Source organism: Triturus cristatus, chromosome 5_2, assembly GCF_964204655.1.
Source record: "Triturus cristatus chromosome 5_2, aTriCri1.1, whole genome shotgun sequence".
Taxonomy (NCBI): domain Eukaryota; kingdom Metazoa; phylum Chordata; class Amphibia; order Caudata; family Salamandridae; genus Triturus; species Triturus cristatus.
Genome location: NC_140588.1, coordinates 738,174,400 through 738,318,578, shown reverse-complemented (window position 1 = coordinate 738,318,578; position 144,179 = coordinate 738,174,400).

The following is a 144,179-nucleotide window of genomic DNA, read 5'->3' as shown; positions in this document are numbered from 1 at the left end:
GACTTCGCAAAGTTAAATTTGTAACCAAAGTCTGCAAACATAACAATGATGCTATCAATGCGACACAGATGCAGCCACAACTCGTCATCCGTGAGATAGATATCATCAACATACGAGTACGCATCAGAGTCAATGCTCTCTAACAGAGAGACAAAACGTGCGGCAAAGACACCGGGGCTGTTTTTATAGCCCATGGCTAATCTCATAAACTGTTTTTGTTTGCCACCAGAAGTAAACGCTGTCCACTGACTACTAATAGAGGACAGGTTATGGCTATAAAAGCCATTGGATATGTCAAGTGTGGTCTTAAACCTTTTTCTCACGAGACTATCAACAAAGGCAGAACTGTGGGTATTCTGTACAGCACATGTCCGACAATGAGAGTTCAAATGCCGGTAATCCAAAACTAGGCGGTACGACCCATCAGGCTTCGTTACAGTGAATAAAGGATTATTCATTGGTGACACACATGTTTGAATAACACCCTGATATTCCAATTGCTCAAGAATTTCCGCGACGTGAGATCTAGCTTCGTAGCGCATTGGATATTGGGGCTGCGGCTGGGGCATAGACCGTAAAGGAATCTCATGGCTTGGAGACAATTTATGCCACCCAACCTGAGTACGGTATAATGCCGGAGCAAGCATCTGAGCCCACTCTTCGGCAAACCTTTCAGCGTGCTCCTTTGGCACTGTGTGCGCAAAGGACGGGAGGATTACCTCCTCCCCTCTATGAGCATCCAAAATGAAAGCCGGGGGCCAGTCCGCCTCCGCTAAGAGAATATCATAGGAAGAGGTCAGAGTATCCCAAAAAATCCCTTGTGTTGTACGTTGTATGTCACCTTCAATTAAAAGGACTATGTCATATAGTCTATCAGGGGGAGCCACTCTAGTGTCAGCAGTTTCTACAGTAATGAATGTGTCAGTTGCTGTCGCCTCCAGATATGGACGCAGTGCTTACCGCACTACTGTAACCTCCGCTGCACTGTCGAGCAGCGTTAGTGCCCATGTCCGGTTCCGAAGCTGCGTTCTCACTATCTGTGGCATACCTCGCTGTTAGCGCAGCAACCTTCTTCTTCTGAAACGGGGGACGTTGACGTGCAAATTCGTCCTGCTTGCCTTTACCGTCAGGCTGACGGGGTTGCTCACGTCCTTGTTGGGCACCCCGACCTTTGCCACGTTCTCTGCCACCGGACTGTGAGACCGATGTTTCCTGTGAAGAACGCGGAGAACGTTGTTCAGTAACCTGAAATCTATCAGGTGACCTAATACTAGTGCGATCACGCAAATCGTATGTGCGTTCACCAGTCGCCTGTACTGAAGACGCAGGACGAGACCCCTGTTTCTGTTGCTGCTTTCCCTGTTTCTTTGTTCACCAATTTTGTTTAGGAAAAGTTGGAGGATCATCTTTGACAGACGAAATCACCTTAGTTTGCTGTATTAAGTCTGGAATGACAATAGTTGGTTTAATTCCTAAACTACTGCGGCCAATAGTTCTATATGCCTCCGCAATCATTTTAGGCAACTCTCGGGGCTTATCGAGTTCATCGATGCGGGCTAAGCCATTAGCCACTTGAAATTGTACCGCATCCCCCTTGAGATTACCAAGAACGAGAGTAGCAACTACGTCGAACACTCCGACAAGCCGCATTCCCAACTCGCCTGCCGCCTCCGGACCGTGTTGATCTTGAACACGTTTGATGATGGAGGGAAGCACGGCCATAGATGGGGTGCCAAAGCACTTCGAGTAGACCGCTGCAAAAACCTTACCCCAGTTGTCACAATCTAACACCTCCAGGACCAAGTCTTTCTGCAAACTAATGGTGCGGATCCTGTGTTTCTCCACAGGAGTAGAGTGCGGAAATACTGGTTCCAGCTGGTAAAATTTCTCAGCAAGCCAATAAGGCAAATCGTCCTTATTCTGGGGGCGCTTGCCCATTACCGAATTAACCATGACGGTACTAATAACAACCCCTGTCTGGCTAGCTGGCTGTCCTGCAAGAGCAGGTTCCCCCACCTGCACGTTGCAAGAGACGTATTGCACTAAAGCCCTATACACAGTAATCAGGGCTGTATGGAGGACACGCAACTCATCCACCGCAACATTCAAATATCGAGGATGAGGCGTAAATCCGTCCAGCACCGCCCAGTGGCCCCTGGAATTAACAAAGGGCCCATTCTAACCGGTGTAACCGCATGGGGAAGGGCGCTGTTAAACCAAATGCGATGCTGCCAAGCCGAAATAGGAATTTCCTGCGTCCTATATGGCATATAGTTTGCTGGGAGCCGCGTCGGAGTATAGGAGTGAAACGTATCATCATCCGCATTCACTGCTGGCATCGCGACCCAAGAGTAAAACAACTCGTAGGGGTAGGACGCATCGGCACTCACCACAAAAATCACGGCCATCCCATCGTCCGGCACCCCAAACTGCATAAAATGACGCCGCAGAGGTGTACGGCTATGCGCTGCAATATCGACCGCCATAAGGACATAGAGTAGAACAACAATGGATATTACAGTAGCACAAGGGTTCAGAAATATAAAAACCTTTTTTATTAACAAGCTTGAGGGAACCTATCATGCAAACAGGTAGGTTAAAACCGTAACTCCCGCTATACGGAAACAAGAGTGAGGGTGTCGTCGACTAATATAAGCACTACTAAGGCGTTTCAAATCAGTAGACCAAACGTTAGGTGCACCATGTTGCAGAGATTCTGCTCATGCACAGAACTATGCGCAGGAAACCAGGACCTCGGTGAATTGCGGTGTACCAAAAACTCACCTCAGTACCCAGAACCCCAATTCGACTAGCATCAGTGTCCCATTCGTTATCCGTATCCTCTCGGAGCTCCCAATATATAGACAACCCAGAACAAGCAACTTAGAGTACTCTCAGGAATGGTGGGAATCAGAAATATCTGCTTGTTATTATTCTCATATCAGTCCACAACAAGAGTAATCAGAGACACTGTAAAATTTAAAATGTTTATTTTATAAACTACGTGTCCTAAGATGCAGTACTTTGGCTAACATAGCAGACAAATGATTAAAATTAAAACCATCAGCATTGTCACAATACCATAGAAAATGAAGGGAGAAATCATATTACAAATGACCGTGGAATACAACCACCCTCCCTTCGCTAGTGACCTAGTATTATTATACTAATGGAAGGTCTCTAGGTTTGAATGGGGAACCCCATACCGTAAAGATCAGCTTAGGTGAATCACATCACAGGATCAGCTTTGCTCTGCACCTGGAAACGTTCTTCTCCAGAATGTGTGTCTAATGCATGCAAACTGCAATATTAAAGGCTCTCGACTTTCAGATATTTGCAGCTGTGTGCGTGTTATGACTAGAGCGTGGGCCGATCAAACTGAACTCAAAAACATACATTGTTTGGTGGCTCAGACTGTTTCTGCACACAATGTTCAGACCAAGGTCGCAGTGCACGTCTAGGGATGTGAACAACAGACAGTTCTCATGTGAAGAAAAGGTAAGCAAGCAGTTTTCAAATAATAACATATACCTGCAGTGTCATGTGCAAAAGCGTTCGAACGTCTAAGGCGTTTATGCTAACATAGTAATGTATGTATCTGATACGCTGCCTTCACTACACAAGTAGTAGAGAGTGTGTAGTAGAGAGTGAGTAGTAGAGAGTAGTAGAGAGTTAGTAGTAGAGAGAGTAGTAGAGCATGAGTAGTAGAGAGAGTAGTAGAGAGTAGTAGAGTAGTAGAGAGAGAGTAGTAGAGTGAGTAGTATAGAGTAGTAGAGAGCGAGTAGTAGAGAGTGAGTAGTGGAGAGTGAGTAGTAGAAAGTAGTAGAGAGTGAGTAGTAGAGAGTGAGTAGCAGAGAGTGAGTAGTAGAGAGTGAGTAGTAGAGAGAGAGTAGTAGAGTTGTAGAGTGAGTAGTAGAGAGTGAGTAGTAGAGTAGTCGAGAGTGAGTGGTAGAGAGTAGTAGAGAGTTGTAGAGTAGTAGAGAGAAGTAGAGAATGGGTAGTAGAGAGAGTAGTAGAGAGTAGTAGAGTAGTAGAGAGTGAGTAGTAGAGAGTGAGTAGTAGAGAGTGAGTAGTAGAGAGAGTAGTAGAGAGTAGTAGAGTAGTAGAGAGTGAGTAGTAGAGAGAGTAGTAGAGAGTAGTAGAGTAGTAGAGAGTGAGTAGTAGAGAGTAGTAGAGAGCGAGTAGTAGAGAGTGAGTATTGGAGAGTGAGTAGTAGGGAGTAGTAGAGAGCGAGTAGTAGAGAGCGAGTAGTAGAGAGTGAGTAGTAGAGAGTAGTAGAGAGTAGTAGAGTGAGTAGTAGAGAGTAGTATAGAGTGAGTAGTAGAGAGTAGTAGTGGAGAATAGTAGAAAGTAGTAGAGAGTGAGTAGTAGAGAGTGAGTAGTAGAGAGTAGTAGCGACTGAGTAGTAAAGAGTGAGTAGTTTAATTTAAAAAAGGAACACAATGAAGGGGTTCATTTTGCCATAGAAATTATGATTAGTGCTGAAAAAAGAAAAATTAGGGCACATTTTGAGTGACTTCTCAAATCCTCTTCTATTTCATTAAAAAATTCTGACATGCAGACTGAAACATGCACTTTCAATACCAGCAGCAGACTTCCATGATGAGCAGTAGCTTTACTACAGTGATCTAATAAGCAACTAGAGTGCTAACATTCTGAATTTATGGCAAATGTGTGACATATCTGAATGCCTTCTTGATGGAATCAAAGTAAAAAAACTGAAAGTATTTCCTACTGAGGAGACTGTAGTAAATGAGGACATTAGGAAACTTCATACCAAATAAGTCTCCCAAGATGGCCACCAGAGACAAAAGAGCCCAAATGTAGCACAAATATCACCCAGATGTAGCCCAAGTATAGCCCAATGACAGAATGTCCCAGAGTGTTCTAAAGAACAACTAGAGCGCTAACAGTCTTACTTATGACAAAAGTATGGCATACCTGAACCCATCTTGATTGGAATAAAGTGGTAACACTTAAAACATTTAATTTGCAAAGGAACAAAATGAGGGGGTTCATTTTCCATAGAAATTATGATTAGTGCTGCAGAAAGAAAAATTAGGGCACATTTTGACTTCTCAAATCCTCTTCTATTTCATGAAAAAATTGTGACATGCAGACTGAAACATGCACTTTGAATACCAGCAGCAGACTTCCCTGGTGTGCAGTAGCTTTACTACAGTGATCTAATGAGCAACTAAAGTGCTACCATTCAGAATTTATGGCAAATGTGTGACACATCTGAATGCCTTCTTGATGGAACCAAAGTAAACAAGCATTGAAGATGCAATAGGTCTCGCCCTCGTTTAAGTTAAAGCAATTCTGTTTGTAATTAGGTGGCTTTTCAGCTTTGCTTGTATTAGTGTTTTTCAAACTTTCATGTACATAACATGCATATGTATGCATACACGTATATATATGTATGCATGCATTTATATTTGTATTTATATAGATATGCAGATTATATATATGTATGTATGTATATATATATATATATATATATTCACTGAAAAAAACATAGGTTTCAGGGGTGTTATAGTTAGCTGGACTTTTCACTTGTACAAAACCATTGAAATTGCCCCGTTATAGTTAGTTCAGCTAACTATAACTCGCGCGCCCGCAATGCACTGCTGATGACGTCACATATTACATCACTCATGACATGGTCAGTGACATCACTCATGACATCACTGATGACATCTCAAATGACATAACTGATGACATCACTGATGACATCATCCAGTGAATGTGTGTTATTCTGAAAATTAAATATGTTTTATATATGTATATCTCAAGGTCGATGGAAGAATAAATGGGTGTATAAGTGTCTAAATGGATGATTTGTTTTTGAAAAATTGATTGTGTAACTGACTGATTAAGTGTATCATAGTGAATACATGGCTTAGTGAGTAATGTTTAAATATGTAAATATCTGTATCAGTCTCTCACTTTGTGTATAAGTGGCTGCATGGGTTGGTGAGTAGCTACATGGGTGTCTATATAGGTTATTAGTTGGTTTTTTGAGTATCAGTCTGAGTGTCTGCATGGTTCGGTGGGGGGTATTACGTAGTGCATAGGTGCATGAATGAGTGACTCACTGTTTGTATGTGTTGAACACAGTATGTGTGCAGGACTGTATGGGTGGATGAGTGTGTGTATGGGTGTGTTAGTGAGTGAATGACTGTCTCAATAGTGTCTTTATGAGTAACTACATATGTTTTAAACTAGTATATGTGACTATTGGTGTATATATGTGAGTATATGTGAGAGTGAGAGATTGAAAGAGTTCCTGTATGAATAAGTATGTGTTTCTATAAGTGATTGTTTAAAAGACTAAGTATGTGTAAGTTTCTGTAGAAGTAAGTGTGGTGGTGTGTGTATAACTGTATATGCAAGTAAATGTATGTTTGATTCTTTATTAGCATGAGTGACTATGTGTGTGAGTAACTCTATGGATGAGTGGCATTGTGTAACAGGATGTATAGGTGTATGAGTACATATGATGAGTGAGTACATGTATGAGTGACTGTATTGGACTGTTGGTGAATGAGTGGATGTGTATGTGGATCTTAGAATTACTGAAGAGGTTGTTGTAACTGGTATTGGTATGTCCATTGTTTTGAAAATTTTAGTCTCTATTTTTGAATGTGTGTATCAAAGGTTATATTAGGGTGAGAGGAGGTCTGCCACTCTATCACAAGGATGATATCATCAGTGATGTCATCAGTGATGTCATTTGAGATGTCATCAGTGATGTCATGAGTGATGTCACTGACCATGTCATGAGTGATGTAATATGTGACGTCATCAGCAGTGCATTGCGGGCGCGCGAGTTATAGTTAGCTGAACTAACTATAACGGGGCAATTTCAATGGTTTTGTACAAGTGAAAAGTCCAGCTAACTATAACACCCCTGAAACCTATGGTTTTTTTCAGTGAATTTCTGAGGTTTTTTAAATGCTAATTCCTAACTATAACGTGCCTGAAACCTATGGTTTTTTCTGTTAATTTCAAAGGTTTTTTAAATGCTAATTTCTAACTATGCCTACAGAGATAGGACATGTGAAGAAAGAAGAAAAAATGCACAGAAAGAAACAAAAGAAGTGCAGAAAGAAGCAACAGAAGTCCTCAAATACGAAGATAAGTGCAGGAAGAAGGATAACGTGCAGAAAGAACAAAAAGAAGAGCAGAAAGAAGCCTTGTTGCAAAATCATCCTGTACCCTCAACTTTTTCAGACGGATACTGGTGGTAACTGAGTCTGACTAACCAGTCCTAGAGCCAGTGCTATGTTAAAAGACACTTAGAATACAGTGAAAACACCTACATACACTAGGGAACATTATGCGTTGGGGTCCCCCTGTGATTAGCCTTACCTCCTCTATAAGCCCCTAGTATATAATAGGGCATGGGGATTAAAACTACCTCTTAAAACAGGCCACAGGGCGTTTTTGCACACGTTAACTCAGGCCCCGTCCCCTCCTTTCACCATTGTGTAAACACGCCCTGTGTCCGTTTTTAGTTGGGAGATTAAGTTCATTTGAGTCCTGAGGGTCCCTAGGGTCCAACTAGCCCACTAGGTACCTCCAGTAAGTGCCACAGAGCTGCATTGCAGAGAGGTGTAAAAAGTGGCACGGCCTGGACCACCTCTCTGCAATGCAGCTCAGTGGCGCTTACTGGAAGCACTTGGTGGGCTAGTTAGCCCCCAGGGGCCCTCAGTATTGAAGGGAAATTATATCCCCAATTTAAAACGTGCCATGGTGCGTGTTTGCACACGTCACCTCAGGCCCCGTCCCCTCCCTTCACCACTGTGTAAACGCGCCCTGTGGCTGTTCTAAGTTGAGAGATTAAGTCCCCTTGAATCCTAAGGGTCCCTAGGGTCACACTAGACCACTAGGTACCTCCAGTAAGCGCCACAGAGCTGCGTTGCAGAGAGGTGTAAAAAGGGGCTTGGCCTCAGAACACCTGTCTGCAGCGCAGCTCCCTGGCGCATACTGGAGATGCCTGTTGGGGGCGCGTTTGCAGAGTGCTGCATGGAGGGGGCATGGCCTCCGGCAAGATGCCAGTCTTTTATTTATTTTATTTTTTTAAGAAGGGGGGCTGTGTGGTTCCCCTTCTTATTCTAATTTATTGGCCCTGATGACCCCATCCCCCAGGGCCTGTCTCCTAATTATATTTTTTTGACCCCAATCCCCAGGGCCGGCCACTGTTTTTTATTATTTTTTAAAAATATATATTTATAGACACACCTAGGACATGCTGGACAAACCGTACGTACCTATCACCATGACGATTTGCGTGATATTCATTAAAAGGCGACTATGCATGCAATTAATCCACGTGGAATGTATTTACACCACTAGTGAAGCTCTGACATGTCTGATGCTCTACCGTGCCTAATCCCGGTAGATACCCTTGTCGTTTATTTATACAAACATGGGTAGCTATTGATGGGCACATTTAATACACATGCACACCAAGCCATTCAAAGGGGATTCGACAAAAATTCGACCAAAACTATGCAAGAAACCCCCCTCACAGTTAATAAAACACACATCCACTGCCGGATGTGTAATACTTTTTATTTTACTCTCTGGAAAGGGGACGAACATCACTTGCGAGTCACAGCGCGCTCCTGACAGAGCCCAATGCTGTGTTACACCCACCATTGCCTGCCGAGTGCCACACACCTCTGTATTGTATTCCACTAGCTAGTGCATATGCTATGACACTCTCTAGCCCATGTGCACTGTAACACCACCCCGTGAAAATGTCATGCCACACTTGTCTTCGCACGGGTTATATTGCCCCATCTAACGTGCCTTCCTCGATGCCTATGTTATAACGCACAGTGCTATGCCATACATATTACAATTTGGGATCCATATCTTTGTCACAGTGCATATGCAACGTTACACTCCCCAGCACATATTTTACAACTTTAGAGACTAGTTAGGTTACACAACACTGCCCTGTGCATATTACACTCCAAGGCGCATATCGCATAGCACGCGCTAGTGCCTGTGCTATCTCGCGCTCTCCAATGAATCTGTCATTGCGCACAATGTATTGCATATTATATTTCACGCCTGGTTCATCTTATATCACACTTTTTGGTGCATAGTTTATACCATACACTATATCTAGTTTTCATTTTCAATCGTGCTCTCAGGACTATGTTCTATATAACACTGTGTTCACCTACCCTTTTCACGGGCATTACATTTTGCGTTAGGGGTGGAGGGTCAGGGGGTGTTTTTGCCAAGTGAGCCCGGAGTCACAGTCACTAACGTCTTCTTCTTCCTGAATAAAAGTGAGATTATGCTGCATACTTGTTCATATTTTAAGTAGTTTGCACAGACAAAATGTTTTAAAAACAATAACGTTTCTAATACCCGCCTTCTCTGAACAGTTAGCTTGCTGCCCCATCCCCCTCCTCCCTATCCTCTGTTGTGTGAATCCATGGACTAGCCTCCTCCCTCCTGCCATGCATGGTCTGATGTGCTGCCACTGCCCTCAATTTAGTATGATGTACCAGTCCACTCCTCCATTGCCCAATTCTATGCCCCATCATTGACCTCCTGCTTAAACTCTGTGCTTAGCTTGCTGCCCCTATTCTCCTTCCCCCTGCCCTCCGATGTCTTTGTGCATGCCCCTGCTCCATCCTTTTTGCCCACCATGTCCCATGGACCTGCCACTCCTATCTACTCTGAGTGTTCTGTTGAGCTGCCACTCCCCTCCCACCTGCCTAGCATTGTCAGATGACTGTAACCTGTCCCTGCCACCTCCACCCTGCCTGTCCACATGCCATGCCTCTATCCTCTTGCTCCTGTCCTACATGGTCCATTGTACTGCCACACCCTTCTGCCCTCCCTGGTCTGTTGTGCTGCAACTGCTCCTCCTGCCTGCCCCGTGTGGTCTGTTGTGAGGCCCCTTCCCCTGAACTTTCTTGTCTGTGCACAGGTCCTGACCCTCCCTTCTATCCTCCATCGTCCTTTGTGCATGCCCCTGCACCCTCCTTCTTGCCCATCATAGCCATTGTGCTGCCACTAACCCTCCCACTTGCCATGCATGGTCTTCTGTGCTGCCATAGCCCCTCCCACCTTCCCAGTGTGGTCAGTTAGCTGCCCCTGACCCCCTCCCACCTTCCCTCCATGGTCTGTGTGTATGCCATCACAGTCTCACTGTTGCTCTTCATGTTGTGTCTTGCTTCTAGTGCCCATCCTGCCTGACCTCCATGGCTATCTTGCTGCTCCTGCCCTGCCCCCTTGCCCCCAGCCCTCTGTTTACATGTGCAGACCCCTACTCCCTCCCTCCTGGCTTGTCTGTTCCATTGTAATGCCCCTGATCCGTCCCTCCTGCCCTTTATGGTCTGTTATGCTGCAGCCTTCTCTCCTGTCTGTCCATTATGGTCAGCTAGCTACCATTGCCTCTTGCCCCTCTGTTCTCTGTTGTCCATGTGCATGGTCCTGTCCCCTCCCTCTTGCTTTCTATGGATTGTTGTGCTGCACTCCCGTCCTGCATGCCCTGTGTGGTGTATTGTGCTGCTGCAAACCCTGATGCCTGCCCTGCAGGGTCAGTTTGGTGCACCTCTCCATGTCTCTCCTGTCCTCTGTTATCCAAGTCCATGTCCCTATCCCATTTCCTTCCATGATCCAATGTACCATACTTGCGAACATTTTGAACTTGGTAAGAGGGAGATTTTGAAAAAAAACTGGGGTATTGATTTTCCCCTTTGAGTTACATTGAAAAAGAGGATATTGTAGACAGGAGACAGATCAAATAAAGCCCATTTGAGCTTAAAAACATTGGACGTTTCCTGGCTGAATCGGGTCTGTTGGCATGTATGGTTGTACTACCATTGCCTCTTCCTTCTGCCCACAATGGTCTATTACATTGCCACAGCCTTGAAGGAGGGTAGATTTTGTATCACAGGGGGCCCCTGGCCCGTTCTGTCCACACCTGAAGTATGAGACCCTTGTCCTTGCCCTGCCAGCCGCATTTGTAGGCCGTATTAAATTGACCAGCGGGTCCTGTGTTGCTATATAATTATCCTGAGACATCCTTACCACTCAGCCAGCATAAAACCCCTGTGTAGGCCCTTCTGTTCAATATGTAGGCCTCTTTGTTAAATTGACCATAGCTCTGCAATTTTAGTGTATAGCAGTCTGAAGGCAGGTCTGCGAGGCCTTCTGCTCCAAACTAGTAGCCCCCACCCTACCCGAGTGCTCCGTGCTCGGTATCAAAGTTCAACATCCCCCTGAAGCTGTCGACATACAGTAGGCTGCATCCTGGACTGGTACTTGCTTCCTGGGCAGGTTTCCCGCTTTTAAGGAAGTGGCAACCGCAGAGCGTCAAGTTAGGAGAACTGAGGAGATTTTATACATGAATATATTGAATTCCTGTACAATACCCATTATTTTCTGCTTGCTCTATGGAACTTACGATAAGCGATTGGCCTGAGAGACTGACCTTTTCACCCAGTCCATTGTCAGCATTAAGTGGGTAAATGACGAAATGTCTGGTAAAATCTGCAGACGAAGCTTTTGGGTAGCATACGTAGGTAGATGTAGCGTGCAAAGGAGCCCACAAAATGATATAAAAAGGGAGCACCCACAGATATCGACGGACAACCTCGCCGTCTGTATGTAGGTTAACAGGCTGTGCAGGTTTTCCCCAAGAACTGGGAGCTCTTGTCTTCCTTTGCTTAAAATGTCTTGCTCTGCTTTGCTTGAAGTATCTTATTCTATTTTACCTATATGAAATGTCATGTTATGTTTAACCATTGTTCTCTTTACTTTTGCATTTAAAAGATGTTGTATTGTAATTGCAGGAATGCTTGCTCTAAGAGTAAATGTGAGTGTCCCTAGGTAACATTTTCCTTGGTGTAACTTGTTTCTCATGATGCATTTATAGATGTGTTTTCTCTCTCTCTCTGTCAGTCCATTAATTGAGATACAGAGAATATCATGACAGCTGTATGATTATCTGGATTCTGTATTTTGTACTTTATGTCTCTATTCTGCGGTTTCTTTGAAGTTGCATCTTCTCATTAAACTGCCATTGTATTCTGCCTCCAATTCCATGTCTCATATGTCTGTTTTCTTCATTTTTGGAGCAAGCGTTCCTAGGCACCCCGGCTCAAATTAAGGTGCCCCTTTTGTCCCTGACTCACTCTCCTGCTCAGTTCTGTGGTGGCTCCCGGGGCTCTGGGGACCGCCCCTAGCTTCCTTGACCCGTAATAGATCTTCCCTCCAACAGCCTCTCTTGCAAGTCCTGTATTGTTGGTTTGTTGCCCCTGCCCCCCTTTCCACTGCCCTCCATAGTCTGTTGTGCTTCCACGGCCCTTCCTGCCTGCTCAGTGTGGTTAAATTGTTGCCTTTGCACCCTCCTACCTGCCTTCAATTTTCAGAGTCCGTGCCCCTGGCCTCTGCCTCTCAACAGTATCCTAATGAACAACTAGATTGCTAACATTCTATATTTATTACAAAAGTGTGGAACGCCTGACATCATCTTGATGTAATCAAAACTGTAAAACCTAGAGCATTCCTTTAGAAATTACATATATGAGAGGGTCTTATTGGCATCAAAATTATGGTTAGTGCTCTAAAAGACTAAAATAAGGACATCTTTTCTGAGTTTTCAAATAGCGACAAAGCACTTTTAAATTATTTGTTATCTTTATGTTTTTTTATCTAGTTGACAACTTGATTAAATGTTGCACTTAGGGGAGAGGATGTGGTGTTACTTCCAGAACTGCAGACTTTGCAACTGGGGAACCAGGTTGAAGTTTCTGCTTCAGCTCGACATTCTGTGATTCTGGTCAAATCACTTAGTCTCCCCATGTCTACAACCAAAATGAATTTGTTCTTGTGTGATGTAACCAATGCTCATGTAAAGCACTCCAATACCTGACAAGTCTGCACTATATAACACTGCAAAAACACAAAATAATAAGTGTTTTGCACACTTCTGTCATTGGGCTATATTTGGGCTATATCTGGGTGATTTTGGGCTACATTTGGGCTCTTTTGTCTCCGGTGGCCATCTTGGGAGATTTATTTGTTATGAAGTTTCCTAATTTCCTCATGTACTGCAGTCTCCTCAGTCGGAAATGCTTTCAGTTTTTTACTTTGATTCCATCATGAAGGTATTCAGATATGTCACACATTTGCCATAAATTCTGAATGTTAGCACTCTAGTTGCTCATTAGATCACTGTAGTAAAACTACTGTTCACCATGGAAGTCTGCTCCTGGTATTAAAAGTGCATGTTTCAGTCTGCATGTCAGAATTTTTTAATGAAATAGAAGAGGATTTGAGAAGTCACTCAAAATGTGCCCTCATTTGCTTTCTTCAGCATTAATCATAATTTCTATGGCAAAATGAACCCCCTCATTGTGTTCCTTTTTAAATTAAATGTTTTAAGTGTTACCAGTTTATTCCAATCAAGATGGCTTCAGGTGTTCCATACTTTTGTCATAATGAAGACAGTAAGTGCTCTAGTTGTTTTTAAGAACATTCTTGGACATTCTGTCATTGGGCTATACTTGGGCTATATCTGGGTGATATTTGGGCTACATTTGGGCTCTTTTGTCTCTGTTGGCCATCTTGGGAGACTTATTTGTTATGAAGTTTCCTAATTTCCTCATTTACTGCAGTCTCCTCAGTAGAAAATACTTTCAGTTTTTTACTTTGATTCCATCAAGAAGGCATTCAAATGTGTCACACATTTGCCATAAAATCAGAATGTTAGCACTCTTTTTGCTCATTAGATCACTGTAGTAAAGCTACTGCTCACCAGAGAAAACTGCTGCTGGTATTGAAAGTGCATGTTTCAGTCTGCATGTCAGAATTTTTTAATGAAATAGAAGAGGATTTGAGAAGTCACTCAAAATGTGCCCTAATTTTTCTTTCTGCAGCACTAATCATACTTTTTATGGAAAAATGAACCCCCTCATTTTGTTCCTTTTTAAATTAAATGTTTTAAGAGTTACCACTTTAATCCAAGCAAGATGGCTTCAGGTGTGCCATACATTTATCATAAGTAGGACGGTTAGCGCTCTAGTAGTTCTTTGGAACACTCTGGAAAGCTGCAGTAGAACACAAAGGAATCAACTGACAGTCTCTGCCCTTGTTGGATGTACATGTTTTACTGAGAATGTCAGACTTCATTCTCACATGACTGAGAAAGATAATGTGAATTTACAGAAAATAAGCTCTCAGTTTAGCTTATAGATCACCTTCCAAACCTCTGTGGTAAAAGCATGAGAAAATATTTTTCTCTCAATCATGATATCCCAGCAGAAGGCTTTTTCACATGGTGAAATCACCTTAGAACATACCACAATTCCTAAAATGAGTATGGTACCATCAACAAATGATTTATAATGTAACTAAAGTCTTAAAACCTTCTATTAACTGCAATGCTTTTTAATGAGGTGCTATCATGTATATTGGTCCCAAGATGGCTGCCAACACTTCTTGGATGAAGTGCTGACAGCCAATCAGATCTCAGGATGAGATGTGTGGTTAGGCTCCGCCCACATATATATATTGATTTAAATGCTATTTTCTCAGGAACTACTGAACAGATTTACACCAGACCTACAAAAGGCACTTCCTTGACCTGAGGACTACCTCTCTGCCAAATTTCAAGTAACTCTGTTCAGCCGTTCGGGCTGTATCTGTGTCTAAAGGTCCTATGGAAAAATGCATGGGAAAAACGCGTTTTGGGACCCCTCTTTTTTCTCAGCCCCCGCTTGACGAATCCCCCCGAGACTTTCAGGGTAGGAGCGGAGCGTAGCGCCCCACCTATTTTGAAAATTTCGCGAGGATTCATCGACCGGCGCCAAAGTTATTCCAAATAGAATGTTGCGGATTTCCTATGGAAACAGGGTCCTAACTATAACTATCTACTGGCGACCGCCAGTAGATAATATATATATATATATATATATATATATATATATATATTCACTGAAACAAAACATAGGTTTCAGAGACGTTATAGTTAGAAATTAGCATTTAAATAACCTTAGAAATTCACAGAAAAAAACATAGGTTTCAGGGGTGTTATAGTTAGCTGGCCATTTCACTCGTACAAAACCATAGAAATTCCTCTGTTATAGTTAGTTCTGCTAACTATAACTCGCGCGCCCGCAATGCACTGTTGATGATGTCACATATTGCATCATTCATGACATGGTTAGGTACTTGTGTCAAGCAGGGAACCTTTCCTCTAGTCAGGGTAAGGGGTTACACTCTAACAATAACCCCTGCTCACCCTCTAGGTAGCTTGGCGCAAGCAGACAAAGCGTTATCTCAGGGCGTTTAGTTAAGCATTTGTGAACTCATACAGTAATTCAATGTTCCCCCACAAATGGACTCCACACAAGGATTTATCAAAAGTAAATATATATTTATATAAGGCTTAGCACAAGACCAAATAACGTTTAAACGGCCCACAATATGATTTATAAAAAGAGTTCATAGGCCGTACCATGAGATCGTAAATCTTAAATCGAAGCGCTGGATACAAGCGAACAGTACGCTCCGCACAGGGGAGACATACGTGACTCCTGTACGCACCGCAGCCTTTCCAAAGCAGGAGAAAGGAGCGTACGCTGCGCAGAACGGTTCGTGGGGAATAAAAGCAAGTACGTTTCGCAGTCCTTCTGTTACGGTGCGAGCTACGGCTCGTAGGGGCCTGTTAGTCGCATTGCTCAGGCCGGACGATACCTTCCTTTGCGGTGAGAGCTACGGCTCGTAGAGGGGCCTTAGTCACTTTGTTCGGGCCGGACAGCTTAGTGCAGGCTTCAGGGGGGTACGCTTCGATCGTCGAGGCGTACACAGCAGTTCGCTTCAAGATTACGGGGAAAACGGTCCATTTTCCGGTGCGTTTTCACGGCGGTGAAGTCCACTGGTCCTGGGACTTCGTTCAGGGGGCAAGCTCGTTCACAAGCCCTTGGAGATCTTCAGCACAAGTCAAATAAAAGTTTCTTGGGTCTTTTCTTCCTCTTCTTCAGCAGCAAGGAAACCACTGCAGGCCAATCCCCCATGTCAGGGACAGTACTCCTCCATGCAGCTTTCCCGGTTCCTCCTCGTCGGACAGAGGTTTCTTCTTGGCAGGAGAGGATCCAGTTTCTTAGGAGCAGGGCTCCTACATTTATACCACAAATCTTTCGTTCTCTCAGGTCAGGGGGGCCCTTGCCTAGTTCAGTCTAGTTCTGGAGCACTTTGTTGATGCGATGCAGGCTTCTTCTTTCAGTGAGCAGGGCAGAGTTATCAGAGGCTCCACAGGGGGTGGAGCCAGCATTGTGGTGGCAGAGCACAGCCCTATCCAGAGACCAGGTGTACTCCTCCCACCCATCTATATGTCAATCTCTCTATTCACCGCCAGGCTACCTAGCCCTGCCCCTCTGGGTTTCCCCAGCCCTGTCACTCACACAAGCCAGACAGCAGATACACATCAGCGCAGAGGCGGGCTGAAATGGTTAGGCAAGCAAAGGCCATCTTTCTAAAAGTGGCGTTTGCAAACACAGAACATTAAAATAAACTTTGCTAAAAGATATATTTTATTATTCTGAGTGCAGGCTTACTAAACTTGATTTTCTACCATGTTCCCTGGGTCTGTTAGGATCATAGGATGTAACAATTCCAACAGCCCATTCTGGCCTATGAGAACAGGGTAGCCTTACAATAGTAAAAAACGAAAATGGCTGTAATTCCCAATTAGGACATGCCACACACATCAGGGCTTGTCCTACCTTATGCTTACAATGCACCCTGCCCTTGGGCCTACCATAGGGGTGACTAATATGAAGTTAAGGGAAGGTTTAGGGACTGGCAAGTGGGTGCACTTGCCAGTCAGCATGACAGTACCAGACTGCACGCAGGTTCCGCAGTGGCAGACCTTAGACATATTTTACCAGGTCACGTCTGTGGGTAGCACAACCAGTGCTGCAAGCCCACCAGCGGCATTTGTATTTACAAGCCCTGGGCACCCCTGGTGCACTTTACGGAGGTCTGACAGTAAACCAAATAAGCCAATCATGGAATCCAACCAACATATAGATTTTATACAGGGAGAGCATATGCACATATGTCCAGTGCGGGGTTCCTCAAGGTTCATCTCTCTCCCCTCTTCTGTTTAATCTATATATCGCCCCTCTTATCTTTTCTCTCCAACAGATGGAGGTCGCCGTATTTAACTATGCGGATGACCTCCAGCTGGTCTTTGATCTTTCCTCTCCTTCTGCTGTCCTCAACTTTCAAACTGTCATGTTTCACATCAGGGACTGGATGAGCCACAATCACCTCAAACTTAACCCGGATAAAACCGAGTTGGCATTGACGGGCGGTTCATCCAGCCCCTGGTCCCCCCTTTGCTGGCCTTCCTCTCTTGGTTCTCCTCCTGCCCCCTCCTCCTCTGTTAAAACACTAGGCATTAAGCTCAATTCCCAACTCACCCTCCACTCCCAGGTTAGCTCTGTGGTATCTTCTTCTTTCCTCTCACTGCGTACTATTCGCAAGGTGTCCCGCTTCTTTACTTTTTCCGCTCTCAAACTTATTATTCTGGCCATGGTGGTGTCCCGCCTGGACTACGGGAACGCTCTGTATGCCGGTATTCCTGCATACAGTTTGCGCCGCCTTCAACAGATCCAAAACCAGGCGGCCCGCCTAGCCTTCAACCTTCCCAAATTCCACCACTCCACCCCACTTCTGAAATCTCTCCACTGGCTCCCAGTGCGGGCTAGAATTCAATTCAAACTCGCATCCATCACTTTCCTGGCCCGATTGGACCTGGCACCTGCCTTCATCTCCTCTGAGATTATTCCCTATGTCCCCTCTAGGGACCTACGTTCTTCTTCTCAGTCCCTCCTCACCATCCCTCGCTTCCGGAGAAAGAAGTGGGGCGGCTCCAAATTTGCCATTCTAGCACCAACCCTTTGGAATTCCCTTCCCCTCCATCTTCGTGCCATCACCCTCTATCCCCAATTCCGCAAAAATCTTAAAACCTACCTATTCACAAATACCTTTGAATAAATGCCCATTCCTCTCTCCCTGCTCTTAACCCTCAGTCCCCACTAGCTACAGCGCCAAGAAACCGCCGGTATACGTGCGCTTTAAAAGTGCTTTTAAACTCAAACTCAAACTCATGCACTTTAGCACTGATCAGCAGTGGTAAAGTGCCCAGAGTCATAGAACAGCAAACAACAGGTCAGAAAAAATACAGGAGGAAGGGGAAAATTTCAGGGATGACCCTGCAAAAAGGGCCAAGTCCAACACCCGCAATGCACTGCTGATGACATCACATACTACATCACTCATGACATGGTCAGCGACATCACTGATGACATCACTGATGACATCTCAAACGACATCACTAATCACTATAGGCACTTAGCATTTTTGTGCCTATAGCCTTGCCTGGGTCACATGACTGGATGTAAATGACAATTAGACTTTGTGAATTCCTCTCAGACAGTCACACAATAGAGGGATTTCGTTTGCCTGAGTGGGTCATGTGCTGCTAGGATGAGGGGCAGAGCTGATCACATCCCCACTTTCACTTGACTAGCCTGTGCTCTGCCTTCACATAAAGGGCATCATTACCCAGCATTGTCACTTCAGTCAGCTTGAAGCCATGGCAGAGAAAGCAGGAAATTCCATGCACTCCAAAGCCACTGCATTGAAGCTTCTCCCACCTTCCAGTACCAAGGCACCAGGGTATCAAAGAAGGACCTCAGATACCAACACTCAGTATACTACTGGATTTGTGAATACTCTGCTAGGAAGAAGGACGTATGTGCTGCTCCAAGGACTGCCACTCTGCTGGACTGCTGCTCTAAAGGAACTGCTGCCCTGCTAAGCTGACTTGCTAACCTCTTGACTTGGGAAGGAGAACTGGACCAGCAACTTCATCTTGAGCCCATGAATCCAGAGTGACTCAAAGGGCTAGTCTGCTAGCTTCCTGATCTGAGCATCAGGATCATAAAAGGCTCCCCAGGCAGCCCTTGGACACAGCTGTTGTGAGTTCCTGACCCCCAATTAGCGCCTCTCAAGACCTAGAGCCTGGGTGTGGCTCATGGCCTCTTGAAATCAAGCTTTTGGACATGTCCTGACCATGAACGGGCCCAATCTCACTGGAAACGCACTGTTTGCACCAAAAATTTTGTGCAAGCCGCCACCATCCCGACTTTTTGCAGAGCAAGCATTAATTGCACATGGTGGACCACCACCGTAAAGCTCCAGCAGCCCTTCCGCCATGCCCGACCTGCTCTTCGAGCCTTGCCGACCACCTACTGTGATGCTATCCTTGCTCCATGCAACCTTCTCCAACACGAAGGGGACTCTTTTTTTTTTGTCCTCATTGTGCAATGTTAACAGAAAAGGTAAAGACGTGAGCCCCTGTCCTATCCTGTCCAGTCTGGTTTGTGTTACGATACTCCATTGTGTCTTTGGGCCTGGGATTGAAAATAGGAGCTTTCGACCTTTCCCTTGGAGGGGGACACGAACAGGACTCTTGGTACAAAACTTGAGAATGTAAAAGTTCAGCAGGACTAATCTGGGAATGTATCCGATCCACATTCCATCACAGTCGGCCTGATCATTTGACTTTGACCTAGTCCAGTGAGACCAGACAGCCGCGGTTGGTGCTTTCTGCTTTTAATATTGTAATATTAGTTTGTTCTTAAAAAATTCATATCTCTGGAACTACTGACTGGACTTTTTTCATTTTGGTCTTTATTATATTTTGCTCTATTTTTTTAACCTGGTGTTTGAAGTGTTGCACAAATACTTTACACATTACCTCAAAGTTAAGCCTGACTGCTCTGTGCTAAGTTAACAGGGGGTGAGCACAGGTTAATTTGGGGTTTGTTTGTGCCATACCATTACTAGGATTATGGTTGCTGATTGACCAGGACACACACCCCAGCCAACTAGAAACCCAATTTCTTCACATATACATTACGAGTGCTGCTGGTGTTATAGGTTACTCTATACAAGAGCTGCTCTCCACCTAAACTTAGGAACTACCCAGATTTCTTTGCTTCTTTTTTGCAGAATTTATGTGGCACTCTATGCCTGAAAGGGTATTGGTTTGACTCATACTGGGTGCTTCCTATTCATTTTTCTTTTTTAAACGCACCTGTTTTCCTTTAAGAGTGCTTTATTTAAAAGCAAGCATGGACATGGTGGTCTGCTGACCCCAGCAGGCCACCCACCATCACTGTAATTTTAGCAATTCCCAATGGGTCATACATTGTGGCCTACCTCATCAATATTCATGAGGTAGGTCAGTTTGCAACTGTTAGAAATGGGGGTCTCTAGTTGGCAAGGACTTGCACCTTTGTACAAGTAGGGACCCTTCTTCCTAGTCAGGGTAAGGGAGTTACACTCCTAAAATAACCCCTGCTCACCCCCTTGGTAGCTTGGCATGAGCAGTCAGGCTTATTTTAGAGGCAGTGTGTAAAGCATTTGCACATAAGCAACAGTAATACAGTGTAAGCACTACAAACGGACACCACACCATTTTAGATAAATATCCAATATTTTTATATACTTAAGACAAGTCCAAAAACTATAAAGATCTACAATACAGTACAAAAAAATCTTCAGGTATGAAAATAACCTTGCAAAACAGTTCCTTGATGTTGATAGCTCCGTCCAGGGCTATCACGGCGTCGTAAGCAAACAAATCCAAACAGTTCTGGCTGACCGCAGCGTCGCGGGCCAGCTACAGTGTTGGGAAGACCCACAAACAGTACCTTTCAGGGCGTCGATGACCTCTCGATGAGCTTCCGAAAACACGGCGTCTGCAGGCGTCGGTTCCGGAGGTCGGTGCAGGAGTCGTCGGAGCCCTCGTAGCCACACGCATTGCAGGTCGATCTCCTCTTTGTTGAAGTCAAGAGCACTGGCGTCAGCCAGCATCGGGTGCTGTGGTGTGAAGTGCAGCGGTGTGGTCTACGGTGCCCTCAGGTCATGGTGCGAGCAGTGGCTCGGTGGCAGCATCAGATGGCGTCATCGGTGAGACCAGGGTTGCGGTGTGAGATAAAGGCAGTGCTCGTCGTGGTGCTGGCAGGTCATGGTGCAAGCTGCGGTGCCGTCGTTGCTGAAGCGCTGTCGTCGGCTGATGAACTGGAGTCGATGGCACCGGTGTCAGTAACCAAGGCTGCGGTGCGGGATGAGGGCGGTGCATCGTGTAACATTACGAGCGGTGCCCCCGAACCACAGTGCAAGCAGCGGCGTCGATTCCGGCATGGAGCAGCGTCATTGGGGATACCCAGGCGTCGTCGTGAAGCGAGGCGGTTCGGAGTGCGGTGCCCACAGGTCGCAGTGCGAGCAGCGGCTCGGTGGCAGCGTCAGCAGGTGTCGTCGCTGAGACCAGGTTTGTGATGCGGTGTTGCAGCGTTGCCCTTTGCGGTGCCTTCAGGACACGGAGTCGGCAGCGGCATCAGAGACGGCATCTAGCTTGAAGTCGTTGCTTTTCCTGAGACTTCTTGAACAGGGGGCAAACTCTACCTTAAGCCCTTGGAAAAACTCACAGAAGCAGATTGCAGAAAGTTCAGTCCTTTCACTGCCCAAGATAGAAGCAGGCACTGCAGGCCAACACAGCAAAGCACACAACAAAGTGGTAGTTCCTCCTCACAGCTTCTCCAGCTCTTCTTCTTGGCAGTCTTCTTGATCCAAAAGAGTTCTGAAATCTTGGGGTCTGGGCCCCAATATTTATACTAGCAAATCCCTTTGTCCTCAGCAAGCAGATGGTCCTGTACCTAGTTCAAACCAGTCCTGGGTGCATTCTGCCAGTGTGCACCTTCTTTCTTTGTCAGTGTGGACCAGGGTCCTCAGACGCACCACAGGAGGTGGAGCCAGCATTGTGGAAGGCAGGTATAGCCCTAGTCAGACCCATCTACATGCAGATAAGTCTATTCAGCCCTGTGCGGACTCACCCTGTCTCTTGGAGTCTCCCCCAGCCCCTGTTACTCACAAACCACATTAATTCAAAAAGAAGCTATAGAGGGAAAACGTGCCAGAACACCCTCCACTCAGTCATATTTTAACAAAAAAGAACTGGCAACCAATAGCACACAACACTTTACTTTATTCAGGAATGGGAAGAGGAAAGACAACTTTATCAACAACCTCCATCACCTATATAATGATTTGGTGTAACCCCATCCAATGTGCCATGTATTCAAAAAATTCAAAGAGATTAAGAATAAAGAATAAAGAAAGAAAGAAAGAAAGAACAGTCAGTACTCCAACCAATTTTTGACTAATTTCACTTTACACACACCCCCTCCTTTTTCTTTGTGAAAAAAATGTGTAAAGATAGAGAAAGTATCTCACGTGCGCACCACCAGAGGAGCTACTGGTAGGTTCTCACCAGCTTGCCCACGTTCATTTCATCATCGATAACTTTCTCAAAGAAATTATGTGTCCAGTGAAGAAAATAAGGAAATTAAACAAAGATGTGTGTCCCCCGTGAAAGACAGAGACAAAAGAAGTCTCAAAAGTCAGAAAATAAAAGAGGAGTAGACTCACAGTTACTATCTTTCTTTATTCTGATTAAGGAGTCTATCCCACAATTAAAAACACAGCATGTTGTATACCATATTGATGACGGCCAACATGTTTCATTGCCAATTTATTTGTGGCAAATTCATCAGGGCTAACGAGGTCTACAATCACCTCCCTGGACAAACAACAATAAAAAGAGACTGATGGACACAGAAAAAACAAACAAATTTAGTTAGAACAGAGGATGTCCACACGCAAACTCTCTTCAGTACAGTAAAAATAATCATAGTTAATCCTATGATTTTATCATGTAGTATTTACCTAGTGGGAGCTATGGGCCCACATACCAGCTCCCAACAGGTCAAAAGGATGTGTACAATATACAATTTCTCGTCCCTTATAAAGAGCACTGTCGTTGCTAGTGCTTGCGTCTGTGGAAAAAACCATTAAACATGGTCAGCAGCCAGCTACATCACTCCCTGGCTTCTAAAAACGAATCGTTCTTACTCGACACAATGAGCTCACACTTCACCCTATCTTCATTGTCCCGGATGTTAACCTCCCCCTGTATTATCTCGAGAGACCTCCACAGTAACTAGATGCATCCAGGAAAGAGGAACAATGTAAAGCGAATCTATTCGCTAAAAACGGCCCCTCCATGAACATTCAATCACATTATGCTCATGCGTGCACCCTACCATCAAGCTGATCATTAACAACCCTCGTGTGTTACACGTACAGTTCCTGTACCGGCATGTATACATCCTTTACTGAGCGCCACCCCAAATATTCACTTGACGCTCAACTGTACACAGACATACTCACTTCATGCACAGATTGTCTAGAAATCCATCTTGTAATCCCGACAGCCTCACACACTGTACGCTTGCCGCACTCCTTCGTTTATGGGCGGTAACTCAACCCAGCATCAGCTTACCGCATCGCCGCATCCCTCTTTCAAACACCGGCAATCTCGTCTCGCGAGATTACGTAATCGCCGGGTGCCATATAGACCATTGTAGTAAAAGCGGCGGCCATCTTAGCAAGGTGTAGAAATGCGCCACCACCTACAGGCACCCCAGCTATTTTTAACTACAGAGCAATGCTGCCACAACCAGTCATTATACAAATCATATTATCATAACAATCCTGATTATCTCAACACGCCTCTGCTGCCCGAAGCAATTTTCAGCATTGCATTTCAATCAATGAGTTTTAATTAATTAATTGAGCTTTAATGAATACACGCATAATTGAAAGCGATTTCCATTTGCATCATACAAAGGGGCCTGAAATCTTCAAACGGTGCACGTTTATTGATCATATCCTGTACCTCGTATACATTATCTCATAAACGCGGTCCAAACGCCCCATCTCACAAACCACAGACAATACACAACATAGCAGAGGCAGGCTGGATGGTTAGGTAAGAAAATACCTACTTTCTAAAAGAGGTATTTTCAAACAGAATGTTAAAACCAACTTCACTAAAACATGCATTTTATCCTTCTGAGATCAGGCGTACTAAACTTGAATTTCTACCATGTTCCCTGGGTCAGTTAGGATTATAGGATGTTATAATCAAACTGCCCATTCTGGCCTGTGGGGAATAGGTAGCCTTGCAATAGTGAAAAACAAAGTACGCTGTAATTCACTATCAAGACATGCCACACACACCAGGGCATGTCCTACCTTTCACATACAATGCACCCTACCCACAGGGGTACCTTGGGCCTACCTTAGGGGTGCCTAACATGTAGAAAATGGAAGGTTTAAGGACTGGCAAGTGGGTGCACTTGTCAAGTTGACATGGCAGTCCCAGACTACACACAGGCTCTGCTATGGCAGGCCAGAGTTACACTTTACGGGCTGTTTGCGTGGGTGGCACAATCCAGTGCTGCAGCCCACCAACAGCATTTGATTTATGGGCCCTGGCACTGGTAGTGCACTTTACTAGAAACTAACACATAAATCAAATAGGTCAATCATGGAAATACCAATCCATAACACATTTTACTACAGGAGCACTTGCACTTTACCATTGATCAGTAGTGAGAAAAGTGTGCAGAATCATTATATCAGCAAAACAGAGTCAAAACCGGGACGTCAGAAAGCGAAAACTCAGGGGAAACACGCCAAAAGATGCCAAGTCTACAGTAACCCACTAGGAATCGCTAATGAAACTCATGGAGTTTCATACATTAGGAATAGAGATTGCCTAATTGCCATTTTCTGAGAATTGCAATTAGGCAATCTCTATTTCCAATATTGGTACATGTGGTCCTTTGTCCCTTTCAATTTCAGTGTGGATGGCACTGTACTAATGCTGTGCTTAAAAACTTTGATAGAAAAGCAGACAATGCTGAGCAAATTCAGAGTGTTGCTGGTGTTGTAGGATGCTATATAGAGGAGCTGCTCTTCACCTAAACTTGGAAACTACCCAGAGTTCTCTGCTTTGTTTTTGCATACTTTAGTCACTACTCTATGCGTGAAAGGGTTTTGTTTTGACTTATACTGGGTGCTCCCTTGTATCTGGACAAAGCTAAAACTCTCTGAAGAGCTATAATAATAGCAAAGCACATGTCAGGGGTTGCTTTAATTCATTCAAGGTTGTCCAGGATGGTATTTTATCAACCCAAAGCTGCAATACTGTGCCTGGAGTGGTAAAAGGCTTTTGGTATTTTACAGCTTGCTGTGGATAGCACTGTGCTAATCCTATGCTTAAAGGCTTTGCTGTAGAAATGGCAAAAGACTTTGTGCCTTTCTATCTCAGCATGTATGACACTGTGGTATTCCTATGCTTAAAAACTGTGATATAAAAGCATTTGACATTTGAGCCGAGCAAATTCACAATTCAACTGGTATTGTAGAGTGCTCTATAGAAGAGCTGCTCTCCACTTAAACTTGGGAACTACCCAGAGTTCTCAGCTTCTTTTGTGCAGAACTTATGTGGCACTCTATTTCTGAAAGGGCATTGGTTAGACTTGTACTGAGTGCTCCCTTGTGTCTGAACAAAGCGAAACTTCTCTGAAAAGCTATAATAATAGCGAAATACATGCCAGGGGCTGGTTTCGTTCATTCTAGTTTGGCTAGAATGGTATTTAATGGGATGGGCGAAGTAGGCAAAGTTTCACTCCTGCTAATACTATGCTTAAAAACTTTGGTGGAAAAGCAGACTGCTCTATACAAGAGCTGCTCTCCACCTAAGCATTGGAACTACCCAGAGTTATCAGCTTCTTTTTTGCATAATTTATGCAGCACTCTTTGCCTGAAAAGGCATTGTTTCTGGACAAAGCTAAACCACTCTGAAGAGCTATAATGAAAGGGAAAAATGTGTCAGTGGTTGCTTTCATTCATTTCAGGTTGGTTAGGATGGCATTTTACTAATTCAAATCTGTAATACTGTGCCTGGAATGGTGAAAGCCTTTTGCCATTTTTTCAGCTCGGCGTGGATGGCACTGTGCTAATCCTATGCTTAAAGACTTTCCTGCAAAATCGGCAAAAGACTTTGGGGCATATTTACAAGCACCTTTCACTGCAGGAACATCAATTTTTATGACATTTCTGTGGCGCTAGGGGCGTCGTCTTATTTACAAGGTGGCAGTAAGCCACCTAACATGGCTTAGTGCCGCCTTGTAAATAAGGCACGCTTTTATGCTATACTTAGCGCAACACTCTTTGATTTTTACGCTGCCACATATTTACAAGGGTGGGGTAAATATGGGGCAGCGCTAAAATTAAGAACAGGGAAAACCTTGTCTTAACATGGCAAAATGAGGAGAAATGCTTTATTTCTACTCGTGTTTGCTGTTTCTATGTGTGCTGCACAATGCAGCACACATAGAAACAGCATAAACAAGGAGAAATAAAGCATCCAACACCAGGAAGTGTTGGCAGCTCTTTTGGCATGAAATCTTGACCCATAAAACCAGGCACGGTCTCCTGTGCTTGTTTACAGTATAGCTTCCTGGTGGGCCAGGTTTCGGGGGACCTGGGGCCCCCTCCTTAGGCTCTTTTGAGCCCCGAGACCCACTAACTCCCTGAGGGTAAAATTAAATATTTAAAGGCGAGCCGCTTTGACCCTACTGGGCTCCAGGGACCACCATCTCTCTGGGGCCTACGTAATACATAAAAGTGGGAGGGGGTCTCCCGGGCCGTATACAGCCATGGCGTCCACCACCTTCCTGGGGCCGGCCTATGACAAATAAAGTAGAAGGCCGCACGGCCCCCCTCCTGGAGCCAAGAATGTTCCTGGGGACCACCACCCCCATGGATGGCTCCTGCTATCTTCGCAGGTGCCCACCCTCTGGAGATAGCTGTTTACTTTTGCTTGGCAGCAACTGTGACAGCTTCCACCAAGCGAGAGCAAACACTAACTCTGCTCCCACCAAGCAGGAGCTGTCAAACTCCTCCCACTCACTGAGAGCGGAGTTTTCATCTGTTTCCTTGCCCATTGTGAAGCAGGCAAGGAAACAGATGAAAAATTGCTCACACATGCAAGGAGCAGCATTTTTGGTGCTCTCTACATATGGGAGCAATTCCGGCCCCTGCTGGGGGTAGGGAGCTGGCAGGGACCACGGGGGCATTCAGGATCCCCCAGTCCCCAATGTAGTACACTGGGTGCCCTGGGTGTGCTCAAGGGCACTCAGGGGCAAGAAGCCAGGCCCCAGGGGATGGAGTCCCCTGTGCTGAAATTAGCCCGGGAAGGAGGGGTCACATGGCCCCCATTTCCCATTGAATTTTGTCCATGCTACATGGTTCCCAGGGGCAAAATCTGCCCAGGGAAGAGGGCTGCACGGCCTCCCTCCCCCATTCAGTTTTGGCTAGGTGCTGGGATTGCTGAGAGCTCTTTGGAGGCCCTGCCCCCTTTGTCCACCACTCTGCGAACCGTCCTGCTGGCACCCTTCTCAATGGGGATGAAGTCCCCATTGATGCAGCGGGTCCTTGGGGGCCAAGAACCCCTCCTGTTACCACCACTAAGTCCCACACAGTGAGATTGCTGAGAGCTCTTCAGAGGCCCCCCTCTCTTTCTCAATCAGCCTGCAAACCCACCTACTGGCACACTACTGGTGGGGCAATGAAGCCACCTTAGATGCTGAAAGTCCTTGGTGGCAAAGATCCCCTCCCGTTACCACCAGTAAGTCCCACACAACAGGACTGCTGAGAGCTCGTAGAAGGCCCAGACCCACTCCTTTCACAACTTTGCAAATGTGCCTCCTGGTACACTACTCGTTGGGGGATGAATCCCCTTGGATGCTGGGGGTCCTTGGAGCTTGGAGGCTAAGAACTCCTCTTGTTACCACGAGAAAGTCCTGCACAGCGGGATTGCTGAGAGCGCATTGAGGCTTCAACCCCTTTGTCTACCACTCTGCAAACACACCTCCTAATGCACTACTCATTTGGGGATGAAGTCCCCTTGGATGCTGAGGGTCTTTGGGGGCCAAGCAGCCTTCCTGTTACCACAAGTAAGACCCACACAGGAGGGCTGCTGAGAGCTTGTTGAATGACCTGCCCACTTTGTCCATCACTCTACAAAAGCACCTCCTTTGGAAATACTTGTTGGGGGATGAAGTGCTCTTGGATGCTGAGGATCATTGAGGGCCAAGAACACACTCCTGTTAATACCAGTAAATCTAACAGAGCGGCAGTGCTGAGAGCTTGTTGGAGGCCCCACACCCTTTGTCCAGCATTCTGCAAACGTGCCTCCTGGTGCGCTTCTCATTGGGAGGAAGTCCCCTTGGAAGCTGAAGGTCATTGGGGACCAAGAATCCCTCCTATTACCACCAGTAAGTCCCACACAGTGGGACTACTGAGAGATTGTCTGACCCTCTGCCCCCTTTCTCCACCCACTGTACAGATCCATACAGTCACTTACCCACCCACTCACACACCTATACAGCTACTCATAAACCCACTCGGACACCCACACAGCTATTCACACATCTACTCATAGACCCATACAGCCACTCACACATCCACTCACACACCCATACAGCTACTCACAAACCCACTTGGACACCCACACAGCTATTCACACATCCACTCATAGACCCATACAGCCACTCAGACACCCACTCACAAACCCATACAGCCACTCACATACCCACTCACCAACCTATACAGCCACTCACACACCCACTCACTGACCTATTCAGTCACTCACACGCCCACTGTATAAGGTTACAGATTAAAGTTAGGAAATTAAATTGAAAAATTCTTCAAAACTCACTGAAAAATCAAAGTTTACAGGGACATTTAGTTAGTAAATAGCATTTTAATAATTTAGAAATTCATTGAAAAAGCCAAATGTTACATAGACATTATATTTATTATAATAATTCCACATGTGTACAGTGTGAACTTATCACCACTAAGGGTTTCCAGGTGCTGAAGGCCGTGGTAGAGATTAAGTGAGCTATTACCCACAGTCACATGAAGCTGAGCTGAGCTGCCGTAGGCACCAGAGATCAAACCACACCTCTTCTTAGGAAATACAATTGAAAAAATATAAATTCACTGAAATTACCAAAGGTCACAGGAATATTACATTTCACTTGTACAAACCTTAGAAATTCAGCAGCTCTAGTTACCTGATCTAACTATGACATATGCCCCGCAATGCACTGCTTATGACCTCACATATTACATCACTCTGATATTGTCAGTAACATCACTGATTACATCACTGATGACATCTCAAATGACATTGCTCATGACATCCCTGTTGACATAATATACAAAACCCCTCGCAGACCCACTCACATCCCCATACAGCCTCTCATATACTAACATACCGACTCATATACCCATTCACAGATCCATACAGCTACTCACACACACACTCACTCATTCATAGAGCCACTCACACTCACTCACTCACTCACTCACTCACTCACTCACTCACTCACTCACCCACTCATTCAGCTACTCACACAACAACCACTCACTCACTTGTACAGTTACTCACACAACCACTCACTCACCCATACAACCACTAACAAAGTCACCTATACAGCTACTCAGACATCCACGTATTGACCCTTAAAGCCACTCACACATCCACTCACTCAGTCATACAGCCTCCTCTCAACACAGCCACTCACTCACCCATACAAGTTACTGGAACTTCTTTCTGGCTGTAAAAAATAGAACAAAGAATATATTATTAGCATTTTGACATTAGAAGGAGCTACTTAATCATAGAATACATGTTATTAGTATCCTGATGTTACCAAGTGCAAATTAATTATCACTTAGCCCAGCACCTTTTTGCGCGTGTTTTTATCCAGTATGGGAGAATATATTTTTTGGGTTTTTTCCTGGCTTATATTGGGTGTGATCTTTTTTAGGCTTTACTCAATAGTAACTTAACACATGTTAACGTTAGTTACCCTACTTATTATTACATGATCTAAAGATATATTTAATTAGAACACTTGGTTAAACAAATCTATGCTTCTTCTTTTGTTTACCTTTTCCAGTTACAACAAGACTATCTTTTCTGTTTTCAGCCTTTCTATACCTTACTACGAGAGGAAGAGGGACTACAAACAGGTAGACATACTTACAGGGGCATACATATGTATAGATCCACTTTCCTAGAGTAGAATAGAATAACTCTTGTGTTTTATTTTATGTTCAGGAAGTACAGATCACCTGCTCTATCCAAACACTGTGAGAGATGTCCGACTGTGAAACATCTCCTTTTCACTTACCTTGTTTTGTTTACCCCTTTTCCCCCATCACACCATTGCTAGCTGTGAACATATTGAGCTGCCTTTGGTGGGTGTGGGAAGTTGGGTCCTAGCATCGGATCTTGCATCTCGCTTATGCAGAAAACACCAGGTGAGACCCACCCCTGCAATCCCGGGGTCCACCCCCTCCCCGGGTTTTAATGTGAAAATAGTGTGGGTTGCATGGAACCCTGCCGCCCAGAGGGCCACCAATTCTTCAGGATTTTCTTAAATTGAGTGTGGGGGGCCAAACGCCACCCCCCACAACATCGGGAAACACCTCCTCCTGGAGCGATATGTGGCCCTGGAGAACACCTGCCCGCAGGGCCGGCTCCTGCTTTGTTACTGGGTGCCTTCCCCTTGGCACATAGCTGTTTGCTATGGTTTAGAGGGAGCATTTCCACACCCGCCAAGACATAGCAAACTGTGCTCCACTTTGAGCAAGCAAGAGTATTTTGCTCTTGATTGCTCAAAGCAGATCCAGCATTGCTTTGACAGAGAAGGAGCTGCATGTTTAGAAGCTCCCTCTGTTTCAAACCAATGCTGGCTCGTGCAGGAGGCGGGGAGCCGGAAGGGTTCACAGGGGCCTTGAGACTCCCACTGCGGTCCCTGATATTGCTAAGTGGGGACCCTGGGTGGCACCAGGGCACTCACTCTAGAGTCCAGGCCCCCTCCAATTATTTGTTGTTTTGTTTTGTTTTTAAAATAAAAAAAGAGGCCCGGCTTAGAGGAATTTGCTTCTTACGGCCAAAATCAGCCCAGATGGGGGCCACTCGCCCCCTCCCTTTTAGTTTACAAAAAAACAAATAAAAAGGTGTCGTCCTGGGGGATAAGCACCCCGGGGCCCAAATCAGCCCAGGGAAGGAGGGTCATGCCCCCCTCCCTGCATAAATTTAAAAAGAAAAAGACTGGCAAGTCTCCAGAGGACCTGCCCCCTTTCACCTCCTGGCGCACAACTAGTTGAGGGATGAAGTCCCTGTGGCTACAGAGGGTCCTTAGGGGTCAACAAGTCATCCTGTTACCTCCAGTAAGTCCCAAAGAGCAGGATTGCTTAAGAGGTCTTCAGAGGCCACGCCCCCTTTCTTCACCACTCTGTAAACGTGCCTCCTGGTGCACTGCTGGTGGTGGGATTAAGTCCCCTTGGCTCCAGAGGGTCTTTAAGAGCCAACAAGCCCTCCTGTTACCCCCAGTAAGTTACCTAAGCTACACTGGCTACCGGTAGAAAAAAGAATCCAGTTTAAGACACTATGCGTTGCTCACAAAATCTTGATTCAACAAGCTCCTCCGGTTCTAGCAGACCGGCTAACACTGTAGGTTCCGAGTCGTCTCTTGCAGCCAGCTGACCAAGGGTTGGCATGTACCCCCAGAGTCTTAAGAGCCAGAGCTGGCGGCCGTTCTTTTAAAGTTTTAGCCGCCAAACTCTGGTACTCCCTTCCGATTGCTATTAGAGGGCTCCAAGATCACCTAGCTTTTCAGAAAGCCATAAAGACCTGGCTCATCCAGGCGTAACTTTCTCTCCTTTTCCTGGGCTGTCACTACTTACTGGTGTTTTGGGTAGTGCTGGGACACCCTATTGCTGAGGCAGCTATGCGCTGTACAAATCCGATAATAATAATAATAAGTCCCACAGGGCGCGATTGCTGAGAGGGCTTCAGAGGCCCCGCTCTCTTTCTCCACCATTGTGCAAACATGCCTACTGGCACACTGCTGGTTGGGGATGAAGTCCCCTTGGCTCTAGAGTGCCCCTGGGACCAACATGCTCGCCTGTTACCTTTAGAAGTCTTACACAGTGAAATTGCTGAGAGGTGTTCGGAGGCCACACCCCTTTACCACCACTCAGCAAACGAGCGCCTCCGCATTGCTGTTTGGGTGATGTAACCTTCTTAGATCCTGAGGATTATTGGGAGCCCAGAAGCCCTCCTGTTACTTCCAGTAAGTCCGACATAGCAGGATTCCGGAGAGGTGCTCGGAGGACCCACCCACCTTTCTCCACCACTCTGCAAATGTGACTACTAGTTTAAAATCCATGAAAATTATTTTAAAAAACCAAAGGTTACAGAGTCGTTATAGTTAGGAAATAGATTTTGAAAAAGCTTAGAACTTCCCTTAAACAACCCAAGGTTACAGGGTCGTTGTATTTGGCAAATAGAATAAAACATTTTTTTTAGAAATTCACTGAAAACAAAAACGTTTACAGGGACAGTTTAGCTAGGCTCAGAGTTCACTTGTACAAAACTAGTGAAATTCAGCAGGTATAGCTACCTGAGCTATAGCTATAACATACGCCCCTACAATGCACTGCTTATGACCTCACATATTACATCACTGATGACATAGTCAGAGACATCACTGATGACATCTCAAACAACATCACTGATGACATCATCAACACAACCACTCACACACTCACTCACATCCCCATACAACCTCTCATATGCCCACTCCAACACAACCACTCACAAATCATTACACAGACCCATACCAGTACTCACACATCCACTTACTCCTCCATAGCGGCACTCAAATACCTACTCACTCACTCGTACAGCCACTCACACAACCATTCACTCACTCATAAAACCACTCATATAACTGGTCACTCACTTGTACATCCACTCACATAGCCACACAGCTGGTCACACATTCACTTATTCACCTACACATATATATCCTAGTTGCGGAAGACAATAGGTATTTATAGTAAGGACCACTTTTTCAGAGTAAAAGCATTTTTTGACTTGCATCTAATTTTGACGCCATTTCATGACACTTCATGAAATTTTCCCCAAAAAGGTGCGCTGACACTTTTTGTTGTGCATGGAAAGTTTCAGGTGATACATCAAGCGAGGTGAGAAAAAGGGAGCGTTAAAAACAGTGCATTTCCCATGGTAATTCCCATAGACTCTTTAGACACACCTATAGCCCGAACAGCTGGATGGAATTACACCAAATTTGGCAGAAAGCTAGCTTTTTATATGCAGATTGTGATTTTTGCTACGCAGTGTGCTTCTGTTCAGTAGTTTGTGGGATATTAAAGAAAATCCAAATGTGTCTATCTATGATCGTGAAGCCTTCGCAAATAATGACAAGCTTGTGCAGAGATCTACATAGCATGGCTGCCAACAGTTCAATCAGGTTTTGGGAGCTGACTTCAGCTGAGCCTCACAGAAAAATGCAAAAAAAACAAAAGGAGGAAGGGTAGGAATACTCTAACCCCCCAAGCCTTGGTCTTGGGGTCCCAGAGGGAAAATTTCACAGCAGAATTCATGTATATTTGACAATATTGCAGTGAATTGAAAAAAAAACAAGCACGTCTCCCATTTTTGTTTTTATTGTTGCCCCTGGGTGTGCCAGGTCCTGGGGGGATGCAGAGATTTTAATAAAATTGAAAGAGGGTGCAGGAAGCCCCCCTCAAGGGCTTCTTTATGCACTGTGGGACCAACGCCTCCGAAGGCCTCATGTTAATATGAAGCGGGGGGCCTCGCCAACCCCTCAGCACCTCGTTGACCACCACCTCGTTGGGACTGTTAATAAAGACATATATGGGTGGCTGCGCATACCACGCATACCAAGGGTCCCCACCTCCCTGGAGTGACCCATGCACAAGAAGGTATGAGTGGCCCCCCTCCTGGAGACATATATGGCCCTAGGGCTTGCCACCCACAGCTCCTGCTATTTTCCCGGGTGCTCACCCCCAGGGCAGTACAGTTTGCTTTTGCTTTATTGGAGCTGACAATTTCTCCAAGCAAAAGCAAACACTTTGCTTCCAGCAAGTTGAAGGTGTTAAAGTGCTCCCACTTGCTGAAAGCAGATGTTTCATCTTTTTCCTTGCCCACAGGCATTCAGGCAGGGAAAGAGAGGAAACTATTGCTCCTGCACACAGGGAGCTGCATTTCCAACAGCTCCCTGTGAGCAGCAGCAATGCTGGCTTTCACAGGAGGCAGGGAGTCGCATGGCACCACGGGGGCCTTGAGACTCTCACCACAGTTCCATAGCACACTGGGTGCCTTGGGTGGGCTGCAGAGCACTCAGAGAGTCATGGCTAGGCCCCTGGGAATGGGGTTCCAGTGGCCAAAATTAGCATGAAGCGGAGGGAGCGCGCGGCCTCCCTTACTCAATTCAATTATTGCCAGGCCCGTGGGATGGGGTCCTCGGGGCCAAAATCGGCCAGGAGAGGGAGACTGTGGGCCCCTTCAATTAAGGCTGGGCCCTTGAGATGGGGTCTATGGATCCCAAATCAGCTGGGAGAGGGGCCAGACGGCCTCCTTCTCCAATGATTTGCGGCCAAGACACTGGGGAATAGGTCACTGGGTCAAAATCGGCCCTGGAAGGGAGGCCGTGTAACCACCCTCCCCCATCAAATTTCAGCGGGCCCAGGGAATTGGGTCTCCGGTGTGCATTCCTCATCCCCCATTAGGTTGTAGCTGGGGCTCAAGGGAGGTGGTCCACGGGGCCGTTCTGACCCTGATGCTCATTTTATAAAAATTAAAACTCAACGATAAGCACTTACACATATAAACATAGAAGATGCCCCTGTTGAAGCTCCAATTCTGTGAAGGACAGATGGTCCCAACTCCTGGGCTTGCTGAAGCCAAAGCAAGTGTGTTTTCCTGGCCATTTCTTACATTGAAAAATTATCTGAAATCCTTTGTGGAGGTGACTGCATCGCTGATATATTGGGGCGCAATCGGTAAGTGACTGTGACAACTGGGCCCTTTGTTTTCCTGTCCTCGTGAAAGCTGAGTCCACAGTTCTCCCTTTAAATTATTATGAGTGTAAAAATCACTCGGAAGCTTCACCCTTTTGCCACCACCAACCTTAGTAGTATGCAAAGGTCTTCCTGCCTTTTGCTAGGATAATGCACAGCTATACAAGTGGCACCCCAGTGCATTTCCTGCGGATTTTGGAAAGATGTTCTTGATTCGTAGAAATATAAGGCCATCTCCACAAAACAAAGAGGCACTTAATTCATACAGATAAGAGGAAAGACCTTTGTTTGGTGGAGATTTTGTAGGCTTGTTGTCTTCTCTATAGGAGGATTCATGTTATTACATATTCCTGGATAAAGATGCAACAGAAACAATCACACTGCCAGCTACTCATATACCCACACAGATACTTATACACCCATTCACACACTCAGGCACTCACACACCCACTGACAGATCCACTCAGACACTGCTACACTCAATCACGGATCTACTCAGACCCTCACACACCCACTCCCAGATACACTCAGATACTCATACACCTACTCACAGACCCATACAGCCACTCACAGGCCCATTCAGACACTCATGCACCCACTCGTAGACCCACTCAGACACATACACCAATTCACAGACCCGCTCATGCACTCATGTACCCACTCACAGACCCATACAGCCACTCACAGACCCACTCAGACAATAACATACCTTCTCATGCACTCACTCACAAACTTCACCATACACTCAAGGAGACACTCACAAACCCACTCACAGACTGTAAGAAGCTGGATTTCTGTTGCAGTAACCCCCCACTTTTTGTCAGACTACTGATGCACTTTGACTTGATGTGCCCTGAGTCCCTGCCAATCAGGTTCCCAAGGCCTGTCTTATTTCCCCAAAACTGTACCTTGTATACCCAATTGGCACTCTCTGGTCACAGGTGAGCCCCTGGTAAATGGTACCACAGGTACCCAGGGCACTGTAACCAGGGAAGGCCTCTAAGGGCTGCAGCACTTATTGTGCCACCCTTAGAGGTCCTGTCCCTTTACGCTCATACACTGCCTTTGCAGGCTGTGTGTTCTGTGCAGAACAAAGTGAAGAGTCGACATGGCACACATCCCTGTGTGCCACGCCTACAACCCATTGCCCTGGCATAGATCAGTCACTCCACTAGCTGGGTACCCTATACCAGTAGTGAGGGGACAGGTGCAAGAGCCCTGTACCCCTAAGGTGTCTAAGTCCATTCTTAGACTTTATAAGTGCAGTGTTGCCATTAAGAGTATATGGCGCTGGGAGTTTGTCATTACGAACTCCACAGCACCATAATGGCTACACTGAAAACTGAGAAGTTTGTTATCAAACTTCTCAGCACATTAAGCCCACACTGATGCCATTGTGGGAGTCAATGAAAAATGCACTCAGAGGGCATCTTAGAGATGCCCCCTGAAAAACGACCAGCCTCTGGTGTGATCCCTGACTGGTACACACCAGCCTGCAACACAAGACATGTTTCTGGGCCCCTAAGGTGGGAGCCTTCACTCCCCCAGAAACAAAGGGCCCGATTCACAGAACTAACTTAAGACAAAATCCTAAACTTACTACCATTTTGGTATTCACAGAAGGCACTTACTCATTTCGGTATTCACAGAAGTTAGGAGTCCTAACTTTAGGACTCCTAAATGCCTTCTGTGAATACCAAAAGTCTTAAAATTAGGATTTTTCTCAGTTTAGTAGTAGTATAGTTAGGACTCCTAACTTTAGGACTCCTAAATGCCTTCTGTGAATACCGAAAGTCTTAAAATTAGGATTTCTCTCAATTTAGTAGTAGTAAAGTTAGGACTCCTATCTTTAGGACTCCTAAATGCCTTCTGTGAATACAGAAAGCCTTAAAATTAGGATTTTTCTCAGTTTAGTAGTAGTAAAGTTAGGAGTCCTAACTTTAGGACTCCTAAACTGAGAAAAATCCTAATTTTAAGACTTTCGGTATTCACAGAAGGCATTTAGGAGTCCTAAAGTTAGGACTCCTAACTTCTGTGAATACTGAAGTGAGTAAGTGTCTTCTGTGAATACCAAAATGAGTAAGTGCCTTCTGTGAATACAAAAATGGTAGTAAGTTTAGGATTTTGTCTTAAGATAGTTCTGTGAATCGGGCCCAAAGCCTTTCTTGGGCAGAGGTGTTCATACCTCCCCAGGCCAGGAAGAGCCATCTGTGGCAGGGGAGCTTCAAAGGCCTGGCAGCCTTTGTAATGCGACCCCCCCAGCCTCTCCTGCTATCAGTAGCAGGCCCTCTTCCTGTCTCTTCTCCTTTTCAGTGGGAAGATAGGCAGGAAAAATTAGCCTGCCCAGAAGGTGGGCCCACCTCTGCCAACCCCACCCTTCAGGTGGGGAGGCAAGGTGAAGCCCACTCTTCAGTGCCCGCCATCTTGCAGATGGCAGGCACTCTCCAATCAGGATTAGGGATTGTGCTCCCTTCCCCACGTGGGGTTAGCACACTAAGGTGTAGTCACCCTACGGTTAGTAGCCCATTGGCTACTGAACTAAAGAACCCTAAAACGCCCCTAAATACAGTATTTAGGGGGCAGACCTGAACCAAGAAGTAAAACAAGAAACCAGAAGAAGAAAAGAAAAAGGAACAAACAGCCGTGCCGAAACTAACAAGAGGAGGACACCAACTGACTTGGCCCCAGCCCTACCAGCCTGTCCCCACCTCAAACCTGTTCCAGCAAAATCCTGGTGTGTCCTGCTTCCAGAAACCTCAAGAAATCTGGAGGAACTGCCTGCCTTCAATCCCAAAGACTCTGTGTCACGTAAACACCGGATTTGTTCAAACAACAGACTACAGCTCCGCAACAATCTGCGAGTTTGCACCACTCTGCACCCGATGCCCACAGCCCAAGTTCGAGTGGCCCAACACCAAGAGGAGGTCTCCCTGGGGATCCTGACCCAAGATCCAGCAAACCCTGACCTGCCTCAAGCCTCCAACTGATGCCTGCAGCCTCAAACTAGAAGGTCCCCCTAACCGCGACCAGGAGCTGGTAAGACGATCCAACCCTAAAAGGCACCCCTGCAGCCAACGCCCCAGGGCCATGGGTGTCCCAAGCGACAGTGCCTAACCAACCCCCAACATCCCATCTTACCTCTCCAAATGGTGATCACACCCAGAAGACCTCCGTCCCCAAGCCTGCAGTGCTTTTGCAAACCAGAGACTCCACGTTGAAAGCTACAGGGCTTTCGATGCCAAAACAGCACTCTGCACCCGGCTGCCCTAGTTCCGCTGTGTGTACATCTTTTGTGCTGGCCTAAACCCCCATTTGCCCTGAGCTTAAGTCCAGTAGCTTTGCTCCCACAACCCAGTAGCTTGCTCGTCAGCAGCACCAACCGGAGGCCCCGTATCCCCCATTGGATAACAATGGGCCTTAGCACTCTGCACCCAGCCGCCCTAGTGCCGCTAAGGGTGTAACAAAAGTGCATCCTTGACCCTGGGGGACCCCTGAGTCTTACCCCAGAATACCAACTCCCACAACAAAGTACTTACCTTCGAACCGATAACACTATTTTACTCCATGGGATAAGATTGACTGTTTTTTTGTGAAAAGTATCTAGGTGTGGAGTTGGAAAATCTCAGAAATCCTTTGAAACTGTAACTAAATAACCAAAGCGCGTTCACTTACCTGTTTACAGGAAATGTCCCAGTGCAGCATCCAGGTTTACGGCACTGTGTAAGAAAAGTAATCTAAAAAGTATGATATTCTGCTAAAAATCCTATATAAAGTATATGTACTGTATTCTGAAAAGCATTGTATTATCAGTAACACTACTGTAATCAAATCAAAGCACATTTACAATTGCAATTCAAACTGTTTGCAAACTGTATATTTACTGCAAAGTATTTATCACTTATTGTGCCAGGCTTGCTTAGTTCTAAGAAATAAAATTACTAAAAGAATATTTTTTATACAAAAGCAATTAGTCTGAAGTTCAGTCTTTGAGTGTGTGAATTCATTAGCTGACTGAGTGTGTACAACAGATGCTTAACAATGTCCTCTTATAAAGCCTTACTGCTCAACCACACTACCACAAATAGAGAGTGAGGTGCTATCTACTTTACCTCTGCCTACCTTTTGGGTTCCACTGGACTCTGTGCACACTATACCTCACTTTAGTATAGCATATATAGAGCCAGCTTCCTACACAGACCCATTGAGTCACTCACTCAGACACTCATGCATCTACTCAGATACCCACTCAAGCAAACACACACACTTACTCACAGACCCATTCACCCACTCACATGCCCAGTAAGACACTTATGTAGCTACTCCCAGACCCTCCCAGACACTCACACTTCTACTCACACACCCATTGAGATACTCACACGCTCACTCAAACAGCCACTGAGGTACTCTTGCAGTCACTCACACACACACACACTCTAAAAGGTTACAGTTAGGAAAACATTTTTTAAAAACCTTAGAAATTAACCTATTTAAACAAAGGTTACTGCGGCGTTATATTTAGGAAAATAGCATTAAAACACCTTCTAAATTTGCTAAAAAAACAAAGGTTGCAGGGATGTTATAGTTAGAAAATAGAGGTTTAAAAAACTTGGAAATTCAATAAAAATAACAAAGGGACATTATAGTTAAGCTCACATTTCACTCGTACAAAACCAGTGAAATTCAGCAGTTATAGTTAGCGGAGGTAACTATAACGTATTCTCTCGCAATGCACTGCCAATCAGATACCCATTCACACACGGATACAGCCAGTCACACAGCCACTCAATGATATATCTTAGAAATAGTATTATTAATTAGTAATATAGAAAAAATAGCAATTTAACCTATACAGTCGCTGCCAGGAACAAGTTCAAAACACTTTCACTCACTGGATGATGTCAGTTACTGAACATACATTTATTACAAGCTGAAAGGATAAACCACTCTAAAACATCTTCATGGTACTTATTTGCTGTATTTAGCCCTACCCTGGTGTTCTATCCCCTTCTCAGTGCTAACACTGATGCAATCGAAAGGAATCATGAGTGTTATAAAAATAAGACAAAAGGAAATAAATGTTGTTTTATGGTTCAATCTTTCAGAAAATGACACCAGGTGTCTACCAATGTACTCCACTGTCATATATATCTACATATATGTCCACACTTAAGTAGGAAGATGATGAAACATTGTATAGCATAGATAATTCAAATTAATTAAGTGTAAAAGGACAAGCCATACAGATTTCAGGTGCTTGGCAAATGAAAATAATTGTATGATAAACATTCAGAAAACAGGTCTAGATACATAGCAGGCACACATATGTGTAATGTTATGCATTTTCAAATCTTTTTTGAACATTCACGGTACAGTTTTACTGGTGGATATTCTTCAAAGAGTCTTGGGGCCAGATGTACGATGCATATTACCAGTTGCAAATCACCCATCGGGCCGTTTACGACTGGTAAAATGCATTTTCCTATGTATCCACCCTATTGTGAGACTTGTTAACCCATTACTGAATCACAAAATAGGGTTTGCAAGTCACTATTAGGAGGGGACGTGTAAAGGGTGCCCCTTCCTAATAGTGAGTCGCACTGCTATGTATGAATGTTTTGCAACCAGGAATGCGGTTGCAAAACATTTGATTACCAAATATTTCAAATTGGTAGTAAGCCATTCGCGAATGGAAAGGGGTCCCTTAGGGACCACTTTCCCTTTGTTAATGTGGGCGCCTACATTTTTTCAGAGCAGGCAGTGGTCTCACGGTCCACTGTCCACTGTATAAAAATTAAAAGAAAACTTTTCATTTTTATTTTTGAAATGCAGCCCATTTTCTTTTAAGGAAAACGGGCTGCATTAAAAAAAAAAAACTGCTCTATTTAAAAAGCAGTCACAGTGGTCTGCTGTCCCCAGTAGGCCACCATCCCAGTGAGTGCCGGCCAATCCCAATGGGTCACAAATTGTGACCAGTCTCATGAATATCTATGAGGCAGGTGCCTTGAGACCCATTTGGGAATCACAATCGCAATTTGTGAGCACAAAACCTGACAGTTGTACTTGTGGCCCTAAATGTTTTGTAAATGGTGTTAGTCAAATATCTAGCATGGATAAACTGACATCTCATATGAGGGTTTCACAAAAATGTGGCCATTTGATACATGAGGTGCTTAAATTGTATTATAGCACTAGAACACATCTATTACAATGATGGACCATTACAACACATTTACCACTACAATGAGGTAAGTTATAATTAGGGAAATTACAACATTGTGCAGTTACAACACATACATAGTGAAGGGTATTAGGCATCAGGGATGGGTAGTGATAAGGGGTAGTAGGGAGTGTTTAAGCATTAAGGGAAGAGTGGTGCACAGGGTTACTAAGGGGTGGATGGCACATAGGAGGAGAAATTCGTTTTGAGGGCTCTGGGGTGGGTGTTTCACAGTCGTTAAAAGTAGCTTTAGAACTCTGGGATATATAGTGCATAGGGGTAGTAATCAGCTTTTAGGGCTCAGGGATTAGGGGTAGTAAGTCATTTGTAAGGATCAGAGAGGACTCTGTTATTACACGAAACATGATACAATAGTGCAACTCTTCCATCATGAAAAAGCCACAGGTGATACATTAGTCAATACGTAGGTATTTTAAATTTATGTCACAACATTGAGTGCGCTTCAGTGCTACTTAGCAAATAGTGAGGTGGAAACATTTGGAAGCCAGGAATAAGCAACATAAATGTCATTATTAACTGTTTATGAAAGTGCACAATCCAGTTTCATGTAACAATAGGGCAGTAGGAAAAGCATAATGAAAAGTGCGCTTTCCCAACTAGGTGTAACCTGACTGTAATTTTGGACAGAACAGGAGCGTGTGTTTATGGAAGCATCATAAAACTTGTTTATATAGTTTCATGAAATTATAACTTATTCAACTTAAACATGGATGCATGTACCTCTTGTTTTCTTCATTCCTAATGAAATACGTTTTATAATATCTTCGTAATTTGATAACTGCATAGTGTTGTATTTGACCTCACCTTCTTCCCTTATGCCACTTACTCCAAGCCCTCTTAGAGATAATAGTATGTTTGCAATAGATATCAAATCTTTTGAAATTTTCTTTGGCGTCCTGTCTTTCATATTATAAACCTTTTATATGCATGTAAAGCCCCATTATGTGGGAGGAAGTGGGCAACATTGTTATATATGTGAATCCTAATTTTGTTTGGATTCGAGATGCAAACTCCATAAGACTCTTGAGATATTTTGAATGCTCCATCGTTCCCCAGCATAAAAGAATGAACGCCCAGTGGTCCAAGCCCACTTCACACTTTAGTTCCTTCGCTAGGATTGGTCTAGATTTATCCCTAAAATATTTCTTTTAGAGGGAGTGCATAAAGAAATATGTAATTATCAAATAACAATTAAGATCCAATTGTTCGGCTAAATTGAGAAAATCAATTTCTCACCGATATATGCATTTGTGGTCTAAATATTTGTGCTTTTGTGAAGCATTGAAACTGGTTTGTTGGTCTTTCACATTCCCATTTCGTTTGTGTGCTTAACTAGGAATAAAATAACAAATAGAGAGCAAGCTAGGTCAGAGGATCCATTGTACAGACTTATATGTGGACATATTTTTCTTTCTTCTTACAGTTCTGTTATGAAGAACAGAACTGAGCTAATGCAAAATTAGGCAGGTAGAGTGGAGGAAGTGCCTGCATATGGGTCGAACGAGAGCTTCATAGTAGAATCTGTTGGGTGCTTTGAATAACCCATAAAATGAACCAATGGCATGAAACTGAATGCTTGGCATAGGTAAAGACAACCTGAACCAGGCGAAAACAGTTATATATTACAGATTTATAAACTTTTATTGGCTTATAAAAGGTACAACATAATATAGGCTTGCTGTCTAGCTCTGAGTTTCCCACATTTCAGATGCATGTCAGAATATTGAAAAAGTAATATTGTCTGCCAAAAATATCACCTCCAAAATATTGTTTACAAACAACTTGTCCCATTAGATGTTCCCCAGAAAGACGTTATGGAAGTAAGCAACGGTCTTTTGTACCACTGCTGATACTTCTGAGACTGGCCAACACAATTCTCTATGTGAAGCTGTCCAATGGCAGTTCTTTGTATATAGCATGCAGGGGAATGGGCAGTGGGCAACCTTGACGCGTTCCTATCTGAATTGGAATGGCAGTGGGCAGGACACCACTGATCAATACCTGCGCATAATGGTCTGCATAAACTATTTGGGCAGGCAAAGGAAGGTATGACTGATGTTAATTCTCCACATCACCTCTAAACGGAACCACCACAACATCAGGTCAAATGCCTTTTCTGTGTCCAATAGTGAAATTGCCATTGGTTAATTTAAATCTTGGACTTCCTCGATCAGGCAATGAATGGCATGTGCCAAGGATTGTGAGGGAGGTAGTATTTGTCCTGGTCGGAAGCCATGTTGGAATTGTAATGCAAGTGTTAATATTCCACTAAACATCCTGTTATCTAGTCTTTAAGAGAAATATTTAAGATCACATTTAATAAAGAGGTAGCCCATTATGATTGGGGATCTTGCTGGTCCTTCCCGTTTTTTAATGAATTTCAGTTGCTGCCCTAATTTAATAATGCATACATCTCACTTGGAAGGGTATCAGTAACAGTCTTCTTCCTTGAAATCATGCTTTACAGGGTCTCCATTATCTCCTCCACAGTATAAATTCATTCCAGGTTATGAGTCTAGAATTCTGAAAGTGTGAAGTTGTCTTAATACTTGGTAATCTATAAGTTTGATGTCAGCTACCTGTCGCTTCTTTGTAGACCTCCTTATAGTAATGCGAGAAGACTTGTAATACTCTTCTTGAACCTTATGCAAATGGTGCCCTAGGGGATCATATAGACTGGATATTGCATTGTTTTTCTTTCTCTTTGAAACCAAGAAATTTACCAGATTTGTCACTGGTTTCAAATGTGCTATCTTTCAGCCTTGCAGTTTGCATTGCTGTTTTTGCCATGCGGCTCAACACAATCAGCCCTTTTATCCTATTCATTTCTTTAGTATCCTAATAGGCCCATATGTTGTGTATAGTTACACATGCATGTATTCTAGCTTTAACATGGATACTTTTTCGAATCTAATTCTTGCTTTTATTATCTGCTATGTTTAAAATAATACCAAATGCTTTTGAGACATCCCCGATATGGCCTTTCAGTGCCCCCTCCATTCCATTATATTTGATGTTGAGTTTTTGTTATTCATTATAAAATCGGCTACTTAATTTCAAAGATAAACTGCATAGTCCTCCTCTTTTTAACATCCACAAATGAAATGTACAACCGTAACCGTACTGTTGAAGGCCTCTGATTACTTCATCACATATAACCGCAGAGTGAGCAAAGTGGATTGCATGCCTTTAAAGTGGCTGTTCAACTGTCAACTTTGGGCCCAATTATGATGTCGGTCAGAAAGAATTCCGACTGAATCCATTTCAAAAGGTTTTCTGACCGAATCGGATTCGGGGAGTCTGACCATTCGGTCAGACTCCCATTGACTTCCATGAGAGCCTCTGTTCCGACTGAATACACAGGCTGCCCTTGAGGACAGTCCTGGGTGGGGAAAATCATGCACCCTGTGGCTGGCACCCCATGTGCATGGTCTGAAAGGGGGTTCCCTTGGGTACCCCCACGGGCCCCATTTGGAAGGCTTCTAGTGCTCTGGGCCCCCAAAGTCAGATTCCGACAGCCGATCCGTGCTGGAACAACCAATTTGGAAAGGCTGTCTGAGTTCGGCATTGTAATCACTGTGGGAAACGCGGTTCCTAGACCTGTACGAGTCGGCTCCGACCAACTCGGGTCATCCGAATGCTTTCCGACTATCATTATCACAGCTTTCCGAATTGGTCGGAAAGACTGTTTCCGAATCAGATTCGACAGACCCAAATTCGATTTGGAGCCTTTCTAAACAACATCATAATCGGGCCCTTGGCTGGAGAGGCTAAAACTAAATCTATCCTTGGATATTGTGGATCTCAGTAGAGTATGTGTTTTGATTAACTAGGTGATACCACCTCCATGTATCCACTAAGCCTGAGATGGTTCTCCTCACTTTTCCTCATTCAGCCTGTCTGGGCTGTAGTAGAGGCGTCTACTTCAATGTCTGAGATGCATCTGAAATTAACCACAATTAACCATTAGTTATCACAGGGGATGGTCACACTGCAAGTTTGGCCACCCTAAGATGGCCAGCCACATCCACATGCGCACTGACAAGCAGTGCCCACCCCTCTCACTCCATGACTGCTGCCTCTGCAATGGCACCATCCTCAAAACTCGGCCCTTAGAACGTGAAAAATAAAGCGATAATAAACCTGTTTTATTATTATGTTATTTTTCAAGTTTTGAAACTGCTGGCAATGGGCCATGCTCCGCCACCATAGTGGAGGAGCCTTTGCTGCACAAAGCAGGAATTTGTTTCCTCTCAGGGTGTGGGAGTCATTATTTTGCTTTCTTGATCCAGTAGGACATTTCTCTCAGAAACCTGACAGTCTGGCCAGCTCAAAATTGGGCAGACTGGGGATTTGGCGGGTATCACATTTGATTGCCATACTCTAAAGAAAGCCCTTGATCTCTCTGTGCCTAAAAAAGTTGTTACTGGTCTAGTTCTTTTGAACAATGCTCCATGGCTCTCATCCCAAGTTTGAGTTATATAAAACTGCAAAACAAAATAGTATAATGTGTCTTACCTTTCCTGATTTGTACTATAGTCTACCTTACTGTTTTGAATGATGCAGATTGAATGATATGCCTTGACTAATAATATATTTTCTACGTCCTATAGAACATCAGCCTGGAATAGGCTTTCTAGACTTCCTAACATTAATACCTCTGTCAATGTGCCAGCATGAAACAGAAAGTCAGTTGGACTGCAGCCACACCACAACTAACTGAGCAGTACTTGAGTGAGATCCATTTCAAAAAAAGATCTGTTATATAAAGTATCACCAGGATAATTATCAGAATCCAAATCCTCTTTCACATTGAAAAGTAACATCCAATAACACTAGGAAACAATGGATATATTTTAAAGACTTATTTTAAAATGAACATCCTAGCCTAGGTCACAAAATATGTGCAGTGACCATTATAAAAAACAAAGAGAACATTAGCTGCAAACTTTATGAGTAACATGAACAGCAGAAAATATTGCAACATATTAGATGGTTAACTAAATATCACCCCACCCTCATATTTGTGGCTTAAATTAACCTCAGCACCAAATTGCCAAGATGGTTCACACTGTCAGTCCCGCTACGAATAATGAAGTTACTGTTCAATATGACAGCATATTCTGCTATTCTTATCTGCACTGACAGGAAGCTGATGAGCCCAGCAAACGAACAATAAATCCGCCTCCTGTTAGTCTTCAGCAAAAGTAGGTGAAGCGATTCTGTGTGGCCTATCACATCACAGCCTTCTAGCATGAAGCTCCTCTCGAGTTCTTCACACTCTGTCCCAAAATTATGTAACACTATCTGCCCATTGTTGAATCTTTCAGGATAAACAATTAGCAGAAACTGGCCTGATGCCCTTTTATTTATTCTCATTCTGTGAAACTGTGCTCCTTGAATGATAATCATAAACAGGAAATTAAATTATCAGCTTCCATGAATTTTTGTTCAAAACGTGATCATTATTTTAGAACAGGAACAGGAGTCTAGCAGGCTTGATTATCATATTACAATCAAAGGTGACATTAAAGAAACATACATTCCATATTTGTCATTCATACCTAATAGATTAATATGTGTAACCTAAAAACGGGATACCTAGAAAAGAAAAAATGATATTTATATCCTCCTAATACAGCTATTTTTACTCCTTGTCATAAATTAGGTTATTCAGTTGGGCTGTATTGACCTATGCCAACTTGCAAACTCAATAAACACCATCTGGGTATGCCAAAATACAATTCCTTGAGAATGTGTGCTCAAACCTTGATTGCTATGGCACAAATACTAAGTGATCTCCAGAGATGCGTGTGTTAAGTTCAAGAAAACACAATATATTTCCCAAACCAATTTAGAAAAATAGAGAACAATTTAATGCACAGACAGAAAGTCCAATAATTAAAATGGGATTGGGAAAGTAGCAATATGATTTTTTTTAAATATAATTTAGGCCACAAATGCATGTAGAAAAGTAAAGCATCATTGAAAAACATAGGTCTGAGGTTGATCAGGACCGCTGTATGGTTTTAGGCTGACCGCAGTGAAGCAGAGTTCGAATACACCAAGCGGTTGGTCCAGGTCAAAGTTATTACTTTAAGACATAGGGGCCGATTCCAATGCGGTCGGAAATGGCTCCGACAGTCGGAGCCATTCCGACTGCATCGGAATTGGCTGTTTGGATTACCTTCCGACCAACCCATTTTGATGGGGTCGGTCAGAAAGGAATCCAAACTGGATTTCCGAATGGATTGCAATGGGCTCGGGAGCCCAGCTGTCAGTTGGAAATCCTCCATCAATCCCTCTGGCGGCTCTTTGCAGCCGAGGGATTCTGATGGAAGATTCCTACAGCCTTTCTGTGCTGGCCTTTCCGACACAGAAATACTGTTGGAATCCTACTTTGGGGGCCCCCAGCAGGGCCCCAATCGGTGCAAGGCTTCCAAACAGCGGCCTAGGGGGCACCTCTGGTGCCCCCTGTTGATCTCTGCACCCAGTGGCAGGCACCATGAGGTGCCTGCCACGGATGAACTGCACCTCGCCTCTTTGCAATTAGAGAATGCATTCCGCTCGGAATGCATTCTCCCATTGTAAAGAATAGGATTGCGACCGAACAGGGTTCGGTTGCATTCTACTTGCGGGGCTGGAACCCATGACAGGAGGTCGTTCGGTTCCAGTTCCCAATTGATGTGGGACGGACACTGGTCTGTCCAACATTGGAATCAGCCCCTAAGTCTCTGAGATGGGAGACAAAATGCTTCAGCAGTGCAAGTTCCAAGAATATGGCCAAAGAGGATTTGTGGAAATCAGATACACTGTTGTCAAGCCTAAACTCAAGCATCTGGTTTTGGAATGAAATAGTCAGATTAGAAGAAAGCTGAGTTTTGTACTCATATAGACACTTAAGGGCTCCTTATGATGTTGGATGGAAAGCCTCCACCTGATAGTCGGAATCTTCACGGCCGCATCGGAGCCCTTCCAACCGACCTGGTCGGTTAACATTCCGAACGCCTGTCGGTCGGAATCCCATCGTACACCCCTATGGACAGCGTTTCCGCCGTCAGGATTATGATGTCGATTTCCAAGAATGTGGCCAAAGAGTGTTTGTGGTAATCAGATAAACTGTCGTCAAGCCTAAACTCAAGCATCTGGTTTTGGAATGACTGCGTGACTCGCAGAGTATTCCTGTCAGTCGGAACCCCATCGTCCACCCTTATGGATAGTTTTTCCCCCGTCAGGATTAGGATGTCAATTTCCAACAGCCTTTCCATACCGGTCTATTCAACACAGAAAGGCTGTCGGAAAGTGACTTTGGGGGCCCCAGACAGGGCCCCCGAGCCTCCGCAGCCTACTGTTGATGGCCGAAGTGGTACCTAAAGGACCCCCTGTTAAACCCTGCACTGTGTAGCAAGCACCGTGGGCTGCCTGCGACAGGATGCAGGGTATTCCACACATGCCCTATTTCCCCATAGGAGCCTGTGTTATGACCAGTGCTTGGGCGTAACAGGAGCTCCCATCGTAATCTGGCGATAGAACCATCGAACGCAAGTCGGTCAGTCCCGAATCCGAGTCGGTGTCGGGCGGAGGCTTTCTGCCCGACATCATAATGAGCCCCATAGTGGCTGAAATGGATTTGCCACCTTACCACCTTCCATGGTTTCACCTTATTTAGATTTTGGCTGAGAGAAAACTCCATCAAAGCATGATGGATGTCCTGTCCGGCATAGTGCCACAAACTACAACACACTTGTGATAAGGCAGATTGCACATCCACCTCATTTGTGAGAGTGAATCCCTAAATAAGGTGCTTAGTCACTTTTTCAGTAATCAAAATACTCTATCAGAACAAGGCAGCACTTCATAAGGGCACCTTTTCCAGAAGGTCCAGCTAAACCCATTTTCTGATTGGCAAACATCTCCAAGTGGCATGAATTGATTTTCTTGCCAGCCTTTGTTGCAAAATTCCTGGGCAAGCCTTTGCAACATGTCCTGGTCCTGCAGTGGTCAAAAGGTTTCACTACTCTCTAACTGGAAGAAAAGTTGCCTCTGGTCACACCTGAATGCATGAGGTGGGCAGAGCAGGCATTTAGCCATTAGGTTGCTCTTTAGTCAGGACTCCCTCAGAATCCAGTTCTCTGTGGTCAGCTAGGCATTGGTTGAGTCAAAATTCCTACTGCTATTTGTGTCCAACCACTTGACTCTTGGAGAGCAGTTGCAGTTCCTGGGTGCAAGCAAGAGTAAGGAGTCTCTGAGTCCTCTTATTTTACTAGGAGTAGAGAGTGAGGAGAATTCTATCCTTCAGCATGGCTGTTTTCATCAGGTGCATTCTCCCCAGGTCCAGGAATGTTTTGAGGAGGTTGTGGTGTGATTACATTCTTATACTGTTCTCTAGTCAGTGACTGGAGATTTTTCCCTACCTATTATGGGCTACTTTTATGACCAATGCCCACTTCCTTTTGCAGCACTTCGTCTTCACTTTACTGTAGAAATTCTCAGAAGCCCTGAATTTAAGATGTGCAAAACCTACTTCCCTTCGGGAAAGATTTTGACAGAACCCTTGCCACTTTCCTATTTAGGTGAGGTTACGCCCTCTTTGTGAAGGTTCAAACTTGTTTTTCATCCTACTGGTAGTTTTTCAAAATAAAACACATCGGGAAGCATACAGTCTAACTTGCATTTAAAAGAAAATCGTCATTTCAGCGCAACAGATCTCTCGCTAGAAAATGGTCAGTTAGAGCATAGTACACAAATACATACAATTTAGGACAGTTTATATAGGTTTTCTTTCATTACAAGTCCATGGAACCTAATCATGTGACAGAAACATGTAACTTTCGGCAAAAACGTATCTAATGACCGGGTGCCAGGATCCTCTCCAAGAGAAAACACTAGGCATCCTTGAGGAGAAGACCTCATTCATCATGAATAAAATACAGAGCGCATTATTCTCCCAAAATCCCACTCCAAGTTGCCAATACCGAATTGAAGTTACACTTTTGAAATTTGCAAATGTACATCTCTGAATAAAATGGCTTCTGGGCCTACTAGAGTACTGAAATTTAGCAAGCGTATTTGAGGGTAAACAATACTTCATATCAATGAGAAACAACATCAAATTTGATTATAAAGTATATCGCTATACACTTCATCACACAGTAAATATCAAACAATAACACTAGAGTACATAGGAATATTTGATTATATTTTCACATCGGGTTGGAGTCAATGGGTCTAGAAGGAAGTCCAGAATCACACATAGCCAATCACAGGCACTGAATTACTCTCTAGCAGACAATAATGAAGGTAGATACTGAAAATAAAATCCCATAGGAAGTAATGTTAAAATGTTGTCCACCTTTGGGGGTAGGGTGGTTATAGTAATAAGATCTTACTTTACGTTAAAAACAATCATCAAAATTCCCCGAAAATTACTAAGATTAAATTGACATTACTGCAACTTCTTGCTTCTTCATCCCAATCCTAATTCTTTCCTCTTTCCCAGGAATTGTATTCCTTCTTAATTATTGTTACTCAGAGGATGTGACTCAGGCAGCGGAGGAAGTTATTGGTGAGGAGGAAGGAGTAAAAAATGAAGAAAAGGAGAAAAATAGGAATGGCCTGTCTCCAGGAAGGGGACCTTCATTCAATCAGGTAGGCCTGGGAGGTGGAATCTAGGGCTCAAAATATTGAAGATTACAGACAAGAAAGTGTAAAAATAGTCCTGTTCAACATCAACTACAAATAAGGGGGCAGATTTATGAGGCCCTTGCGCCTCATTTACGCCGCCGTTGCGTCACTTTTGTGACGCAGCGGCGGCGCAAATCCTGCGCCATGGTGCGGGGTATTCATAACGTGACGCATCTGGAAGATGCGTCACGTTGTGAAGCTCTGCGCCACATATAGGCGTTCCGGCGCGGGGGGGGCGTTCCGGCGCAGGAACGCCTCCTAAAAGTGGCTGAGTGAAATCTACAAGATTTCACTCAGTCACTGTTGAGCCCATGCTGCGTCAAAACCCTGCGCCTGCTTGAAGCAGGCGTAAGGATTGACGCAGCATTGTGCAGATAGGGCACCCCAGAGCCTTGCTGGAGCTGCGTCGCGCTTGCGACGCAACTCCAGCAATGCCCCACTTTTACGGCACAGATGCGTGACGCATCTGTGCCGTTTTTGCCCCATGGTGCGCCGCATTGTAAATGCGGCGCATCCATGATGGTGGAGCTGGGGCGCAAAATAACTGGCGCATCCCTGCTGATATGCAGGGATGCGTCAGTTATTATAAATCTGCCCCAAGGTATCTGTTCAATCAATTATATAGTAAAATACCTTCAATAGAAAACATTTTGTAAGTATTCCATAATGGGGTTCAGAACTCCATTAGTTTACAAAAACTTCAAAAAGCATACTTTGGCTCATGGTGTCAGTCTCTCCATGCCTTTATAAATCTTAGACAGCTTTGGTCAAAAACGAGAGATAGATTGCATAAATACCAACAATGAAACCAGTCATTAACTTTCAACAAATCCTAAATTGGTAAATGCATTTGTGTCTCAAAGGCACCCTGTCAGAAAGACGTTTTGGCCTATAAAAACAGCTGAGTGCCCTTTATAGATCTCATCTAATTTTTTTTAGAAGTGATATGCTAATTCACAACAGTTTAACTTGGGGCAAAGAAACTTTGGACCACATATACAAAGCATTTTTGCACTTGCAAATGGGCCAATTCTTAGAACCGGCCTGTTTACGAATGCAAAAAATCCTTTTCACATTTTTCTAACCCTATTTTGCGATTTGGTAACCTGTTACAGAATCGTAAAATGGGTTTGTGATATCTGGAAGGGTCGTGTTTAGGGCGTCCTTTCCAAATACCAAATTGTAATGGAATGTATGAATGTTTTGTGACCATGAATGCGGTTGCAAAACAGTCGCATTTTACCACCAATATCAAGTTGGTGGGAACCGATTCGCAAACGGGAAGGGACCCCTTACCCTTTGTGAATGTATGCGAAAACTTTTTTTAAGAGCAGGCATAAAATCGCAATTAGGTAATCACTATTACAAATGTTGATACATGTGCCCTTTGTGGGAGATTCACTAAGAATGTTGTGCATACACAGATTAACAGAACAAATCAGTACATGCCCAAAACGTGATGTTAGTTTACAAACATTGATTGGCAATTGATTTCCTAAAACCAGTCCTGCTTCATTGCAGATGGAGCTGCTTCTTATCCAAAATGGCTGATGTGCTCAGTGCTGAAAAATGTATTGGTGGTGCTCGGTTTGAGGCAGACACGGATCTCAGTGCATTGCTGATATGTTCGTGGTAAGGCGCTCACTTCCGCTCCACTCTGGCAGTGCTGCAGGGCCGGGCTGAGGGCGTCGAGGGCGGATGTTCTGCTTTAGCATGAAAGGAGTGATGGCCGCAGCTGCATTTATGCCCCTCACCTTCCTCAGACCACACGTCCGAAATGTGAATCAGCATGTGGAAACCTGGCATTTGTGAGAGTGATTTACCCCTCTCAATTTTGAAGGCATAAGTTTCACCGCCAGCCTATGAGATGAGCTACCCAGCGAGATTTGAAGCTCATTTTGCACAGAGGGCTTGTCCTGTATCTTTTAAAGGCTATGGGTCAATCACCTCGCCGGGGTGAAATCATTAGTAGCAATAACGTAAATTAGGTCATTGTTTCATGCCCAAATCGTTCATCCCAATGCCATTGAGGGCAATGTGAAAAAACAACGTTTTTTTTCCATACTAGTCCATTCTGCAGCTTGCCCGGACATTCCCTAGTAATTGTTACATCTCTCCAGATTTTGAGAAGGTTAAATCTTCCTAGGAAGATTTGAGGTTCATCCGCCGACACTTTTGCACCTGAATGGAAAAAGGGGGACTTTTTCACCACATTAGACAAAGAAATCAATGAAAAAGTAACATGTTTTATCGGCAATGGAGAATGGATGATTATAAAATATTCAAAAATGTCATGGTCTGCCATATGACATTGGCACGATGACAAAATATGTTTGGTTTGTGCCAACTCTTGTTTTTGTTGATAAATAGCACAATCCTTGGTGCAACCACTTTTTTAACAAGGCACATTTGTGGATGTGGTAATGTGTCTAAGAGTGATTGTTCACATTGTACTGCAGCTGAAGTGCACTGAGACTGCAGCAAAACGGCACCACATTAAATAATACAACGCCACAAGAAAACAAGAAAACAAAACAGCTCCAAGCACTACAAAAATTCGTCACATGAAAACTGCACACTAAATACACAAACACAATGCAACACAATGACAACATAATAACAAAACAGTGAAAGAAAAGAGCACAACATTAATACACTAACCGAAATAACACCAACACAAGATGTTTTATTGTGTTGTTTTAAGATGTTGCACTATTCTTTCGGGTGCAGGCTTTAATATATGGTGATACATTCAGGCTGAAATGGAGCACATTCCCTTAATGTAAAACGATCATTTTCCAAGGACTGAGGGTAGCTTTTTTGTGCTGCAGGTCTATTGCTAGGAATGACCCCTGCCATGTTTTAGCATTAGTTATGCATTAAATTAACTCCCCCTGTGCTAATTTCTTTCTATCCACTCCTCAAGTCTCTCCAAAGGAAACGTAGGGGTTTCTCAGATCAAACACTATTTAAAAACTCCATACCAACATTAATTACTTTTTCTAGATAATAAATAATCTCTGACATTAGACAACAGAACTTTCTATGGTTAGGCATCCTTCAAAGATCAAACAGCAGAACTACGAATTGGATAATAGCGATCTGAGAAAGACAGCAAACACATCGCTCTCTCTCTTTCTCTCTCTCTCTCTCTCACGCGCTCTCTCTCTCTCTCTCTCTCTCTCTCTCTCTATAAATATATATATGTATATATATATATATATATATATATATATATATATATATATATATATATATATATTTATGTGCTTGTTTCCGTAAGAAGAGTGTTTTCTGACTTGCCTATATCTTTGGTGCCAGTTGACGAATCTTCATTTTTTTTAACAGTGTGCTCGTGCGTCTTATTGTGCATGGAAAATTTTGGGGTAATACATTAAGCGGGGGCTGAGAAAAAGGGGAGGAGCCACAAAAGTGTGTTTCTCATGGTAATTCCCATAGAGATTTACACCAAATTTGGCAGAAAGTAGGTCTTGGTTCCAAAAGCAACCTATTTGGTATTGGGTGTAAATCTGTTCAGTAGTTTTTGAGATATCAAATGAAAAACAAATTTGTATGTCTAGGGATGTGGACCCTTTCTGACTCCAATGCGGAGTTTCGTGAACCCACGCACCTGCAGCAGTGCTGCAATTGGCTGGTTGCAACCTGTGTAGAAAGTTGTGCCCACCAATTTACAAACTGGGACATGGTCTCCAGGGATGAAAATTGAAGTTAAATACTATAGAAGGGGTCAGGGTAGAGGTACCCTGACCCCATGGGTGCATTGTAGGGGTGCCTGAGGGACCCGTTATGAGTATCAAAATGTCCCAGACTGTTTTTTTCCACATGTGGGTAGTCACGCACCCATTGTGATGCTCAGTGCGGCCCCTGGTGTACTGTCATGATGGAGTTGCAAACCTTTCCAAAAAAATTAAAAATATATATACGTTTACACACTCAAACACAAATTCACACACTCACAAGACCCTCTCAGACACTCCTACACCCACTTAGATCCACTTAGACTCATGCAGTCATGCACAGACCCACTCAGACACTAATGCCCTTAGTCACAAACCCACTCATAGACTCATGCACCCATTCACAGACACATTCACACACTCACGCACCGACTCACAGTTCCACTCACAGATTCATGTACCCACTCACAAAGCCACTCAAGACTCGTGCTCCCACTTTAGACCCACTCAAACACTAATACACCCACTCAGACACTTATGCACCCAGTCACAGACACACTCAGACACTAACACACCCATTCTCAGACCCATCTCAGAGACTCACACACTCACTCACAGACTTATTCACAGACTCATGCACTCACTCACAGACCTAGTCAGACACTCACACCTCCAGTCACAGACCCACTCAGACACTGACACACTTACTCACAGACCCACTCAGACATGCATGCCCCCAGGCACAGACCCTCTCAGAAACTGACACCCACTAACAAATACGCTCAAGGACTTATGCACCCTCTCACAGACCCACTCATGCAGCCAGTCACAGACCCATTCAGACACTCATGCACCCAGCCACTGACCTATTCAGACACTCATGGACCCAGTCACAGACCTATTCAGACACTGCCACACCCACTCACGAAGCTACTCAGACATTCATGCACCCACTCACAGAGCCACTCACACACCCACTCAGAGACTCAGAGACTCACACACCTACTAACAACCCCCCTCAGTGACTCCCAAACCCACTTAGAGACTCACTGAAACACTAACGCACCCACTCACCGACCCACTCAGAGACAAGCACACCCATTCACAGACCCACTTACAGACTGATACACCCACTTACAGACCTACTCAAACACTAATGCACTTACTCACAGACCCACTAAGACACTCACACACCCACTGACAGACCCACTCATACCATCAGGCAACCCCTCACAGATCCACTTAATTCATTCCATAGGAATGAATGGGAACGCATTCCTTAATTGCAACTTGCAATTTGCAAGTCGGAATTAAGGAATGTGTAGGAAACGCTATTTTTTTAGTGATTCCTACATGCATAGGCTTTTGCGATTCCATAATTGTGATACCTTAATAATCGCAATTAAGGGATCGCAAAAGCCTACCTTAATGCATGTGCCTCAAAGTCTCTAAAAATAATCTCTTGGCACTTTTAAAATATAGCACTATGTGTTAGTAACACAATGGGAAAAAATACAAAGAAAAAAGAAACAGGTGATGGCCTTAATAATGGGGTAGCTGCCAGATGTAGTAGAGGAGGAGCAAGCAAGTGAGGATAGACCTAAATGCCCAGCAGCAACTCTAGACATTATCCCGCAGGCTATTGCTGCTTTGCGAGGTGCATTAGAAAGGAAAATTGATATCATGGTGAGAGGGCAGGGGTTAATAAGAGAGGATCATCACCGTGTGGTGGTGAGGGTAGCATGTGCAGAATGCTCACTAGGTGAAATTACCTCTGAAATGTCAGATATGCAGAAACAACAAAACCTTCTACAGAAGAAAGTAAAGGTGCTGGAAGCAAGGGCAGAGGACGCAGAAAATAGGGCCAAAAAGAACACTCACATTATGGGGCTGCCAGAATGGATAGAGGGGGCCAATGGAAACATGATTTCATTTATAGAGTCATGGTTGAGGGAAGTAGTGTCTCCGGTGGGACTTTCTCAGCACTATGCATTAGAAAGGGCACCTTGGGTACCTGGATGGGCTCCTCTGCCAGGAAAGCTGCCAAGGCCAGTGTTTGCCAGATTGCTGTACTTTAAAGACCGGGATCATATCCTAGCACAGGCATGAACCAGAGTAATGATGTTCCCTGATTTCACTAGGGAGGAACAGATTCTAAGGACTTATTTTCCGGAGGTCAAGAGATGCCTTCAAGGTAGGGAGATTACTTATGCAATGTTGTTTCCTTCTAAGTTGTGAGTTACGTATGGCCGGGAGGCAATGTTTTTTACCTCACCACAACTGGTACCTGAGGGCATAGATCAGCTCACTCGGGGGGGGGGGGTCATCCCAAGAACAAGAAGCAGCCAGTTAGTCAGTGTAAAAGCAGGGGAAGGAAAGGTTGAGGTGCAGTTCCCTCTAGTCTACAGGCTCGTCAGGAGCATAAAAGACTGGTCAGAGAACTGGCGGGTCGTAGTGGAGCGGAATTGCAACCAATTACCCAAAATACTGATGAGGATGAGAACAGAATGGAAACAGATGGGTCCGCCACCTCTAGTTCTGAGTCGAAGGTGATCTTACAATATGTCACACCTCACACATCTCTAGATATCTTTTTACAACCTGAGCTGATACAATGAGATTTCTTGAAGTAGTGAAGAAAAATAATGCATCATTCTGAATCGGGGAAGTACATACAATGAGTAGAAAAACATTGTAAATGTAGAAATATGTGGTTGGCAGCTTCATTCTGAATGTGAGGTGGTTGGTGTGAAGGGCAGCAGGGAGGTAGTTGAAGGAGTGCAACCCTTTATGTGTTGTATGGAATGTAGGAGTTTTTCATTTTGGATGGGGAGTGGGTTCCTCCTTGTCCTGGGGTTGGGGATTGTGGTTTTGGATACATAGGTTAAGAAGCCCATTGGTCTATAATGCAATGTATAATTGTGATGATTAGGAAGAAATAAGATGTCTATCATGTCTTACAATTTTATCAGTTGGAATGTGTGGGGATTGAACAACATGAACAAAAACTATAAAGTACATGCATGTTGAAAAAGACGGGGAGCGCATATTACTCTGCTGCATGATACCCAACTCACACCTTCCAAAATAGAAGCGTTGCGAAAGAAATGGTGGAGGCCTGTTGTATGCCACCTCATATTCTGCTTTCACAAGAGGAGTTTTGATATGGCTGCGCCATGGTGTGCCTTTTCAGAAAAAAAATGAATTCATTGATTCAGAAAAAAGGCATGTGGTGGTGTCAGGGCATTTGGCTGCGTTCCAACTACAGACCACGGTGGGTTCCATCAGGAACTAATGAGGAAATTAGCACCATACATGGCACATAGTATCCTCTTGAGAGGTGACCGCAACTGGACTGCAGACCGAGACCATGCTTGATCACATCCAGCCCTGATGGATTAATCAGTGCATTATTTTGCTAGACAATTTCAAAATTGGCAACAAAGTTGGGGGTTAGTGGCCTCATGGAGGTATTCACACCCAGATGTTAGGTAAATTATTGTGTCACCCTGTGGTGTAACGTAAGGTCCGAAATGCGTAGTATTTTTGCAGGACGACTTCTAACCATACTCCTGTTTCACTTTAATTGCGGTGAAATAGAGAACAGGTGCAAATATTGAATTGGAGCTTGTGAGTTGAGGCTCTGGAAGATCCGCTGTTTTACAATGCCCTAGGAAAGGAAGCAGACAATTATTTTCAGGAGAATGAGGCTTCAACTGAGTTTCCTCTGTCTGAGTGGGATGCGTTCAAGATTGTTTTTTGAGGGCGCTATAAAGCACAGATAGTGGTGGTTAGGTGTACTCTTGTGAAAGAGATTGGGAAGCATGAGAAGGTGCTGCGAGAATCTAAGTTGGCGAGACTTAGAAAGACAGATTTGAAATAGCAACTTTTAGATGCCAGGGAACAAGTAGCCGTAGATACAGAATAATTATGCTGCCTTGACTACAAAGAGTATACGAGAAGGGCATCTGATGGCACACATCTTTATATGCAAGAGCCTATCAATAGAAGATTTAGGGAATTTTATACAGAAATATATATTGTGCAATTGGAGCTTTCTTCACAGTTTATTAGTAAGTTTGTAGACCCAGTGGACTAGCCAAGAATTACAGTGGAGCAGGCAAGAGACCTGGGTGGGGACATCACTATTTAGAAGTGAGTGCTGCCATGAAATTTAGAAGTGAAGGCTGCTATAAAACATATGGCAAGAGAAAAGGTCCCTGGGTTGGATGGGCTCCCTGTGGAATTTTATGCTATTTACATGGCGGTATTGGCTCTGATGCTGCTTAATCGTTACTTGACTGCCTGTGAGGCAAGGCATGTGCACCACACAACTGTAGAGACTTTAGTAATCTTGTTGGTAAAACCAGAAACACCGCAGAGGATGTACAGGATTATCTCCTGCTCTCCATGTTAAATCTGGATTACGAAATACTTAGAAGAGTCTTAGCAATACACCTATCACCATTAATGCCCAAATGTATTCATAGAGACCAGTCTGGATTCATTTTGGGCCGAATTACTGCTCATAATATTAGGATGGTACTGGCAATTATGGAATCCTATTTTGATGAGAAAGAAAAAGGGGTGATTAAGGCAATAGATATTGAAAGCCCTTTGATAGTATTCGCTGGGATTTTCTTTATAGGGTGCTCAATAGGATGGGATTGGGCAACCAATGTATCTAGTTCTGTATGCTGTACCAACTGCTCGGGTCTGAACGGGTAGCCATATTTCAGAAAAATATGTGGTAGGAAGGAGGAGCTCAACAAGGGTGCCCACGTTCACCATTATTGTTTGTAGTTGCTATAGAACCACTTGCAAGTTTTGTGAGGACTAGAGGGATTTTTCAGGGGACTGGAGGTACAGGCAATCCAGCATTATATGCATATGATATGTTGTTATTTCTCACAGATGCAAATGTAGATTTAACTCATGCTATAAGCCTCCCAGTTCGGTTTGGGCCAGTTCCAGCTTATGAATACATTGGAATAAATTTTACTTGTTCCTATTACAGAAAATTGTGTCACAAACTGAGGATCTAAGGAGACCTCTTGTGGGAGGAAACCTGTCTAAAATATCTGGGAGTTTGATTATACCATGCACCCACTGATTTATTGGAGGGTAATATTGATATGGCTACTAGAGATCTACGAGCATGTGTAGATTTCTGGAGAACGCTGCCACTTTCAGTCGCAGGACAAATGGCAGTAGCAAAAATTGTGCTGTTGCCCTAATTGCTTTACTTCTTTACAAATCTGTCTATGTTGATTTCTCTTATATGGGAAACGGGCAGCCATGGAGTAGCCTTGGCTAAATTGCAATGGCCCACTTTGCAGGGAGGATTAACTGCTCCAGATATGGAAACCTATTACCTAGTATCACAGTTACAATGATTTGTACAATGAATTCACTGACAAAGATTTCCAGAAGCGGCAAATTTGGAGATGTTACCAGATTTGAATGTTTTCTATAGAATACTCTTGGCCACTGGCAGAGGAGTTGTGTGGGGAATGCCCACTGCATTGAAGGTTGTGTGACGCTGTTGGTATTGTGCACTCCAACAAACTCATACTCAGATGCCCTGTGCTCCGGACATCCTATTGAGAAGTTTGGAGCAAATCAATCTGGTCAAAGATGGAGAGGCATAGCAGAATGGGTTAACCACGGGGTGCATAGGAAATCTGTATAGAGACAGGGTGCTTCTACAATTTGAGGAATTTTCAGCCACTTTTAAGATCCCAAAAGGGCAATTTTTATTACATTGGGCGGTGATTGCTAGGGTATTCCATCAAGCGGGTACAGGGTGAGAAGAGCTTCAATTACACAGTGCTTGTCAAACATTGAGTATTACATCAGGGCAAATGAAGGTGGTGACCTGTCTTTATCAGGCATTAAGAAGTTAGATGATAACGCCCCTTGTAGGTTTTAAAGAAAAATAGGAAAAGGCTTTGGTGCACCCCATTCCCGAAGTGGACTGGACTAAAATTCTTGCAAGTTCATACAATCTGTCTAGGAATGTGGAATGCTTGGATTTATCAGACCGCTGTGGTGTGCACTAGGTGTGGTAAATAAGGAGCAGAAATGCTATACACGGAGTAAAACATCCAGTTTACCCATCCAAGCAAGTAGGCCTTTAAACATAACTAGGGCCTGCTACTGAAGAGTCTGCTTGTGCAGTTTGCTGCCAGGCAGACTTGGCATTCAAAACCCCTTGCTAAACTTTAAACTACCCTTTTGCTACATATAAGTGACCCCCTAATGTAGTCCGTAAGTAGGCCTTAGGACAGGATAATATGTGTTTAGAAGGTAAGACATATTGAGAGGAAGTACATCTGTTATGTTTGATATGTGTGCAATGGAATGAAATACTGTCATAATGAATTTTATAGGTAATTAGTTGCTTTAAGCATGGATCATAACATACTATATTTTGTTTTCAGATATCTACTTGTGTTCAAAGCGAAGTTAAGATGACAAAAAGGAACTGAGGAGAAAAGCACAAAAGAATCAGTACTACCTACTAAAATGTGAGTAGAAAGAAGTTTCTCAAAACAGTATTAAAGAAAATGAAAAGGTGCAAAATGATGTAAACAAAAAGGAAGCTTTACAAAGAACTCAGAAATTAAAAGAAGTTAACTCTTGTTTAAAGTGGAAAAAGTTGTGAAAAAACACAACACATCTGACAGTAAGGCAGAAACAATACAAAAAAGAATCTTTGGAAGTAGTGAAATACAACATTTGCAAAGAAATAAAAAGTAATATAAGAGAAGAATAGCAGCTCACAAGCAAACAGTTCACTTAGAAAGTGTAGTGGATTAAGCAATTGCCTTGAAGGTTAAACTATTTATCTTAATAGTAAAGAGAATGAGAACGCTGGATAAGACAATGTCTGTCCCCTATAAAAAGTAAAAGCCAGAAAAAAAGACTTGTTAATAGAATTAATTTGTGCCAAATCTTCAGAGGCAAATGGAAGCATACATCTAGTACTGAGCCTTTCTTTACTGAAGAAAGCTACTTTCAAGAGAACACATAACTCCATATAGTTGAAACAACTGGTCAATGTTATGAGGGGAAGGATGGTAATGCCATTCCAAAAGAGAAGATGATTTCTAGGAATGTTGAAGAAGTGATAGCTGAAGAAGTACAGAGAAGGCATTGACAGGCCCCTATATACAACTGGAACAGTAGTAGTATTTGCAGTGTTCAGCAGGAATCAATTGATATATTGGCAGCTTTTCTACCTAAGTTTCCATGCAAAAGTCTGAAACAGAAGATTTGGATTTTGCAAAGATTAGATCCATGCAAAGTAAGGATGTTTACTAATTTACAGGGCCATGCACTAGCATGCCTATCAAAGAAAGTGTGTTTCATCACTTTAGAATGTTAGCTGTTCACCATTCAAAAATACAAAATTTAGTTAGGAGACTTTACTATGTGAAAACTCATGCCCTATGTTCAGAAGAAATGAATAGAGCTCTTTTGGGTGGTACAGTAACAGAGGTAGAAAAAGTTTGTGAAAATGTTCAGTTTCCGTTCTTTAGTCCTGAATGGAAGATTAGGGGGTATGAGCAGTTGGTATGTGCAGGTGTAGAGGAACACAACACAGGTATTAGTGTTGATAACTTCTCAGAAGAAGTTTAACACAGTTTTTTCTGAGACAGCAAACTGTGTTTCTATTTGTTGCTGGCACTCACTACAAAGCCAAACTCTCAATGTAGTTGTAGTCTCAAAATCTGAACAGGAGAACAGAAATAAGTAGTAAGAATTTGCTGTTTATTTATTTGTAAAGGAACGCTTTGAGTTGTCTACGCAACAAATTATATGTAAGTACTGCTATGATAAGTTAGAGAATAACAAAATACCGGCTAGAGCAGTACATTTTAAGTTAGATTTTGTATATATTCCACAAGAACTAGGAGATTTAAATGTTTATAAATCTATTCACATACAATATATACACCCATTTCAGGGTATCATTTGTATGGAGCCAAAGACAGGAAAGTTGCCACCAACTGAACTTCAGAAAGGCCTTATGGAAAGAGTTGTCTACTTACCTTTGGATTTTAAATGGAACAGTGACTCTGTTGGTATAAACAGAGATGTTGATGATCCACTTACTATTCTTGAAAATGGTGTGCCCTTCAAGAGTAAAAAAATCTGGCACGAGTTAGTGGCTGTTAATAAAGTTAAAGAAACAACATTATACCTGGTAAAAGATCATATTTAGTATAAAATGTTGATGTTGTTCGAGATATAATATATATGGAGGAGGAAACATTACCATCACGTGGATAGATTGAAAAAGTGGATCGATCCAGATCAGAAAACAATTATGAACACTACAACATGCATCCCCTGCATTCTAAAGAAGTCCAAACAAGCAAAAGGAGCTCCCATGAGTTTGTGGGAGAAAGGTTTAGACAGTCACTGTTTTCTACAACTGTTTCCTACTGGAGCAGATGATTGGTATAATGGCCACCATTTAAAGATACCAGCAGCTGAATACCGGTCAACCAGATTATGTTCATAGGATCCAAGATTTCACCAGTGCATTCCATACAGTTTCCATCTTCTGTTTGAGAGTGACTTGTCTGGACATTCAAATGCTGTAACCCACATCCTAAACACAAGAGTTAATCTTCGAAATCTCTCTGCAAAGGAATTTGTTGACAAAGTTCATGACAAGTATGAAAATCTGGTATTGTCCTCATGGAGAACTGAAAATTATGTTTAGGAACCTAGGTGCACCTATTTGGTTTATGACACTGTCTTGTGAAGAGTACGCGTGGGATGACCTGATTGAATTTTTGAGAGAAGTGACTCAAACATTAAGGACATAAATGTGAAGACAGCAGGAGAGCTTTGCTCTTTGGATTCTGCAAATGCTTGTAGATATTTTAATCATGGTTTCAAGCCATGCTGTCTTTCATCTGCAACAAAACAAATGTTCCTTTTGGCGAAGTAACTGACTTGTTATGGCATAAAGAGAACCGAGTAAAAGGTGCTCCTCACATTCCAATGCTGTTATGGAGAAAAGGTACAACAAAACTTAAAATAGACAGATAGATGAGTCTGTACTCTCTATCATAGAACAGTATGTGACATGCACCTTCCTAAAAGACAGTAGTGACAAAGGCATGAAACAACAAGTTCTGTGGTTTCAAACACATACATGTGGGAATTACTGCTGTCAAACATACAGTTGCAAAGGAAAATTTTACACAAGATGTCGATTTGGATTCCCATGACCTGTCATTTCTCAAGGAAGAGTGAAAAGCGTTTTGTCTGCAGTCATACACTGACAGGAAAATCATCGAAAAACACATACAACCTGAGAAGAATAGAGGCCTATATGTATATGTATTACTTTAACCATGCTATTCTCAAAATGTGGAATGCAAATATGGATCTACAATTTTTTGCAGACAAGTCCATCACTGTTGCTTGGTACATCACTTCATATATTACAAAATCAAAGATGACAGAGATGAAGGAGATATGGGAGGAGAATTCTACAAAAAAGACTTTAAATAAATGTACATCTTCAGCTCTAAAATAACTTCCCAAAGAGAGATGGGGTTCTATGAGTGTTGTGACTAGTTAAGCTCAGCCAGTTTGTTCTTAAAGTTAAGGGGAATTCTTTGGGTAAGTCCAGCCTACCAAGTACGCAAAATAGAGTGTTAAAGTCTTTCCCAGAAATTCAATGCCTAGCAGAGTTCAACCTGGAAAGTACAAACATTGTGAAATAAAATATGTAGGATACCTACTATCCCAATTTACAAAACATGTGCCGTTATGAAGTACTTTAACACTACAGATACAAAATCAATCTAAAAGAAAGCATAGAAGAAGGGAATTATTAAGTAGTTGGGTGTGATGGATCTTGGTCAGACATGTAAAAGGAAATCAAATTAACCACAGAAAACCTAGTTGCCAGACAAGAGTTTTTATATTTGGCACTTCTACAGCTCGTCAAGCCTTGGAGTGCAGAATCAGAATTACTGGGATGCTATGATTGCTACAAAGATTCTTTCAACAGTGTGAAAGACAGCATTCAGTGTTCAGTCTTCCCAAACTATTTGCAAATGTTAAATGATGAGATTGAACAGGAGGAAACAATTGCTGCTGAGGTAGCCAAGGGGAGTTCCCAAAATAGTCAAAGCTCTGCCCGAGTGAGTCAAGATCCTCTTGGATAACCGATTGTTGACAATGAAGCCGCAATTACCATGAATGAGGTGGAAACTGCAATGGAACATATAACACAGGAAACTGTTGATTTCAACCACTTAGTTGGACAACTGAACGACAAACAGATTTTTTTTTTATTTAGAGGTGAAACAGAAAATAGAGCACAGATTCCTCTACAAGAAGAAAGACTGCAAATGTTCATCATGTAAGCCGATACAATTAAATATCAGTTGTCAAGCTAGCACCGGGAAAGATTTTTAATTAAAGTTCTCACCACTTACCTACAGGATACAACATATTTGTGTGTAGTGATGGCACCCACTGGATTGGCTGCACACAAAATTAAAGGAATTACTCTATATCAATTACCCAATGCTACCTGTTGAACATGACAATCAACTGGTATACCAAAAGTTGTCCAGTGAAGCTTGTCATGAGATGTCAAATTTATTGAAGAAACTGAAGCTTTTAATCATCAATGAGGTGAGCATGGTCTCAATCGTAATGCTTGCCTTTGTACACTTAAGAATGCATACAATTTTAAAAACAGACTATGACGTGCTATTTGGAGGAAAGAACTTCTTTGGTGACTTACTACAACTTACCCCCATCAAAGGAGAGTCTGTTTTTAAGACACTTCTGTATAGGCCTGGGCTAAAATTTCGTTCCGTTCGCGGAAATTGCGATAATTTGACATTTTCGCATTCCGCGGAAAGCGCGAAAATGTCAAAATTTACGCATTCCGCAGCTTAGCGATAATTTGGTTCTTGCTCGCGCTGTAAAATAATACATTCTCGCCCGCGCGCGATCGCCTTACCTGAATCCCTGCGTTCGCCGACAAGTTTTCTTGATCCGGTCGCGTTGTCCATGAGATGTTGTATTGTTTTTAGCCATTTGCGCTGTCTCGCGACAGTTCGCGTCCGCAGTGACATCATGCGTCGCGCGATCACGTCTTTCTTCTCGCGATCATGCACCGCGAGACAACTGAAAACAAGATGGCCGCGCCTGCAAGCAACCACATGGGTAAGTTGGCGAGCCACAACCATGCAGAAAATCTCGCGAACATGCGGGAAAAAAACTTCCGCATCTTCGCGATATTTCCGCATGTTTGCGATAATTTTTAACATTTTCGCAATAATTTGCGAAAGTGGATTTCGCAAATTCTGCCCACCCCTACTTCTGTATGATGAAACTCTGAACTCGAATTATTGGCATTGTAAACATTTGGCTAAACTTCCAATACAAGGAACTATTAAAAATTATGCGTCAGCATCTCACATGACATACGGAAATATTCTGAAAGACATTAGAGCATGTTTCTCACAAATGAGTGGAAATGTTCCTTAGCAAGTTGACTTATCAAGAACCTATTCTCATCTAAGAACACAGAAGCACAGCTAATGTTCAATTTCATTGAAGAAGGGAAATCCATACTTTGTTAAATGGCTACACTTCAAGAGTGCTCCAATTTTAATGAACAGTTACTATAACTGGAGAAAAAAGACATTTTGGAAATTACAGCCAGCTATTGCCAACATTAAACACCAGGGAGGAACAGTACTGCTAAGAGGAAAGCTACAAACAAAGTTGAACTAATTGAAGAAATCTGTATCAAGGAGTGCCGGATTAGAAAAATGTTTACATGTGTGCAAAAGCTGTAGAGTTATTTTGCAATGCAATTTAAATGTTGAGGCAGGATTAGCAAATGGAGTGATGGGTAAAAGTATTCATTTAATTAATTTTCAAAATAGGGATAAGATTGAATATTTAGCTATAACCTTTGATCCGATTGATGGATTGAAGCAGATTGGATGATGTGTTCTATGTTTTTTGCTGTTGAAAGACTTATATGTCCGGCGGCAGGAGTTTTCAGTGTCTCTAGCATCCACTGTAACTATCCATAAATTCAAGGTTTAAGTGTGGACACAGCTTTTATTTATAGAAGTAGTACTGTATTTAAAGAAGGTAAGTCATATGTTGCATTGTCTCGAGTAAGAACATTGTCTGGTTTGTTTTTAGTTGATTTTGATGAGAGGAAAGTTAGTGCTGATGCAAGTTGCATCAGACGTACAATAGGTTTAGATGGCTATACGCCCCTCATTTAGGACAGTATTCCATTCATGAAAAATAAATAATCTGTCTAAAGCAGGAGCTCACAAAAGAGTGTACGGATGTTGCTGAAAAGAAGAACAAGGAAGGTGTTAATAAGAAAAAATTGGAGAATGAGGGAGATATGCAGGTTACTAGTTGTCAAACACTTCTGGTGTCAACTGCCATGTAAATGTTGCTCTCAATGTACTGTTTTATGTGCCACATCTTATAAATGCAATTGAACAGAAACCACAGACGAGCTTACATGCTGCACTGCATGCTTTGCTGCAATGTTTACATACCGAAAGGAATGTAAGTCATTGTGCTTCAGGCATTTTGAGATCTGGTAGATATATGTAGTAGATCGGTACTATTTACTCAGAACACTCAACAAAATGCACAAGAATTTATAATGGTAATCCTTGAAGTTTTAGAACAAGAATAAATAAATATAGATGACTTATTTGGACTGAGTTACAAAAGGAATCATGGACCAGATGTACGACCCTTCCATTTTGCGACTCGCAAATTGTTGTTTTGTGACTCGCAATTTGTGACTCGCAAAATGGAATATACAACAGTGTCTCAGACACTGTTTGTGATTCCCAATGGGGACGCAAATGACCTGCCTCATTAATATTCATGAGGCAGGTCGCAATTTGCGACCCCATTGGGAATGGCCAGCACTCACAGGGATGGTAGTCTGCTGGAGGCAGCAGACCACCATGTCTGTGACGGATTTTTAAATTAAACTGTTTTTCTTGCAATGCAGCCCTTTAAGGAAAATGGGATGCATTTAAAAAGATAAATTTAACATTTATGTTTAATTTTTAAAGATATTTTTGTTGCCGGTCACACGCAGAAGGGGTCCCCAAGGGACCCCTTCCCATTTGCGAGGGGCTTATCACCTTTTTAAAACGGATGGTAAACTGCAAGTGTTTTGCGACCGCAATTGCGGTTGCAAAACAATCGGACTTTGAAGTGTGGCCCTTGGCACACCCCTTCCTAATAGAGAGTCGCAAACCTTATTTAGCGAGTCGGTAATAGATTACGGACTTGGAAAATAGGGTTTGTACATAGGGTAGACCTATTTTGCAGTCGCAAACGGGCCAATTTACCGTATGCGACTGCAAAAAATGGTCGTACATCTGGCCCAATGACTGTGAAGATTTCTCTTTTATATCTACCGGTCAAATACATTCTGATAGAATTGTATTCTTTTACAAGTGTTTTGAGTGATACATTTTTAGATATGTCTACAAACTAGTTGTGAAAAGTAATGTATTTTGCCTGCACACAAATGTAATCTAAGTTAATTAGTATGATAGGTATTATTCTGTTGTATGCTGCCTTGTGATAGGACCTGCTCATGTTCCTTTGTTCATAAATACCCATAGACAGGTGCACAGAACTGTGCTCGCAACACTATGCGCACCACTGTCAACCCTTAGGGTTCTTCCAAAATAGTAAATCTTTTTTACAGTTTCATGTAATGTTTTACGCACTTATTCTTGCTACATTATTTTTAACTTTTTTTCTTCTTCATCACTTTTGTATTTATATACAAGAAATCATAATTTTACAAACAATTATAAGGCCTACTGTGGCCTGTGTGTACATTCGAAACACAATATTCCATCACATAATCTCATCCAATAACATTTCTTCCTCTGTTCTTTTAATAAGATTCCCAATGGTTTTCAGGTTTTCAATGAACCCTTCTTCAGGGGACCTGCAAAAGTAAAAATGCAACTTCTTACAATGTATTGTTGCCATCCTGGAACAGTTACCATTATTATGGTTGTAATCATTAACATGTGGTCATGTTGTTTCTCTGCATGCCCAGATTTTACGACATGCCTGTGTTCTCCAACCTTTTGAACATGAGTTCATCCCATAGCACAAAGGTTTATTGTGTTGGCATGCTGAGCATCATTAAAATGTAACATGTGATCAAAGAAGTGAAGAAAGACTCCACAGGGGCAGAAGTCTTTCTTCACTTCTTTGATCACATGTTATGCTTTTACACACCTACTTACTCACCCATACATCCACTCATACACATCAGTCACTCACCCATACAGCCATTCACACACCCAGTCACTCTGCCATACAGTCACTCACCAATATAGCTCTGTACATACACATTCACTTACCTATACAACTACTCATGCACCCACTCACTCACCCAAACAGCCACTCATGCACCATCTTAGTTAACCATACAGCGACTCACAGTTACCCACTCTCTCATACAACCATTCACAGTCAACCACGCTCATATAGACACTCACACACCCATGCATACACTCATTCAGCCACTCACTCACCCATTCCGATATGCACATACACATTTATTCACCCATACAGCCACTCATGCACCCACTCTCTCACTCATACATGCTCTCACACACCCTCTTACTCACCTGTACAGAGACTCACAAAGTCACTCACTCACTCATACAACTCATACAGTCAGTCACTCACCATACAGACACTGACACACCCACTCATCCACTCATAGCCACTCACACACCCACTCACTCACCCACCAACATATAAACTGACTCACCTATACAGACACTCATCTACTCACTCATTCACCCAAACAGCCACTCAGCCATCCCTTCATTTACTTCTACAGTCACTCACATACCCACTAACTCACCCATTCAGCACTCACACACTCACACAGCCACTTACTGACACACTCACTCAATGATACAGACACTCACACATACACTTGCTCGCCCATGCAGCCACTGACATACCCACTCATTCACTTATACAGACATTCAGACACCAACACACTCATCTATACACTGACATACCAACAGATATATCCACACTGTTACAAATATAGATATAGTTTATAATGTTTGTTTCTTAAAATAGAATGAGTGGTTCTAAGAAGAAACATTTTTTTAAAATTTTGTTTTGGGGGTTGTATTTTCTAACAATTCCGTGTTTATTTTGTTTCTTTGCATAAAATAGAAATACATTGTGCTTTAGAACAAAATTCTCAAAAGGTTTGGAAGAACTGTAATGAGAAAAAATAAACCTAACACTTATGGGTGTTCACGATTTCAACAAGAACAGGGACTGACTGCTCCACATGCTCAACATTTGTTTGCACTTGAGGCAAAACATTCCAACTCTTGCAATTCAGGAACAGTTGCAGGCAAATTTGTTGTTATCTGATGAGCTGATGACGTCCCTGGTTGTTCATTGTCTGAAGCCGATGTTACTTGCTCGCTCCTCTCTCTCTCTTTCTCAGCTCGAGTTAGATGTTTGGAGTGCATGATTTTCAAATACTTTAACATACTGGAAGTACTGCAAGAGTACTTCCTGTCTTTTTTTCTCCACAGCAACTGCTGGCAAAGATTGCAGGTTACCTTTATTGAATTCACTTATTTTTCTCCCACCAGAATGCTGACAAATTGCTGAACAATACTTTCTTTTTTTGGCCAAACATCCTCCTCTAATGAACCACTATCATAATGTTCTGGCTAGTTCCAGCAGCAGATGCTATTCTTGACTCACCAAAAAGCGAAGTAAAGCACCAAACACAAATAAAATTATAAGAAAAGATAGAGAGGTGTCAAAAATAAGAGCCACTCCTAAAGGTTGGTGAAAATGGGTGGGAACTTCCTCTTGTAATGATTGAAAGGTGCTTCAACCTATCATATACATTTGTTCATGTGTCAGATGGGATATGTGATGATGTTGCGATCACATTTTCTCTTTAATAATACAAGTTTTAACACTTTATTGTTAAACATCTTAATTTGAAGAAGACCTTTAACGTCTATATAGGTGTGTTTATGTGCTATCAAAAAACGCGCTGGAGTTACGACTCTACATCTCCACTGAAAATACTATATGGCACTGGGCACGACAGATTTGTGACTCCCCCCAAAAATACTAAATTATATAAGAAACACCTTTCTGTAGACAGCTGACAGCCGTACCCTTGTTCCCATTTCCATGGGTATGATGTACTAGGGGCAGTTACAGTGTCGCCTTCTAGTGTCTTGCAATCTTTGGTGGCAGTTACTCTGCTGAGGACAGCTCCTGCTAAGACTGTGAGTCCCTAAAAGGTACTCTGGTGAGGGTTTGGCTCTGTAAGGAGGCAGTTTCATCAGCCCATCTGACGCCCATTCTTGGAATTTCATATTACATATTGCCCCATATATTGCACAGGTCACACATTATCATGCAAAACTAAGTTCAGCATCATGTGTCTTTGTGCAGTGTTGTTGTATGAATGATTTTACCCTGCTGATAGGTTCTCCCCAGTGACAGGTATATTACCAAGGATTGCTACAGATTATATTGAAAAATCCACTAGCCCACTAGCATTTGCGAGCCAAATTTAATTAGGGCAAGCTATTTTTAGGTCCTTCTCACCCTTTCTGGTGAGTAGGAAGACAGACTGAATTTTGACCTATGTCTCTGAAAGCAAAGCAAATGTGACAAGATAGCAAGATTTAAAGGCATTTTTATTGCTCACAAAGTGAATGGAGCAATAAAAATGCCTTTAAATCGTGTTAACTTGTCATATTTGCTTACAGAGGTCAAGTGCATTACAGTTAGGTCAAGTCGATTTTTGAAGTTACTAGACCTGCAGGTCTAGTAAGAATGTTTTGATTTTTTGAGCCCTGGGAAGGTAAAGTTTTGCTGCTCACAAAGTAACTCATCAACCCATACAGTCACAAACACAAAACCACACATACAACCAATAACAGACCCATGCAGCCATTAACACATCCATTCAAAGACTTATATAACAAATCAAATACTCTGTGACGTATACATGCAGTTACAGAGTCACTCATATACCCACAAAACAACTCACACACCCATTCACAGACCCATAAAGCTGCTTACACACACACTCTGACCATCCTATACAGCTACCAACAGACCTACTTTTCAAGATTACACATTTTATTTTGTAAATAAAATTAAAACAACCTTAGAAATTCACTGAAAAACCAAAGGTTATAGGGACATTATAGTTAAACTCAGACTTCAGTCATATAAAACCATAGAAACTCAGCAGTTCTAGTTATCTGAGCTAAGTATAACTTACGCCCTGCACTGCTTATGACCTCACATATTATATTACTCATGACACGGTCTGTGACATCACTAATGACATCTCAGATGACATCTCAAATGACATCGCAGATGACTTCATCCACAGACCCACTCACAACCCCCTCATATCCCATAGAACCTCTCATGCACCCACTCACACACCCACACAATCACTCGCATACCTACTCCCAGACCCATTCAACTCTTTCACACAACCACTCATTTACTTATACAGCCCCTCATACAATCACTCATTCACCCATAAAGCTACTCACATAGCCACTCACTCACCCATAAAGCTACTAACAAACCTACTGACTCACCCATACATCCACTCACACATCCATTGACTCATTCACAAAGCCACTTACATATACATTCAGACATCCATACAAGCACTTACACACCCACTCACTCACATATACAACTACTCATACACACATTGACTGTACAATACCTCTACTCACACACCCACTCACCCATACACTCACTTAAACATCCACTAACCTACCCAGTCACTCACCTCTAGAGCCACTCAAATGGGCACTCACTCACTGATACAGCCACTCACATCACTCACCCACCTATTAAGCTGCTCACACAGCAACTCTCTTATCCTTACAGCTACTCACACAGCTACACACCCTTCCATACACTAACCCATACAGTTGCTGACACACCCACTACTTCACCCATACAGACACTCACACACTCACTTACTCACCTATACAGCTACTCACACACCCACTTATTCCCCTATACAGCCACTCACACCTACTCAGATACTCTCATAGCCTTCAGGATGACATAAGTTTGAAATAGTATCACTCATTAGTAGTACAGAAAGAATAGTAACTTAACTTATGCAGTCGCTTAGTATATATCTTTAAGTCTCAGAAACATTTACAAAACAGTTACATTCACTGGATGATGCCATCAATGATGTCATTGGTGATGTCACTGGCCATGTCATGAGTGATGTAATATAGGAGGTCACAAGCAGTGCATTGTCAGGGTTTAAGTTATAGTTAGCATAGGTAACTATAACTGCTGAATTCCTATGGCTTTCTACAAGTGAAATCTGAGCCTAATTATAACGTCCCTGTAACCTTTGTTTTTTTCCAGTGAGTATATACATTGAGTATAAACACCTTTTTCCGAGAAAGACGCTCACTCCGATCGGCATGAAACAATTGCTTTACTCTCAAGCAAGAAGTGATTTTGCCAATGCTGATCTTGATTACATATATCTGTAACCAATGCGTGCATCGTGGAGAAATATATTTGTCTAGTCTATCCGAGGAAGGCGTCAAGAGTCTCGGTGGCAGGTGGATTTGTGAGCAGAGTTACCCTCATATGGTAGACATTGGATAATGAGTTAACGTCCACTGTAGAAAAGTATTGATCGTACATGTAGATCCATTGCAAGTAATATAAGTGTTGGTGATCTTACTTTTATTACATGCCCTGCAACAGCCACAAGAGTAAAAACCCTGGAGGTTGTGTTGTGTAATCCCTTTGGTCAGGGTGATATCACTTCTCACGAGAGTGTCCCTCATCAAGGATTTATTTCTGCTGAAAGTGATACTGGGATGCAAGCCCACTTCTTAATCAATGACAGAGACTACTGGGCAGAATCCCTGACTCATGGAAAGGATCTACGATCGTTCTGATTCACAAAAGTGGTGACAAGGCTCTGCCTTGCAATTACAGGTTACTGGCACTGATTGACAACGAGGCCAAATACTTTGTGGGAACGTTGCTGGAGGAATTCATAGCATGGGCTGATGCCAACGATATAATCCCATTAAACCAGACAGTCTTCCGCAAAAAAACAGGCACAACAACTAACATACTGCCAATCTCTTTGCTTGTTGATGCATCAATATCGAAGAAAATGCAGCTGCACTCGTTTTTTTTATCGACTTTAGCGCTGCTTTCGTTAATGTGGATAGGGCAAGACTGTGGGCGAAGTTAGCCCGTTGGGGCATTCCAAAAGCTCTCCTAACAATGCTAACGCTTCTCCGCACAGACACCTGGGTACAGGTGAAACTAGGAGCAGGGCCGCATCTTTTGAGAAAAGTAACAACAACGAAAGGCCTGAAACAAGGCTGGTGCTGGCGCCTACCCTATTCAATCTATTTATGGCAGATTTATCACAAACACTTAACTCCTGCAACTCCCATGCGCCCAGGCTGGGGGCACAATTTTGTCCAATCTCCTTTACATCGATGATGTAATTCTGCTTAGCCACACAGCAGTCGGCTTGCAACATCTCCTCAAGGGAATGCAGGACTACGCAGAGGAAAATAACTTAAAAATTTACCTAAAAAACTAGGAAAATGTCAATTAATAATAAGAGGAAAGGAGTGAGATTCTGGCACTTGGGTGGCACTTGGGTGGCACACAAATAGGACCAGCTGCGGCCTACAAGTATCTAGGAGTCCAAATAGACAAAGAAGAATCCTTCGCATGACATCAAGAAGAGATCAAAAGAAAAGGGCTGGTGCTAGCACAAACTATGAAAAACTTAACATCTAAATTAACGGGCCCAACACTGAGCCCACTTCTGAAAGTAGCACAGACCAAAATCCTACCTACAATAACCTATGGTAGTGAAGCAATGAGAGGTAGAGACGCTAAGTTGCTGGACAGTTAAAGCTTACAGAAATATGTTTAGCCTCCCAAACTATACCTCCCAGCGCAACTAAGGCTGGAGTTTGGCCTATTAAAGCAATCATCGGCAATGTACAGCGCATACATCATCTGATAGAATAAGATCAGATCATCGGCCCCTAATACTTTAAATCAGCTCTTATGGCAAGATCTCCACCAGAGGGAGAATTCCCCTGCAAGAAGCTACCTTCAGGAGGCTCTGGCAAGCACTAGACTCCTGGCCCTTTGTAATACACAGATCCATCACCTAAGCTTCAAGTAACTGGTCTAGAAATCTCAGAACCTAAAATTCTTAAAGCTTCGCCTTGGCAGGATCCCGTGCACCTAGAACCTTCCACCAAGGAAGCGGGGGTCAACACCACTTTCTTACAGCCTGTGTAAAATGGCGAGGGCGATATCACTCATTTACTATGCTCCTGCAAGAAGTTGCTGCAGGAAAAGAGACAGCTGCTAAAAACCCCCTTCAACCAAAGAGGACTTCGCTCAAGGAGGCAAGCAGTTTTGGCATGCTTCCACCCAGCAACACCACAATTAAACTGTAGATTAGAGAGATTTCTTGTATTAGTCGAGCAAAAAATGCCACCATAAACGCAAGCTTCACCTGGGTTTAGGAGCAGCCCCACAGGTCATCATTCCATGCAGGCTTAGTCACAAAAAAGTTGCCTGCAGCTCACCAGCGATCATACACCATCGATCATAGTGGAACCTCATCCAAATTAGGATCAGAGGCCGTTCCTATCGAGTTAGAGCCAGGAAGCCCTCATTGAGTGCACAGATTGGACCTTTTGTAATGCATCTCTCTGGATGGACTGCACTTCTTGATTCGGCAACGATCTTTGTACTGACTGCATTACTCACATCAGCAAAAAGTTGCACTAGCACCAAAGTGCTTTTAAGCTGGAAGCGATTTAATTGACTCAAAGATTTTAATTGTTTTTGGGATGCACAAATGTGTATATAATATTTTATTACGATCTTAGGGTTTTAATCAAAATTTTGAATTGCAATGGTTTTCAGTCTCTATGCAAATGTAATAAATTCTATTCAATTCAATAGTCAATGACAGAATCACTTTTCACAATGGGCCAGTTTTGCTGAGAATCTGTTTGACCTTTATGGAGCTATTACTGTATGTCAATGGGAATAGGATCAGCCGTGTCTAGAGTGATGTTGGTAAAAAGTAGCTGGTCCCTTTTGAGACTACTGGCGAGAATAACAGTTTTCCTTAGGACCCAGTCAGTATAACCTCTCTCTTTAAATCTTTTAAGCATGGTTTTTTGGTCCATGAGATAGACCTCTTCTGAACTACAATTTCTTTTAGCCAAAAGGTGCTCTCCATAAGGGATACTCCATTTTAAATTCCCGGGGTGTCCACTGAGGTCACAGAGGAGGCTATTATCATTCGTACTCTTCCTGGAAATTTTGGTCTGAATATTGTTGTCCGCTGTTTCAATTTCAATATCTAGGTAATCAATGGTGGTACTGCTGATGGTCTGAGTGAATACTAAATTGTGGTTGTTCCTAATGACTTTTGCAAAGTTGGTGGCTGAGGTACTTGATCATTTTCAGATTATAAATAGGTTGTCAATGTACCTCAGCCACAACATGACCAGATGCCCAGGCAAGGTTCTGTCCTCACTAAACTGTTCTTCCCCCCAGCCAAAGAACAAATTCGCTAGACTGGGGGCAAAACAAGTCGAGGACTTGCTGGTTGAAGGCACCATTAAACAGACAAATATTGCGATTTAAACAATGGTATATCATTTCCAGGATCATCTGGGTTTGTGTGTGGTATTTTATCTTTCTTGCTCTCATAAAGCACTCACATGCTGCTATCACTCGCTCATGATTAATTACAGTATATAAGGAGCATACATCCAATGTCATTACCAGGAAATCAGGTTACAATGTCAACCCTGTGATTTTGCCCGGCAAACCTGCTCTGGCTTCCAAAAACCAAAGCAAAATTGCTTTTGCACAAGGGGAGCTGCATGTCAGCAGGTCCCCTTATGAAAAAGCAATGCCGGCTCCCGCAGGAGGCGGGGAGCCAGTGGGACCATGGGAGGCCAGGCCCTAGAGGATGGGGTCCCCAGTGCCATAATTGGCCTGAGGAGAGGGGCCACGCTGCCCCCTCCAAAAATAAAAAATAAAAAAAAGGCTGGCCAGGTCCCAGGGGATGGTGTCCCCAGGGCCATAATTGGCCTCTGGAAGGGGGCCACTTGGCCCCCCACCCCAGAATATTAATTAAAGAAAACAAGGCTGCCAGGCCCCGGGGGATGGGGTCCCAGAGGCAAAAAGTGGCCATGGGAAGAAAATAAAGAAAAAAGAACAAAGAAACTGGCAACCCACCGGAGGCCCCATCCCCTCCCTGCATGACTCTGCCAACACGCCCCCTGGCATGTTCTAAGTTGGGGAATTAAGTCCCCTTGATTACTGATCGTCCCTGGGGGCCAACTAGCCCACCAGGTACCTCCAGTAAGCTCCACAAAGCTATATTGTAGAGTGGTGGTCCAAGGCCACACCCCTTTTTACACCACTCTGCAAATGCGCCTCGTGGCACACTGCTGGTGGGTCGATGAGGCCCACTTGTGTCCTGAGGACCACCGGACACAAGTGGGCTTCATCCCTTGAGCAGAGGTGCACCGGTTGCCGCTTTTGCAAAGTGGTATTAAAAGGGGGCGGGGCCTCAGACCACTCTTAGTAATCCAGCTGTGTGGTGCTTACTGGAGGTACCTGGAGGGCTAGTTGGCCCCCAGGTGCTCTCAGGAATGAAGGGGACTTAATACTCCAAAATAGAAAGCACCAGGGGGTGCATTTGCAGAGTGGTGGGGAAAGGGGGCGTGGCCTTTGTCCACCTCTCAGCAATCCCACTGTGTGGGGCTTACTGGAGGTAAGAGGTAGGCTAGTTGGCCCCTAAAGGACCCCCAGCAGTGACGGGGACTTCAATCCCCATCCAAGAGCAGGCCAGGGATTGCGTTTGCAGAGTGGTGGGTGAAGGGGGCGTGGCCTGCTCTGAGAATTTAGCAATCCTGCTGTGTGGGACTTAATGGAGGTAATAGGAGGGGTAGTTGGCCCTAAGGATGTCCTTGAGGGTCAACTACCCCTCTTGTTACCTCCAGTAAGTCCCACACAGTGGGATTGGTAGAACGTCATTGGAAGCCATGCCCCCCTTTCTCCCCTACTCTGCAAACGTTCCACCTGGCAGACTACGGGATTGGGGATGAAGTCCAATTTACCCCTAAGGGACTTTGGGGGCCAAGAAGCCCTCCTGGAACCTCCTGTAAGCCCTACGCAGTGAAATTCCTGAGCGCTGGTCGGAGGCCCAGCACCCTTTCTCCACCACTCTGCAAATGCGACTACTAATTAATGAAGTGTTTGCAATGTAATAGGTTTCACATTTGCGAGAATTAGTCCTATTGGCGTCGTAAATGCAAACGTTTTTTACTAATGTTTTTTGGAGTGGAATGGATGTACGTTGTGTGTAGTGGAATTATGTGGTATGTTGTGCAGTGAAATTATGTGGATAGAAAGTATGTGGTATTTAGTGTATAGGAATTATGTAGTGTGAGATTATGTGTTATGGAGAGTAATTATGTGGTATGGAAGTCTGTGTTGTGGAGTGGTAACCTTAGGTTTGGTCTTCCTCGTTTCCATAGAAGCTCAACTATGACCTCAGTGAGACAAAACAAGATGGAATCACTGAGGAGCACTTGTGGACCTAGTCAGAGGTATGAGCAGGGCCAATGGAATTATGTGACTGTTTGGCTGCACCAACTTTTGCACAACTATACATTTTCTGCATTAGCCACATAATTGATCATTTGCACCCTAACCTGCAGATTTGAACAAAAAAAGCCTTGTATCTTGCTTAAATGGCTCAAACGTTACCAAAAATCCATAGACAAATGTTACCTTGTGGTGGAAGGCCCTTTGCAAACACAGAATGGTCACCCGTGACTTATTGCTAAATGTGGGTGTTAAATTGATACTAATGGTGTCCAAGCCACTCTTGCTTCCCTCTGCGCCTCTCTTGCCTCTTTCTGTATTTCTATTGCTTCTTTCTGCACGTTTCTTTCTTTTGCTGCACTTCTCTTGACCTCATTCTGAAAATCTCTTGTACTTTCTGCACCTCTCTTCCCTCTTTCTGCACATATGTTGCCTCTTTCTGCACCTCATTTGTTTCTTTCTATACCCCTCTTATGTCTTTCTGTACCCTTTTGCCTCTTTCTGCACCTCTATTCCTTCTTTCTGCACTTCTTTTGTTTCTTTCTGCACCTGTCTTGCTTCTTTCTGCACCCCTCTTGTCTCTCTCTCCACCCCTCTTCCCTCTTTCTGCACTTCTGTTGCTTCTTTCTGCACTTCTGTTGCTTCTTTTTGTACCGTACTTGCATCTTTCTGCACCTCTATTGCCTCTTTGTGCAGTTCTCTTGCCTCCTTCTGCACTTCACTTGCCTCTATCTGTAACTCTCCTGCCTCTTTCTGCACCTCACTTGCTTCTTTCTGCACCCCTTTTGCCTGTTTCTGCACCTCTCTTCCCTCTTTTTTCAACTCTCTTGCCTTTTTCTGTACCTCTGTTCCTTCTTTCTTCACCTGTCTTGTCTCTTTCTGCACCCTTCGTGCCTCCTTCTGCAACTCTGTTGCCTCTTTCAGCACCTCTGTTGGTTATTTATGCACTTCTGTTGCTTCTTTCTGCACCCCACATGCCTCTTTCTGTACTTCTCTTGATTCTTTCTAAGCCTCTGTTGCTTCTTTCAGCAATTATCTTGCCTCTTTCTGCACTTCCCTTGCTTGTTTCTGCATCTCTGTTGTTTCTTTCTGCACCACCCCTGCCTCTTTCTGCACCCCTCTTCCCTATTTGTGCAACTCTCATGCCTTTTTCTACACCTCTCTTCCCTCTTTCTGCACCACTCTTGCTTCTTACTGTACCTCTGTTGCTTCTTTCTGCACTTCTCTTGCCTCTTTCTGTACTCTTCATGCCTCTTTCAGCACCTCTGTTGCTTCTTTCTGCACTTTTCTTCCTTCTTTCTGTACCCCTCGTGCCTCTTTCAGCACCTCTGTTGCTTATTTCTGCACTCCTCTTCCTTATTTCTGCATCCCTTGTGCCTCCTTCTGTACCTCTGTTGCCTCTTTCAGCACCTCTGTTGGTTCCTTCTGCACTGCTCTTGTTCTTTCTGCACCTCACGTGCCTCTTTCTGCACTTCTCTTGCTTCTTTCTACACATCTGTTGCTTCTTTCAGCAATTCTCTTGCCTCTTTCTGCACTTCTCTTCTTTCTTTTTGTACCCCTCCTGTCTCTTGCCTCTTTGTACACCTCTCCTACCTCTTTCATTACCCCTCTTGCCTCTGTTTGTACCTCTGTTGGTTCTTTCTGCACTGCTCTTGCTTCTTTCTGCACCTCACTTGCCTCTTTCTGCACCCCCCTTGCCTCTTTTTGCACCTCTGTTGGTTCTTTCTGTACCTCTGAGTTAGAGGTAGTTTTAATCCCCTGCCCTATTATGTACTAGGGCCTTACAGGGGAGGTCATGCCAATCACAGAGTACCCCAACCCATAGTGTACCCTAGTCTATGTAGGGGTTTTCACTGTATTCTAAGTGTATTTCAGCATAGCACTCGCTCCGGGCCTGGTTAGTCAGAGTCAGCTACCACCAGTAGCAGCTAGTAAAAAATTGGGGGCACAGGATGACTTTGCAACAAGGCCTTTTTCTGCACCTCTGTTGGTTCTTTCTGCATATCTCTTGCTTCTTCCTGCACTTGTCTTCGTCTTTCTGGACTTCTGTTGCCTCTTTCTGCATTTCTCTTGCTTCTTTCTGTGCCTTTCTTCCTCTTTCTTCACATGTCCTACCTCTGTAGGCATAGTTAGAAATTATAATTTAAAAAACCTTCGAAATTCACTAACAAAAACATAGGTTTCAGGGACATTATAGTTAGAAATGATCATTTAAAAAACCTTTGAAAATTCACTGAAAAAAACATGGATTCCAGGAACGTTACAGTTAGAAATTACCTTTTAAAAAACCTTTGAAATTCACTGAAAAACCCGTAGGTTTCAGGGGCGTTATAGTTATAAATTAGCATTTAAAAAACCATAGAAATTCACAGAAAAAAACATAGGTTTCAGGGACGGTATAGTTAGTAGGCCATTTAACTCGTGCAAAACTGACTGTATGGGTGAATGAGTGGATGTGCATGTAGACCTAGGAATCAGTGGGTGGGTATGTAGTAACTGTTATTGGTGTGTCTATGGTTTCGAAAATGGTATCTGTTTTTTAGAGTGGGTGTATCAAAGGTTATATTACTTACATCGAAAACAACATTGGGTTACTGGCATGCAGTTTTTTCCAGAAAGAATGTAATATACAGTACAACCAACACAACCAAATGCTCTCAGATATGATTAAGATGTGTCTGACCCAAAATGTGTATATGTTTGGTGAAGAGATTTACCAACAAATAAAAGGATGTGCAATGGGTTTCTCTTTCAGGCCCGGATATGCGTGCCTTGTGATGGGGTGGTGGGAACAACAACTAGCCTGGCACCCCAACAACGACAAGTATGTAAACAAAACTGCCATGTGGCTGTGGTACATAGACGACATTCTAATTGTATGGGATGGAACAGCCGCTGAGTTCCATGAGTACTTTGAAATCTTGAACTCAACGGAAGCAAACATCAGATTCACCTATACTATCAGCAAAGAAAGAGTAGTATTCCTGGACACTGAGATTTATGTCAGCAATACTAAAATACAAACAACTTTACACCACAAAGAAACATCTATAAATGCCACATTGAATGCAAACAGTTTTCACAAGGCATCAGTAATCGAGAATATACCTTATGGAGAATTCCTTAGAATTCGGCGGATATGTTCAGACGAACATGAGTGGGAAAAACAAAGCACTAAAACTGCACTGAGATTTAAACAACGTGGGGACAAAGAAAGCAATGTCAGGAAGTGTTGGAAAAAAGCTAATGAAAGAACAAGGGAAGAAGCATTAAAAATGAAACCTAAAGTAAACTTAACATCTACACAACAAACTCAGGAACCTGTGAGACTGAGTATGGATTACTCTTGTGAATCAAAAGAAATCGGAAACATCTTGCGAAAAAATTGGAAAATACTCCAACTTGACCCCACAGTAGGAAAAGTAATGGGAACCCACCCAATCATAACATTCCGTCGGGCACAAAATCTTAAAGACAAATTGATACATGGTCATGATCAACGGAATGAAAAATCAAAAGGAACTCAATGGTTGAAAAAAAAGGTTTTATCAAATGCCACAACTGCAAAGTCTGTCAGATAGCGAAGAACATGACAGAGGCAAAATTGGCAAACAATAAAATGTGGCAAATAAGAGAGCTAATAACCTGCAAAAGCCAATATGTTGTCTATGTGATAGAGTGTCCATGCTCCTTGAAGTACATAGGAAGCACAATATGTGAACTGAAAAAGAGGATACTTGAGCATGTACGAGCAACAGTAAACAAACATCGAAGCAATGCCATAGCTAAACACATGGAGATTGAACATGAGGGAAATTGGAAGTTACTAAGCTTCAATGCAATTGAAACAATACCTCGTAATGAGAGAGACGGAAACCGTGAAAAGAAACTGCGGGCAGAGAGAATCAAGGCAAATACTGAATTTCAGAACTTTCACTGCGTTTGGGCTGAACCAAGGGAGGAACTGTATGTCCATTTATAAACTGAACCAATATACTTATGTATGAAACTGTTATACACAACATAGCCACAATATCACACAATCACACACATTTTTGTAACTCAGATTAGCGCACAATTCTCTTAAATGAAATAAAATAAATGGATGTCATAAAATGAGAGGAGAGGTAGGAATATGAATAAGTTAATCCTCATAATCCACATGATAGCCCAGAGAAGGCCCACTAGAGGGCATAATTGGATCTTGGAGGGAGACAGAACTCTGTCCAAATAGAAAATCACGTGATTTTCCTTAAAACTAGGGCTCATGAAAAGGATGCACGTAATAGCAATGCGGACAACACAGTAAAAATAAGGTTGTCCGGTAAAGAACCAAACCTTCCACCCTAAAAAACTTTATTTGATGACATAGAGAGAAGCGTGGCAGTATTAAACTGCCAAACGGTAATGGGTTTAAAAGAATAATTAAATCCGCAATACCCAAAAGCCTCAAAACTTGCTATCTGAGTTAAATTAGCACTTGTGAGCACACTAATTTATTGCAGGTTAACAAAAACACACGCACACGTAAATACATAAACAAAAAAAATAACTTTATTAAAATGTGAATTTGAACAAACTACGATTCCCAGAATACACCAAAAGGGTCCTGAATCTAAATGTGAGACACATATGATACTGAAAGTGATTTAATTGGTTGAATTGAATATCGTCATTCTAACCCAGATCAAGTTATCCGTGATAACGAAATGCATCGGTTGTTCTCTCAACCTAGAAACCTTTGACAACTAAAAGAATTTGGTAAATTCATTCTTTCTGTGAGTGCGATTTCAAATTATCCGAAAGGATGGGATATATATAAATATATATATATATATATATATATATATATATATATATATATATATATATATATATATATATATATATATATATTACCTACTGGCTTTCGCCAGTAGGTAGTTATAGTTAGGACCGTGTTTCCATAGGAAATCTCGAAATTCTACTTTGAATAACTTTGGCGCCGGTTGATGAATCCTCGCGAAATTTTCAAAACTAATGGGGCGCTCCGTCACAGCTCCTACCCTGAAAGTTTTGGGGTGATTCGTCAAGCGGGGGCCGAGAAAAAAGGGGGGTCCCAAAACGCGTTTTCCCCATGCATTTTTCCATAGGGACTTTAGTTGCAGCTAGAGCCCGAACGGCTGAACAGAATTATGTGAAATTTGGCAGAGAGGTAGCCATAAGGTCCATGAAGTGCCTTTTGCAGGTTTGGTGTAAATCTGTTCAGTATTTCCTGAGAAAATTGCATTTAAATCAATATATATCTGTACGCGTGCAGCGTGCGCGCACTGAGCAAGACCTGTGCGCGCACCCTGCCGTGCGCGAGCGCACTTCTGATTGGTTGTTAGATGTCAGTAAACATTCGAATCGGTGGAAATCAGGAAGCGGCGGCCGCCATTTTGTCTCTCGCATAAAGAGGGGGTGATAAACAAAGGGGGAGAACGTGAAAAGGGGGCAGAGTGGGGAGATATTGACCCACTAGGCATTGTAAGGGGGTCACAGTAGGAACTTGTAGGGCAAAAAAAAAAGATTATTATTTTGAAAAAAAATATCACCGAGTGCGCGCACCCAGCGCGCACCCGAATTTTTTTAAAAAAAGAATAAAAAATCGCATTTAAGTGATTAGATATAAGGTGGCTCTAAAAAGAGCCCTTGTGTTTATTGTGTGTTTTTTGGTACCTACAAGTAAGTACCGATGCAGAGTCTAAAGTTCAAGAGGAAGACTCTGTTGCCTTCATCAGTGAAGTGTACACCATCTCCTCTATAAATGTCTAGCATGTTGTAACGCAAGTTGTTGTGGTATATAGAACCCATACCATAGTCTCTGAGGAAAGCAGAAATAGATTTGTTGACGTGCTTCCTTGCTTTGTCAATCTGTGGACAAAATTGGTTGGACCAGTTCCACTTTTGCCTTTGGCATATGTTAGAATATACAAAGGCAGTTTGTGGAAAAAGTGACATCAATTGTACAAAGGTGTCCTTAACAAGCATTTCCAGACCTACCCCAGTTAAAGTGCCTAGGTCATTTCCACCACAGTGCACAATAATAAGGTTAGGCTGTGGGAGATGTAGAAAGGTTTTCACCAAAGGCATAAATTGGTGCCACTTTAACCCTCTCTGACCAATCCATGTAATGTCTACATTTGGCAAAGCAAGGTCTCTCACCATACCTCTTTTTTCTGCAAATTTTTCACTCCAGAAGACATAGCTGTGACCTACAATCCACACTGTGAACATCTTCCAAGGAGATCTGGATGCACTCAGGAGGTGTTTTCAGTAGAAAGGCAATATGAAATGAAAGACAGTTGAAAAATGGAGGCACACATAGTTTTTTTATAAAAATAACTCATTGGCTGTTTCAAACCATTCTACACTAAAAACTAGGCTGTATGTTTTAATTTTTAAAAGCATGTTTTGTATTGGTTCAGAAAAATGTGTTACCACAGAACATTACTATGGATTTGCTGTTCGGTTTGAAAAGTCAAGCACTCTTGCTCTTTGGATATGAAACATTGTCTGCTGAACTTCTGACCTCTCTCCTCACAGCAGTGTTCCATGACCTGTTGCTATGGTAGCAGGCAGGAGACCAGTTGGGGGAAGGGTAAATTTGGAAAGGGGTTGAAGTTTTCAACCAATAGAAATGTGTGATTTCATTTGAAAAAAAGTGGGAAGCACTGAGATTTGAAATTAACATGTATATGTGTGAAAAAAGAGAGGGAAATATTGCCATTTACTGGTTCTGGAGAGAGGAGAGAGGTGTGGAGCTCTGATATTCTGACTCAGATAGTCTGCTGTTTGAGTGGCACATTTCTTTCTCAACTAACTATTTTAAAAGTTGAGTTATGAGTTTGAGAGGGGATGTATGTGGTGATTTTTGAGATAAATATTAGAATTGTGAATCTTCTTCAAAAGTCATGTTTTACATTTTGAGGTTTGCGAGATATTTAACTGTTTTGAACTTGTAAGATATTATGGAGTATGTTTTCACAATAAGTTTATGTGTACTGGTAAGAATGAGGAATACTGTTTTGTGCCTACCATCAAACCATGAGTCTGTGTGCAGAGAAGAATTGTTGACAGAGATTTAATTTGCGTTGCTGTTGAAAAGTAAGACTTGCAGTTGAAAGGAAAGGACAGCTTGTTTTTAATTGTGATGGTTAGGATTTAGCAGAAATCAATTTGAAAGAAAAGAGAGGATAATGGCAGCACATTTGAAATTAGCATTAGTTCTGTAAGAATTGCAGACCCAGGAAAGGGGCAGCCTGTGTTTTGTGCCTACTAACACAGCATGAGTCTGTGTGCATATAGGAATTGTTGTCTGAGATTTAATTTGTGAAGTTGTTGTTCTGTAAGGATTGCAGACCCAGGAAAGGGACAGCCTGTGTTTTGTGCCTACCAACACAGCATGAGTCTGTGTGCATATAGGAATTGTGGCCAGAGATATATTTTGTGTTGCAGTTGTTCTGTAAAACATGCACTTGCAGGGAAGGGACAGCTTGTTTTCTTCAAATGTGGTGGTTAGCAGTCAACAGAAATCACTTAATCTGAAATGAGAGGCAAAAGCTAAAACATTTGAAACCAATAGGGTAGATTTTCCATTCAAAATAGCAAAGGCACAGGTAGTTGCCATATGTTCAAAACTGAAAATGACCCTTAGCACACATGCACTGTTACATACATCCCAGCAGTCTTCATGCAGTTTTGGAAGTCTCTTTGCTCATCTGTCTTGTACCAGACAATACACAGTCTCAAGAAACACACTCTTGGCACACACGCAGCAGCTTCTCCCACACTCCCATGTGTAGTACTCAGGTCTGTGTGGTGTTTCAGATAGCACTGTGTAACGCAAACACATTCAACGTCATCAAGGCACATTTCCTTTGCTCTAGTGTAGTCACTCACCCAGATTGCACATGCTCATGGTTTGATGTAGCTGTTAGGACATGTGGTCTTTTCTGCCTCTGTGATCTAGAAGGAAAATGTGTCAGGCTGTAACAGTAATTATTACTTGCTCTACCACAGTAGTAAATGTGCTTTGAAATTGCAAATCAAATTCTGTTTTCTGCTTAGAAGCACACTATGAGGCTGTGTGCGCACAGGAATTGTGGCCAGAGATGTAATTTGTGTTGCAGTTGTTCTGTAAAACATGCACTTGCAGGAAAGGGACAGCTTGTTTTCTTCAAATGTGGTGGTTAGCACTCAGTAGAAATCACTTAATCGCAAATGAGAGGCAAAAGCTAAAACATTTGAAACCAACAGGGTAGATTTCCCTTTCAAAATAGCAAAGGCACAGGTAGTTGCCATATGTTCAAAACTGAAAATAACCCTTAGCACACATGCACTGTTACATACATCCGAGCAGTCTTCATGCAGTTTTGGAAGTCTCTTTGCTCATCTGTCTTGCACCAGACAATACACAGTCTCCAGAAACACACTCTTGGCACACACGCAGCAGCTTCTCCCACACTCCCATGTGTAGTACTCAGGTCTGTGTGGTGTTTCAGATAGCACTGTGTAACGCAAACACATTCAACGTCACCAAGGCTCATTTCCTTTGCTCTAGTGTAGTCACTCACCCAGAATGTACATGCTCATGGTCTCAAGGAGCTGTTAGGACATGTGCTCTTTTCTGCCTCTGTGATCTACAAGGAAAATGTGTCAGGCTGTAACACTAATTATCACTTGCTCTACCATAGTAGTAAATGTGCTTTGAAATTGCAAATCAAATTCTGTTTTCTGCTTAGAAGCACACCATGAGGCTGTGTGCACAAAGGAATTGTGACCAGAGATGTAATTTGTGTTGCAGTTGTTCTGTAAAACATGCACTTGCAGGAAAGGGACAGCTTGTTTTCTTCAAATGTGGTGGTTAGCAGTCAACAGAAATCACTACATCGCAAATGAGAGGCAAAAGCTAAAACATTTGAAACCAATAGGGTAGATTTTCCATTCAAAATAGCAAAGGCACAGGTAGTTGCCATATGTTCAAAAATGAAAATAACCCTTAGCACACATGCACTGTTACATACATCCCAGCAGTCTTCATGCAGTTTTGGAAGTCTCTTTGCTCATCTGTCTTGTACCAGACAATACACAGTCTCAAGAAACACACTCTTGGCACACACGCAGCAGCTTGTCCCACACTCCCATGTGTAGTACTCAGGTCTGTGTGGTGTTTCAGATAGCACTGTGTAACGCAAACACATTCAACGTCATCAAGGCACATTTCCTTTGCTCTAGTGTAGTCACTCACCCAGATTGCACATGCTCATGGTTTGATGTAGCTGTTAGGACATGTGGTCTTTTCTACCTCTGTGATCTAGAAGGAAAATGTGTCAGGCTGTAACAGTAATTATCACTTGCTCTACCACAGTAGTAAATGTGCTTTGAAATTGCAAATCAAATTCTGTTTTCTGCTTAGAAGCACACTATGAGGCTGTGTGCGCACATGAATTGTGGCCAGAGATGTAATTTGTGTTGCAGTTGTTCTGTAAAACATGCACTTGCAGGAAAGGGACAGCTTGTTTTCTTCAAATGTGGTGGTTAGCAGTCAACAGAAATCACTTAATCTGAAATGAGAGGCAAAAGCTAAAACATTTGAAACCAATAGGGTAGATTTTCCATTCAAAATAGCAAAGGCACAGGTAGTTGCCATATGTTCAAAACTGAAAATAACCCTTAGCACACATGCACTGTTACATACATCCCAGCAGTCTTCATGCAGTTTTGGAAGTCTCTTTGCTCATCTGTCTTGTACCAGACAATACACAGTCTCAAGAAACACACTCTTGGCACACACGCAGCAGCTTCTCCCACACTCCCATGTGTAGTACTCAGGTCTGTGTGGTGTTTCAGATAGCACTGTGTAACGCAAACACATTCAACGTCATCAAGGCACATTTCCTTTGCTCTAGTGTAGTCACTCACCCAGATTGCACATGCTCATGGTTTGATGTAGCTGTTAGGACATGTGGTCTTTTCTGCCTCTGTGATCTAGAAGGAAAATGTGTCAGGCTGTAACAGTAATTATTACTTGCTCTACCACAGTAGTAAATGTGCTTTGAAATTGCAAATCAAATTCTGTTTTCTGCTTAGAAGCACACTATGAGGCTGTGTGCGCACAGGAATTGTGGCCAGAGATGTAATTTGTGTTGCAGTTGTAATGTAAAACATGCACTTGCAGGAAAGGGACAGCTTGTTTTCTTCAAATGTGGTGGTTAGCACTCAGCAGAAATCACTTAATCGCAAATGAGAGGCAAAAGCTAAAACATTTGAAACCAACAGGGTAGATTTCCCTTTCAAAATAGCAAAGGCACAGGTAGTTGCCATATGTTCAAAACTGAAAATAACCCTTAGCACACATGCACTGTTACATACATCCCAGAAGTCTTCATGCAGTTTTGGAAGTCTCTTTGCTCATCTGTCTTGCACCAGACAATACACAGTCTCCAGAAACACACTCTTGGCACACACGCAGCAGCTTCTCCCACACTCCCATGTGTAGTACTCAGGTCTGTGTGGTGTTTCAGATAGCACTGTGTAACGCAAACACATTCAACGTCACCAAGGCACATTTCCTTTGCTCTAGTGTAGTCACTCACCCAGAATGTACATGCTCATGGTCTCAAGGAGCTGTTGGGACATGTGCTCTTTTCTGCCTCTGTGATCTACAAGGAAAATGTGTCAGGCTGTAACACTAATTATCACTTGCTCTACCATAGTAGTAAATGTGCTTTGAAATTGCAAATCAAATTCTGTTTTCTGCTTAGAAGCACACCATGAGGCTGTGTGCACAAAGGAATTGTGACCAGAGATGTAATTTGTGTTGCAGTTGTTCTGTAAAACATGCACTTGCAGGAAAGGGACAGCTTGTTTTCTTCAAATGTGGTGGTTAGCAGTCAACAGAAATCACTAAATCGCAAATGAGAGGCAAAAGCTAAAACATTTGAAACCAATAGGGTAGATTTTCCATTCAAAATAGCAAAGGCACAGGTAGTTGCCATATGTTCAAAAATGAAAATAACCCTTAGCACACATGCACTGTTACATACATCCCAGCAGTCTTCGTGCAGTTTTGGAAGTCTCTTTGCTCATCTGTCTTGTACCAGACAATACACAGTCTCAAGAAACACACTCTTGGCACACACGCAGCAGCTTCTCCCACACTCCCATGTGTAGTACTCAGGTCTGTGTGGTGTTTCAGATAGCACTGTGTAACGCAAACACATTCAACGTCATCAAGGCACATTTCCTTTGCTCTAGTGTAGTCACTCACCCAGATTGCACATGCTCATGGTTTGATGTAGCTGTTAGGACATGTGGTCTTTTCTACCTCTGTGATCTAGAAGGAAAATGTGTCAGGCTGTAACAGTAATTATCACTTGCTCTACCACAGTAGTAAATGTGCTTTGAAATTGCAAATCAAATTCTGTTTTCTGCTTAGAAGCACACTATGAGGCTGTGTGCGCACATGAATTGTGGCCAGAGATGTAATTTGTGTTGCAGTTGTTCTGTAAAACATGCACTTGCAGGAAAGGGACAGCTTGTTTTCTTCAAATGTGGTGGTTAGCACTCAGCAGAAATCACTTAATCGCAAATGAGAGGCAAAAGCTAAAACATTTGAAACCAACAGGGTAGATTTCCCTTTCAAAATAGCAAAGGCACATGTAGTTGCCATATGTTCAAAACACAAAATAACCCTTAGCACACATGCACTGTTACATACATCCCAGCAGTCTTCATGCAGTTTTGGAAGTCTCTTTGCTCATCTGTCTTGCACCAGACAATACACAGTCTCCTGAAACACACTCTTGGCACACACGCAGCAGCTTCTCCCACACTCCCATGTGTAGTACTCAGGTCTGTGTGGTGTTTCAGATAGCACTGTGTAACGCAAACACATTCAACGTCACCAAGGCTCATTTCCTTTGCTCTAGTGTAGTCACTCACCCAGAATGCACATGCTCATGGTCTCAAGGAGCTGTTAGGACATGTGCTCTTTTCTGCCTCTGTGATCTACAAGGAAAATGTGTCAGGCTGTAACAGTAATTATCACTTGCTCTACCATAGTAGTAAATGTGCTTTGAAATTGCAAATCAAATTCTGTTTTCTGCTTAGAAGCACACTATGAGGCTGTGTGCGCACATGAATTGTGGCCAGAGATGTAATTTGTGTTGCAGTTGTTCTGTAAAACATGCACTTGCAGGAAAGGGACAGCTTGTTTTCTTCAAATGTGGTGGTTAGCACTCAGCAGAAATCACTTAATCGCAAATGAGAGGCAAAAGCTAAAACATTTGAAACCAACAGGGTAGATTTCCCTTTCAAAATAGCAAAGGCACAGGTAGTTGCCATATGTTCAAAACACAAAATAACCCTTAGCACACATGCACTGTTACATACATCCCAGCAGTCTTCATGCAGTTTTGGAAGTCTCTTTGCTCATCTGTCTTGCACCAGACAATACACAGTCTCCTGAAACACACTCTTGGCACACACGCAGCAGCTTCTCCCACACTCCCATGTGTAGTACTCAGGTCTGTGTGGTGTTTCAGATAGCACTCTGTAACACAAACACATTCAACGTCATCAAGGCACATTTCCTTTGCTCTAGTGTAGTCACTCACCCAGATTGCACATGCTCATGGTTTGATGTAGCTGTTAGGACATGTGGTCTTTTCTACCTCTGTGATCTAGAAGGAAAATGTGTCAGGCTGTAACAGTAATTATCACTTGCTCTACCACAGTAGTAAATGTGCTTTGAAATTGCAAATCAAATTCTGTTTTCTGCTTAGAAGCACACTATGAGGCTGTGTGCGCACATGAATTGTGGCCAGAGATGTAATTTGTGTTGCAGTTGTTCTGTAAAACATGCACTTGCAGGAAAGGGACAGCTTGTTTTCTTCAAATGTGGTGGTTAGCACTCAGCAGAAATCACTTAATCGCAAATGAGAGGCAAAAGCTAAAACATTTGAAACCAACAGGGTAGATTTCCCTTTCAAAATAGCAAAGGCACAGGTAGTTGCCATATGTTCAAAACACAAAATAACCCTTAGCACACATGCACTGTTACATACATCCCAGCAGTCTTCATGCAGTTTTGAAGTCTCTTTGCTCATCTGTCTTGCACCAGACAATAGTAATACACAGTCTCCAGAAACACACTCTTGGCACACACGCAGCAGCTTATCCCACACGTCACCAAGGCCTCATTTTCTTTGATCTAGTCTAATCACTCACCCTGTAACACATGGTCATGGTCTCAAGGAGCTGTTAGGACATGTGCTGTTTTCTGCCTCTGTAAATGATAAGGAAAATGTGTCAGGCTGTAACAGTAATTTGGTACTATTCAGGAACACTGTTTTATAGCATGAGTCTGTGTGTATACAGGAATTGTGGGCAGAGATTTAATTTGTGAAGTTGTTGTTCTGAAAGAAATGCAGTCCCAGGAAAGGGGCAGCCTGTGTTATGTGCCTAAAATGACGATATGAGTCTGTGTGCACACAGGAATTGTGGGCAGAGATTTAATTTATGAAGTTGCTGTTCAGTAAGAATTGCAGTCCCAGGAAAGGGGCAGCCTGTGTTATGTTCCTAAAATGATGGCATGAGTCTGTGTGCGCACAAGAATTGTGGGCAGAGATTTAATTTGTGAAGTTGTTGTTCAGTAAGAATTGCAGTCCCAGGAAAGGGGCAGCCTGTGTTATGTGCCTAAAATGATGGCATGAGTCTGTGTGCGCACAGGAATTGTGGGCAGAGATTAAATTTGTGAAGTTGTTGTTCAGTAAGAATTGCAGTCCCAGGAAAGGGGCAGCCTGTTGTCTTTACACAAATTATCCCTTAGCACACATTCACTGTTACATACATCCCTGCAGTCTTCATGCAGTTCTGGAAGTCTCCTTGCTCATCTCTCTTGCAGCTGACAATACATTGGGCCCGATTCACAGAACAAACTTAAGACAAAATCCTAAACTTAGTACCATTTTGGTATTCACAGAATGCACTTACTACTTCTGGTATTCACAGAATAAACTTACTACTTTTCCGATTCACAGAATAAACTTACTACTTTTGCTATTCACAGAATGGATTTACGACTACTAAACTTACGTCCGCACTCGGGCCGGATATTCCGGCCCGGAGGCGGAGCTTCCGGCCCAGAGGCGGAGCTTCCTGGCCGGAGGCGGGGCTTCCGGGCCGGAGGCGGAGCTTCCGGCCCGAAGGTGGGGATTCCGGCCAGTGGCGGAGATTTAGCCATGGCCAAAATCTCCACCTGTGGTCCGGAAGCTCCGCCTCCGGCCCAGAAGCCCCGCCTCCGGGCCGGAAGCTCCGCCTCCGGGCCGGAATTTCCGGCCCGAGTGCGGACGTAAGTTTAGTAGTCGTAAATCCATTCTGTGAATAGCAAAAGTAGTAAGTTTATTCTGTGAATCGAAAAAGTAGTAAGTTCATACTGTGAATACCAGAAGTAGTAAGTGCATTCTGTGAATACCAAAATGGTACTAAGTTTAGGATTTTGTCTTAAATTTGTTCTGTGAATCGGCCCCCGTGTCTCCAGAAACACACTCTTGGCACACATGCAGCAGCTTCTCCAACACTCCCATGCGTAGTACTTAGCTCTGTGTGATGTTTCAGATAGCAGTGTATAACGCAAACACATAAAAACATCATCAAGGCCTCATTTTCTTTGCTCTACTCTAATCACTCACCCAGGTTGCAGATGCTTATGGTATGAAGTAGCTGTTAGGAAATGTGCTCTTTTCTGTCTCTGTAAACTATAAGGAAAATGTGTCAGGCTGTAACAGCAATTATCAGTTGCTCTACCACAGTAGTAAATGTGCATTTAAATTGCCAATCAAATATTGTTTTCTGCCTAGAATCACACCTTGAGGCTGTGTGCACACAGGAATTGTGGGCAGAGATTTAAAGTATGTTGCAGTTGTTCTGAAAGACTTGCAGTTGCAGGAAAGGGGCAGCTTGTTTTTTTTCAACTGTGGTGGTTAGCACTCTGCACAAATTAGTAAATCACAAATGAGAGGCAAATGGTAAAACATTTGAAATTAATGAAATGCTTAAAAAATATTTTAATGAATTATAATTACAAAAAAGATTTTTTTTTAAGTTTCTTGCAGGTATTGCTGAGCAACAGTGTAAAAATTAAAAAATGCCTTTAAGGACAAGAAAGAGGAAAGAAAAGCAACAACAAGTATATCTGGACAAAACTGGGGAAAAAAAATAGGAGGAGAAGCATGTGATGGAAAAAAGAAAAACTCTACTGGTAAGAAAATTAAAGTTTTCTTTAAAAATATCTTTAAATAAAAAAGAAAATGGCAAAAATAAATGTAAAACAAACAGTGTTTTATGTACAAAGCAACAACAGCAAAAAAAAAAGCTAATGTACAATCAGAAGTATGTAAAACTGATTTAACATGAAAATTAGATTTTAAAAACATTCGTCGAAAAATGTTTCAGAGAAGAGTGATGTTAAATTTGCTAAAGGATGTGAAAAAATATAAGAAAAAATCAAAATTTATTAAGAATTTTTTTTTATAGAAAATATTGTAAGTAAGGCTTTGGAAATAAAAAGAATATTTTTATTCTAATTTTGAATAGGATGCGTAGATTAGATAAATTAGTCAATGTAATGAAGTCACAAAGCAAAAGGAAAAGAGAAGTGAAAAAAAGTAACTTTTGTAAAGTGTTCTTGGGAGAATGGAAACACAGTTCAAGTACTGAACCATTTTTTAATGAAGAGAGTTATCTTCAAAGTAATAGTTTGTTGCATGCAGTTGACACCAATGGTAGAGCATATGAAGTTAAGGATGGTTGTGTGATGGAAAAAGAGAAAATGGTCCCAAGAAATGAGGAAGAAGTAATGGCTGCTGAGGCTATGGGGAGACGTCCAAAAGCCCCAGTGTACACTTGGAACTGTAGTAGTATTTGTACTGTGCGTCAGGAATCTATTGATAAATTACGTGACTTTCTAAGGGAATATAGTAAAAAGAGTGTAAAACAGAAGATGAAGGTGCTTCAAACACTAGATCCATGCAGAGTGAGAGAGAATACTGGGTGTGTAAAAGTGTTTTTCATCATTTTAGGATGCTGGCTGTTCATCATACTGAAATGAGAAAGTTTGTGAGAACATTGTATTTTGCTAAAAGTCCAGCAGTAAAGTTAAATGAGTTAAATAATTCTCTGTTCCGTGGATCTGTATCAGATGTAGTGAAGGTTACCGATGAGATTCAGTTTTGTTACTTCGGACCAGAACAAGAAAGTGCAGAAAAGGACACAGTTAATGAGGAAAATGAGGAACACAATGTAGAACTCATTATTACTAAAAATTTTGAGGATGAAATGACAAAATTTACTATCATCTCTAATGAAAGACCAAATATTATTTGTATTTGTTGCCGCAGAAGCCATTATAAAATTCAAACAAGGAATGTTGATCTGTATAAAAAAAGGGAAAATGAAGATAATTATAAGTGGAAGGATTTTGCAACATATATATTTCTGGAAAATTGTTTTGAATTGAGTGAAGATCAGCGTATTTGTAAATACTGTTATAACAAGTTAGAAGAAAATAGAATGCCGACCAGAGCTGTACATAATAATTTAGAATTGGATGCTATTCCTGCAGAACTTTCTGATTTAAATACATATGAGTCGATACTCATTCAATGTGTTCATCCCTTCCAGACCATAGTACGTATGGAGCCCAAAACTGGTAAATTACCTCCTTCAGATTTACTGAGAGGTTTAAAAGGAAGAGTGGTGTATTTGCCCTTGGATTTGAAAAAAAATATGGAAACTATTGATGCAGATACTTTGGAAACTGAACCATTAGTTATTCTGGTTAATGGTGTACCTAGAAAGAATAAGAAGATTTGGCAGGAGCTGGTAGATGTAAGGAAAGTACAAAGAGCAAATGTATATTTGAAAAGGAATAATAAATAGTATGAATCAATTTATATAGATGAAGAAGAAGAAGATTTACAAGAAGACACAGAAACACCAACTGGACAAATTGAAAAAGTGGACAAGTCAAAAGAAGAAGAAATTTATGAACATTTTAGCATACATCCTCTTCATTCAAAAGAAGTTATGAGAGACACTATTGATCTGTTTCAGATGAAGAAAGCAAAAGGAACTCCCGTGAGTGTATGGGAGAAGAGCTTGGAAGCTCGATGTTTTCCTCAGCTGTTTCCTACAGGAAAAGGTGGACGATACGATGAACGCCCAGAACAGATTCCAGCTTCTGAGTATCAGACTACAAGACTATATGCTGAAGATTCAAGATTTCGTCAAAGTATTCCTTATTTGTTTCATCTTTTATTTGAAAGTGACTTGTCTGCATTATCTTATGCAGTAAATCACATTTTAAAAAGTGGAGTACATCTACATAATGTGTCTGCTAAGGATTTTATGGAGAAAGTGCAGCACCGAGATGATCATTTGGAAACACAACTGATCAATCTGATGGCTTGTCAGCGTGGGACAAATGAATATTGGTACCAACACCATGGAGAATTAAAATGCATGTTACGGAATTTAGGAACTCCTACATGGTTTGTAACCCTAAGCTGTGCCGAGTACGCTTGGGATGATTTATTGGATTTTCTACGAGAGGCAAATTCAAACATTAAAAACAGTGAATACAAGACAGCAGGAGAACTGTGCTCATTGGATCCGGTTAATGTTTGCAGATATTTCAATCATAGATTTGAGGCCAGGATGTCCTTCATCTGCAATAAAAAAAATCCACCTCTTGGAGAAGTAGTGGATTTCTTTTGGAGAAAAGAGTACCAAGCAAGAGGTGCTCCTCATATTCATATGCTGTTGTGGATCAAGGATGCCCCAAAATTTGGAACAGATGCTGATGAAGCAGTGTTATCTTTCATTGAAGAAGATGCAACATGTGCTATACCTAATAGCACAGAAGAGAAAAAGTTAAAAGAACAAGTTTTACGTTTCCAAAGTCATCGGTGTGGAAAATACTGTCGACGGAAGTACAAGACCAAAGATAAATTCTACACAAAGTGTCGATTTGGATTTCCTAGACCTGTTCTTTCAAAAGGAAGAGTCAACATTTTATGTCAGCTGTGCGACATACTATAACCAGAAAATCTCCCAAAAATACATACAACCTAAGAAGAAAAGAAGAGTCAAAATTTATAAATGACTACAACCCAGTCATTTTAACAATGTGGAATGCTAACATGGATATTCAGTATGTGGCAGACAATTCTATTGCTGTTGCTCGGTATGTCACATCTTACATCACTAAGTTGCTAGAGCAGATAATAGTAAATCATGGAAAAAGATTGTGTTCTCTGCTGAGTCTCCTTTATGAGAAGCTGAGTACTGATAAAACTAAAATAGAAAGTGCTACTGATGTTAGAAATCTTTTAGATGTATGTTGTGGTTCTACACAGTTTAAAGAAAATGTCCAGCAAGATGCACCGGAATTCTTAATATATATTTTGGGCGTACTTGAAGATGAAGGAGTAGAAGTAGAAAACTTATTTGGTGTCTCTTACAAATGGGAACATTGCTGTGAAAACTGTATGAACACATGTAGTAGTAATGTTGATTCAGAAAGGTTCATATTTTTACCATTACCACAAAGTAAATCAGTGACTTTTAGTAAATTAGTTAAAGATGCCAATCACAATATGGAATGTTCTGAATGTAAATCTGACATGTTTTCCACGTTCTTGTTACAGAAATATGGTCAGTATGTAATTTTAATGATGCAACGTTGTAGAGCTGATGGTTCAAAATTGGATACTTTAATAAAGACGTTTACAGGACAACAATTATCAATTTCTGGAAAAACTTTTGTTACAGTTGCAATAATTTTTCATGAAGGACCTACTGTAACTTCTGGACATTACACAGTTTATCTTAAATGTGAAAAAGGCTGGACACTGTGTAATGATTCCCAATTGATTTTCAAGCAACGTTTGCCTTATGATTTACCCAATTCTTACTTAATTTTTCTGAAACCTAAATTTTGAAAACTAAAAACTGCATCTGAAGAAAGCATTTTTTGTAATTTTAAAGGATTATAATTAAAGATATCACTTAAAAAGAATTTTGAAATTACTATTTGGCCTAAAGGGAAAGTAATAAAAACAATTGTGGACTCCTTTGACAGAAATTATTTTGGCATGTGTGCTTTTGCGACAAGGTTTAAAGACGGTTTATCTTGAAAATTTGTATTCATCTAGAAAAGTACTTGTAATATATATGTAATATTTCTAACAAGGTATATTTTAGTGAGGATAGTTTTTGGGCTTTTTTTAAACAATCTTTTAGATTGTTTTTTTTTTGCCCGCTGTTAAATGATGAATACAATGGTTTTCACTATTTTAAGTGAAAATTAAAAAATTCTGAAAACAGCAAAAAAAGGGCAAAAAATGGCTTTGTAAAATATGTAAAAGCATGTAATGCTTTTTGTAATGTATGATTGAATATTAATACTTTTTTTCTTTTTTTGCAGAACTCGAAAGAAAAAATAAAAAACGAAATTCTGTTCCCTTGCAAAATACAAAACATTTATTTTTTCCAAATAAGTTATTTTTTTTAAAAAATAAGTGAAAAATATTTGTATTTCTCAATCCTCCCTTTTCATGCTTCCATTTCTTCATCTCTCTTTGTACATTCAATTTTTTTATTTTTTTTTAAATATTTTAAAAAACATCCTTGGGTGCGCGCAGGGTGCAAAAATAAATAAATAAATAAATCCCCCCAAAAATTTGGGGGGTTTAGTTTTTAAGTGGCTCTTAAAAGAGCCCTTGAGTTAATGGAGGGAAACAGGAAGAGAAAAACGAAAAAAAAGAAAAAACATCTATGGCCTACTGCACTCATGCGCATCAAATTTTCTCTGAATGAGATCAAGACTGGTCTCACCCACAGAAATAAGTCGACCGCAATCAGTGCAGCGTGTGGACAACCTCGCCAAACAAGGTGGTCCAAAAAGAGGTGTGGAAGAAGGCAAAGGCACCACTGCAGAAGAAGTGCTCGCCTGAGCTGCCGAAGATGTGCTCGGCTGAGCTGCTGCAGATGTCGTCGGTTGAGCAGGTGGAGGGTTTGCTCTAGAAGCTCGACGAAAAGATACTGGATGCATTTTGTCAACATGCCTCAACATAGTGTGAATGCTAAAAGAATACTTCTTGTTAGGATCCCCACGTGACAAGACTTTTTGACAAAGTACACAAGTAACTTTAGGTGCATTTACCTTTTTTTGTCCCTCTGGAAAAGTGAAAAACTGCCATATAAAGCTGTCTTTCTGCTTCCTGTTCCTCTGTCTCTCAAGAGTGTCCTGGTCACTGTCCGAAGATGGTTGCAATTCAGCCATTGTCTCTCAACAACAGAATAGCTCCTTCTCCAAAGGAATCAGAACTAATAATGAGGGGAGTAGGTGTGGTTTGGGAAGAATCTGGAACTGAAAGTACTTTAAACCAATCAAAAGTGATGATTCATGATCACATGACTTGCCATGAGGGGATTGGGTGTGGTGTTGAAACAATCAGAAACTGAAAGTAATGATAACCAATTAGAAGTGTTGTTTTATTAAGCATATAACCCGAGGTGCGCGCACTGCGCAAGCTCCGAGCGCGCACCTTGTGATTACGCATGCGCGAACGCGTAGGAGCGCATGTGCATACGTCATATGCGCGTACGTAATGCGCATACGTTGAACACGCGTATACGCGAACGTTAATGCGCGTAATTTAAGCGTATGCGGAAGTGAACCGCGTGGAGCGCGTACGATGCACGCACGCATGCGTACGCATACGTACTGGGTGCGCGCTCCCAGCGCGCACTATAACGTATGTATGCGTACGTAAATAACGTACGACGGTATTCATAAAAAACTTACGAAAACGTACTAGGTGCGCGCTCAGAGCGCGCACCCCAAGAATTTATATTAAAAAAAAAAAAAGTGGAGAAAAATTTATTGCAAAAATAAAATAAACTGTTCAACTTTATCCTAATTGAAAGTTAAAAAAAAGAGCAAAAACAAATAAAAGGATACAGATAATATATAAATGAATACATAGGAATTTTATTTTTATAAAAAAAATATATATTTAATTTAATAATTCAAAAATTAGCATTAAAAAAACGTACAAATTCACTGAAAAAACCATAGGTTTCACACACGTTATAGTTAGGAATTAGCATTTAAAAAACCTTGCAAATTCACTGAAAAAAACATAGGTTTCACACACGTTATAGTTAGCTGGACATTTCTCTCATACAAAACCAATGAAATTCCCCCGTTATAGTTAGTACAGCTAACTATAACTCCCGCGACCGCAATCCACTGCTGATGACGTCACATATTACATCACTCATGACATGGTCAGTGACATCACTCATGACATCACTGATGACATCTCAAATGACATCACTGACGATGTCACTGTTCAAGACATCAATGTGATAAATTACCACATCTTCTCACACCCTTATAAAACCATTCATATACCAACTGAAAATTACACAGTTCCATTCTCAAATCCATAAATAATGCAATACTAATAACTGCATACCTAAAAAAAAACTTTAAGACCTTCGTTCACCTCCACACACTCACCTGTACAGTCACTCATAGTTACATTCAGTCCATAGAAAAGTATCATATAAATGTATACATCTATCTATATAGACACTCACACACTAACAATCATCCATAGAGGTACTCTCACACCTAGTCATTCAAACAATTAATCACACTGCCATTTACTCATTAATGCAGTTATACACACTCAAGTTCACTCACTCACAAAAATAGTATCATATTCTTATGCTCAATTAGAATCATTGACACAAGCACACATTCATCCATACAGACACTGTCACAATTACACACTCTCACATCTAACCACTTATATACTCTTACACACATATATTATGCCTTTTTCATATTTAGTTAGTTACAAATGTACCACTGAGACATACATTCAAACCATAATACAGCCATACATACACTCACTCAACCATACAGTCCTTCAGAGATGCACTTTTAATAACATCCAGTCATAGAATCACACACTCACTCATCTATGCACACTCACACACACTTTACCCACACAAACACGTAGGAACTCATAAAGATACTGAGACAAGCAATCAAAAACCCATATAGACACTTATATAGCTATTCACAAAACCATGCCACGACTTATACCTCAACACACAGACACATACAAAACATTTATACAGTTTATGCACTAGTCTAAAGTAAGATGTAGTTAAAGGACTCACTTGTCGAGTCAGTTACACAACACAGAAAATCAACCCTTTACACACTTGTACACCCACTCATTCTTAAACAGGCCTTTCCCTATATTTATAAAACTTTTTGAAAAATAAACATTCACTGGATGACATCATCAGTGACATCGTCAGTGATGTCATTTGAGATGACATCAGTGATGTCATGAGTGATGTCACTGACCATGTCATGAGTGATGTAATATGTGACGTCATCAGCAGTGGATTGCGGTCGCGCGCATTATAGTTAGCTGTACTAACTATAACGGGGGAATTTCATTGGTTTTGTATGAGAGAAATGTCCAGCTAACTATAACGTGTGTGAAACCTATGGTTTTTTCAGTGAAAATATATATATATATATATATATATATTCACTCCCAACAGTCTCACGTATCTTAGAGAAATACTCGAACTCCCAAGTAGAATGCAAAAAGTTTTATTCACAAGTGCAAATACTACATACCGTTCGAGACCACTGTGTACTTAATTTCTTGCTTTTTTACTATGTTTATTTACAAAACAACATCGTTACAAAATGGCCGCCACAGTAGCAAACATTTCATTACTCTGTTGTGACTTGTCCATCATCTAATTTATGTAATTTAAACTTGATGAATTTCACTGTGATTTCGAGCGTGAACAAGCCGTAATGGCGAAACGCGTAAAGCTTTGCACTTGTGAATAAAACTTTTTGCATTCTACTTGGGAGTTCGAGTATTTCTCTAAGATACGTGAGACTGTTGGGAGTGAACATTCTTGGAAATCCGGTTTCCAAACTCGGACCGCCGGCGACAGACCGAAATTCTTTTACCGGGATTTGTGGCTTAATATATATATATATATATATATATATATATATATATATATATATGCAACCACAATCCTTGGATGAAAAGTTGTGTGAAACACAACCAGGAACGGACCACCATGCAGGTAAATAGTTTCCAAGTGCAGGTTTATTTTTCCCTTACAGCAACATGACGCGTTTCGCCCGGCTTCAACCGGGCTTGATCACATGACATGTCGAGACAAATCAGTGCAATAAATACATTTTCTAAGTGAAGCAAATTCCTTCTATAAGATTCATAGAACAAGAAAGCAGACTCAAAATGGGAGCACCATTGTATACATATCTTTCTCAACAGAACCACACAAAGTATAAAAGTGCAAATACTATTATTAATGCGGTCTGTTACAAGGATAAATGCCATACATAAATATTTAAAAAAAAAAATAAATAAATATGTATGATAAAAGGACAATGTAAAAAAAGTTAAAGAGTAAATAACAATAAAGTTATTCAACGTTGTCCTCTTCGAATTCAAAACTTAATAAAGTTGCGAATACAGGGCAAGTGCCCAGTGACTATCTGGCATTATATGTCTCCCTATTCCCATTGCAAATCTTGTGCTACTATAATTCTGAGGAATAAGAATAAAGTGCTTAGTGCAAAAATAAGTGCTGAATGCATATTTCCCAGTGCCAAAATGAATGAATAAATAATAATAAATACAATGCATGTTCACTATTAAAACCATAGATCACTAGCATACTGTGTGTGAAACAAACTAAATTCAACATATAGACGTCAACATCTTAATAGTAAATAGATGGTCAGCGCGATTGTTCTTAAATGCAAATACCAAAAAAATATATCGTCTGTCAGCTATAGGTATTTACTTATACGCCAACTGATCATAGAAGAAAAACTGGTTAGCCACATTGAGAGGATAAACCTAAATAACAATGTGCTATGTGTGTAAAAACATGATGAGATTAGAAAAATTAAACATCTTCAGCAATTCATATAAAACCCACAATATATCATATATCACATGTCGAACACATAAGATGACAGAATAAAGTTTGACAATTTGTTTTTCAGACTTAGAGGGAACAACGCCAATCACGGTATCATGTCATATAGATCCCAGATAAAGTACTGGTAAAATTACTCGATAAATTAATCAATAAAACCGGTAAAAAATCTGATAAAAGACAAGACCAAAAACATCAATATGGCTTTAAAGGATAAAACACTGGTTTATAAAAAGTTGTGTAGGTCCTCTCCAGTGTTAAGGCCATTTGGCATTTTGGTGTCACATTGTAAAATATATTGGCTTTCCAATTGGCGCAATGTTTTCTCCCTGTTGCCTCCTCTTATTGATTTGGGAACTGCGTCTATTACATAATAACTGAGATCATTCAGATTATTTTGATAAATTAGTTTAAAATGACGCGCAACAGGGTAGGTAGCGTCTGAATTAACAATGGCACGTAAGTGTTGCAAAATACGATTAAAAACTTGTAGTTTTGTGCTACCTATGTACTTCAAATGGCAAGTACATTCTAACACATAGATAGCATAATCTGTTTTGCATGTGAAAAAGCCTTGGATTTTAAAGGGCGTTGGGGAAAAAGCATCTGATTAGTCTTGTTTGCTAATTCCGAACTTGCATGCCCTACAAGAACTACATTTATAAAAGCCTTTTCTATTGGATAGCCAATTGCCAGTATTGCTTACTTCTGGGCTAGTTTTAACTAGGGCATCCCTCATAGAGGGTGCCCTTCTGAATGTGATTGCTGGTTGGGCTTTTAATTTTTTGTAACGCTTTTCGCCCTAAGTGGGATGGGTATTCCCAGACGTGGGACCCGTGCTCACTACGCCACTGGAGTCAAGCTATCCTGGCTGATGACGGCTGATAGCCAGAAACCGGTCCTAGGATGCTTGATTCCGGTCCAGGGAAGACATGGCTTGGCAGTTCGGGCTGGACTGTTCCCATGAGGCACAGGGTCAAGACTGATTTGCATATGGCCATGTCTAAACTGGGGTGGTGTAGTGGGCAAAAGAACGATGGATTTAACCCAGATCTCTTGACTGGGGGAGAATGTCTGCATTGTCAGCATTCCGTCCATCAATTGTTTGTTGTAACGCTTTTCGCCCTAAGTGGGATGGGTATTCCCAGACGTGGGACCCGTGCTCACTACGCCACTGGAGTCAAGCTATCCTGGCTGATGACGGCTGATAGCCAGAAACCGGTCCTAGGATGCTTGATTCCGGTCCAGGGAAGACATGGCTTGGCAGTTCGGGTTGGACTGTTCCCATGAGGCACAGGGTCAAGACTGATTTGCATATGGCCATGTCTAAACTGGGGTGGTGTAGTGGGCAAAAGAACAATGGATTTAACCCAGATCTCTTGACTGGGGGAGAATGTCTGCATTGTCAGCATTCCGTCCATCAATTGTTTGTTGTAAAGATTTTAAAATTGGCCAGTTTTTATTAATGATTCTCCTTACTTGATTCTCTTGACTACTGAAAGTCCTTATCAGCCTAACTACTGGTTTGCTATCTTCAACGTAGTTGGCTTCAGTGGGAGCTTCACCAGTGTGATCATTGGATATTGTAATATCACTGTCCAAACCTTTTACTTTGTTTAAAGCTGCCTGCAAATCATTCATTCTGTACCCTCGAGCCAAGAATCTATTTACTGAGTCTTCTAGGCAATCTGTCAAATCTTCGTCGTTGCTGCAAATTCTTTTTATCCTTAAAAATTCCCCGTAGGGTATACTTCTGATAAGGTGTCTGGGGTGTGTGCTGCTGGCATGCAATGTTGAATTTCCGCCGTAGCCTTTCTATGGAGTTTAGTGTGTATGATATTGTTACTCACATATAATTCTACATCAAGGAATTCAACCCTCTCTTTGCTGATACTCGCTGTGAATTCTAAATTTAAATTGTTGTTGTTGATAACATTAACAAAGTGTTGTGCGGACTCTTCAGAACCCTTCCAAACCACACACACATCATCTATAAATCTCCACCATCTAACAATATTGTTGGTAAAGACGTCACTGTGGGTGTGGCTGAGGACATGCTTCTCCCACCAGCCAACATGTAAACATGCATAGCTGGGAGAAAAGCTTCCCCCCATAGCCACACCTCTAAGTTGTTGGTATATCTCTTTGTTGAAAAGAAAGACATTTTTAGTCAGGCATATTTCAATCATTATTACTAACATTTTGTTGTGCTGGTTAAATTCTATTTGTCTATTCGACAAAAAACTTTGTATCGCATTTAACCCATCATTGTGATTGATACTCGTGTACAGGGAACAAATGTCCATAAGTATAAAACAATATTCAGTGTCCCAGGAGATTTCTCTTATTTTGTTTAAAAAATGACTAGTGCCTCTGATATAGGAGGGCAAAGCTTCCACATATTCATGGAGAAAAAAATCCACGTAATTAGACATGGATTCCAACAGGCCTCGCTGTGCAGAGATGATTAGACGACCAGGCACCGGATTATTCCGTTTGTGTATTTTAGGAATAAAATACAGCGTCGGAGTGATGGGATGTTCTGTTTTCAAAAAATTAAATTCATCTTTGTTTAGTAGACCTTCCCTTCTCCATTGTGATAATTCTTTAAATACTTGATCCTTTGTAGTTGTGAGGTCATTAAATGTGGCTTTTTTATAGCATAATGGATCACTGAGATGTTTTTTAGCCTCTGTCAAGTATGCTTCCCTGGGCCACAACACAACATTACCTCCTTTGTCAGCTTTGTTGACTATAATGTTCTTGTTGTCATTGATCTTTCTCATTAGATTTGAATATTGCTGTTCTGAATAGCTGCGGTCTTTGTTCCTTTGTATGCCTGTTCTATTCAATTGTTTTAAATCAGCAATGACGCAATCACCAAAAACATCAATTGCATCTCTCGGTATCATGGGGCAAAACACCGACGGTGGGCGAAATGGGACTTGTCACTGGGCTAGTACTTATAATACCCATTTGATGGAGTTCTTGTTGAGTACTGCTAGAATCTTCATTAGTATCTTCTGCCAGAGAGTACATAGTTTTTAGTGTGGGGACATCTGATACATGTAATTGAACACTCGGTTGAATTGCAGTGTGAATTGAAGTAGCCATAATGTTTGCTTGATTGAGTTTATGATATTTGATTAACTTGAGCTTACGTATGAATTTGAAAATGTCTATATATATATTATGTATATATATATTTTTTTTTTTTCTTTTTTCTTTTTTTCACTGAACAAAACACAGGTTTCAGAGATGTTATAGTTAGGCTGACATTTCCCTCATAAAAAAACAGAGAAATTCAGCTGTTAAAGTTAGTTGAGCTAACTTAAACTCACGCCACCGCAATGCGCTGCTGATAACATCACATATTTTATCCCTCGTGACAGGGTCAGTGACATCACTGATGACATCTCAAATTTCTCTGGTTTGTACAACTGAAATGTCAGCATAACTAAAAATTCTCTGAAACCTGTGATTTTTTTCAGTGAATTTCTAAGGTTTTTTAAAATGCAAATTCTTAACTATAACGTCCCTGAAACCTCTGGTTTTATCAGTGAATTTCTAGGGCTTTTTAAATGCTAATTTCTAACCATAACGTCCCTGAAACCTGTCGTTTTTTCAGTGAATTTCTAAGGTTTTTTTAAAATCCTAATTTCTAACTATGCCTACATAGGTAAGATATGTGCTGAAAGAGGAAGAAAGGCGCAGAAAGAAGCAAGAGAAGTAGAAAAAGAGGCAAGAGAGGTGCAGAACGGGGATGAAAGGTACAGAAAGAAGCAAGAGAAGTGCAGAAAGAAGCAACAGAGGTACAGAAAGAGGTATATTTTGACTGTACCATTCCACAGACTCATACAAATTAGCCTAATCACTAATCCTTCTCCCTAGTCTTAACTCTCACTTTTCTCTTGAAGGTTCACTATTCTTCAACTGCTCAGAATGTTAGGCACTTGGGTACACAATAGTAAATTTGAGGGATTCTATAACACCTTCATACGTAAGATATGTCTGCCTGTGCAACCGAAAGACAGAGCAGAACTGAGATTTCACCACCTATAGGAGAAGCTACCAGCTTTTTAAGCTACCATCTTAAGATGCTTAACACATGTGAGAATACACATACAAGTAGACATATACCACAGTCAAAAGAACACACATACCTTTAAACTTGACAGCTAGCACTTCCCATTTAAGCACAGAAAGAGGTGAGAAAAGTACAGAAACAACCAATAGAAGTGCAGAAAGAAGAAAGAGAAGTGATGAAAGAGACAAGAGAGGTGCAGAAAGAAGCAAGAAGGTGCAGAAAGAGGCAAGTGAGGTACAGAAAGAGGCAAGAGAAGTGCAGAAAGAAGAAATAGAAGTGCAGAAAGGGGCAAGAGAACTGCAGAATGAGGCAAAAGAGGTACAGAAAGAGGCAAGACAAGTGCAGAAAGAGAGGTGCAGAAAGAAGCAACAGAGGTGCAGAAAGAGGCAAGAGAAGTGCAGGAGGCAGCAACAGAGGTGCCGAAAGAATCAAGAGAACTGCAGAACTATGCAAGAGAGATACAGAAATTGGCAGGACAGGTGCAGAAAGAGAGAAGAGGGGTTCAAAAAGAGGGAAGAGCGGTGCAGAAAGAAGCAATAGAGGTGCAGAAAGAAGCAACAGAAGAGCAGAAAGAAGCAAAAGAGGTGCAGAAAGAGGGAAGCTTGGTGCAGAAAGAGGTAAAAGAAGTACAAAATGAAGCTACAAAGATGAAGAAAGAGGCAAGAGAACTGCAGAAAGAGGGAAGAGAGGTACAGAAAGAGGCAAGAGGCAAGAGAAGTGCAGAAAAAGCAACAGAAATGCAGAAAGAGGCAAGATGTGTGCATAAACAAGCAAGCGAAGTGCAGAATGAAGCGACAGAGATGCAGAAAGGGGAAGAGGAGTGGAGAAAGAGGGCACAGAAAAAAGCAAGTGAGGTGCAGAAAGAAACAAGAGGTGCAGAAAGAAGCAACAGAGGTGCAGAAAGAGCAAAGAGGAGTGGAGAAAGAGGCAAGAGAAGTGCAGAAAGATGCAACAGAGATGCAGAAAGGGTTAAGAGCGTGGAGAAAGAGGCAAAAGGGATAAGAAAGAAGCAAGAGAGGTGTAGAAAGAAACACAAGAAGTGCAGCAAGAAGCAACAGAGGTGCAGAAAGAACAAAGAGCGGTAGAGAAAGAGGCAAGAGAAGTGCTGAAAGAAGCAACAGAGTTGCAGAAAGGGGGGAAAGGGGTGCAGAAAGAGGCAAGAGGGGTGCAGAAAGAAGGAAGGAGGATGTAGAGAGGCACAATGGGTGCTGAAAGAAGCACGAGATGTGCAGAAAGAAGCAAGAGAAGTGTAGAAAGAAGTAACAGAGGTGCAGAAAGAAGCAAGATGGGTGCAGAAAGAAGCAAAAGAAGTACAGAGAGAAGCAACAAAGATGCAGGAAGGGGGAAGAGGGGTGCAGAAAGAATCAAGAGAGGTGTAGACAGAAATAAAAGAAGTTCAGAAAGATAGAGGTGCAGAAAGAGGGAATATGGGTGCAGCAAGAGGTAAGAGAAGTACAGAAAAAAGCATCAGAGATGTTGAAGGGTAGAACAGGGGTGGAAAAGGAGGCAAGAAGCAACAGAGGTCCAGAATGAGGAAAGAGAAGTGCAGAAGGAAGAAACAGAGGTGCAGAAAGAGTCAAGAGAACTGCAGAAATATGCAAGAGAGGTACAGAAACTGGCAGGGCAGGTACAGAAAGAGAGAAGAGGGGTGCAGAATGAGGGAAGAGGGGTGCAGAAAGAAGCAATAGAGGTGCAGAAAGAAGCAACAGAAGTGCAGAAAGAAGCAACAGGGGTGCAGAAAGAGGGAAGCTTGGTGCAGAAAGACGCAAAAGAAGTACAGAAAGAAGCAACAGAGATAAGGAAAGAAGCAAGAGAACTGCAGAAAGAGGGAAGAGAGTTGCAGAAAGAGGCAAGAGAAGTGCAGAAAAAGCCACAGAAATACAGAAAGGGGCAAGATGTGTGCATAAACAAGCAAGAGAAGTGCAGAAAGAAGCGACAGAGATGCAGAAAGGGGAAGAGGAGTGGAGAAAGAGGGTGCAGAAAGAAGCAAGTGAGGTACAGAAAGAGGCAAGAGAAGTGCAGAAAGAGGGAAGAGAGGTACAGAAAGAGGCAAGAGGCAAGGGAGGTGCAGAAAAAGCAACAGAAATGCAGAAAGAGGCAAGATGTGTGCATAAACAAGCAAGAGAGGTGCAAAAAGAAGCGACAGAGATGCAGAAAGGGGAAGAGGAGTAGAGAAAGAGGGTACAGAAAAAAGCAAGTGAGTTGCAGAAAGAAACAAAAGAGGTGCAGAAAGAGCAACGAGGAGTGCAGAAAGACGCACGAGAAGTGCAGAAAGATGCAACAGAGATGCAGAAAGGGTGAAGAGGGTGGAGAAAGAGGCAAAAGGGATAAAAAGAAGCAAGAGGGGTGTAGAAAGAAACACAAGAAGTGCAGCAAGAAGCAACAGACGTGCAGAAAGAACAAAGAGGGGTAGAGAAAGAGGCAAGAGAAGTTCTGAAAGAAGCAACAGAGTTGCAGAAAGGGGGAAAAGGGGTGCAGAAAGAGGCAAGAGGGGTGCAGAAAGAAGGAAGGAGGATGTAGAGAGGCACAAGGGGTACAGAAAGAAGCATGAGATGTGCCGAAAAAAGCAAGAGAAGTGTAGAAAGAAGTAACAGAGGTGCAGAAAAAAGTAAGAGAGGTACAAAAAGAAACAAGAGAGGTGCAGAAAGAGGTAAGTGAGGTACAGAAAGAGGCAAGAGGAGTGCAGAAAGAAGAAATAGAGGTGCAGAAAGTGGCAAGAGAACTGCAGAATGAGGCAAAAGAGGTACAGAAAGAGGCAAGACAAGTGCAGAAAGAGGAAAGAGAGATGCAGAAAGAAGCAACAGAGGTGCAGAAAGAGGCAAGAGAAGTACAGAAGGAAGCAACAGAGGTGCAGAAAGAGTCAAGAGAACTGCAGAAATATGAAAGGGAGGTACAGAAAGTGGCAGGACAGGTGCAGAAAGAGAGAAGAGGGGTTCAGAATGAGGGAAGAGGGGTGCAGAAAGAAGCAATAGAGGTGCAGAAAAAAGCAACAGAAGTGCAGAAAGAAGCAACGGAGGTGCAGAAAGAGGGAAGCTTGGTGCAGAAAGAGGCAAAAGAAGTACAGAAAGAAGCAACAGAGATGAGGAAAGTAGCAAGAGAACTGCAGAAAGATGGAAGAGAGGTGCAGAAAGAGGCAAGAGAAGTGCAGAAAAAGCCACAGAAATGCAGAAAGAGGCAAGATGTGTGCATAAACAAGCAAGAGAAGTGCAGAAAGAAGCGACAGAGATACAGAAAGGGGAAGAGGAGTGGAGAAAGAGGGTGCAGAAGGAAGCAAGAGAGTTGCAGAAAGAAACAAAAGAAGTGCATAAAGAAGCAACAGAGGGGCAGAAAGAGCAAAGAAGAGTGGCGAAAGGGGCAAGAGAAGTGCTGAAAGAAGCAACAGAGTTGCAGAAAGGGAGAAAAGGGGTGCAGAAAGAGGCAAGAGGGATGCAGAAAAAAGAAAGTGGGATGCAGAGAGGCACAAGTGGTGCAGAAAGAAGGAAGAGATGTGCAGAAAGAAGCAAGAGACGTGCAGAAAGAAGCAAGATGGGTGCAGAAAGAGGCAAAGGAAGTACAGAGAGAAGCAACAAAGATAAAGGAAGGAGGAAGAGGGGTGGAGAAAGAGGCAAGAGAAGTGCTGAAAGAAGCAACAGAGTTGCAGAAAGGGAGAAAAGGGATGCAGAAAGAGGCAAGAGAGGTGCAGAAAGAAGAAAGTGGGATGCAGAGAGGCACACGGGGTGCAGAAAGAAGCAAGATAAGTGTAGAAAGAAGTAACAGAGGTGCAGAAAGAAGGAAGATGGGTGCAGAAAGAGACAAAGGAAGTACAGAAAGAAGCAACAGAGATGTTGAAGGGTAGAACAGGGGTGGAAAAAGAGGCAAGAGGGTGCAGAAAGAAGCAAGCGAGGTGTAGTAAGAAATAAAAGAAGTGCAGGAAGCAGCAATAGAGATGCAGAAAAGGGTGAGAGGGGTGGAGATAGAGGTGAGAGGGGTACAGAAAGAAACACGAGAGGTGCAGACAAAAGTAAGAGAGGTGCAGAAAGAAGCAAGAGATGTGCAGAAAGAGGCAAGTGAGATACAGAACGAGGCAAGAGAAGTGCAGAAAGAATAAATAGAGGTGCAGAAAGGGGCACAAGAACTGCAGAATGAGGCAAAAGAGGTACAGAAGGAGGCAAGACGAGTGCAGAAAGAGGAAATAGAGATGCAGAGAGAAGCAACAGAGGTGCAGAAAGAGGAAAGAGAAGTGCAGAAGGAAGCAACAGAGGTGCAGAAAGAGTCAAGAGAACTGCAGAAATATGCAAGAGAGGTACAGAGAGTGGCAGGACAGGTACAGAAAGAGAGAAGAGGGGTGCAGAATGAGGGAAGAGGGGTGCAGAAAGAAGCAATAGAGTTGCAGAAAGGGAGAAGGGGATGCAGAAAGAGGCAAGAGAGGTGCAGAAAGAAGAAAGTGGGATGCAGAGAGGCACAAGGGGTACAGAAAGAAGCAAGAGATGTACAGAAAGAACCAAGATAAGTGTAGAAAGAAGTAACAGAGGTGCAGAAAGAAGGAAGATGGGTGCAGAAAGAGGCAAATGAAGTACAGAAAGAAGCAACAGAGATGTTGAAGGGTAGAACAGGGGTGGAAAAAGAGGCAAGAGGGTGCAGAAAGAATCAAGCGAGGTGTAGTAAGAAATAAAAGAAGTGCAGGATGCAGCAATAGAGATGCAGAAAGGGGTGAGAGGGGTGGAGATAGAGGCGAGAGGGGTACAGAAAGAAACACGAGAGGTGCAGACAAAAGTAAGAGAGGTGCAGAAAGAAGCAAGAGATGTGCAGAAAGAGGCAAGTGAGGTACAGAAAGAGGCAAGAGAAGTGCAGAAAGAAGAAATAGACGTGCAGAAAGGTGCACGAGAACAGCAGAATGAGGCAAAAGAGGTACAGAAAGAGGCAAGAAAAGTGCAGAAAGATTAAAGAGAGATGCAGAAAGAAGCAACAGAGGTGCAGAAAGAAAAAAGAGAAGTGCAGAAGGAAGCAACAGAGGTGCAGAAAGAGTCAAGAGAACTGCAGAAATATGCAAGAGAGGTACAGAGAGTGGCAGGACAGGTACAGAAAGAGAGAAGAGGGGTGCAGAATGAGGGAAGAGGGGTGCAGAAAGAAGCAATAGAGGTGCAGAAAGAAGCAACAGAAGTGCAGAAAGAGGGAAGCTTGGTGCAGAAAGACGCAAAAGAAGTACAGAAAGAAGCAACAGAGATGAGGAGCAAGCAAGAGAACTGCAGAAAGAGGGAAGAGAGTTGCAGAAACAGGCAAGAGAAGTGCAGAAAAAGCCATAGAACTGCAGAAAGGGGCAAGATGTGTGCATAAACAAGCAAGAGAAGTGCAGAAAGAAGCGACAGAGATGCAGAAAGGGGAAGGGGAGTGGAGAAAGAGGGTGCAGAAAGAAGCAAGTAAGGTGCAGAAAGAGGCAAGAGAAGTGCAGAAAGAGGGAAGAGAGGTACAGAAAGAGGCAAGGGAAGTGCAGAAAAAGCAACAGCAATGCAGGAATAGGCAAGATGTGTGCATAAACAAGCAAGGGAAGTGAAGAAAGAAGCGACAGAGATGCAGAAAGGGCAAGAGGAGTGCAGAAAGATGCAACAGAGATGCAGAAAGGGTAAAGAGGGTGGAGAAAGAGGCAAAAGGGATAAGAAAGAAGCAAGAGAGGTGTAGAAAGAAACAGAAGAAGTGCTGAAAGAAGCAACAGAAGTGCAGAAAGAAGCAACAGGGGTGCAGAAAGAGGGAAGCTTGGTGCAGAAAGACGCAAAAGAAGTACAGAAAGAAGCAACAGAGATGAGGAAAGAAGCAAGAGAACTGCAGAAAGAGGGAAGAGAGTTGCAGAAAGAGGCAAGAGAAGTGCAGAAAAAGCCACAGAAATGCAGAAAGGGGCAAGATGTGTGCATAAACAAGCAAGAGAAGTGCAGAAAGAAGCGACAGAGATGCAGAAAGGGGAAGAGGAGTGGAGAAAGACGGTGCAGAAAGAAGCAAGTGAGGTGCAGAAAGAGGTAAGAGAAGTGCAGAAAGAGGAAAGAGAGGTACAGAAAGAGGCAAGAGAAGTACAGAAAAAGCAACAGCAATGCAGAAAGAGGCAAGATGTGTGCATAAACAAGCAAGAGAAGTGCAGAAAGAAGCGACAGAGATGCAGAAAGGGGAAGAGGAGTGGAACAAGAGGGTACAGAAAAAAGCAAGTGAGGTGCAGAAAGAAACAAAAAAGATGCAGAAAGAAGTAACAGAGGTGCAGAAAGAAGGAAGATGGGTGCAGAAAGAGGCAAATGAAGTACAGAAAGAAGCAACAGAGATGTTGAAGGGTAGAACAGGGGTGGAAAAAGAGGCAAGAGGGTGCAGAAAGAATCAAGCGAGGTGTAGTAAGAAATAAAAGAAGTGCAGGATGCAGCAATAGAGATGCAGAAAGGGGTGAGAGGGGTGGAGATAGAGGCGAGAGGGGTACAGAAAGAAACACGAGAGGTGCAGACAAAAGTAAGAGAGGTGCAGAAAGAAGCAAGAGATGTGCAGAAAGAGGCAAGTGAGGTACAGAAAGAGGCAAGAGAAGTGCAGAAAGAAGAAATAGACGTGCAGAAAGGTGCACGAGAACAGCAGAATGAGGCAAAAGAGGTACAGAAAGAGGCAAGAAAAGTGCAGAAAGATTAAAGAGAGATGCAGAAAGAAGCAACAGAGGTGCAGAAAGAAAAAAGAGAAGTGCAGAAGGAAGCAACAGAGGTGCAGAAAGAGTCAAGAGAACTGCAGAAATATGCAAGAGAGGTACAGAGAGTGGCAGGACAGGTACAGAAAGAGAGAAGAGGGGTGCAGAATGAGGGAAGAGGGGTGCAGAAAGAAGCAATAGAGGTGCAGAAAGAAGCAACAGAAGTGCAGAAAGAGGGAAGCTTGGTGCAGAAAGACGCAAAAGAAGTACAGAAAGAAGCAACAGAGATGAGGAGCAAGCAAGAGAACTGCAGAAAGAGGGAAGAGAGTTGCAGAAACAGGCAAGAGAAGTGCAGAAAAAGCCATAGAACTGCAGAAAGGGGCAAGATGTGTGCATAAACAAGCAAGAGAAGTGCAGAAAGAAGCGACAGAGATGCAGAAAGGGGAAGGGGAGTGGAGAAAGAGGGTGCAGAAAGAAGCAAGTAAGGTGCAGAAAGAGGCAAGAGAAGTGCAGAAAGAGGGAAGAGAGGTACAGAAAGAGGCAAGGGAAGTGCAGAAAAAGCAACAGCAATGCAGGAATAGGCAAGATGTGTGCATAAACAAGCAAGGGAAGTGAAGAAAGAAGCGACAGAGATGCAGAAAGGGCAAGAGGAGTGCAGAAAGATGCAACAGAGATGCAGAAAGGGTAAAGAGGGTGGAGAAAGAGGCAAAAGGGATAAGAAAGAAGCAAGAGAGGTGTAGAAAGAAACAGAAGAAGTGCTGAAAGAAGCAACAGAAGTGCAGAAAGAAGCAACAGGGGTGCAGAAAGAGGGAAGCTTGGTGCAGAAAGACGCAAAAGAAGTACAGAAAGAAGCAACAGAGATGAGGAAAGAAGCAAGAGAACTGCAGAAAGAGGGAAGAGAGTTGCAGAAAGAGGCAAGAGAAGTGCAGAAAAAGCCACAGAAATGCAGAAAGGGGCAAGATGTGTGCATAAACAAGCAAGAGAAGTGCAGAAAGAAGCGACAGAGATGCAGAAAGGGGAAGAGGAGTGGAGAAAGACGGTGCAGAAAGAAGCAAGTGAGGTGCAGAAAGAGGTAAGAGAAGTGCAGAAAGAGGAAAGAGAGGTACAGAAAGAGGCAAGAGAAGTACAGAAAAAGCAACAGCAATGCAGAAAGAGGCAAGATGTGTGCATAAACAAGCAAGAGAAGTGCAGAAAGAAGCGACAGAGATGCAGAAAGGGGAAGAGGAGTGGAACAAGAGGGTACAGAAAAAAGCAAGTGAGGTGCAGAAAGAAACAAAAAAGATGCAGAAAGAAGCAACAGAGGTGCAGAAAGAGCAAAGAGGAGTGCAGAAAGAGGTAAGAGAAGTGCAGAAAGATGCAACAGATCCAGAAATGGTAAAGAGGGTGGAGAAAGAGGCAAAAGGGATAAGAAAGAAGCAAGAGAGGTGTAGACAGAAACACACGAAGTGCAGCAAGAAGCAACAGAGGTGCAGAAAGAACAAAGAGGGGTGGAGAAAGAGGCAAGAGAAGTGCTGAAAGAAGCAACAGAGTTGCAGAAAGGGGCAAAAGGGGTGCAGAAAGAGGCAAGAGGGGTTCAGAAAGTAGGAAGGAGGATATAGAGAGGCACAAGGGGTGCAGAAAGAAGCACGAGATGTGCAGAAAGAAGCAAGAGAAGTGTAGAAAGAAGTAATAGAGGTGCAGAAAAAAGTTCGAAACATGGGGAATTTCTATAATGCGCCACAAGCGGCCGAGATACCCATATCCATTACAATCTAGCACAAGGGATCAAACAAAGGGGCAAGAGAGCAACGGCCAAATGTCCACTTGTCTACGTGGCGCAAGGGCCTTTACGCCAGAGCCTTCTAGTGCAGCCCGTCAGGCACAAGCAATTGATCGCCGACACAAAGGCAGATTGGATTGGTCCTGGATTCCTGCTGTCTTGAGTAATAAAGCTACCTAACCCCGTTTTGAATTCTACCGAGACGTCACGGAACCCGTTGCCCCGCCAGAAAGTAATAAAGAAGCCCATAGTCTTAATCTGTTCGTGGAATGTCCATGGCTTTCGAGAAATGGCCCATGGCCATGAAACCCAAGCCTTTTTCCTATGACAGGACATAATTTTGATCCAGGAGTCCTGGAAATTAGCATCAACACCAATACCAGGCTTCCAAGAATATCAAATATTCGCAGAAAGCATCTCCACGCATGGCCACCCCCGTGGTGGTCTTTCGACATACGTAACCCTTAAGTTCAACTGGGCATCTGAGGAGATAGACGTGGGCCTGAAGTGGGTCCAAGTGATCAGAATTACTGAAAACCAGTCACCGGGCATGGAACCTTGGAAATTGATCATTCTTAACGTCTATATCCACCCCGACAGACAGTCACAAAAAGAAAAACACGTGACCTTGTTATCACTTATCAAATTCCTGCAAAGGACTTACTTTCAATTTCCATTGGTCATCTCCGGTGACTTCAACACCGTCCTTATTGACCAAAACAAGGCGAGGGTGAAGATAAAAGTAAACAGTGGAGGAAAACAGTTAGCATCAAGCCTTAAAGACCACGGTTTGTCAATACTAAACGGGAATTTTAAGGAGGACATGCCGGCTGCCGCCACATATTTATGTGGCAGGGCTCAATCAATAATTGATTACACCATAACAAGTGATGAGTTAATTCCTAGTATTAAAACGTTTGGTATAGAACACCGAGTGGAAAGTGACCATCTTCCTCAAGTCATAAGTTTGAATTCTGCACCCAGTATGGCCCCAACAATGACATCTTTATTGCAACACGCATCAAAGTTTAATCTGAATAAACTAAAATGGCGTGGTGAGGGTCTGGGCAAAATCACGGCCTCAGTTAAAGCACAGATGGCTGACTTTGGATCCCAAAAGGAGGAGGACAGAGTATCCAACTGGGAACAAACGATTCAGGTTTTGCAGCATAAGTTCCCAGAAAGTTCAGGGAACCACAGAAATGTTTACAACAAAAAGGAGCCGTGGTTTAATATGGATCTCAGAACAAAAAAAAGAAAAGTGGCTAAGGAGGTCCGGGCCTTGACATATCAAAAAAAATCAGGATTTACGGTAAATACATCTAAATTGAGGAAAGTAAGGAGTACATACAGGAAGGCACTGACAGCTGCAAAGTATTCATACAAAGAATCCATCAGGCATAAGTTGCTAACTTCGGGAAAAAATCCGAATAACCGGGATTTTTGGGGCATTATAAATGATCTTAATCAAGGGTTTAAACTTCAGCAGGAAGCCGGGGTTGGAGCAGACATCTGGATCAGACATGTGCAAACTCTATATAGCAAAACGGAGGCGGGTTACAACAATAACTCTGGGGTAGAGAAGGTCCACATGGAGAAATTAAAAGGAGAGAATAAAAACAAAAATGGGGAATTCGCGCAGGAATACTTGGAGAACGGGTTAACAGAATCAGATGATTTAACCAGCAAAAACGAACTAAGGATGATAATCTCAAGACTAATGTCAGAGGGGGCAGCAGGACCCAATGGGCTGCCAAACGCGATTTTTAAGCACGACCCGGACCTGTGGTCGGAGACTCTAACACCATTGTTTAACCAAATATACAAACATGCAGAGTTACCCGTCTCCTGGAAAGAGAGCATCATCCATCCCATCTTTAAGAGCGGTGACCATCGAAACCCCTCGAACTATAGACTGATATCTCTAATAGATGTAGAGGCTAAACTATATGCCTCTTGCATCTTAGCAGAACTACAAGCTTGGATCTTAGAAAAAAAGATCATGCCAAAATTCCAAACAGGATTTAGGCAAGGAATGGGAACAATAACAACCTAACCTGTCTGGCAATTCTAATAGATCAAGCCGTAGGAAAAGGTACTCGACTGTACGCTTGTTTTATTGATATCAAGTCTGCCTTCGACCGAGTAAATAGAGAGCGCTTATGGAGTAAGTTGGAGAGTTGGGGGCTGCCACACCAGCTTTTAATAGCCATCCAAGCCTTATACCAAAACACTTGGACAAAGTTGAAATTGGGAAATGGAAGAAGTACAACAGGGAATATCCCAACGCACCAAGGTCTAAAACAAGGTTGTATTTTAGCCCCCACCCTCTTTATTCTCTTTCTTGCTGACCTCACAATGGCGATCGACTCAGCAGATAGTCATCCCCCCCACTTGTTTAATAACCCAATTTACTACTTACAATATGCTGATGACATAGTTTTGTTGAGTAAAACCCCAATCGGTTTACAAAGAGCCATTAACAAATTAACATCATACTTAAAAAAGGAAAGCTTGGAATTAAACAAAGAAAAAACAAAAGTGGTCCGGTTGGTTGACCCGAAGAAATTAAAATACAAATGGACGGCACAAGGGATAACAGTGAAAGAACAAGAGAATTATAAATATTTGGGTCTAATAATAACAAAAGGAGGTATTCACAATGACCACAAAACAGCATTAAAAACAAAGGCACAATCCCTTATTTCTGCCCACCGCTCCCTAAAAGGTAAAATGTATTGTCCCAATTATAGCCACCAATTAAAAGTGATGGCAGCTCAGATAATGCCGACTCTATCCTACGGCTTGGTAACATGGTGTGGGAAGGAGGCTGATCTTTTAAACATCTTACAAACCAAAATTTATAAAGCGGTCTTCAATCTGCCCAAATCTGCATCAGCCACACAAGTCAGGCTCGAATTTGGTCTGCAAAACCAGAAGTATCGGAGTATGAGCAGTTTCGTGAAACTTTGCCATAAACTTCGATCTGCTCACTCAGAAACACTGGATTGGCTAAGCTGGGAGGAAATAAAAAAACGTGGGGAATCTGAAAAGCCGAATATTTGGGGACAATACCTGAAACTATGTGTGGAAATGCTGGAGTTGGAATCAGTCTGGAAATCAGGTTCAGACAAGGCTACGTTAAGTAAACTAGCCAATGTGGCGGCAAAAAGGAAATCTTTATGGAGGATAAAGAGACATTGGTAAAACGTCGGCATAGTTGGACCATCATGAACTCTTTTACATCTTTAAAACCATCGCCCTACCTAGCATCCCACTTTAATGGACACCTCAAAAATGTATTTACAGCTTATCGGATGGGGATGCATGTCTCAAAAGACCGGAAGAAACACGAGAGGTGCAGACAAAAGTAAGAGAGGTTCAGAAAGAAGCAAGAGATGTGCAGAAAGAGGCAAATGAGGTACAGAAAGAGGCAAGAGAAGTGCAGGAATAGAGGTGCAGCAAGGGGCATGAGAACTGCAGAATGAGGCAAAAGAGGTACAGAAAGAGGCAAGACAAGTGCAGAAAGAGGAAAGAGAGATGCAGAAAGAAGCAACAGAGGTGCAGAAAGAGGCAAGAGAAGTACAGAAGGAAGCAACAGAGGTGCAGAAAGAGTCAAGAGAACTGCAGAAATATGAAAGGGGGGTACAGAAAGTGGCAGGACAAGTGCAGAAAGAGAGAAGAGGGGTTCCGAATGAGGGAAGAGGGGTGCAGAAAGAAGCAATAGATGTGCAGAAAAAAGCAACAGAAGTGCAGAAAGAAGCAACAGATGTGCAGAAAGAGGAAAGCTTGGTGCAGAAAGAGGCAAAAGAAGTACAGAAAGAAGCAACAGAGATGAGGAAAGAAGCAAGAGAACTGCAGAAAGAGGGAAGAGAGGTGCAGAAAGAGGCAAGAGAAGTGCAAAAAAAGCCACAGAAATGCAGAAAGATGCAAGATGTGTGCATAAACAAGCAAGAGAAGTGCAGAAAGAAGCAACAGAGATACAGAAAGGGGAAGAGGAGTGGAGAAAGAGGGTGCAGAAAGAAGCAACAGAGGGGCAGAAAGAGCAAAGAAGAGTGGAGAAAGAGGAAAGTGAAGTGCTGAAAGAAGCAACAGAGTTGCAGAAAGGGAGAAAAGGGGTGCAGAAAGAGGCAAGAGGGGTGCAGAAAGAAAAAAGTGGGATGCAGAGAGGCACAATGGGTGCAGAAAGAATCAAGAGATGTGCAGAAAGAAGCAAGAGAAGCATAGAAAGAAGTAACAGAGGTTCAGAAAGAAGGAAGATGGGTGCAGAAAGAGGCAAAGGAAGTACAGAAAGAAGCAACAGAGATGTTGAAGGGTAGAACAGGGGTGGAAAAGAGGCAAGAGGGTGCAGAAAGAAGCAAGCGAGGTGTAGTAAGAAACAAAAGAAGTGCAGGAAGAAGCAATAGAGATGCAGAAAGGGGTGAGAGGGGTGGAGATAGAGGCGAGAGGGGTACAGGAAGAAATACGAGAGGTGCAGACAAAAGTAAGAGAGGTGCAGAAAGAAGCAAGAGATGTGCAGAAAGAGGCAAATGAGGTACAGAAAGAGGCAAGAGAAGTGCAGAAATAGAGGTGCAGCAAGGGGCATGAGAACTGCAGAATGAGGCAAAAGAGGTACAGAAAGAGGCAAGAAAAGTGCAGAAAGATTAAAGAGAGATGCAGAAAGAAGCAACAGAGGTGCAGAAAGAAAAAAGAGAAGTGCAGAAGGAAGCAACAGAGGTGCAGAAAGAGTCAAGAGAACTGCAGAAATATGCAAGAGAGGTACAGAGAGTGGCAGGACAGGTACAGAAAGAGAGAAGAGGGGTGCAGAATGAGGGAAGAGGGGTGCAGAAAGAAGCAATAGAGGTGCAGAAAGAAGCAACAGAAGTGCAGAAAGAGGGAAGCTTGGTGCAGAAAGACGCAAAAGAAGTACAGAAAGAAGCAACAGAGATGAGGAGCAAGCAAGAGAACTGCAGAAAGAGGGAAGAGAGTTGCAGAAAGAGGCAAGAGAAGTGCAGAAAAAGCCATAGAACTGCAGAAAGGGGCAAGATGTGTGCATAAACAAGCAAGAGAAGTGCAGAAAGAAGCGACAGAGATGCAGAAAGGGGAAGGGGAGTGGAGAAAGAGGGTGCAGAAAGAAGCAAGTGAGGTGCAGAAAGAGGCAAGAGAAGTGCAGAAAGAGGGAAGAGAGGTACAGAAAGAGGCAAGGGAAGTGCAGAAAAAGCAACAGCAATGCAGGAAGAGGCAAGATGTGTGCATAAACAAGCAAGGGAAGTGAAGAAAGAAGCGACAGAGATGCAGAAAGGGCAAGAGGAGTGCAGAAAGATGCAACAGAGATGCAGAAAGGGTAAAGAGGGTGGAGAAAGAGGCAAAAGGGATAAGAAAGAAGCAAGAGAGGTGTAGAAAGAAACAGAAGAAGTGCTGAAAGAAGCAACAGAAGTGCAGAAAGAAGCAACAGGGGTGCAGAAAGAGGGAAGCTTGGTGCAGAAAGACGCAAAAGAAGTACAGAAAGAAGCAACAGAGATGAGGAAAGAAGCAAGAGAACTGCAGAAAGAGGGAAGAGAGTTGCAGAAAGAGGCAAGAGAAGTGCAGAAAAAGCCACAGAAATGCAGAAAGGGGCAAGATGTGTGCATAAACAAGCAAGAGAAGTGCAGAAAGAAGCGACAGAGATGCAGAAAGGGGAAGAGGAGTGGAGAAAGACGGTACAGAAAGAAGCAAGTGAGGTGCAGAAAGAGGTAAGAGAAGTGCAGAAAGAGGAAAGAGAGGTACAGAAAGAGGCAAGAGAAGTACAGAAAAAGCAACAGCAATGCAGAAAGAGGCAAGATGTGTGCATAAACAAGCAAGAGAAGTGCAGAAAGAAGCGACAGAGATGCAGAAAGGGGAAGAGGAGTGGAACAAGAGGATACAGAAAAAAGCAAGTGAGGTGCAGAAAGAAACAAAAAAGATGCAGAAAGAAGCAACAGAGGTGCAGAAAGAGCAAAGAGGAGTGCAGAAAGAGGTAAGAGAAGTGCAGAAAGATGCAACAGATCCAGAAAGGGTGAAGAGGGTGGAGAAAGAGGCAAAAGGGATAAGAAAGAAGCAAGAGAGGTGTAGACAGAAACACAAGAAGTGCAGCAAGAAGCAACAGAGGTGCAGAAAGAACAAAGAGGGGTGGAGAAAGGGGCAAGAGAAGTGCTGAAAGAAGCAACAGAGTTGCAGAAAGGGGCAAAAGGGGTGCAGAAAGAGGCAAGAGGGGTTCAGAAAGTAGGAAGGAGGATATAGAGAGGCACAAGGGGTGCAGAAAGAAGCACGAGATGTGCAGAAAGAAGCAAGAGAAGTGTAGAAAGAAGTAATAGAGGTGCAGAAAAAAGTTCGAAACATGGGGAATTTCTATAATGCGCCACAAGCGGCTGAGATACCCATATCCATTACAATCTAGCACAAGGGATCACACAAAGGGGCAAGAGAGCAACGGCCAAATGTCCACTTGTCTACTTGGCGCAAGGGCCTTTACGCCAGAGCCTTCTAGTGCAGCCCGTCAGGCACAAGCAATTGATCGCCGACACAAAGGCAGATTGGATTGGTCCTGGATTCCTGCTGTCTTGAGTAATAAAGCTATCTAACCCCGTTTTGAATTCTACCGAGACGTCACGGAACCCGTTGCCCCGCCAGAAAGTAATAAAGAAGCCCATAGTCTTAATCTGTTCGTGGAATGTCCATGGCTTTCGAGAAATGGCCCATGGCCATGAAACGCAAGCCTTTTTCCTACGACAGGACATAATTTTGATCCAGGAGTCCTGGAAATTAGCATCAACACCAATACCAGGCTTCCAAGAATATCAAATATACGCAGAAAGCATCTCCACGCATGGCCACCCCCGTGGTGGTCTTTCGACATACGTAACCCTTAAGTTCAATTGGGCATCTGAGGAGATAGACGTGGGCCTGAAGTGGGTCCAAGTGATCAGAATTACTGAAAACCAGTCACCGGGCATGGAACCTTGGAAATTGATCATTCTTAACGTCTATATCCACCCCGACAGACAGTCACAAAAAAAAAAACACGTGACCTTGTTATCACTTATCAAATTCCTGCAAAGGACTTACTTACAATTTCCATTGGTCATCTCCGGTGACTTCAACACCGTCCTTATCGACCAAAACAAGGCGAGGGTGAAGATAAAACTAAACAGTGGAGGAAAACAGTTAGCATCAAGCCTTAAAGACCACGGTTTGTCAATACTAAACGGGAATTTTAAGGAGGACATGCCGGCTGCCGCCACATATTTATGTGGCAGGGCTCAATCAATAATTGATTACACCATAACAAGTGATGAGTTAATTCCTAGTATTAAAACGTTTGGTATAGAACACCGAGTGGAAAGTGACCATCTTCCTCAAGTCATAAGTTTGAATTCTGCACCCAGTATGGCCCCAACAATGACATCTTTATTGCAACACGCATCAAAGTTTAATCTGAATAAACTAAAATGGCGTGGTGAGGGTCTGGGCAAAATCACGGCCTCAGTTAAAGCACAGATGGCTGACTTTGGATCCCAAAAGGAGGAGGACAGAGTATCCAACTGGGAACAAACGATTCAGGTTTTGCAGCATAAGTTCCCAGAAAGTTCAGGGAACCACAGAAATGTTTACAACAAAAAGGAGCCGTGGTTTAATATGGATCTCAGAACAAAAAAAAGAAAAGTGGCTAAGGAGGTCCGGGCCTTGGCATATCAAAAAAAATCAGGATTTACGGTAAATACATCTAAATTGAGGAAAGTAAGGAGTACATACAGGAAGGCACTGACAGCTGCAAAGTATTCATACAAAGAATCCATCTGGCATAAGTTGCTAACTTCAGGAAAAAATCTGAATAACCGGGATTTTTGGGGCATTATAAATGATCTTAATCAAGGGTTTAAACTTCAGCAGGAAGCCGGGGTTGGAGCAGACATCTGGATCAGACATGTGCAAACTCTATATAGCAAAACGGAGGCGGGTTACAACAATAACTCTGGGGTAGAGAAGGTCCACATGGAGAAATTAAAAGGAGAGAATAAAAACAAAAATGGGGAATTCGCGCAGGAATACTTGGAGAACGGGTTAACAGAATCAGATGATTTAACCAGCAAAAACGAACTAAGGATGATAATCTCAAGACTAATGTCAGAGGGGGCAGCAGGACCCAATGGGCTGCCAAACGCAATTTTTAAGCACGACCCGGACCTGTGGTCGGAGACTCTAACACCATTGTTTAACCAAATATACAAACATGCAGAGTTACCCGTCTCCTGGAAAGGGAGCATCATCCATCCCATCTTTAAGAGCGGTGACCATCGAAACCCCTCGAACTATAGACTGATATCTCTAATAGATGTAGAGGCTAAACTATATGCCTCTTGCATCTTAGCAGAACTACAAGCTTGGATCTTAGAAAAAAAGATCATGCCAAAATTCCAAACAGGATTTAGGCAAGGAATGGGAACAATAACCAACCTAACCTGTCTGGCAATTCTAATAGATCAAGCCGTAGGAAAAGGTACTCGACTGTACGCTTGTTTTATTGATATCAAGTCTGCCTTCGACCGAGTAAATAGAGAGCGCTTATGGAGTAAGTTGGAGAGTTGGGGGCTGCCACACCAGCTTTTAATAGCCATCCAAGCCTTATACCAAAACACTTGGACAAAGGTGAAATTGGGAAATGGAAGAAGTACAACAGGGAATATCCCAACGCACCAAGGTCTAAAACAAGGTTATATTTTAGCCCCCACCCTCTTTATTCTCTTTCTTGCTGACCTCACAATGGCGATCGACTCAGCAGATAGTCATCCCCCCCACTTGTTTAACAACCCAATTTACTACTTACAATATGCTGATGACATAGTTTTGTTGAGTAAAACCCCAATCGGTTTACAAAGAGCCATTAACAAATTAACATCATACTTAGAAAAGGAAAGCTTGGAATTAAACAATGAAAAAACAAAAGTGGTCCGGTTGGTTGACCCGAAGAAATTAAAATACAAATGGACGGCACAAGGGATAACAGTGAAAGAACAAGAGAATTATAAATATTTGGGTCTAATAATAACAAAAGGAGGTATTCACAATGACCACAAAACAGCATTAAAAACAAAGGCACAATCCCTTATTTCTGCCCACCGCTCCCTAAAAGGTAAAATGTATTGTCCCAATTATAGCCACCAATTAAAAGTGATGGCAGCTCAGATAATGCCGACACTATCCTACGGCTTGGTAACATGGTGTGGGAAGGAGGCTGATCTTTTAAACATCTTACAGACCAAAATTTATAAAGCGTTCTTCAATCTGCCCAAATCTGCATCAGCCACACAAGTCAGGCTCGAATTTGGTCTGCAAAACCAGAAGTATCGGAGTATGAGCAGTTTCGTGAAACTTTGCCATAAACTTCGATCTGCTCACTCAGAAACACTGGATTGGCTAAGCTGGGAGGAAATAAAAAAACGTGGGGAATCTGAAAAGCCGAATATTTGGGGACAATACCTGAAACTATGTGTGGAAATGCTGGAGTTGGAATCAGTCTGGAAATCAGGTTCAGACAAGGCTACGTTAAGTAAACTAGCCAATGTGGCGGCAAAAAGGAAATCTTTATGGAGGATAAAGAGACATTGGTAAAACGTCGGCATAGTTGGACCATCATGAACTCTTTTACATCTTTAAAACCATCGCCCTACCTAGCATCCCACTTTAATGGACACCTCAAAAATGTATTTACAGCTTATCGGATGGGGATGCATGTCTCAAAAGACCGGAAGAAACACGAGAGGTGCAGAAAGAAGCAAGAGATGTGCAGAAAGAGGCAAATGAGGTACAGAAAGAGGCAAGAGAAGTGCAGAAATAGAGGTGCAGCAAGGGGCATGAGAACTGCAGAATGCGGCAAAAGAGGTACAGAAAGAGGCAAGACAAGTGCAGAAAGAGGAAAGAGAGATGCAGAAAGAAGCAACAGAGGTGCAGAAAGAGGCAAGAGAAGTACAGAAGGAAGCAACAGAGGTGCAGAAAGAGTCAAGAGAACTGCAGAAATATGAAAGGGGGGTACAGAAAGTGGCAGGACAAGTGCAGAAAGAGAGAAGAGGGGTTCAGAATGAGGGAAGAGGGGTGCAGAAAGAAGCAATAGATGTGCAGAAAAAAGCAACAGAAGTGCAGAAAGAAGCAACAGATGTGCAGAAAGAGGAAAGCTTGGTGCAGAAAGAGGCAAAAGAAGTACAGAAAGAAGCAACAGAGATGAGGAAAGAAGCAAGAGAACTGCAGAAAGAGGGAAGAGAGGTGCAGAAAGAGGCAAGAGAAGTGCAGAAAAAGCCACAGAAATACAGAAAGGGGCAAGATGTGTGCATAAACAAGCAAGAGAAGTGCAGAAAGAAGCGACAGAGATGCAGAAAGGGGAAGAGGAGTGGAGAAAGAGGGTGCAGAAAGAAGCAAGTGAGGTACAGAAAGAGGCAAGGTAAGTGTATACTCCTTCGGCGCTGATTGCGCCGTGATGTGCCGCTGGTGTCCATATTAAATTCAGTTCCCCACAAAACGCGTCAGGCGAACACTCGAGGTTGAAGTGCTGGCGTTGCCCTAACGAACAGATTGCAGTTCACAGAGTGCACCTTCAAGTGTAGAGCACACGTATCGGAATATTGTCGCGCCCGCTCAGGCGTCGGAAGGTAGCACCACCCCAGGATTGCCAAAGTGGGCCACGGCGCGCAATATATGTCATCGCCATTTGTGGGGAACTGAATTTAATATGGACACCAGCGGCACATCACGGCGCAATCAGCGCCGAAGGACTATACACTTACCTAATCTCATTTGAGCAAGAGGCGGCGGCTGACACTACAAGTCCCAGCAGGCGTTGGTAGATGGTGAAAGAAGCTCATTGGAGAATTCAAATGAGTGTCAGCTGATATGCAAATTATTGGAGTGAGCCTATGAGTAAGGAACCATCCGAAACGCGTCAGGCGAACACTCGAGGTTGAAGTGCTGGCGTTGCCCTAACGAATAGATTGCAGTTCACAGAGTGCACATTCAAGTGTAGAGCACACGTATCGGAATATATATATATATATTCACTAAAAAAAACATAGGTTTCAGGGGCGTTATTGTTAGCTGGACATTTCCCTTGTACTAAACGTTCAGCTAACTATAACTCGCACCCCCGCAATGCACTGCTGATGACGTCACATATTAAATCACTCATGACATGGTCAGTGACATCACTGATGACATCACTGATGACATCTCAAATGACATCACTGATGACATCACTGATGACATCATACAGTGAATGTGTGTTTTTCTGAAAATTAAATATATTTAATATATATAGGGAAAGGCCTGTTGAAGAATGAGTGGGTGTACAAGTGTGTGAATGGATGATTTTCTAGGTGCGTAACTGACTCTATAAGTGAGTAATTGAATGTATCTTACTGCAGACTAGTGACTAAACTGTGTGAATGTCTGTATGTATCTGTGTGTTGGTGTATAAGTGGCTGCATGGTTTTGTGAATAGCTATATGGGTTATTGATTGGTTGTTTGAGTATCTGTATGGGTGCCTGAGTGTTTGTGTGGGTAGGGTGTGTGTGACTCTGTGCGTAGATGTGTGAGTGAGTGTTTCTATGGGGGCATGGTTTTAAGAGTGCAACTGTGATGGACTGTATGGTTGGGTGAGTGTATGTATGGGTGTATTAGTGATTGAATGTATATCTCAGTTGTACATGTGTCAGTAACTACATATGTGAAACGCAGTGTATATGTGTGTAATAGTATATAACTATCTATATGTGAGAGTGTGTGATTGCGGGAGTGGCTGTATGGATGAGTGTGTGCTTGTATCAGTAATTGTATAAGAGCGTCAGAATTTGTTAGTATTTTTATGAGTACGTGAACTTGAGTGTGTTTAACTGTATAGGTGAGTAAATTGGACTGTGATTAATTATTTGCATGACTGACTAGGTGTGTCAGTACCTCAATGGATGATTGGCGGTGTGTGAGTGTTTATATAGGTGTATAAATGCATATGATAGTCTTGTACGGAGTGACTGGAAGTATGAGTGACTGTACAGGTGAGTGAGTGGAGATGTATGTAGACCTAAGAGTCAATGAGTGGGTATGTAGTTATTGGTATTGGAGTATCTATGGTTTTCAAAATGGCCGTCTGAAATTTTGAGCCAGTGTATCAACGGTTATATTAGGGTGTGAGAAGATGCACTAATTTATCACATGGATGACGTCATCAGTGATGTCATCAGTGATGTCATTTGAGATGTCATCAGTGATGTCATCAGTAATGTCACTGACTATGTCATGAGTGATGAAATATGTGAGGTCATCAGCAGTGCATTGCGGGGGCGCGAGTTATAGGTAGCTGAACTAACTATAACGGGAATTTCTAGGGTTTTGTACGAGGGAAATGTCCAGCTAACTATAACGCCCCTCAAACCTATGGTTTTTTCAGTGAATTTCTAAGGTTTTTTAAATGCTAATTCCTAACTATAACGCCCCTGAAACCTTTGGTTTTTTTCAGTGAATTTCAAAGGTTTTTTAAATGCTAATTCCTATCTATAACTTATCTCTAAAGATATCATGTTTAATTATTTTCATTGGATTTCTACATTTTTCAAATCCAGTGTGTCAGTTTCATTAGTTATGTTTTTTATCACCATTTTTTAAACTTATTTTTTCAATTAATTCTTTTAAAAATTAAAAAATATTATTTGTTTTTATTGGGTTTTTCAAGCATATATTTGTATATTTTTTAAAATATTTTTTAACTATATCTTCAAAACTTTATTTTATAAAAAAAAATGTCCATGTTTTTTGGATCCGCGCACCCTATGCGCACCGTCCTCGATACCTACACGATAGCATCCGCGCTTGGTATGCATTGGGTACGTGTTTAGTGCGCGATCGCAATGCGACCGGTACACGACTCCCAGCCTATACGCGACACGTTTGATGTACGTAATGCGACGTTTACGCGCTTCCGCGATGCGTCATCTGCGTCTATGACGCGGTAGGTGCGCGGATCCCGCGAAATATTTAACATTTAAAAAAACATATATATGGACCCACAAGCAATATCTTGAAGGATATTTTAGTAGGAGTCCCCAATGTGAATATTAATTGAAGACAAACTCTAAACTTGTCTTAAAAGTAATATATTTTTACATCTAATCCTATATTTGTTTTTATTCAATTTCGCGGATGCGCACTGGGTGCGTGATGCGTAAGCGCAGGGTGCGCGGATCCCATGTGACCTGCAAAAAAGAGATTTGATTGGTTCATTACCCTTCCTGTTCTAACTATTGAAAGACCCCACCCAATTCAATCATTCTTCTTTCACCTTCTTTGGAGGAGCATCTCTTTGCAGAGAAGAAGATTTTTGGGACTAAGATTTCACTTAGCTCTAACTTTTTTCAACCAAAAATGGCTTCAGGGCAGAAGGCATCACCTGCATCTCCTCATACATCTGAGGATGATTTTTTGGAGGAAACACCACGCACACCACGTTTTTCATCTGTGGTGTGGACATTTTTTACTTTTCCAGAGGGGCAAACGAAGACCAATGCCACTTTGGTCACGTGCAAGATTTGCAAAAGAGTGCTGTCACTAGGGGATCCTAACAAGAAATACTCATGCGGCACGGCAAATATGATGAAGCACCTGAGGACCCTTCATCCGAATAATCTTGCACGAGAAGAATGCCGACGGATGAGAGACACTCCTGCGCCTTCCACCTCATCGCAGCCCAGCACTTCAAGAGTGCATCCATCAGCCCAAAATTTGGACATCCGTCCTCAATTTCAATTTTTAAAAGTGCAATGCGACTTTCTGCTACGGTGAGCAGTCGATCGATCTGATCCACCACCGCCAAGAAAGTCACAATTGCTAGTTTTTTTGTTTTTTTTGTTCCCTGAAGTTTATTGTTAGGTTCCTCCTGTTTTTATTTTTGCAGAAAAACCAAAAAAATTTAAAATTGTTCAGAAAACCCCCCCAAAAATATAAAAGAAGAAAGAAGAAAAAAAAAAAGTTCTTCTAAGAACTAACTTTCCTGGTTTAAAAAAAGAGCTAAATTTCTTTGTTAGTGTGTGAAAGTTTAGATGAATGTATGTGTAGTACATAATTGACTGAATGAATGCATTAGTAGCGTATGGTGAATGTATAAGTGCAGAACTATGAGGAAGTGCTGCAGCATCACACAGTAACCTCTTTAACTGCAGTGTGCTGTAGTACTTCCGAAGCACAGGGATGCAACATATGTACATAAATATGTTGCAAATCTATGCTTCTCTCTGCACGGCTGCTTAAACTGCAGCCATGTGGTGATACAGACACCCTTGCACCATAGTGCAAGGATATCTGTGTCATGTGGTGTTTGTTTTTCTGCAGGAAGACACACCTTCCTGCACAAAAACAATGAGAAAATGCATTTTTCTCCTTCAATGTATGCTGAACATTTCAGCATTCATTGTAGATATAAAAATGTGGAGCAATGAAAACAATTCGCCTTCTTGTGCTTTCCTACACCAATTTTAGAATGGTGCAGCATTCACACACATATCGAGATTTATGATTTATGATAAATCTAGACATGTGTCTTGTTCTATGAGTATTCAGTGCAATCATGCACAACAACACTTATAGAACACCCTTTCAACGCAAAGTGGTGTGCATAATGAGGTTGTATTTACATGGAGTATAAAAAGTGCACATAGTGCCTTTTCCTCTCTTTGTAAATATGTAAGAGTGTCTTGCGCAATAACTATGTTACAAAAAGTGACATATTTCCGGTTTTAAAATTCCGTGCGAATGATAGAAGGTAAGCACAGAGTTTTGTCTGCAAAGATGTTCAAAGAAGAATGATTGAAATGATTGCGGTCCTTCAATAGGTACAATGGGAAATATTATGAACCCCTCAAATCTCTTATTTTGCAGGTCATATGATATCTGATTATGGTCAGATTTCAAAACTACATAGGTATAAACAGACTGTTTTTAGAAACGTGTTTCAACTTTGTAGCTTCTTGCAGACCTCCTCATTCTGCATATTGAGACTTAGTTAAACTTACCTTCACAGTAATAGGAATAAAAAATGGTATACATTTTTTTCAGAATTTCATTGCAATCTAAATTCATATAAATTGCTTATTTTAAAATTTGGATCTGTGAAAGAAAAGAAAAAAAAATTATAATATGTAATAATACATTTTTTACAACACAGCATATTTTCCACAAAGTAATTTGTTTGACTTTTTTGCTGTTCTCAGAATAGATTGAATTTCACTAGAAATAGTGATTTCAATTGTACTCATCACTTAACAGCGGGCAAAAAAAAACACAATCAGAAAGATTGTTAAAAAAAAAACAACATGGTTCTCAGTAAAATACCAGAAAATACATATCACACATATATGAAATGCTTACAGCTTACAAACTTTTATAACTTTAACTTATAAAAACTGTAAATATTGCCTCAGTAAAATATTCACCGAATCAATGACCACCAAAAAGTCCATAATTCAAAAATATACATTTCCTTGAGGCCAAATGGTACTCCTTATGTATGTAAATTGTCCAATGGTAGTCCTATCAAATTATAATAATAAATTCCTCAGAGAGTGAATTATCTTCCTAAAACTTTGACTTTAAAAATATTAGGTAGGAATTTTGTAATTCCCTAGGTAAACGTTGTTTAAAAACCAACTGGGAATCATTACAAAGTGTCCAGACTTTCTCACATTTTAGATAGGCAGTGTAATGTCCAGATGTGGTGGAAGGACCATCATGTAAAATTATTGCAATTGCTACAAAAGTCCTTCCTGTTATTGATAGTTGTGCTGCTATAAATTGCTTTATTAAATTATCAAATTTTCTTCCATCAGCTGTACAACGTTGCATCATTAAAATTATGTATTTTCCATATTTTGTTAAGAATAAGGTGGATAACATTTCTGATTTACATTGTCTACACTCCATGTTTTGAATTGCACCTTTAACTAATTTATTGAAAGACACTGATTTACAGTCTGGTAATGTTAAATACAGAAAAATTCAGTGTCTACATTGGTGCTACATGCATACATGCAATTTTCACAATAATGTTCCCATTTGTAAGAAAGGCCAAAAATATTTTCTATTTCTACACCTTCATTTTCAAAAATGGTAAGCATATACATAAAAAATTCCTGAGCATCTTGTTGGATATTTTGTGTAAATTGTGTAGAACCAGAACACACATCCAAAAGACTACGAACATCTGAAACATATTGTATTTTACTTCTGTCTGTTGTCAATTTTTCATAAACAGAATGCAACAGAGAACAACATCTTTTTTCCCGATTCTGCATAATTTGTTCTTGGAAACCTTCAAGATAAAAAACAACATTGACCACAACATTAGCATAGCAGTTGACACCAGAACTATTTTCAAACTGATAACCAACAATCTCTTCAACAGTGTCCAATTTCTTTTTACCTGCAATCACAACATTATCTTGTTCTTTTCCCTTCTTGACACCTTCAGAACAGATATTCTCTAACCTTTTCAAATACAGGATATTGACCTAAATTTGGAGCATACACCCTTCTTAACCTATTATACTCTTTTACACGGTTTGCATCTGCAGTAACCTTTGTCTCATCAAAATCAATCAAAAACAAACCAGATAATGTTCTGACTCGTGACAAAGCAACATATGCCATACCCTCTTTAAATACAGTAGATCCAATGTTGACCAATGCACTGTCTACACTTAATCCTTGAGATTTACGAATAGTCACTGCATTAAGGGTGGGCATAGTGGGCGTAGTTGGGCTATGTGAAGCAGCACGTAGTGTGCCCAAATCTACGCACACTACGCGCTCCGCGTAGCCCCACTACGTGCCACCCGCCTCCCGCCCGCCCTCCTTTTAAATCATACCCGCATGTAAAATAAATAAAAATTAAAGAGACTTACCTGAAGCGCGGCATCTCCGGCGCTCCCTCTTCCTCGTTTCCAACTTCTTCTGACAAATGCGCATGCGTGGACGCCCGCGTATGCGCATTTGTCAGAAGAAGTTGGAAATGAGGAAGAGGGAGCCCCGGAGATGCCGCGCTTCAGGTAAGTCTCTTTAATTTTTATTTATTTTACATGCGGGTATGATTTAAAAGGAGGGCGGGCGGGAGGCGGGTGGTGGGCGGCAGGCAGCTACGCTTCGCCCTGGCATGTGCGTAGCGCTGCCTGCTTCGCCTACTTCGAAAACTGCGAAGCAGGCAGCGCTACGTACACTACGTGGGCGAAGCGTAGTGTTAGGCCCAGGGTTACACTGCATATGCCAGAGAAAATGGAAATTGTTTCCTACGGACATATAAATCTTTAACAAGCAAAAAACCACCTGAACAACGACCAATTTCTTTAACTTCATCAATCTGATCAAATTTAATTTTAAAAAATTAAATTCCTTCTTTTTTCTGATAATTTGCAAAATCCACCACTTTACCCATTGCACCATTAACTAAACCTTTCTCTACAGCCAAATTACGCCTTAAAATTACCCAACAGTTTACACACGCATATAGTGTCTTTTCTAAACCATCAGTTTTAGATATTTTTTTTTTCTAAACAATACAGTTTTGATCTCAACTTTCCCATCAAAATAATAGAGATTCCTTCATGCAGTATTTTATCGATGGCTTCCATTTTTCCAATTTCTTCATTTTCCAATTTCAATAATTCTTCGTTGAATAAGGAACACTTGCGCAGTGTTGGCATTAAGCAAATCACTGACTTATTTTTAGCAATTTCCACGTACACTTTTGCAGGAACTGCATTTTCATTTGGAAAGACATTGGAAAGTAATCGACTCTCCAAAGCTTGTTTGCCTTGTTTTGAAAGAATTCCAGTTCTTATATCTTGAAGAATATTCAGCATCATTTGCCTGTCGCATGTTTGTTGTCAGTTCTTTGTATTCAAAATTACTCCAAATGTTCACATTACCAACACTGCCAAGAGACTTTCTGGTATCTTCATGGGCAAGTGTTTTAAATACCGGTTGTCCTTTTACCGGAGTCAGTTGCAATAGATCTCCAAAAACTATGACGTGTTTTCCTCCAAATAAAACGTCATACTCTGTTTTAAGAATTTGCTGCATTCTTAAATGCACAAAGGCAAGCATCAAGTTTGAGACCATGCTCACCTCATCAATAATGAGAAGTTTCATTTTCTTTAGAACTCTTGAAACTTCACAACAAGCTTCTCCAGATAGCTTGTGGTATTCCAATTTGTTCTCATGCTCTACTGGCAGCATTAGTAAACGATGTAAAGTAATTCCTTTAATGTTATGTGCTGCCAACCCAGTTGGAGCAGTGACAACACAAGACAAATGTGAATCAGTTGTTTTCTGCAGATAACTTGTAATTACTTTAATTAAGAAACCTTTTCCTGTTCCAGCTTGACCACTCACATACATTCGGATAGGTTGAAATGATGTACATGAGCACCCTCTCTTTTCATGAAGTAATCCATGGTCAATCTGCTCTTTCACTTGCTGACATATTTGTTTCTGTTCAACATTTAGTTGTTCTTCCAAGTTTCCTAACTGTATTGCATCTTCTTGAGCTTGATACATTGCTGTTTCCACCTCATTTATTGCAATCACTGCTTCATTTTCAACAATTGGTTGTCCTAGTGGATCTTGACTCAGTGCAGCAGAACTTTAACTGTCTTGAGAACTGTCTCTAGCAATCTCAGCTGCAATTGTAGCTTCTTGATCAATTTCATCATTCAACATTTTGACATAATTTGCGAAAGCACTGCATTGTATGCTATCTTTAGAAGCATTAAATGAATCTTCATAGCTGGGAAAATCTCCAAGTACTTCCAGTTCTGAACGCCATGGTTTGAACATTTGCAAAAGGGCTAAATAGTAAAATTCCCTTTTGTCAGCAGTGTCGCAACTCAGTTTCCAGTGATTAATTAAATTTCCTTTCCTTTGTTTCACCAGACATCCTTCGGAACCAATCACTCCATATTTTCCATTGTTGATGTTCTTTGTAGTATTCCGTTTAAAAGTGTAGTTTTGCAGCACTTCATAGAGACACATGTTCTCAAGATGATGACTTCTATTTGGGTAGAATGAGTCCACCATATTCGTTTTCAAAATATCTGTACTTTCTGGTTAATTTTCTGCTAAATATTCAATTTCTTGAACAGATTTCAGTACCCGATTTCGCATTCCTGCAAGACCTAGACTCACCCAAATGATTCTTCTACTTTTGGAATATAGACTTGCAGGTGATAACCGATCTGAACATTCATATGCTCCAATTTCAGGATGCGATAACATCTTCAAACTGAAACTGTATAATTTCTAACTTAGAGTCTTCTCATGAGAAATCTCTTCCCACATTTCTTTCAATTCAGTCTTTTCTGATTTAGTAATGTAAGACATTACATATCGAGCAACAGCAATGGAATTGTCCTCAACATACTGAATATCTATGTTAGCGTTCCACATGGATAAAATAACTGGATTGTAGTCATTTATGTATTTCGATTCTTCGCTTCTTCTTAAGTTGTAGGTGTTTTTCGGAGACTCTCTTGTGATGGTATGTCGCATAGCTGACATAAAACTGTTCACTCTTCCTTTGGATAATACAGGACATGGAAATCCAAAACGACATTTGGTATAGAACTTATCCTTTGACTTGTACTTTCGTATTTTCCACACCTGTGGCTTTGAAATTGTAAGACTTGTTGTTTTAAGTTTTTATCTTCTCTGCTATTGGGAAGAGCACATGTAGAATAATCTTCAATGAAAGACAAAACACTTTCATCTGAATCTCTTCCAAATTTGGGGGCGTCCTTGATCCATAACAACATATGTATGTGAGGAGCACCTCTTGCTTGATACTCTTTTCTCCAAAAGAAATCCACAACTTCTCCAAGAGGAGGATTCTTTTTATTGCAGATAAAAGACATCATAGCTTCAAATCTATGATTGAAATATCTGCATACATTGACAGGATCCAAAGAGCACAATTCTCCAGGTGTCTTGTATTCAATATTTTTTATATTGGAATTTGCCTCTTGAAGAAATTCAAGTAAATCATCCCAAGCATACTCAGCACAGCTTAGTGTAACAAACCATGTAGGAGTTCCCAAGTTCTGTAGCATACATTTCAGTTCTCCATGTCGACGGTACAAATATTCATTAGTCCCACGCTGACATGCCATCAGATCAATCAACTGAGATTCTAAATGATCATCTCTCTGATGCACTTTATCCATAAAATCCTTTGCAGTTACATTTTGAAGATGCATTCAATTTTTTTAAATGTGATTTACTGCATATGAAAGTCCAGACAAGTCACTTTCAAACAGAAGATGAAACATATAAGGGATACATTGTCGAAATCTTGGATCTTCTGCATATTATCTTGTTGTCCGATATTCAGATGCAGGAATCTGCACAGGACGTTCATCATATCGTCCAGCTTTTCCTGTTGGAAACAACTGCGGGAAACAAGAGTGCATCCATCAGCCTAAAATTTGGACATCCGTCCTCAATTTCAATTTTTAAAAGTGCAATGCGACTTTCTGCTACGGTGAGCAGTCGATCGATCTGATCTGCCACCGCCAAGAAAGTCACAATTGCTAGTTTTTTTGTTTTTTTTGTTCCCTGAAGTTTATTGTTAGGTTCCTCCTGTTTTTATATTTGCAGAAAAACCAAAAAAATTAAAAATTGTTCAGAAAACCCCCCCAAAATATAAAAGAAGAAAGAAGAAAAAAAAAGTTCTTCTAAGAACTAACTTTCCTGGTTTAAAAAAAGAGCTAAATTTCTTTGTTAGTGTGTGAAAGTTTAGATGAATGTATGTGTAGTACGTAATTGACTGAATGAATGCATTCGTAGCGTATGGTGAATGTATAAGTGCAGAACTATGAGGAAGTGCTGCAGCATCACACAGTAACCTCTTTAACTGCCGTGTGCTGTAGTACTTCCGAAGCACAGGGATGCAACATATGTACATAAATATGTTGCAATTCTATGCTTCTCTCTGCACGGCTGCTTAAACTGCAGCCATGTGGTGATACAGACACCCTTGCACCATAGTGCAAGGATATCTGTGTCATGTGGTGTTTGTTTTTCTGCAGGAAGACACACCTTCCTGCACAAAAACAATGAGAAAATGCATTTTTCTCCTTCAATGTATGCTGAACATTTCAGCATTCATTGTAGATATAAAAATGTGGAGCAATGAAAACAATTCGCCTTCTTGTGCTTTCCTACACCAATTTTAGAATGGTACAGCATTCACACACATATCGAGATTTATGATTTATGATAAATCTAGACATGTGTCTTGTTCTATGAGTATTCAGTGCAATCATGCACAACAACACTTATAGAACACCCTTTCAACGCAAAGTGGTGTGCATAATGAGGTTGTATTTACATGGAGTATAAAAAGTGCACATAGTGCCTTTTCCTCTCTTTGTAAATATGTAAGAGTGTCTTGCGCAATAACTATGTTACAAAAAGTGACATATTTCCGGTTTTAAAATTCCGTGCGAATGATAGAAGGTAAGCACAGAGTTTTGTCTGCAAAGATGTTCAAAGAAGAATGATTGAAATGATTGCGGTCCTTCAATAGGTACAATGGGAAATATTATGAACCCCTCAAATCTCTTATTTTGCAGGTCATATGATATCTGATTATGGTCAGATTTCAAAACTACATAGGTTATAAACAGACTGTTTTTAGAAATGTGTTTCAACTTTGTAGCTTCTTGCAGACCTCCTCATTCTGCATATTGAGACTTAGTTAAACTTACCTTCACAGTAATAGGAATAAAAAATGGTATACATTTTTTTCAGAATTTCATTGCAATCTAAATTCATATAAATTGCTTATTTTAAAATTTGGATCTGTGAAAGAAAAGAAAAAAAAATTATAATATGTAATAATACATTTTTTACAACACAGCATATTTTCCACAAAGTAATTTGTTTGCCTTTTTTGCTGTTCTCAGAATAGATTGAATTTCACTAGAAATAGTGATTTCAATTGTACTCATCACTTAACAGCGGGCAAAAAAAAACACAATCAGAAAGATTGTTAAAAAAAAACCAACATGCTATTCTCAGTAAAATACCAGAAAATACAAATCACACATATATGAAATGCTTACAGCTTACAAACTTTTATAACTTTAACTTATAAAAACTGTAAATATTGCCGCAGTAAAATATTCACCGAATCAATGACCACCAAAAAGTCCATAATTCAAAAATATACATTTCCTTGAGGCCAAATGGTACTCCTTATTTATGTAAATTGTCCAATGGTAGTCCTATTAAATTATAATAATAAATTCCTCAGAGAGTGAATTATCTTCCTAAAACTTTGACTTTAAAAATATTAGGTAGGAATTTTGTAATTCCCTAGGTAAACGTTGTTTAAAAACCAACTGGGAATCATTACAAAGTGTCCAGCCTTTCTAACATTTTAGATAGGCAGTGTAATGTCCAGATGTGGTGGAAGGACCATCATGTAAAATTATTGCAATTGCTACAAAACTCCTTCCTGATATTGATAGTTGTGCTGCTACAAATTGCTTTATTAAAGTATCAAGTTTTCTTCCATCAGCTGTACAACGTTGCATCATTAAAATTATGTATTTTCCATATTTTGTTAAGAATAATGTGGATAACATTTCTGATTTACATTGTCTACACTCCATGTTTTGAATTGCACCTTTAAGTAATTTATTGAAAGACACTGATTTACAGTCTGGTAATGTTAAATACAGAAAAATTCAGTGTCTACATTGGTGCTACATGTATACATGCAATTTTCACAATAATGTTCCCATTTGTAAGAAAGGCCAAAAATATTTTCTATTTCTACACCTTCATTTTCAAAAATGGTAAGCATATACATAAAAAATTCCTGAGCATCTTGTTGGATATTTTGTGTAAATTGTGTAGAACCAGAACACACATCCAAAAGACTACGAACATCTGAAACAGATTGTATTTTACTTCTATCTGTTGTCAATTTTTCAAAAACAGAATGCAACAGAGAACAACATCTTTTTTCCCGATTCTGCATAATTTGTTCTTGGAAACCTTCAAGATAAAAAACAACATTGACCACAACATTAGCATAGCAGTTGACACCAGAACTATTTTCAAACTGATAACCAACAATCTCTTCAACAGTGTCCAATTTCTTTTTACCTGCAATCACAACATTATCTTGTTCTTTTCCCTTCTTGACACTTTCAGAACAGATATTCTCTAACCTTCTTTTTCGACCAACCAAATGCTTTTCAAATACAGGATATTGACCTAAATTTGGAGCATACACCCTTCTTAACCTATTATACTCTTTTACACAGTTTGCATCTGCAGTAACCTTTGTCTCATCAAAATCAATCAAAAACAAACCAGATAATGTTCTGACTCGTGGCAAAGCAACATATTCCATACCCTCTTTCTGAAGATAACTTGTAATTACTTTAATTAAGAAACTTTTTCCTGTTCCAGCTTGACCACTCACATACATTCAGATAGGTTGAAATGATGTACATGAGCACCCTCTCTTTTCATGAAGTAATCCATGGTCAATCTGCTCTTTCACTTGCTGACATATTTGTTTCTGTTCAACATTTAGTTGTTCTTCCAAGTTTCCTAACTGTATTGCATCTTCTTGAGCTTGATACATTGCTGTTTCCACCTCATTTATTGCAATCACTGCTTCATTTTCAACAATTGGTTGTCCTAGTGGATCTTGACTCAGTGCAGCAGAACTTTGACTGTCTTGAGAACTGTCTCTAGCAATCTCAGCTGCAATTGTAGCTTCTTGATCAATTTCATCATTCAACATTTTGACATAATTTGCGAAAGCACTGCATTGTATGCTATCTTTAGAAGCATTAAATGAATCTTCATAGCTGGGAAAATCTCCAAGTACTTCCAGTTCTGAACGCCATGGTTTGAACATTTGCAAAAGGGCTAAATAGTAAAATTCCCTTTTGTCAGCAGTGTCGCAACTCAGTTTCCAGTGATTAATTAAATTTCCTTTCCTATTTTTTTTTTTCCTATTCCTTTTTTTTTTCCTATTCCTTTTTCCTATTTGGGTAGTATGAGTCCACCATATTCGTTTTCAAAATATCTGTACTTTCTGGTTAATTTTCTGCTAAATATTCAATTTCTTGAACAGATTTCAGTACCCGATTTCGCATTCCTGCAAGACCTAGACTCACCCAAATGATTCTTCTACTTTTGGAATATAGACTTGCAGGTGATAACCGATCTGAACATTCATATGCTCCAATTTCAGGATGCGATAACATCTTCAAACTGAAACTGTATAATTTCTTACTTAGAGTCTTCTCATGAGAAATCTCTTCCCACATTTCTTTCAATTCAGTCTTTTCTGATGTAGTAATGTAAGACATTACATATCGAGCAACAGCAATGGAATTGTCCTCAACATACTGAATATCTATGTTAGCATTCCACATGGATAAAATAACTGGATTGTAGTCATTTATGTATTTCGATTCTTCGCTTCTTCTTAAGTTGTAGGTGTTTTTCGGAGACTCTCTTGTGATGGTATGTCGCATAGCTGACATAAAACTGTTCACTCTTCCTTTGGATAATACAGGACATGGAAATCCAAAACGACATTTGGTATAGAACTTATCCTTTGACTTGTACTTTCATCTACAGTATTTTCCACACCTGTGGCTTTGAAATTGTAAGACTTGTTGTTTTAAGTTTTTATCTTCTCTGCTATTGGGAAGAGCACATGTAGAATAATCTTCAATGAAAGACAAAACACTTTCATCTGAATCTGTTCCAAATTTGGGGGCGTCCTGATCCATAACAACATATGTATGTGAGGAGCACCTCTTGCTTGATACTCTTTTCTCCAAAAAAAATCCACAACTTCTCCAAGAGGAGGATTCTTTTTATTGCAGATAAAAGACATCATAGCTTCAAATCTATGATTGAAATATCTGCATACATTGACAGGATCCAAAGAGCACAATTCTCCAGGTGTCTTGTATTCAATATTTTTTATATTGGAATTTGCCTCTTGAAGAAATTCAAGTAAATCATCCCAAGCATACTCAGCACAGCTTAGTGTAACAAACCATGTAGGAGTTCCCAAGTTCCGTAGCATACATTTCAGTTCTCCATGTCGACGGTACCAATATTCATTAGTCCCACGCTGACATGCCATCAGATTAATCAACTGAGTTTCGAAATGATCATCTCTCTGATGCACTTTATCCATAAAATCCTTTGCAGTTACATTTTGAAGATGCATTCAATTTTTTTAAATGTGATTTACTGCATATGAAAGTCCAGACAAGTCACTTTCAAACAGAAGATGAAACATATAAGGGATACATTGTCGAAATCTTGGATCTTCTGCATATTATCTTGTTGTCCGATATTCAGATGCAGGAATCTGCACAGGACGTTCATCATATCGTCCAGCTTTTCCTGTTGGAAACAACTGCGGGAAACAACGAGCTTCCAAGCTCTCTTCCCATACACTCATGGGACTTCCTGTTGCTTTTTTCATTTGAAACAACTCAATTGTATTCCCCATCACCTCTTTGGAATGAAGTGGATGTACACTGTAATGTTCATAGATTTCTTCACATCTGGACATGTCCACTTTTTCTATTTGTCCACTTAATGTTTCAGTATCTTCTGTTAAATCTATTTCTTCTTCTCCTACAAACACATTTCTATAGTACTCATTATTTTTTAACAGATACAATGATGCCTTTTGCACTTTTCTAACATCCACTAACTCTTGCCAAATTTTCTTATTCTTAGTAGGAACACCATTAACTAGAATGACTAGTGGCTCATTTTCTACATGGTCTACACCAATAGTTTCAATATTTTTCCTTAAATCTAATGGTAAATACACAACTCTTCCTCTCAATCCTCTTTGCAACTCTGATGGAGGTAATTTACCTGTTTTGGGCTCCATACGAACAATAGCCTGAAATGGGTGAACACATTGTATTAGAATAGACTCATACGTATTTAAATCTATCAGCGCTGGAGGAATAGCAACCAACTCTAGATTATTATGAACAGCTCTAGCAGGCATTTTATTCTCATCTAATTTGTTATAACAATCTTTGCAAATATGCTGCTCACATCCCAAATCAAAACAATCCTCTACCAGCAAATAAGTTGCAAATTCCACCCACTTATCATTATCTTCTATTTCACTTTTTAAATACAGATTGACACCCCTAGTCTGATTTTTAAAGTGACTTCGCCGACAACAAATACATGAAACATTTGGTCTTTCACCTGAAATTACCTTAAACTTTGTGATTTCATCCTCAAATTTTTCTGTAAGTACGGGTTGTACATTGTCTTCAACATTTTGTTCTACTAATGTGTCAGTTTCTTCACTCTCTTGCTGAGGACCAAAGTAACAAAATGCAATATCATCACAGACCTGCTTCACATCTGATACTGACCCACGCAAAAGAGCACTGTTCAACTCACTTAACTTTAGTGCTGGACTTTTTGCATAATACAACCTTCTCACTAACTTCCGCATTTGAGTACGATGTACTGCCAGCATTCTGAAATGGTGAAAAACACTTTGACAAACTTTCCTAGAAAGACAAGCCAGAGAATGACCTTGCAAACCAGTATGTTTTCTCACTCTGCAAGGGTCTAGTCCTTGCAACAGCTTAATCTTAGGCTCGTAAGAAACTACATAATTTTTCAATAGCTTCCTGTTGTACACTACAAATACTACTGCAATCCCAAGTGTACACAGGGTTTTTAGCACGTCTCCCTAAAACTTCATCAGCTATCACTTCTTCTGCATTTCTTTCAACCATTTTCTCTTTCTCAATTGGACAACCGTCGCTAACCTCATAACCTCTACCACTGGTGTCAACTGCATACAATAATTTTTCGCTCAGTGAATAACTCTCTTCGTTAAAAAAAGGCTCTGAACTGGAACTGTGTTTCCATTCTCCCAAAAAAACATCACAAAAATCTTTTTTATTAATAACTCTTTTCCTCCTACTTTTGGCCTTCATTACATGGATTGGTTTATCTAGTGATCGAATTCTGTTTAATACTAAAATAAACAGTTTCCTTTTTACTTCAAAAGCCTTCTCCACAATGTTTTCAATATGCTTCTTCTTTTTATAAAATAAAGCTCTCTTTTTATATTTCTTCACATCTTTCAGCAAATTATGCACTACTCTCTTGTAAAATATTTTTTTGCATAATTCCTTATACTGATTTTGCCTTCTTTTACCATACTTTATCTCCTTTGACTGACCATTTGCTTTTTTACTTTTCCTCTTATTTTGAATTTTTTTCTTACTTGAAGAATTCTCAGTAATTCCAGCATTATCTATATTCTGTTTGCTCCTACAAACATTTTTAATAAATTGCTTCGTGATCTTACCAGAAGATTTTTTCCTTTTAGCCACATTATATTGTACATTCAATACTTGTGGTTGATGTTTCTTCAAATAATCCTCCTGTCTCTGTTCTTTTCTTTTTCTGGCATGATTTCTCTATTTTAACGTTGAAAAACAGTATCTGTAAAAATAATCACAAATAAATTTATATTAATAACTTTCAAATTTATACTATTCCATTACTGTACAAACACATTTTATATAAAAACTGACTAAGAAACTATAGCCCTGAACCACAAGTGTGACGATGGTTAAAACACTACATTCATAGTGCATACTACTTTGAAGCAGTTCATGCCCTAAAGCCTACCTATCTGGATCTAAGAGACTTCTTTCAATTCCCAGAATTAAGAAGGCACGCACTGGAGGTAAAGCCTTCTCTTACTTTGCTCTGAGTTTTTGGAATAGCCTCCTCAATATCTTCGCGCTGAAATGACCCTCCTCCAGTTTAGAAAGCTAATCAAAACATATCTCTTCTAACTCGTTTGATAGGGTCGTATATCTGTTACAAGCGCAGAGATACCCCTCGGGGTGATTCAGCGCTATATAAAATTATAAAATAAATAAATACTTCACTAAAAGACTACATGCTAACTGACTGAATGATTACAGTACTATAAGGAGACACACTGGGTGAGTAACAGGGTGTTTGCTAGAAGTGTATGAATACTGACTGGGGAATTGAAGGTGTGAAAGACAACTGTGTAGGTGGTTAGAGGACTGCATGCATACTGGATAGGCATTTGAACCAGTCCATGTGCTAAGGCCTGGCTCACTGCATGAGTACTTGGGTACTGACTGAATGATTAGTACAGCAAGGAGAGTGCCTGGGTGAATTTATAAGTGGTTGGCTTTTGGCGCAGTGAATGGATTAGCACTTGGTACCGAATGGGTCACTAGAGTAGTGCAAAGGGAGTGACAGGATGTTTGCTGGACTGTATGGATACTGACTAGGGAATTGAAGGTGTGAAAGACAAGTGTGTAGGTGGTTAGAAGACTGCATGCATAGTGGATAGGGGTTTAAAGCAGTCCATGTGCTAAGACCTGAGTCGCTGGATGAGTACTTGGGTACTGACTGAATGGTTCGAGTACTGCAAGGAGAGTGCCTAGGTGAATTTATAAGTGTTTGGGTTTTGGCGCAGTGAATGGATTAGTACATGGTACTGAATGGGTCACTAGGGAAGTGCAAGGGGACTGACAGGGTGTTTGCTGGAGTGTATATATACTGACTGGGGAATTGAAGGTATGAAAAACAAGTATGTAGGTGGTTAGAGGACTACATGCATAGTGGATAGGCATTTGAAGCAGTCCATGTGCTAAGGCCTGTCTCAGTGCAGGAATACTTGGGCACTGACTGAATGATTAGAGTACTGCAAGGAGAGTGCCTTGGTGAATATATAAGTGTTTGGGTTTTGGCACAGTGAATGGATTAGTACATGGTGCTGAATGGGTCACTAGAGGAGTACAAAAGGAGTGACAGGGTGTTTGCTGGAAGTGAATGAATACTGACTGGGCAATTGAAGGTGTGAAAAACAACTGTGTAGGTGGTTAGAGGACTGCATGCATAGTGAATAGGCGTTTGAAGCAGTCTATGTGCTTAGGCCTGGATCACTACATGAGTACTTGGGTACTGACTGAATGATTAGAGTACAGCAAGGAGAGTGCCTGGGTGAATTTATAAGTGGTTGGCTTTTGGCACAGTGAATGGATTAGTACTTGGTACTGAATGGGTCACTAGAGGAGTGCAAAGGGAGTGACGATGTTTGCTGGAC